The sequence below is a fragment of the Candoia aspera genome, chromosome 1 (genome assembly GCF_035149785.1).
Source record: "Candoia aspera isolate rCanAsp1 chromosome 1, rCanAsp1.hap2, whole genome shotgun sequence".
In the NCBI taxonomy this organism is placed as follows: Eukaryota; Metazoa; Chordata; class Lepidosauria; order Squamata; family Boidae; genus Candoia; species Candoia aspera.
Window position 1 is genome coordinate 253,126,129 of NC_086153.1, and position 135,574 is coordinate 253,261,702.

General features: G+C 39.5%; 1 protein-coding gene across 1 annotated transcript; it reads right to left on the minus strand.

Moving 5' to 3' along the window:
• Window positions 1-27,482: 27,482 nt before the first annotated feature.
• On the minus strand, window positions 27,483-93,930 carry HIPK3 (homeodomain interacting protein kinase 3). The gene is made up of 16 exons (XM_063289511.1): window positions 93,812-93,930; window positions 71,590-72,691; window positions 54,354-54,477; window positions 49,256-49,375; window positions 46,986-47,072; window positions 45,568-45,752; window positions 44,606-44,765; window positions 42,527-42,650; window positions 38,005-38,117; window positions 37,585-37,706; window positions 37,336-37,488; window positions 35,963-36,259; window positions 34,974-35,114; window positions 33,270-33,505; window positions 32,546-32,673; window positions 27,483-31,647 (listed from the first exon to the last, which is right to left on the minus strand). Exons 2-16 carry the CDS (start codon window positions 72,687-72,689, stop codon window positions 31,174-31,176), a joined length of 3,564 nt encoding a protein of 1,187 aa, XP_063145581.1. The 5' UTR covers window positions 72,690-72,691; window positions 93,812-93,930; the 3' UTR covers window positions 27,483-31,173.
• Window positions 93,931-135,574: the final 41,644 nt, after the last annotated feature.

The following is a 135,574-nucleotide window of genomic DNA, read 5'->3' on the forward strand; positions in this document are numbered from 1 at the left end:
CCACTCAGCCGTCACTATCAAAAGTTATACTATTAAATTTTAATATAAATCTATTTTTATTTTTGGTGTACCTAAGTATCTCTGACAAATTAGACCCCTTACATTTTGCAAACATTGATAAACTTGTATGTACAGAATGACTTACATTCTGGTGTGACAAATACAGCCTCCCTGAGTCGTCGTATGCAAGCTGGGCGGCAGAGAAATTTGACTGATAGACAGACAGACAGACAGACAGACAGACAAATGGTAATAGCAAAGAAGTAGAAATTCTTAATGAAAACCAAAATAAACAAAAATGCATAAGCATTTTGTGGAAATCTGCTACAGCAATTTTAAGGCCCATAGCCTTTTATGTCTAAGTCGCAATTACAGCACTTCATATTCATTTATTTCATTTTTTAAAACAGTTATGGCTCTTCTCAAATTAAGTCTTATAAAACAAACTCTTAATAATGCATCTAACTACTTACATAAATTATCAGATTAAACAGAAATCAGAGGAATGGACTAGTCAGATTGTAACAGCTTCTTTTAAACTAGTTTTTCAGCACTGTCTTATGCTCATAGAAAAATTCCTGTTTCTTCTATTTCCTTCAAAACAAGTATTTAATAATGAGCTTTATTCAATGATAATTCCTCATTTTACACAACATTCAAGTTCTACATTCAGACTCCTCTTTTCTGGAAACATTTGTATTTCTAAACAAATAAAAAAACAAGCCCTCCTTGTAGAGTATTTTTTCTTGTTTGTCTTGCACATCCACAGTTTGTGTCAGTACACTGCAAATATCTTCTACTTGATGGGATGTAAATTATTCTGATTTACAAGGTAATCTCTGAATTAGAAATCCCAGCTTGCACAGAATAGGATGATCATGCTTGGGGTAAAAAAAGGCTTTAGTTACATACAGCATCTTACAGTACATATTGACCAAACCACAGCAAAATTGATTGGTACTATCCTCGCTATTAGCAGGGAATGCTACATGTAACACAAGTATAATAGCTGATTACCTAGTCTACACTTTTTCTATCATAGTAAAAAGCATTATGTGAAAGCCTAAATCATGATGAGTAGCAGAAATTACTATCCATCTAGTGATAGTCATCTTCAGCAAAGGATCGTTACCTTGTCGTGGTGCTGGAGCTTGAGCACCTCAATGATGCCATGAGCTAAACCGTGAAGGGCCACCCAAGACGGGAAGGTCATGACAGAGAGGTCAGACTAAATGCGATCCCTGGGGAAGGTAATGGCAACCCACCTCAGTATTCTTGCCGTGAAAACTAAATGGATCAGTACAACCAGAGATATGTCGGTATACCATCGGAAGATGAGACCCCCAGGTCGGAAGATGGTCAAAATGCTACTGGGGAGGAACAGAGGATGAGCTCAACTAGCCCCAGACGTGATGACGCAGCTAGCTCAAAGCCGAAAGGACGGCTAGCGGCCGACGGTGCTGGTGGTGAACGGCGAATCCGATGTTCTAAGGATCAACACACCATCGGAACCTGGAATGTAAGATCTATGAGCCAGGGCAAATTGGATGTGGTTATTGGTGAGATGTCAAGATTAAAGATAGACATTCTGGGCGTCAGTGAACTGAAATGGACTGGAATGGGCCACTTCACATCAAATGACCACCAGATCTACTACTGCGGACAAGAGGACCACAGAAGAAATGGAGTAGCCTTCATAATTAATAGTAAAGTGGCTAAAGCAGTGCTTGGATACAACCCAAAAAATGATAGAATGATCTCAATTCGAATTCAGGGCAAGCCATCTAACATCACAGTGATCCAAATATACGCCCCAACCACAAATGCTGAAGAAGCTGAAGTAGAGCAGTTCTATGAGGATCTGCAGCACCTACTGGACAACACGCCTAAAAGAGATGTTATTTTCATCACAGGAGACTGGAATGCTAAGGTGGGCAGTCAAATGACACCTCGAATTACAGGTAAGTATGGCCTGGGAGAACAAAACGAAGCAGGACACAGGCTGATAGAATTTTGCCAAGACAATTCACTCTGCATAACAAACACTCTCTTCCAACAACCTAAGAGACGGCTTTATACATGGACTTCACCAGATGGACAACACCGAAATCAGATTGATTACATCCTTTGCAGCCAAAGGTGGCGGACATCTGTACAGTCGGTAAAAACAAGGCCTGGAGCTGACTGTAGTTCAGATCACGAACTTCTTCTTGCACAATTTAGGATCAGACTAAAGAGATTAGGGAAGACCCACAGATCAGCTAGATATGAGCTCACTAATATTCCTAAGGAATATGCAGTGGAGGTGAAGAATAGATTTAAGGGACTGGACTTAGTAGATAGGGTCCCGGAAGAACTCTGGACAGAAGTTGGCAGCATTGTTCAGGAGGCGGCAACAAAATACATCCCAAAGAAAGAGAAAACCAAGAAGGCAAAATGGCTGTCTGCTGAGACACTAGAAGTAGCCCAAGAAAGAAGGAAAGCAAAAGGCAACAGTGATAGGGGGAGATATGCCCAATTAAATGCAAAATTCCAGAGGTTAGCCAGAAGAGATAAGGAATTATTTTTAAACAAGCAATGTGCGGAAGTGGAAGAAGACAATAGAATAGGAAGGACAAGAGACCTCTTCCAGAAAATTAGAAACATTGGAGGTAAATTCCAGGCAAAAATGGGCATGATCAAAAACAAAGATGGCAAGGACCTAACAGAAGAAGAAGAGATCAAGAAAAGGTGGCAAGAATATACAGAAAACCTGTATAGGAAGGATAACAATATCGGGGATAGCTTTGACAGTGTGGTCGGTGAGCTAGAGCCAGACATCCTGAAGAGTGAGGTTGAGTGGGCCTTAAGAAGCATTGCTAATAACAAGGCAACAGGAGACGACGGCATCCCAGCTGAACTGTTCAAAATCTTGCAAGATGATGCTGTCAAGGTAATGCATGCTATATGCCAGCAAATTTGGAAAACACAAGAATGGCCATCAGACTGGAAAAAATCAACTTATATCCCCATACCAAAAAAGGGAAACACTAAAGAATGTTCAAACTATCGAACAGTGGCACTCATTTCACATGCCAGTAAGGTAATGCTCAAGATCCTGCAAGGTAGACTTCAGCAGTTCATGGAGCGAGAATTGCCAGACGTACAAGCTGGGTTTAGAAAAGGCAGAGGAACTAGAGACCAAATTGCCAATATCCGCTGGATAATGGAAAAAGCCAGGGAGTTTCAGAAAAACATCTATTTCTGTTTTATTGACTATTCTAAAGCCTTTGACTGTGTGGACCATAACAAATTGTGGCAAGTTCTTAGTGGTATGGGGATACCAAGTCATCTTGTCTGCCTCCTGAAGAATCTGTATAACGACCAAGTAGCAACAGTAAGAACAGACCACGGAACAACAGACTGGTTTAAGATTGGGAAAGGAGTACGGCAGGGCTGTATACTCTCACCCTACCTATTCAACTTGTATGCAGAACACATCATGCGACAAGCTGGCCTTGAGGAATCCAAGGCTGGAGTTAAAATCTCTGGAAGAAACATTAACAATCTCAGATATGCAGATGATACCACTTTGATGGCTGAAAGTGAAGAGGAACTGAGGAGCCTTATGATGAAGGTGAAAGAAGAAAGTGCAAAAGCTGGTTTGCAGCTAAACCTCAAAAAAACCAAGATTATGGCAACTAGCTTGATTGATAACTGGCAAATAGAGGGAGAAAATGTAGAAGCAGTGAAAGACTTTGTATTCCTAGGTGCAAAGATTACTGCAGATGCTGACTGCAGTCAGGAAATCAGAAGACGCTTAATCCTTGGAAGAAGAGCAATGACCAATCTTGATAAAATAGTTAAGAGCAGAGACATCACACTGACAACAAAGGCCCGCATAGTTAAAGCAATGGTGTTCCCTGTAGTAACATATGGCTGCGAGAGCTGGACCATAAGGAAGGCTGAGCGAAGGAAGATCGATGCTTTTGAACTGTGGTGTTGGAGGAAAATTCTGAGAGTGCCTTGGACTGCAAGAAGATCAAACCAGTCCATCCTCCAGGAAATAAAGCCAGACTGCTCACTTGAGGGAATGATATTAAAGGCAAAACTGAAATACTTTGGCCACATAATGAGAAGACAGGACACCCTGGAGAAGATGCTGATGCTAGGGAGAGTGGAAGGCAAAAGGAAGAGAGGCCGACCAAGGGCAAGATGGATGGATGATATTCTAGAGGTGACGGACTCGTCCCTGGGGGAGCTGGGGGTGTTGACGACCGACAGGAAGCTCTGGCGTGGGCTGGTCCATGAAGTCACGAAGAGTCGGAAGCGACTAAACGAATAAACAACAAAGTGATAGTCATGACATATCAAAGTTTGCAACTTGGAATGTAAGAAAAGTAAACAGTAAAGAGCACAAATGAAATGAAATGAAATGAAATGAATGAAATGAAACAAAATGAAACGAAATGTGTGTCTGTAAAAATAAAAGTGAAGGATATATTAGATGTGAATAAAGGTAGTCTGATCTTGTGGAGTGGAATTGATGCAGGAAAGTAAAAGTCTAGGTTTGATCACAAATAAAAGGGCTAAAATTCATGTCAGAGTTAGTGTTATCTAACATGTTGTAGGTGTATATACAAGTAGAAAAACATTGACAGGTAATAGTTGCAAGTTATATTATAGTGAATGGTAATAATGAAAGAACCAAAGATGAATTCTGAGAAAATACTGTGCAAAACTCTTAATGAATACAACCCAGAGGAAAGCATTATTCTGCTAGGTGACATAAATGGATAGGTAAGAATGAGATGAGAGAGTGCAGAAAATGTTACTGGTCATTGAGAGATCCAATAATGAATCAGAATGGTGACTGTTTGTCAATATCTATTTAAAAGATTATATTCATAATTGCATTACGTTTTTATTTTTGTTCCCCACTCAGAGTTCCATTGGTAGATGGGTAGCCATATAAATTTGTTTAATAAATAAATAATGGCTGTATATTTTAATATCTAGTTTAAGCATAAGCTATGCAACCATTCACTCATTAAAGGAATGAATATACTGTAAATCTAAAGACATGATTTATGTGATTGTCTATGATCAAAGAGAACTTGTGAGACACCAGGAATATAAGAGGTTCTGAATATAGGACAGACCATTCTGTAGCAATGTCAATAATAAATTTTGGGGAAAAACGGAAGAAAAAAAGTGAAAGAAACCACAGAGAATGTAGAACAACTGCAGGAAGAGAAAGGATGACTCCAGTATAAAAAATTCTAAGAAGCCAGATGAATCTCCAAGCAGAATGAACAGAGAGTGAATGCAGGTAGTCCTTATTGAACAACCACTCATTCAGTGACTGTACAAAGTTACAGCACTGAACAAGGGGGCCTTACGATGGGTCCTCGTAGTAGCAGCCATCACCGTGTCCCTGCAGTGACATGATCACAATTCAGGCACTTGGCAACCAGCTCACAATTACGACACTGCAGTGTCACATGATCACCATTTGTGACCTTCACTGCCAGCTTCCGACAAAGTCAATGGGGAAGCCAGCAGGAGGTTGCAAATGGCAATCACATGACTGCAGGAAGCTGTGACCATGGAGGATTCACCTAACGATGGCAACTGGGACTGCCCAATTGCCATCATAAGTCAGCGCAGTCACATGATGTCACTCTTTATGACCATGTTGCTGGTCCCAATTACCATCATTAAGCGAGGACTACCTATATAAGAAGATGTGGAGCCTGCTTGGAACACAATAAGAATTTTGTTACAGAATACCACAAAAGTATGTGAAGTCACACTAACGGGAAGCATGAAAAATGATCCTTAGCAGTATTATAAAGTAAAGAGGCTGCATATGAGGGGAAAAATAGCTGGTAGTCACCTTTAAAGCCCTTCATGGCTTGGGACCAGGTTACCTATGGGATATCTCTGTCCTAACAGCCAGGAACCACACTGAGACAAGGAATAGATCTCTAGTGTTTTATTACTGCTACATAACAGAAAATCCTAACAAACTGAAGAAGCATGGGAAAAACCCAGATATATAAACCCCAAAGGCTAAGGCGGGCCCGATCTGTGTCTCTTTGAATGGATACCTAATTCCTCAGTACTACGCGTGAGTTTTCCACCCTGGATCGAGGCCCCCTCCTGCTCGCCTTCCTTACTCATGACATCACCCTCCCCTCCAGATTCACATTCCATTTCAGCCCCCTCCCTTCCAGAGGCTTGATAAGATTCAACGTCTCCTTCTAAGGTCCCATGGGAACTGGGCAAGGATGGAAAGTCTTCAAAGGAAAACTCCTCCAAGGACGAATCAGTGCTGCTCTCCATGTCTGGTAACGCTTCTGGCCCAGGTGGCCACTGCTGGAAAATAGCTAGATAATTAGAAGAGTCGTCCCCCCTCCCCCCTGGGAAATGCACGCCTGAGGTGGAGGGCTGCGGGCCCCCCCCCTCCTCTGTAACTGGAGTCAAGGCTTCAGGTGGGGGTGGAAGGTGCAAACTTACGAATTCCTCTGCCTGCTCATCCAAGTGAGGAATCTCTGGTAGAGTGCGAGGCTTGGGTTTGTGAGGGAAAAGCTGATGGAATCGATGAACCAGTGCTGGAGCATGTACATCTCTGGCATTCTCCCACGTGTGCTCTTCCTCAGGGTACCCGTCCCAGTGTATGAAATATTGGATGCCCCTTCCCCTCCTCCTAGAGTCCAGAATTTCCTCAACTTCGTATTTCTCCTCTCCCTCCACAATTACTGGAGGTGGGGGGGGGCAGTTGCGATCGTAAGGCACTTGGGGGAGGGTCTTTGGCTAGCAATGATCTGTGAAACACTGGATGGACTTTCATGGATGCTGGTAGTTGTAAACAATAAGCCACTGGATTTATCTGCTGTACCACAGTGAAAGGGCCCACAAACTTAGAGTCCAATTTCTTGGAGGGTCTGGTAGAGTTCAAAAACTTGGTAGAGAGCCACACTCTGTCTCCTACTGCAATCGCTGGCCCTTCCTGTCTGTGAGCATCTGCCACCCTCTTGTAAGCACTCTTTGCCCTGTTCAGCTGCTCCTTTAACAACTCCTGTGCGGCTTGTTGCTCTTTAAGAAAATCAGCCGCAGCTAGAACAGCTCCCTGCTGGGAGGAGGTGGGCAACACCCGAGGGTTAACCCCATAGAGTGCTTGGAAAAGGGACATCTTGGTCGAGGATTGGACAGAGTTGTTATAAGTAAATTCTGCCATGGGGAGCAGTGCTGGCCAATTGTCTTGCTGATAAGTGGTATAACACCTGAGATACTGCTGTAACCATTGGTTAATTTTCTCGGCTTGCCCGTTACTAGCAGGATGATGCGATGATGACAGGTGGATCTGGACCCCAATGACTGGAAAAGGGCCCTCCAGAACCTGGAAGTGAACTGTGGGCCTCTGTCACTCACCAAGTGATTCACCATGCCTCTATACCTAAAAACATGGTCCATGAACAACTGCGCTGTGGCTTGTGCAGATGGGAGAGGCCCTTGCAAGGAATAAAATGCACCATTTTTGTGAAAAGGTCCACCACCACTAGTATGGAAGTCAGCCCCTGGACCGGGGGTAAATCAGTGATGAAATCCATGGAGATTGTATCCCAAGGCCTACTGGGGGTGGGTAGGGGTTGCAAGAGTCCTGTGGGCTTCCCTGGGAGAGGATTGGCTCATCTGCAGGTGTGACAAGAAGCAACGTAACCCTTTATGTCTGCAGTCATCTTAGGCCACCAGTAGTCTCTCAGAGCTCTATGGAGAGTTTTGAAAACACCTCCGTGGCCTGCCATTTGATGGTCATGGCAAAGTCTCAGTACTTCTTCCCTCAATGAAGGGGGAATATATATCACCCGCTATGCCAGAGGATTCCTGCCTCCACATTGAATGGGGGGGGGAGTGTCTTGCGGGCCCCTCTGGAGGTCATCCATCCTGGCCCTGGCATACGAGTCCTGTTGCTGCTGAGCTCTGACTCTTGTAAATAGGTCCTCTGCTTGTCTGCCTACTGCTAAAATCTCTGTCTGGTTCCCCCTCATAGACTGATCAAAGTTGTGAGGCTGTAATATAGTAGCCTGTACCTCCTGGTGAGTGGCGGGGGTTGCCTGAAAGGATCGAGACAGGGCATCTGCCAAGCAGTTTTGCGCCCTGGGCACATAAGAAATAACAAAATTGAAACGGGAGAAAAACTGGCTCCATCTGATCTGGCATGGGGTGAGGGATCTGGTGTTTGTAGAAGCTGTAAATTCTTGTGATCGGTGCAAACTTTCACAGGAAAGGTCGCCCCTTCTAGCCAGTGCCTCCACTCTTGGAATGCTGCTTTAATTGCCAGCAACTCCTTGTTAAAAACATCATAGTTTCTCTCTGCTGGTGAGAGCATGCGTGAAAAAAAGGCACACAGAAGCAATGTATTCTCGGCTTTGTTTGTATATTGCAATAACACTGCCCCAATGGCAATATCGGAAGCATCTGAATGCATTATGAATTGCTTCGAGGGATCAGGGTGTCTTAACAGCGGCTGGGATGCAAAGCATTGCTTAAATTCTTGGAAGGCTGCTTGCTCTCTCTCCCCCCAAATGAATTTTGATCCTTTCTTCAAAAGCTGTGTGAGGGGTCTAGCCCTGTCACTAAAGTTTTTTATGAACCACCTGCAGAAATTGCAAAATCCTAGATATCTTTGTACCTCTTTAACATTTTGGGGAGGTGGCCAAGAGAGAATTGCCTGGACCTTAGAAGGATCCATGGATATGCCTTCTGTTGATACCTTATAGCCCAGGAAATGTAATTCAGTTAAATCAAAGGCACACTTCTCTAGCTTGGCGAATAGCTTGTTCTCTCTCAGTCTTTGTAAGACATTACGTACATGGGTTACATGAGTTGTAGTATCCTCAGAGAAAATTAATATGTCATCTAGATAAATGACCAGATACTTATCTAGTAAATCAGAGAAAATTTGATTCATAAATCAGGAAAATATGGCTCCTGCATTAGACAAGCCAAAGGGCAAAACAAGGTACTCAAATTTACCAAACCTGGTGTCGAAGGCAGTTAGATATTCGTGCCCCTCTTTCATCCGGATCAGATTGTACGCATTCCTGAGATCCAACCTGGTAAAAATGCGTGCTTTCTGTAAGCGATCCAGCAGATCAGAGATTAGAGGCAACGGGTAAGTTTCTTTTTTTGTTAGTTTGTTTAAAAAACTGAAATCGTGGACCACTCTCATGGGTGTCTCCTGGTTGCAGGTGCCAACGGGTCAGGCTTCTTTGGTACGAAGAAGGTAGGAGCAGACGCTGGGGAAGGAGATGGTCGGATGAACCCCTTTTGGAGATTAGAGTCCAAGTAATCCTTTAAGGTGGCTAGTTCCTTGGGAGACATGGGATATTGTTTCCTTGCTGGAATCCTGGCTCCTGGTATCAACTCAACGGTGCAATCACAGTCCCTATGGGGGGGGTAGTGCTGTGGTCTCTTGTTCACTGAAAACGTCTGCGAAATCTGCATACTTGACTGGCAACTGGACCCCCCCTGCTTCCGTGACTGCGTTGGTTGCTGGAGAGCGGAGAGCGGCTTGAATCTTGTGGTGCTGGCATTCCTTAGCTGGGAAGGAGATTGCTCCCATAGTCCAGTTCAGCAATGGGTTGTGGATCCTCAGCCAAGGCGTGCCTAGGATTACAGGCACATTAAGCGATGCAGTAACATAAAGCTGGATCCACTCAGCGTGGTCTCCCGTTGTCAGTTGCACCGGTTCTGTGAACCTTCTAATCGGCCCTGCCTTGAGGGGCTGGCCGTCAATGGTCTCCACTTCTATGGGACATGGCAACTCTATGGTCGGGATGTTGAAGTCTTGTATGGTCTGCACATCAATAAAATTGGTTGAAGCTCTGGAATCCACGAGGGCCTCTAGCTTGACCTGGTGCTCTGGGTTGACGTGCATTATTACTGGTAAGTAGTAAAAGGATTGCCTGGAATCCTCGGAATGAGCCTTCCTCAATTGATTGATGGTCTCCCTGCTGAGCTCTGTGGAGGGAGACTGACGGAGTTTCCCTGGTTGGAAGCAGAGGCAGAGATGGCTCTTGTTTCAGCTGCTTGCCCTGGGGGTCTTACTGAAGTTGCTTGGCTTCTCGCTGGGCAAGCTCTCACCATGTGCCCCTGGGCTCCGCAGTAAAAACAGAGGGCTCTCTCTCTCCTTCTCAGCCTCGGAAATAAGCCTCCTGCTCGCCCTGATCTGCATCGGCTCCTCTGGTCCTGAGTGAGTAGATGCTACGGAGAGAGCTGGAAATCCTGGAAGCGCTCTGAGGGCCCTGTTTCTCCCCGGCTGCATCTGTCTGAGCTCTTCTAGCCTGGCATCTATGACCACAGACAACTGATATAAGGCTTCTAGGTTAGCTGGTGTTCCCTGGCGCACTAATTCATTCTTAATTTCTTCATCCAGCCCCTGTTTGAATTGGTCTTTTAATGCACTCTCATTCCAGTCCAGATCTCCTGCTAACAACTTGAAATCAGCAATGTAGATTCCCACCCTCTTGTTACCTTGCTTGAGTTTCCGAATTTCCCGGCTGGCAGTGACCTCTCTGATCGGGTCGTCAAAGTGTGCTCGGAACCCTGCCAAAAAGTTCTGGTAGTCGTTGAGAATCGGGTCGTTGTTCTCCACCATGGGAATAGCCCATTTGGCTGCTGGTCCCTTTAGCAGACCTAGGATGAAGGTGACTCTGGTTCTGTCTGTGGGAAACTCTGCCGGTCTGCTGTCGAAAAACATTGTGCACTGTGTGAGAAAGGTTCTCAACTGTCCTGCTTCTCCTCCAAACTTCTCTGGTAGACTGCCCTGGGATCTCAAGACTACTGGCGGAGCTGCTGCTGGTGCTGCTGGCGCCGGTTGTGGGTTAATCGGAGCTGGTTGTTGTAACTGCTGTAGCATGGCAGCTTGTAATGTGTTAACCTGTAGATCTACCTGTTGTTGGTGTTGTTGTAGGGCTGCTGCCAATTGTTGGATGGCGAGCCCAATTTCTTGGTTTTCTGGAGACATTTCCAAATGTCTCCCCTTTAAATCCTTTGTTCCTCCCTCTTTCGATGGAAGTAGGAGTTTGTTAAGATTGATGTCCTAACAGCCAGGAACCACGCTGAGACAAGGAATAGGTCTCTAGTGTTTTATTACTGCTACATAACAGAAAATCCTAACAAACTGAAGAAGCGTGGGAAAAACCCAGACATATAAACCCCAAAGGCTAAGGCAGGCCCGATCTGTGTCTCTTTGAATGGATACCTAATTCCTCAGTACTACGCATGCGCTTTACAGCCTGGATGGGAGCCCCCTGCTCGCCATCCTTACTCATGACAATCTCTCCCAGTTGTTTCTACCCATCCTATCCAATCCAGCAGGAGGGCATGCTGCAGGTATCATTGGCTAAGGAGTGTCAGCTGGTGGAGCTCAGAAGGAGAGCCTTTTCTGCCATGGCGCCTGCCCTTTGGAATATCATACCTCTGAAGATCAGACTAAACCTGACCCCATTGGCCATCCTCAAGGCCCTGAAACCTTGGTTTTGGTCCCCAGCCAGAACCCCCAGGTGGGTAATAAAGCTCCTGGTTATGTTAATGGTTGTTTTATGAGTCCTGGCTGCTAAGTGTTATTTTTTGTACTGCATATGTTTTATCTGTTTTTATTGTAAGCCACCCAGAGTCATGTATGTCAGATGGGTGGCTATAGAAATCAATCAAATAAACAAATAAAGATGTGCATAAAAGGAGCATGATTGCTGCAAAAATGAGAATGAGAGAAAAATATGGTACACAGTATATATAATATACATAAACCAACGATATCTGGTGGAATGATGAAGTGAAAGTAGCTATGGGTGAGAAAAAAATCATCTATACAAGACAAAGCTACTAAAAAGGAGGAAAGAAAATATTGTATAATGTATACAGAGGGGAAATTGTAGTTGAAAAGAACATTGTCAAAAACAGCAAGAAATAGTTAAAAATTAAAAAAGGATTTTATTTCTTTTATTGAACTAACATCTCATAAAACCAGTTTTCTACTGTTTTAAGCAACATATTCTATTATACCATATTAGACATTATATGGTAAAATAGAATAGGCCAGAGGGCCTCAGACTATTCACCTATATTTCCAAGTAAGGACATTTCATTAGTCTAAGGATATAAAATGTTATGCAATATGTACAACACGTAAGTGCTTATTCCTGTCTATTTCTAAGTTTTTCATTCATCTTTAGGAATTTTCTACTAAGATAGATAGATAAAAGGGATATATATATATCCCTTTTTTAAAAATTGTGTTACTCATACTTAAACAAGCAAAGTTTTAATTTCTATTACTCTCATGTGAAACCATGCATAGGTAGCGTGAAAATTGTGGAAAATTATATATTACACAGAGAGAGAGAGAACAGAAAAGGAACTCACAGTCACAGTATCTATGTGCTCCTCTATCACAGAAGTACATGCACAACACCCCTAGATTGAACATAAATTCTCAAAGGTTTCATACATATAACAATGCAGAGAAAGATATAGTTACACCAAGATAGCTGGAATTTATATCTACTTTTTCCTGCAGACTCTAACATACTTTACCTAATGTAATCTCTGACCCAGCAAACAATCTGCACAATTCTGTTATATTATTAAAATTAATCATGTACCAGCCAGTTAAGAGCCAGGTCTGGAGCTCTTCTATCTTTTCAAGACTATTGGACATTGCCCACAAAGAAGAATTATTGATACAAACTAATTCAAATCTACTTTACATATATTATACAAATTTATACAAATATAAGAGCAACATTTATGAGCCAAAACAATTTTCATAGGTGGATTTCGTTACTGGATCTGAAACTAAGCACATAAATTGGAGATAATCCTCTACCCAATATTTAGATCCATGTTAAAGGTAATAATACCACTTCTGAATTTCATTAGGGATTTTCTTTAAGAATTAGTTCCTATAAAGAGCAGCATAATAAAGAAATAGCATCCTAAGAAAAATAAAAGTTAATCCAAAGTCTGGTAGTCTAAGAGTGTAAGAACAAGTAACTAAAATGCGACTGGTGTGCACAATGACATGTCTCAGTGATTTCTGTATGATTTACATAGGCTTAATTTTCTCTGATTTTACCCTGAATGAGAATCCATGTTATTACATGGAAGAAGCAATGAGCAAAACAACCAAAGGAATCCATGGCACAAAATGGCCCAATGAAAGTAGAGGAGAGCCGCCAATTAATGTGCAAAAACACCTACCATATCCAAAAGATATTCAAAACTTCAATGGGCTGTTTGAATAAGCAATTTCTATTAATAAAACCAGAAAAAAAAATAAAGCAAAGCCACAAACTTCATCAACAATTTCTAACTCTCTGCAATTGCTTACCACCTTTGTTAGAAACACAGAGGTGGAAAAGTGAACAGTTTGCAAAACATGAAGCAAACCAATAAGAAACATTAATATTAATAACAGTTATTTGAATAAAAAATTAATCCCCATGAACTAGTTCCAATACTTTTTATTACTTCTTTTCAACAGCAGTCCCTCTTAAGCACCTGTTTAGGTGCTCTTGAAACTGAATAGAAGTTTAATGCCTTTCCACAACTTAGTGTCTTTTATCAACACTGGACTAGAATTTCCAGATTTCCTAGACAACCAAAGATTTTTAATTCCTTATTCTACTGTTACAGACTCCACAGGGAGTCTGGGAACTGCATCATATCACATCCATGGTAGATACATATTTTGCAGAAAAGGTACCTTCATGCTAATTGTGTCACCCAGGCACATTCTATTTTTCCTAAGATAAAAGTCTGTGATTATATGCAGCACTTCATCTGATCTCAATGTATGCACTGTTATTACTACAGAAAACTGACCAAACCTAATATTACTATCTCAGCAGTGTGTGTGTGTGTGTGTCACCCTCATCTCATTTGGCCCAACTTCCTTCTGACGAACAAATCACAGAAAGAAAGTAATTGAGGTAACCATCACAATCGTCTCTTTCAGTCCTTTTTCCTGCAAAATAAAACAGGTAAGGAAGAGAACTAGAACGAGAGATCGCAGAGCACTCCCTACACAGTCGGTAACTTTAGAAACATAATTCCCAAAGCCTATTGAAAAGTAACGTCATGTTATGCGCACATACACACACACACGAATCTATGGTGATCTTAAAATATTAAAAGCCTCCCGGCGCATTCCCAAAACCAAGCATGTACCCGATGGCCACACAAAATAAGGGTCTGAATATTGCAATAAAGTGCAGCTATTATATAGATAAAGGTTAACTTCTGTGAAGGTAACGAGGAGACGGGAGATGGAAGAACATGGCCCCTTTGCACTACAGGGAAGGGACTCCTTCCATGCTAAAAAAGGGAGTATCTGATAGCAGGTATTAGATTTTCCTTACAATCCAGCGCAAAGCTTCATGCAAACCCCGTTACTCAGTAGACAATGGCACCATATTCCAAGACAGGGAAGTGCTCGGCAATAACTGCATCCAGCGGCTTGCAGCCAAACGACCATCACCCCTGCCTATCCATCACTAAAGACTTGCTTCCCGCCTCCCGCTCAGTGATTTCCCCACCCGGATCGGCAGGCGCGTTTCTTACCTCGCTCCGCCTGGACCCGCTGGCAAAGGACTAAAAGCACGCCAAGGAGCATGACAGCCTTGAAGAGGGATCCTCTGACGGCCGGGGCGGGCTCGGTGCTTCTCCGATCAGGGCATGGCGGGGGTGGCGGCAGCGGCGAGAGCATCGGCGGACTACAGCCAACGCTGGCCGCCCAAGCCCCCGAGATGTCTGCTGCAAGGAGTCCCTGCAGGCACTCAGGAGGCTCACACTTCGGGGCAGCGCCTACCGCCACCGCCTCCTCCCCGAGAGCCATTGGTGGGCCGGCTCAGCTCGCATATTCCCGTCGAGGGTCCGGCGCCTGCCTGTTCGCGTGTCACGGCGCGCGGGTTCCCATAGTCGCGCGCCTCCGCCAGGCCAGGCAGGGCAAGGCAGCAGGCAAGTGGCGAGTCGTTCCTGCCTTACAGCAGCAGGTGTAGAGGGTGCTGCGAGAGCCTCCTGGGCAGCCGCCCGCCGCAAGGCCCTTCCAGCCTAATTCTGGGCGCGGGGGACGCCTCAGCCTCGCAGCAGACGCCAAACGGACGGGAGTCGTGATAGCGGCGCTGAAACGGCGCTTCATCGACAAAGGAATCACGTAGCAACCCTCCGCCCCTCCTTGCTCCGGAGTCGCAAGAGATGGCGGCGCTCCTAAGCCGAGGGGGACCTCTTCTGGGCTCTCGAGGCCTCACTGGGGAGAACTTTCGGGCGCGAACAGCTCGGCGCGATCCCAGAGGCCTGTTCGATCCCGGGAGAGGCTCGCGCGTCGGTGATTCTTCTCTTTCGGGCCGCGAATTCGTAAAACCAGGCAGGGGATGCAAAACACTTCCATGCTAAAGCCGCCTGCCCCCACTGGTTAGAGTCGTCATTCCTCGATCCAACTTTTAAAAATGAGTATTGTGCCTCTTGGCCTACTGGAGTTCATCTAGGTCTTAGAAAATGAATCCTCACACAGAAGCCATATTTATATACATACTGATCGTGCTGTTCCCTTTCAGAGCAAGCAATGTTATGCAAAGTGGAGGAAAGGAGCAAGACATAGTAGTCCAAAGAAATGAAAAGCGTGAGATTAAAAAAAACCACCTCAGTATACTTTTACTGGTCACTCACTTCTGTATTAAATCCATATTAATTCAGGATTCATTCATTCTTGATCTCTGTTTTACCACATTGCAGTATACCATTCCCACTAAGTTCAACTTCTGTGTTTCTCCTGAAAAAATCAACTCTTCATATAACGAAGTGGACAGGAGCGCATTCCTATATGTAGCCATTTTTGCTTCTTACATTTATTTCATAGTGACACCATATGGTACTCACTACCTTTTATCAGCATTTGCACATCTTAACATTTTTCCATCCTTTTTCCCATCTTTAGAAAACATTCTACCAAGGTACGTAAATTTACTACATGCTCAAGTTTATTAGTTGCAACTGTTCATTCCGTTTTCCCTGTCAAATATAATTTATCTTTGATAATTTTCAGATCCATAGTCATTGTATTATGCAATCCAATATTTGCTGGAGATCATTTGGGTTCAACAACACATCATCTGCATACAAAAGTATAGATAGATAAATAGATACATCGCCACAAGCATTCCATATACTGTGTATTTATCCACAAATACATTAAACTACTAAGCAGGTATCACATAACCTGTTGAAGTGTTTGCTAACCATTCCAGTTATTTTAATGCTTAAATTCCATCATCTATTCCATATGTTCTCACATTTAATTTCCATCATATGTTGCTTTTTTCAGAGCAATCAACCTTCATATTTGCATAAAATGTTATATAATTCAATCCAATTCATTTTATCTTGCACTTTTTCTAATTCAACAGATGTATAATAAATTTTCTTTCAGACTTTTATATTTATTTTCTCAATGACCTGCTGACCTACAAATTCTTGCCCAGGGTAGAGCCACCATTGAACTTCCCAATTTTTTCTTACTGTCATTTATTGTACCCTTTCAGTCAGAAACACCTCCCCAGGCACATTCAACAAACTTTCTCCTATGGTTTTCGTGTTCACTCTTGCTAATTTTCCTTTGTATAGGGGGACAATGACAGAATTTTTCAAATTATCAGGTGCAGATGCAGTCTTCACACATAGGTTAAGCAAGTTACACAGTTACTCCATAAGCAAGCCACATCCATATTTTAACAATTATTCAGCTACATCGACTGTGCCTGCAGTCTTACTTTTTCAAAATTCCCATAGTGTTTATGATTTCCTTTTCACCATTAATTTCAGTTCTTTTCCTTGACTGATTACTGTCATTCACATACAAGCTTCAAAATACTTCCAGCATTCCCTCACTTCAATTTCATCCCAAATAATTTCACCATGTTTATTTTTACTATACTTCACCCTGCTGGAGGCTCCTTGTTTAGCCCTCTTCCCCCACGTGTTTATTTACATGAAAATCACTCTTTTTGTCTGCCTTTTTAGCTAACTAAGTAATGCTGTCTTTGACTAGATTCTTTGCAATTATCTTTTTATTTACATACACAGTATACAGTATCTCTCATTCTCATTTTTTGCAGCAATAACATTTTAGCCTCAGCTTTTTTTTTTCTTACCACTATTTGTTTTACTTCATAATTCTACTAAGCATCCTTTTTCAGACTTCCAGGTAATGTAACTGGCAAAGACTATTCTGTAGATTGTTTGTTGGAGTGTGGGCTGGCTGCTGCCTCAAGTGACAGATGGAGAGGTTGGTTGGGGGGGTGGGGTTGGGGAGAGATTCTACCTGCCAGGCCTGCTGGCTATGAGGCTTTCCCTGCAGCCAAGGTGAGAGCATTGGAACATAGTGGGAGTGGAGTATGGTTTGTTGGGTCATATGGGATGGGGGCAGGCTAAGCTGCTGAATATTTGGTAAAAGCACCTGTAACCTGGTTGGGACTTATCTGTTCCTGTTTGTGTTTGCTTGGATGAGTTATCTTGGTTTCGATGGGTTATCTTGGTTTGAGGGTAGAAGAAAGTTGGATGTTGAAAAAGGGGAGAGGGCAGGCCACTCACAGGGAAGACAGCCTCGGTGTCTAGGACCAATACTGTGTTCCAGCCTCGTGTGCTTAGCTCCAAGACCTGGTCTCCAGCTTTTTGGTAGCTCCAGACTCTAGTTGCTGTTTCTTAGTACTAGGCTGGCATGCAGTAAAGCTCACTTAATCCACCACTTGATCATGGATGAGGGGGATAATCTGACTTGCATCATTACAACTTGGTGGACACAGAGGGGACATTCCTGTTAATGTTTTCTACTACAGATTAAGGTTACTATGGTAACTAATCACTTTGGCCAGGTGAAGAGGTTGAATTCAACTGTCCCCTTTTCGAATGTTAATTTTTGCACCTGGGGGAAGAACTGTTGAGGTTTTCCTACTAACGATTAAGACTGCTATTGTACCTCATTATTTTGGCCTGGTGAAGAGGTTGTATTTGATTGTCTCCTCACATGCAAATTTGCTTCATGCAAATTGCCTGGGGGGAGGAAACCTGCCCGGACTTGTTCTTACTTCCTCTTTTTTTTCTCTGCCGGCGATGTAGCCAAGCAAGGCTTGCTCCAAAGGGGAGCTAAGTCCTTTAAATATGCTTTGCTTTTGTTTTGCTTTCTGTAAATAAATTATGTTTATAGAAATGCTTGGTGTGTGACTTTTTTGACCTCTCCTGGGCTAAAGGCTTTCCCAGCATCTGCCAACAGGTTATGTGCCCAGTAAACAGCCCAGTAAAACCCAGAGAGAAAAGAGAGATCAGCTCCACACCTCATGCACAATTTAAAGGCAGGTAGCAAAGACCTGTGAAGATTTTCTTTGGAGCTGCCTGGAGATTTTCCAGCAACTGCCGGTCTACAGGACAAAGAAGCCAGCTGAGGTGACTTGCAAAAGAAGGAAGAAGCCATGGCTACCTCCCAGCCCTCAGCGATGCCTCTGGAGCGCCTATCAGAGACCAACTATTTGAATTGGGCCCTGAAGATGGAGATGTATCTTCGCAGAGAGAATCTTTGGCTGCCAATTGGTGAGCAAAACCCCCAAAATCCCAGTGCTGAATGGCTGAGACAGGATGAGTGGGCTAGAGCCACCATTATCTTGGGAGTTGAGGACAATCAGCTAGTCCACATGCGAGGCATGCAGTCTGCAAAGCAACTTTGGGACGCTTTGAGAGACTTATATGTAAAGGCAACAGCAGGGAGTAAAGTTACTCTGACGAAAAAGCTGTACAGAGCCTACCTTGCAGAAGGAGATAGCCTTCCTGAGCACCTGCATTTTATTCAGCAGCTGTTTGTTGAGTTGCAGGAGAGAGGAATGGAATTTACACCTCTCACAAAATCCTATATCCTCCTGTCCTCACTGAATGAAACATGGGACATGCTGATTTGTACCCTGGAGGCTATGTCTGAAGCAGACCTCACCCCATCGTATGTTACACAGCGCTTACTCGCTGAATGGGAGAAGAGAGAGGAAAGATCCCCCCCCCATCTCTTCTGGAAAGCTGCAATACCAGAAAATGAGGGAAAAGAAGGGAAAGGAACCTGAGGCCACAGCGCTAGCCAGCCAGCAATGCTTCACTTATGGTTCAGCTGGACATTTGCAAAGAGACTGTGCCATGAGACCCAAGACTAGAAAGACAGAAAAAAAAACACAAGGGCAACACAAAAGAAGGCTCTTCAGACAACCCAGATTGCACAGGTTGCTGAGAAGGGTAATTCTGATGTATGGGTGTTAGATTCTGGGGCCAATTGTCATTTATGTAATTGTAAAAGCTCTTTTGTGTCAGTGTCTAAAACTGAAAGACAAAGTGTATCTTTGGCTGATGGGTCTGTGACCATGCAAATTGCCTAGGGGGAGGAAACCTGCCCGGACTTGTTCTTACTTCTTTTTTTTCTCTGCCGGCAATGTAGCCAAGCAAGGCTTGCTCCAAAGGGGAGCTAAGTCCTTTAAATATGCTTTGCTTTTGTTTTGCTTTCTGTAAATAAATTATGTTTATAGAAATGCTTGGTGTGTGACTTTTTTGACCTCTCCTGGGCTAAAGGCTTTCCCAGCATCTGCCAACAAGAACTTGCCTGGACTTGTTTTAGTTTCAGTTTCCTTTCTGTGTAGGCATGTAGAGAGTTAAGCAGCTCTCACTGAAAGCCTGTATGAATGCAGCAGCTTTGAAATATGTTTTGCTTTCTGTAAATAAAATTATTTTTATAGAAATGCCTGTTGTGTGACTTTTCTGATCTCTCCTGGGCCAAAGGCTTTCCTAGCAATCTGCCAACAATTTCCCCCTTGGGCATACGTGCTCCTCGGTTTCAGGTACAGCACTAGCCACAACTCCAGGTCAGGGATGGGGAGTGGCTATTGACATTCTAGAGTATCTGCTGGCCTTGCAGGGTACTACCCAGACATAGCTGGATGTGAGACCCACTTTGTGAGAAAGGGCTGTGAAGGATCAGTTGGGACTGCTACCAACTTACCTTCCTCCCAGCAGTGTAGCAGCATCCCTACCCGAGCTGAGCATCCCCACTCTGTGGCTGAGTTGGCAGTGGAGTTTCTCAGGCTTACGGTTTTGGAGACTTTTACCTGCCTTCTTTGGGCCCAGAGTTGGGGGTGGCTCAGGTTTTCATGGCTACCATGGCAACCAACTTGTTAAGGGTTCAACTCACAGAACAGATCACACATTAGATCTGGGTTTTCTCCTGGGGCCGTGGTATGATGATCTGGGATTAGGGGATATTAATATTAGTCCTTTAACATGAACAGATCATGCCCTTCTGAACCTGGAGTTCTCTATGGCTGCCCCCCACCGCAGGGAAATGGGGCCTATTTAATTGGCCCACTCCAGGTGACTGATGGACCCAGTCCGGTTTCAGAGAGAACTTTTTTTCCTGAAGCTCTGGTACACAGTTCAGCTGAAGCTGTGGTTGCAGCTTAGAATGAGCATGTGGCAAGAGCCCTGGACCAGATTGTGCCTCTGTGGAATTCTGTGGTTGCGGATCCTGTAGAGCTTCTTGGTTCACCTAGGAGCTCCAAGAGATGAAAGGACACGAGATGCCTAGAGCACTGTTGGTAAAAGGTAAAGAGTGAAGTCATGTGGGCATAGGTAAGAGCCTTTATTAGGACTTACCCTGTGGCGATAATAGCAGCAAAGCAAGCTTACTGCTTCTGCGGACTGATGTTAAAGGTTAATAAAAGAACTCCAAGCAGCTAACAACAATCTTGCAGAGTAGAAGCGTGAACCAAAACTTGCACATTAAGCTTAATTACATTTCAGAAATAAAATTCAGTCTTCACACAGTAGTTAGATGAAGAAGGAAAAAAGTTAGCTTATATTTATTCAGTAGATCTGGATACAAGTAGCTTTATAATAGAAAGCACTTATCACTGGTTCTTTGTAGACACATTTCTATTGGAAATAGAAATGTCTTCATGCAAGCGAGATGAGAGGACAAGAGCTACGTTCTCCAGCACCTCCTGTGTGCAGGTGTGCCCAAGAGCTAATGGAGATTGTTAATCCCCAAACCGGTGGTGGTGGTGGTGGAAATCAGGTGACCCATGTGACATCCCACAAGCACAATAGAGATGTGTTTACTAAAAAGACTCCCTTATGCTTATGAGACAATGCGGAGTTGACCCCTGATAATTCCAACACAGACAACTGGCCAGCAGCCCTGCTTCAGCTGACCAGGTCCCTTCTGGGTAAGGAGAGGCCAGGGGAGCCCTTGCAGAACTGCAGTGTGGAATATTCTTGGCATCTGTCAGGCAAAGTGGAGTTAGACTCAAGCTGGGCAAGTTCTTTGGCAGTGCCCGAGACATGTTTGAGCTCAGTTATCTGGAAAGAGCTTAAATCAGTCAATCCTGAGGATGACAGGGTACTCACTGCTGTGAGTTTAACCACCTACGTTCTGGATCCATGCCCCTTCTGGATTGTCAAGGACTCCTGTGAGTTAACATGTTGTTGGGTCCAAGTGGTGATTAATGCCTCATTACGGAAGAGGTTAGTGCTGCTTGCCTTGAAGGATACAGTTATGCGCTCCTTCTCAAGAGGCCATCCTTGGATCCAACAGTGTTGGATAACTTTTGTCCAGTCTCCAGCTTTCTCTGTCTAGAGAAGTTGTTGAAAGGGTGGTAGGCGCTTAGCTTCAGAAGGCCCTGGAGGAAGATGATTCTCTGGACCTTTTCCAGTCAGAGTTCAGGCCAGGTTACAATACTGAGACAGCATTGTCACACTTCTGGAGGGCTTGGGATGGGGGTGGTGCAACCCACCTGGCCCTCCTGGATCTCTTCGCAGCTTTCAATACCACCAACCATGATATCATTCTGGGTTGAGAACGTGGGGCACTGTTTTACAGTGATTTTCCTCCTCCCTCCATGGCCAGTTCCAGTCAGTGTTGAGGGAGAAAAAGTTTAATTCTAGGCTGCTGTGGTGGTGGGTGCCTCAGGGTTTGGGTATCTTGCCACTTCTCTTCAATATATACAAGAAATCACTGGGTGAGGTCATTCAATGGCACAGGGTAAAGTATCATCAGTATGTTGATACCCAGTCATATTATTTCCACCCCTGGCAGTACCATTCAGGTGCTGACCCAGTGCCTGGAGGTTGTGAGTCGCTGGATGGGGAGAAGCCAGCTCTGAGTCAACCCTAGCAAAACAGAGTAGCTTTCAGGTTTTGCCCCCCCTAGATCTAGTGATGTGTTATATTTGACCCTCAATGGGGTAGTACTTCCCTGGACAGAGCTGGTGAGCAATTTGGGGCTCCTGCCCTTTGAAACAACCTTCCCTCTGAAATCCAGCAGGCCCCCACTGCTCTAGTCTTCCAGAAGGCCTTAAAAAGCTGGGTCTTTCCCAAACATTGGGATAGGATGAGGCTGGAGCCCAGTGATTGTAACTGTTGATGTACCTGGGAGTTTTGTCTAGGATACCCAGGGGAGATTGTATCTTCTTTTGTTATCCCAAACAGCATTTTTTTTTTCAAAAATAATGAGACCTGAACCAAACTCTCATCTGATCCAAAACAATACTTTTATTTGGTGTGGTGGTGAAGGCATTGGACTTGAATTTCCCATTCAACCATGCAGACTTCTAGATGACTCCAGGCCAGTTCTGAAGTTCTTGAGAGAAACTTCACTCTGTTTTCGTTGAGCTCCCATGGGAAAGGCAGGATAGGGTTAGAAATTTAGAGTTGACATTAAGCTCTTTTCTCATTTAACACCATTTTTATTTCCAAAGTCTTATTGCTGTGCCCATACAGAAGCAAAAATATGGTGAAGGTATATTTATTTTTTCATATTTTGCAGGGGTAGGGAATTATTACTTAGGCAGAAAAGAAAACATGTATGTATACCTTTTGTGAAATATGCTTAAAACTTTTCAATATCAGGTTGCAAAGACAGTTATAGCTACTGTCAAGCACAGGAGAAATGCACAAAGTCAAGAGAGTTTAAAATCTACTAAGTGCTGATGACCTCTTGCTCTAATCCACATAATCCAATAATGGACAAAACATTTTTTCAGGTTTAGTTTTTTTTTTTAATTATATGTAACTTGCTGCAAAGGAAGTTTATTGGTGTTTCCAGACCATGGAACAGCTAAGTAACATAGGGATTCACAAACACCAGTTGTTGTATCCACTGCTTTGGAAAACAGAACATGGGGTCATCCAAAAGCACTTACCACAAGCTTCTAATGATTTTAAAACATACATGTATGTTTTTAAGTACAACAGTTCCTCCACCTTTAAAGATTCTCAAGACTACTTTTGAGATATGCCTTGAGGAACCCAGATGCTGAAAATACTGCAAAATCCATTGAAAAACCTCTGTGATTCAGGACTCAGCCTACAAGAACATGTGGCATTTGTCTCAGACCATTTTGTGAAATAGGTGTAAGTCAACCCACACAGTAATGCTTCTTGTGAGAGTTATTTTCAGCATGATTGGAAAAATACAATCAAGGTTAGCAGCTCCATAGGACATCAGCAGGACATGCTGCACATGCAATGTATGCAAAATTTCCCTTTACTTAACACAAGCCACTAAACAGAATGATCAAAAGCATTTTATCATGGTCAACTAACTGTATTCAACCAGGCTGAAATCAAATTGAAATGGGAGAACATAGGCATAGGATAATGCTGTTGCACAACCATTTCCTAATTATATGCTTTACTGCATGGGTAAACCTTCCGTAAGATGTTGTTTGAAACTTCCACAAGGAAGTAGGAATGATGTCTTGCTAGTATAGTGCTATCAACCAATGCCAGACATTAGGGTTGAGACCTCTGGTGGTATTCACCAAGTAATAAATTCTGTTGCTTAACCTATTCTTTTTCAAACATTATTTTTTGCAACAAATAGCCTAAAGAAGCATTTAAAATGTTATATGCTGTACCAGGATCTTAGCACACTTCTTGTATGTTCAATTACTTCTATATCTATCTATTTTAATAAATGAATACATTAATATGCACAGAGTTTTTTTGTCACTACATTGGAATTGTAACCAAGAAGCTTAGACGTTATTCTAGGTCTCTGAAATTGTACCATTACATGGAAAAGCCTGGCTGAAGAAACTTTTGGTCCCAGAAAAAGCCACAGATGCTGCTAGGAACAAGAAAAATGACCTTGCTGATACAGTACATGCAACTGCCTATCACCACCCATCCAGCTAGTATCCATGGGGTCCCTGTTAACTGGACAGTCCACAGCCTTGGGGCGAAGAGGTGGAATGACCTGCTCCTGAAATGTTCCCACTGTAAGAGCAGATCAGAATACCAGTGGAGCATCCCTCATGATACATTTCCTTTTCATATTAGGAGTTACTGGGATTTCAAACCATGGCTTAATTACTGTATGAATCAGATGTATATAAAACTAATAGCCAAGTAGCTTCCTGGGGATACTTTTCATTCACAAAAAACAAGATCAAATCCTTCTTCCTGATCTAGATTTGGGCAACATGGGGCCTCGCACATATAACTTCCCAGCCCCATTTTTGCAGTCTCTGAACCCATTTAAGATCACACCTCTGAAATTTATATGCAAAGAGTTACAAATTTTCAGCAGGTTTGTTTTGAAGGAAAAATTTTACGATAACATTGGTGCATTAATTCGCCAATGATAATGATGTCTTACATGTATCAGTTCATAGGAACAAGTATCTTTAATGTGTTAGCAATGCAGTAAGTCTTTTATCTTTCTGCAGTTTGGAAAGTTGCTATCAGTGGTCTTAAATCAAGCAGATATTTGATCATGACTGCTTATTTCATCCCTTTACTAAGAATTAGTTCTTTTTCAAAAATAGTTGATACTTTCTGCCCCTTTAGGATTCATAAACACAAGCTGTGCACTAAGATAGCTTATATCCATATCCATGACAATAAAGATATGTAGTCATTTGCATTTGCTTTATGTAACTGTAACAAGGCTAACATGCTCCATTTCTTTGTTCCTGCCTAAAACTCTAATTTCTGTCCCACAGCCTTCCACTTTCCCTAATATCCAATCTTTCCTGGTGTATAGTAATCCTTACCTTCCCATTTGTTTACATCCCTTTCCTCTCCTTATATGGCAAACTCTAATTAGCTTTTTCTGTTAGTATTATTAAAACTGCATGCTAGTATTGAGCGTATTCCCCAGTCCACATCTTTCTTTTGTAGGTTCTATTAAAACAATCTGTTATCTTCAACCAGATTTGAAATGGTTTGAACTATCCCCCACTATAACAGTATTTATTCCCCAATTCTTTGAAATGCATGCACAAATCCACTATATGGTTTTATTTCTGCAAAAACAATATCCATATGAGAAAAACGCTTTGGTTTATCTGGCATTCAAGTTACTACAGTATGTATGTAAAACACTGCTGGGATTGTGTAATTAAATATAAAAGGATTCTATTCTTGATTATTTCTTTCTATGCCATGTATGTTACAGATATACACAAAAAAGCACAAATGAGACATCAAGAAGTAGATGGAACCTGAAGATGACTTAGGGATCAGACTGAGTTTTCAGATTCAGATTGACCAGGCTGAGTCTCAGCTTGACCCGGTGGAAGAGGCACTCGAGGAACTGCGGACCCCGTCTGTAAGAGAATTTCATCTGGTGGGGTCCAGGAAGCGGGCCTTCTCTGCAGTAGCTCCCGCCCCGTGGAACATGCTGCCCCTGGAGGTGAAATTGGCCCCATCGCTCCTGGCCTTTCGGCGGAGTCTGAAGACCTGGTTCTGCCGCCTCGCTTGGGGTGGAGAGGGGAATAGATCTACATGGGATGGTTGCTATAGACCACTCCTCTCACTCTTGGGCTGTTTTAAGATTCTTCACCACCTGGATTCTTCATTTTTACCTTTATTTATATTATTTATTATTGTATTTTATTCTGTGTGTTTTATGGTTGTTTTTAATCGATTGTTGTAAACTGCCCAGAGTCCCCCGACGGGAGGAGATGGGCAGGGACAAATTAGATAGACAAATAAATAAATAAATATGGGTGCAGGCTGGGTCAGCTGACCCAGAATCTGAGTTAGGTAAGATCCTAAGCCCTGCAACAAATCAAATTACGAAGGATAGAGCAAGAAAGTCAAACCACCTACTTGAAAGATGGCAGTCAGTGCTGTAAGAAAAGGATATTTGCCTGACCGGCTCTTTGGGGCAAATAAAACTTCACTGCTCCCTTCCTAATCTCTTGTGCTGTGTTGGATTACCTGGTTGGACTGTGGACTGGATACTGACTGCTCTTGGATCCTTCCTGAACCTGTGATTTGTCTTTCTGGAAAAGTAAATTCAGTGTTTTCTATGCACCTACAGCAGGAAGTTTTAAGTCTGCAACGTGCTTTTGCATCGCAGTGGTTGTTATAGATTAAACACCTTGAGTTTGTAGCAGAAGCTATTTCTGTGTGTAGCTGACAGCACAGAACAAGATGTCAAGGGCAAAGTACTAGCATAATACATAATACAGTCCTTACCATCAATACATTATTGTTTTCACTTCTGCAAAGCCAATTCTACAGGAAACTAAATGGCCATCATAAATCAGAGCCTAACATTTTGTTTTCTCTATGCAACAAAATATATCCAGAATCATTAAGAGGAAATTGACCAGAATTTTTCTTATAGGACAGAAGGAAAACTACGAACAGCTGGGATAAAGAGCTTACCACTGCTTGGAAATGCACAAGGAGTTGTATGAAAGAGTTCAAACCCACTCCATCTTGGTTTAGAATATTGCTTCACCTGTGAGTTTTGTTTCCTCAGCTATGTCCATATCTTTGAATATGGATAGTCCTAAACCAGCTATACTTTATATTTCCTGTCTGCTTCTCTTGTCTGCAGTGTTATGCTAGAAATAGACTCTTGTCATAGCCTGGAAAACTCTGGGCATTGTACATACAAGGCAGGTTTTCTACTACCTCAAGTTCAATGCATAGAATGGTGCAACATTCACCACATTTATTTCTTGTCTTTCCCTCTATGTTTTCCTTTCTTAAATTAGGGGCTTCAACTCTCTCATCCTAAGAGTTAATTATTTTTATGTGGAATTCTCATGTGTTTAGGAAGAGAATTTAACACATAGGAATGACATGTACAATGGCTAAAGAAATTAAATAAATAAATAAAAATATTTTCCCACATCAACATTACAGACTTTAAGTTCTTCATTAAATATTCTTACATTTGTTTTCCTCTATCACCCTGATAGACGGTGTAAACACAAGTAATTTCCCACCACTTTGCACCTTCTTCTCCTGTCAGCACATAATCCAACTATTATTGGAGATCTGATCTTCCCCTTCTAAACACAGGAGGCTATACCCTTATGGATGGGGATACGTCGTGACAAAGTTAGATTTTTTTTTTTTTTAAAAAAGATATAAATAAAAGCCAACAAGTATCAATTGCTGCAATATATATTTTAATTCAAAGTGAATCTTGACAGTAATACACCATAAATTCTTATTTTGACACTCACCAAAATAGTCACCTGGAAAACCCGCTTTTTGTGACAAAGTACAGAAGGCTTGGTCACATTTAAATCGCTGAGAACTAGAGAGAAATACTATCGCAAACTGTAGGAAACATTATGTCCATAAAAATTTTCCCAGTCCTCTTATTGTAATATTGCACAGTGCAATTGCTACATGACAAACTAGTGTAGCACAGAAATCAGGAACAAAAAAGCCACAAGCCTACAAATCATTATTAAGCAGTAACAGTTCAAACTTAATAACCAAATCTATATACTCAATCCTAAAACAAATCTTTCTACAGTTTGCAGTGTGATTTTTAGCTTTAACAGAAACCAAGTTAAATTTAGCAGTAAGTAGAGTCTTTTTAAAAAATTAAAACAAAATAATTAGTAAATACAGTAGTATATTTGATCAGTAACACACCCTGAATTAAAGTTAAAAACTGAATACAAGGAATTAATATAAAAATTACTCTCCAAATTAAAAATAGTATGCAATTTGTTATCGTGCAGTGTTTTATTTAAAAGGCGTTAGCTACAGCCACCAAGTAGCCAAGCTATTCCTCAGCTAACCAGAGTCAACTGCACTGCTCTGGAGTGAAATTATGGATTACAGCCTGAGAGAGGGCATACAATCCGGTCCTTATTTGCAAACCTTATTAAAGAACTGATTGTACATTATTTTTAGTGTTGGTTGTGGTAGATCCTATTTTTCACTTCTGAAAAGCTAAAAATATATCTTTTACAGTACACGAGGAACCACGGGCTTCCTCTGGAGTATACTGGCAAGATGTTAGTGTTTAACCTGGCATATTGTTTCATGTGCATTAGCTTTATATCCTGAACACAAATGAAAAAGTAAGTATTTCAGAGAAAGGAAGATCCAGTTTTTAAGGAGAACATTTTTCTCTTTTTAATCGTGGTAAAAAAGTAAGTTAACTTGTGGTATTTGTGGCTCTTGAGGACTCCAATGCCAGCAATGGAAACAGCACTCAAGAAACCCCATTCCCAATACCTGGAACTCAAGATAAGACAGGAATTTGTGAAACCATAAATATTAAGAAGAATGACAAATCTACTTGGTGATTCTGGATTTCCTCTATGTAAGTTTCAGAAAATGCCAAAAAATTTTCAAATGTAATCAGGTTACTCTTGTTTTAAGAGAGATACATATGGAAAGAGAATTCTGTTTATACAAAATGCATACAACTATGTGTGAAAAATCATTGAAGCTGAAATCCAGCATACTCCTTTGGGTACACTCAATGACTAATATGGGCCCACTGAGACTTTTTCTTTCAGTAGCAATTCTTTCAATTCCACAAACTGGTTTTTAATCTTTTCAGAACTTCAAAAGAGCTTTTGCTTGACAAGGCAGGTAGCAAAAATGCCCCAGTGACCCTGCAGAGCTGTGGCTCTCTGACTGTAGCTCAACTGTAATGGGAAAGATAGAATTTATTACCATGTTCAGTCATTAAAATGTACTGCTGGTTTTGGTGTTTTTTTTAAAATGAACTAATACTGCTGTATTTCAGATGCAGGCACATTTATTTCACTTAGACATTCATTAAATAAAACACTGCTTGTGTTAATGGAGCAAAGAAAAAACTCTTTCAACTGCGAGCCTACTGAGGCTCCAACCTTATGCACACTTTCCTAGAAGCAAGCCCCACTAAAATCAGTAGGATTGCCTTTAAGTAAACATGCTTAGGATTGTGCTTGAAAGAAACTCTTTCCACTCCTATTCCAGTCTATGCTGCAAGAACTGTATTCCAGGAACATTTATTAAAAAAAGGTAAGTAAATAGTTTAAGTGTCTGCACAATGTCAATATGAACACATAAAAATTATATTACATGAATACAGCCACTTATATGCAATGATAGTTAATAGAGATAAAATACTGATGCAAATAACACACGCAAAGTAACATATGCAAATTGTTTTCTATCATTTACAATATAGTAGTTACAACACTCCAAACATGAAAGGAAACAAAACAAAATCAACCCTCTACTTCCATTTCATGTAATTAGACTCATACAGAAATTAGAAGGCTAAAAACTAGTTAAATCACCTAATTTCACAGCAATTTGAAGTGGCAATCATTATATAGCAGCTTATCTATGATACATTCAAGATAAATGATACAATTTATTATTTGCCTCACAAACTAGATCACAGCCTCACTTTAGTATCTTCCTTTAAATCCACCATAGCACTACAGTATATTTGAGGTCTATGAAAAAAGTAGCTACCTTGTATAGAAAATGGATGATTAAGTCTTTGGTGCTGCAAAAGCAATTTCATTTGAACAAAATAAACACAGAAATTGACTACCTAGGGAAAATGCATGTCATCTGTTGTCCCTGATGGAATGTATTAAATAAGAAAATACTCCCCAAACTCTAGAACAAATACCATAATGTAAAAAAGCTAAAACCTCTCCCATGCATAAATGAAAAATTGCACAAAAAGTACTCACATCATTTCAAGCTTCAACAGTAAATATTCTACTATTTATTAAATACTGCATGGTTTGCTCAAGCTAAGATGAAACCACAGTATGAATCAACAAGCATTTTGCTTTTATTTTCTTTCACTATCTATCCAGATAATTCCTACTGCACCTTTAAACAGGTTATTAAATCCAGTTGGATATAAAACACTTTGAAAATAAACTACTTTAGATTGTATTGCAGTTCCACCAAACAGTATAAAACACCATTTTTTTTAAATTCAACAAGCTAATGAATAAACTTTTCCTAAACACTACAAAATGCTTTTCTTGAAGCTTATTTTGAGGGAAACTATCAGACAGCAGAATTCATTTAACAGCAACACATGCTGCCTTCCAAAAAAGAAATCTCACCCAATACTAAAATCATACCACACACAACAGAAAGGAAAGAAAGTAGTGAGCGTGCATTAATCTATCAAAGAATCAAGAAATCTGAGTGTTAAGTGCTGCAGTCCTCAACGTTTATAATGCAGTGACATTAACAACCTTGAATAATTAAGGCACTATGTGGGAACCGTTTACAATGCAGCTGAGATTATCAGGACACCAACATTTAAGAGCAGTTTTCTAGGCAACTGTATTTTTGCCCATGCAAAGGACACATGCAATGTGGAGAACAGCTCAACCTTTTTACATACGTGATTCGACATGGAACATCAAGGTACGTAATACAAACAAGTTACTCATACATGATACTGATGATGTGTGCATCTGTTGCTCTAAACCTGTACACTCAATGGCTTCCCAAACGTAGAAGTGCCTCGCACTAGATCAGAAGGCAATTTTATAAAAATAGTAGGAGCAAAACTGAATTTTTACTCCCTTAAGTCACCTGTTTGGAGTTATTTTGTAAGAAGGTAACAGGACTAAAGACAAATTTATACCAAATGTGCAAAACACACATTAAAAGTGAGTTAAAGCTCAAGGTTATTTAAATTGCACCCAAGTCTAACATGATTAAAAAAAAATAATTTTCTTGTGCCATGGCTAATATTTATTAAATACCATGTTTTCCTCTCAAATCATTCATATATATATATATATGTGTGTGTGTGTGTATGTATATGAACTTTGTCAGCATACTGTAACTTGAGTCTCACATAAATGGATACTGGCTGAGTTTTGTTGGACTCAGTGGAAATCCTGTATAAGCAGGTGATGCAATGTAAGAATGTGGTGGGAAAATTGGTTTATACCGAGTCTGATGAATGTTTGGGGAAGGCAGTAATCGGGGATTTATGCCCACGGGGACCTGATGAACTATGCCACCGTGATGAGAGATACTGTAACTGGGATGATGTAATATTGGTCTTGAGGTACATGGTGATGCAAAGATGTGGGCCACAGGAGCAGCAGTACTGAGGGATGCAGATGATGGGTAAGGTAGAATTGCGGGCTGTCCTCCAAGATGTGTATTTCCAGCCAATTGTGCATGAACTGAAGTATGAGTGGGACTTCCATGTGGAAGAGAGAATGCATGACCAACAACATTATTTGGGATGTACGTCTGCTGCCTCCAATGACCACAGTTCCCATTCCACTCCTGAGACCCAGATCCAAATGGCTGAACCTGTCTCAAGAGAAATGGTAGTTAATTTAAAATGACAAATGAATCCTTTCTCTCTGTCCTACTAATGCAGCCACAAATACCCTAGGAAGTATATTTCTTCCTCCTTTTACTAATATATACCATCTCAAAAATGATAATGTAAAAAACTTTTTTTTTTTGGTTTAATATCTATTTCAGGCAACATTCTGTTCCCAAATACGGCCAAACGCAGATCCAACCCACTGATTAGTAACATTCTCCCATCTATTTTGAGTGTACTGCTGTTTCATTGGGTTATTCCAATTCCTGACATTATGAAAGGAAGAAAAGTATTCCTTTTTCCAACCTCACTCCACCTTCTACTTAAAATCTTAAGGAGAAAAGAGGCCATGGAAAGAGTAGTTGTAACTGGGATATAAATAAAATTTACATAACCAGCATCATCGAAAGTTCCTATTACTACTAGATAGCACCCACACTTTGGGTCCTTGCCCATGCAAACTGACCCATACAGTGTACAGATAGATTTCCATATATGTGTGTGTGGAAATTCATACATGTGTGCACACACACAATATCTTTCCCACAATCAGTTAACTCCATTCAGATAGTTGTGGCACTGCATCCATTTAAACTGAAGCAGCAGCTCATAGAGAGCTAAATTAACAGGTCTTCAAGCCTTGAGCACAATATATCTTACCCTATAGATACAAATTTTTGCTGCATATGTCATGACTGGTAAAAGACAAATATTCCAGAACTAGAAGCAATCACAGAAAATACACTGTATTGATGTTGTTGCCTGATTTACAAGAATTTACATCAAGAAAATAATTACAACAGTGGCAGACCCACTGTTCAAAATGAGCATCCTGAACCAATTAGAAAACTATATTTGCAGTATAATATTCTCACATACCTGACTGAGGTTTGATTGCTGCTGATGGAATGCTGACATAAATTTTCGCTGACGATTACTCAAGCCAGAAGGATGGTTGGTTTTTACACGAGCAGATCGACGTTTTACCAGTGGTTGGCAGGTATTAACTAAGAAAATATAAACAGAGTTGCTTCTAATATTTTCACTTCGTTATTCAAGTAAAGAAAACCTCTATATTCACTGCAGATATTACCTGAACAATTCTATGGAGGCTTTGGGAAGAGACCTCACCACCCATGATTACTATGCAGGGGGAGGATTATACAGACATTAATTGGTTTAATTACTGATATCAGGTTCTATATAAAGTCTGCATCAGTGGAAAGTCACACACATAATAGATCTTCTCTCTTTCCTGTTGTCTTTGTTCCAGTAAAACCTCTCCAGAGGAACTGTCAATGATGAAGCAATTAGTGAATATGGACTATCAGCTCTACTTGCGGAAGGATTTTCCTGCACTTTCTAACGTTTTCTAGCACTAAGATTACAAACCCCACATGCCCCTTGCCTGAAGACCTTCATGCCAAGGTACTGAGGAAGACATCCCAATTCTCCAAAGATACTTGCTAGAGGATTTCAGAGCAATGAAGAAGACAGGAATAATCAATTACACAAGCAGTTCTCAATTCACCAACCTCTGGAAGTAATCAGTATTGAACAGACTGACCAAGAAAATAACCTCACCCACCTCCCGAAAAAGTACCTGAGTTTGTCCTTTGCTCATCTACGTTTAACCTGTTCTCTATCCTCATTGGTGGCACAACCACAGTGCATACAGCTGGTTTGGCTTCCAGGTTAGCAGAGGTTCTCGTTTCTGTTTTTTTACTGGTTGCTTCTGAAAAACGATTTGCTAGAAATGGGCTGTCATGGCCTGAAGAGTCGGAGCTGGGGGAACCATCTACAGTGTCACAGCCACTTTCCTGTTCATCATCTGATATGCTATAATATTAAGTAAAGCACTAAGAATTTATCTCTTATGTAGGGTTCCTACATTTGGCAGCATACATCCAGAGAGATACTCAAAACATATTAAATTGAATACCAGAATTTTTTTCCTATTTTCCTATTTTGAAGTTTCAGCAAAAGAGCTGAGACTGAAGTTAACAATCTCAACTTCCACATTTAATTTTTAAGACAGCTTTTATAATACGAACTGCTGAAAAACATTTCAGCATCTTCAAAATCCAAAGATATAGATCAGCATGAAAAAATAAATATTTTCAGCCATCAATTATGAAAAGAGATAATTCTAAGCAAATTCAGAATTTTAACCTTGATTTACTGAGTGCTGGCCTTATTTAGCTGGATTATCAATCACACCTTCAAAAGAAAAGGCAGGCTTTACTTGGGGAAGTCTTCCACAAACCCTAGAGGCATGCCATCCCTTGCAATTAAAGCAGCAGCAGTTTCTTTTCAGTCCTAATCAGCTGCAGCACCAGTGCCATTAACTGTTCAAAATAGCTCTTCTACCTAGCAACTGCAATACCAATAATTTCATTTACCTTAAATGATGTTCTCATATACTGTAACCAAATCTAACTGGTTGTTACTAGGAGAAAAAAGCTGATTTTCAAACAAAAAGTGGCATCTAAACTGTAGCCAGTCAATGCTGCTAAGAGGACTGAAAATATGTTAATCGTCTTTAAACTAACAGCAGCCATGATAAAGATTTTTTTTTCCAACAAAAAATCGTCAATCATTTGCCTCAGCCTTAGTAATACTTTTGATCTTTTTAATTAGGGTAACCTAGTTGTCATGGCAATTGTCAGAGCAGCATGGTAATTTTATGGTATGTATTTAAATGATCAGACCTTCCAAGACCCTCACAACTGAAGGCCACTACTCATATTAGTCCTCTTTGTTGGACTATTCAAAATGTAATCATTTATGTTTTAAGAATAAGTAATAAGATTTATTCGTAACTGAACTCAAAGCCACGAGAACTTTGTACCTTACAGCCTTAATACCATGTTTTTTTGCCCATATCTATAGCTTTGCTGAATTGATACTTTTAACATCAGGACCCTAAGATCTTGCATAAAGTTCCCACGTAAAAGTTGCAAGAAAGCCTTTGAGTTAATATAGCTTGATATGCATGAACAAAATACTTCAATATTTAAGTGGGAAAACCAACTCTGGCTGTTACACAAAAACCAGAGATTACAGTTACCTGTTTTCAAACAGATCTTGCCTTGTCTGAAAACATTAACTCTAGTTCCTCTTCATATGTAACAGCAAGTTAGGTGTAAATTCAAGATCTTATTAAACTTAGTTTTGAGTTGACACCAAAGAAGAATAAAATAGCAGCAAAAGATGTGTTTCCAAAGACATAGTACTATGCTCCTCATGCCTCAATAGGCCAGGACTGGAAGTTTAGTATTATATGTGAATTATTTGCAACTCCTACCTGTTGGGTCTTTTACAAGGGGATGGACTTGACTGTCCAGAAGAGCTTGTGCTCAAAGTACTGTCAGGACTACTTAATGAACACACACGGTCAATATTTAGTGTACTCTGGCAAGCTTCACAGTCAAGACTTCCTTTGCATCTGAAAAAGAAAACAAGGGACAAACTCATGCATCTCACTATTGCTATTATCATCACCCTCATCAGAATTCACAGACCAGGAGTCCCAGATAACACAGCAAATGGCTGTCCCAATGACCACAAAGGGCTTTTCGCATGAGGAATCAAGGGAAATCTAAATTGGTGAACCTAAGTTACTTCAGTAGCAAAATGTTGTAGTAACAGGTCACAGTAGCCAGGCAGGAGATGTACTGACCATCTCCTTCCTAACAAGCTGGACAACAGCCTACCAACACAACAGGGGAGGAAAAGTAGCAACACTTCACCTCCCTTCTGATAACTGTGTAAGACTCAAATTTGAGCTTGTACCAGTGTGTGATCAAATTTACTTTTGTCTTCCCCCACCATTATCCCAGGCCTCTTTTCTGTGGCTTCATCCTCCAAAATGGTTGCAGCTGTGCCACTTGTAGAAGAGTCACTGGGTAAACCTCTAGCTATACATGTTTGGCAATGCCATGCTGTGCATACATGCCCTTCCGTGGAGGTTTTTCCAATTCATATTATTGACAGGCACACATACATGAGCTCCATTTTTGTTTGTCATATACAGAGTCCTTCTAGTTTACACATGCAAACTTCAATTCAAAAAGCTATAAGAAAAGCTGATTCAAATCATCTGTTGAATATAACATAAAATAAAAAATTCATTGGACTCCTGATTTTTAAAAATGGAAACATTTATTAATGCAAGGTTATTTAGGAGGTCACATTACTAGCACTAGCACATCAATATTGTAAGTGCAGTACAACTTTTAATTTTTAAAAGCTTTTGAAAACAGAAGTTAGAATACATCAGGAGCACCTACTTACTCTGCAACTGAATGCCTTTGCATCACATCATCTTCATCTGTGTCACTGCTGATGGTAATCACACTGGCTGCTGGACTTGGGGAATCTGCAATGATGATAGCCTGGCGCTGCTTGTTTGAAACAGATGGGTCAGGATCCTGCCTGACAGATGGTGTGCAATAGCTGCTTTCCTGCCTCTCTGAATTATGATTGTCCTGTGTTTCTACCAAACTTAGTTTTTCATCAGCCTTCATATTAATTATCTTTGGAGACACAAATGCCGAATTTTGGACATTGGTACTTTGTAACACATTACTCCTGTGAAGAAGACATTTATTTAGAACCTTTGTAAGAGTGTTTTTATGGAATAAATTGACTAACTGTATTTACCTTCACCAACTTAATTTAAGCTACAACATAAAACTTTGAAACATCAATGAATATAAATCAACGTATGAAACATAAAACAATGAACATACAAGTATCATGGAAAATGTTGTTTTCCAGAATAATAATGGAAAACTTTTTTGGATAACTATTGTGTATCACAAGCAGGGTTGTTCATATGCCGGAATGCAAGGTTCGGAGTTGGATCTATCATGAAATGTAGAACAATACACTGAAGGTACTGTTTTTTAAAAAAGGAAAGAAGAAATGAAGAAATGCTGGCTTGGACACCATAGACATTTTTGCATCAGATTCAAAATCCACTGAAATCATCAGGAACTGCATTCAGTGACTTCAGTGGACACGAATCAGGGATTACTTAACACAGTTCACCACTGTAACTGTCCTTCCCGGTCTTAGGCTTCTCCATTACTGAAATGTCCCATACCTTTGTAAATAACTTCTGTAGTGATGGGGTACATTTTCTCCACAGAGCACTTACAGTGTTTCTTGCTGCCAGCAAAAGAAAGACTATTCTTAATACTATTCTAAGTCATATTATGACTATTATTATATAATGTTGCTAATTTCAATAGTTCAAACTTGATAAACCCTCATGCAGCACATAAATTTAGGAACAACTAGGGCTACCAGTTTTTTTAAAAAATAACCCAGCCAAAATATATTTCTGCCCTGGACCCAGTTGAAGCCACTACTGTCATAGGGAGAGATAACATCAGAGGGCAGCAAAATTCTACACATTTTGGGACGGGGAGGGGGAGGGGGAGGGTTGGGTTGCTTCCTTTGGTTTCAATCAACAGATTACGAACAAATTTGTATTGTAATGCAATATTTAATGTTTAAGGTCACAAAAGTTCTAAGTAAACATTCAGGGATATCAACAACTTGATGAGCATGTAATATTTCTAATATACTGCCCCCTTTTTAAAGGGATTCTGAAAATATGGTAACATTTAAACTAACCACAAATCACATGCAATACCAACCTGGCTTTATTTCTTTTGGTAGGTGTGGGTTGAGGCCAAACTACATGTGCAATACCCACGCTGACTGGCTGAGGAGCGGATAAAGTTATTTGATTGGTTAAGAGTGGCTGGGTCATCAATGAGTTGTAATGGTTGCCATGGGGAATCATCTTTCTAGATAGGACAGAGAAAATAATGCATTAGTCAAATATGTGGTGTCTTGAAACAGGAAATATATTATATAAAACAAAGCACACTGTTTCAACATACCCCCATTCTCCAAGCCTCTGTGGGCCAGCCACAGAATCAGAAGCAAGTGTTGAAGCAGGAGCCACAGGAGTTATGTGTTGCCATGCAGGAAACAATATTTGCTGACTTCTATTAGACCACGTCTGTTGTAAACACAAAAAGATTATGGAGAACTATCACATAAATAAAATTGGATCATTGGTCCATCTAGTACTGTCAGGAATAAACTGAATAAAGGTTTCTAAAGACTCAGGTAAGACACTGTTTCAGTTTTTACACCTGAGGTTTTTGAAAGTGGGTGTGGAAAATTTAATTTAATTTTCTATGTGCAAAACAAATGCCTTACCATGGACATGATGTGCCTTCAAAAATTAGACAATACCAAGTAATATGTGCAGTTCTGAAAATGTGAAATCTGTAGTAGAATACTAATTAGCATACCTGAGAGAGAACTCCTCTTATTTGAAGTAAGGTTGGGGCTTGTGTTACCAATGGCACTGCATTATCTACTCTCACAGAGTACCCATTAGGCTTCCCATGATTAGCAGGAATCCCTAATTCAGACAAAAATAATGTTTAACAAGAATACAAAATGATAAGGAAACAAAATTAAGTTTTATATGAGATTAGAATTTATTTAATTTATAGATCTGCCCATTAAACATGTGACTCAGAGCCATGTACACAATGAAAAACAATAAATGACAATTACAGTATACAAAATAATAAACATTTTGTGGCACAGGTGGTTGAAAAAAATGAAAAAGAATCAATCAAGAGAAGCTCACAAGATCTCCTGACCCAATGCCTGGGGCCTTCAAAGCCTTACACAAGGCAGGCAAGGAGAGGGACATCTGGAGATTGTGGTAACTGCTGTTCCATAGGGCAGCACGGGGAGAGAGAAGGCACCTCTCCTCAATCACATGAGATGATACTGCTTAAGTGAGAGACCCAGAGCATGCCAACCCTTTCAGAACTATCAGACAGGCAGAAGTAATTGGGGACAGACAGTCCTGAAAATTAACAGGCCCTGGCAATGAATGGCTTAAAGGTGATAAACAGTACTTTAATGGCACTTGGAAACCAAGTGGAAAACAATGCAGCTCATTAAGTAGTAATCCATAACTACCTGCACTACCACATTCTGGACATTCTTCAAGGACAGCACCATATAAAGTGCATTGCAGTAGTCAGACAGGAGGTAACCAAGGCATGACTGACTGTGAATAGGGTCTCCCAATAAAGAAATGGGCACAACTGGTGCACAAGATGTTGCTGAAAAATCCTCTGAGGAGCCAGAGTTGTCATATTCTCTTCAGGCAGGAGTCATGACTCTAGAAGGACCCCAAACTGCTGTGTGAGGGAGTACAATCCCATCAGAGATAAAGATGGAAAGTCTCCAGATCCCAGCCATAACTTGGGTTGAGCCAAAGCCTGGTCATCTCCATCCAGTCCCTCAGAGCTTCCAGACATTGGGACAGAACCTCAACAGCATTACTTGTCCGCCCAGGGCTTGAGAAATATAACTGGGTATCACTAGCATACTGATTATACTTAACCCCATGCCAACAGATGACCTTACCCAACAGTCTTATATCGATGTTAAATAGGAGTAGGAAGGGAATCAAGCCCTGAAGCACTTTACAGGGCAAGGGTCAAGGCACAGAACTCCCCCCCCCCAATCAACACTGACTGGAAATGATCCTGAAAGAAGAACTTTTTCTTCCCTCATCCTCTCCCAAATATAAATTGTTATCTACGTTTTGAGTTGCATTTGGATCAGGAGCAGATTCCCCCCCTCCCCCAGTTTGGCTATGAGCAGTTTGAGGAAAAAATTGACAGTGGGAGACACAGAAGGAAAGGGTTCAAGATCTTTATTCAGAAATCACTCTCCAACTTTTAAAGAAATCATATGGGGTTGAGAGTCATGTATCCTCCTCTTTCCCAGTACATTTTATTTGGCTCCAACCTGATTACCAGATCTTAATTTACCAACCAGAAACATTCCTGCATGTCATCCAGCTCTCCTTTGAGGAGGCTGAACTCACTGTCTTAACTGAACAAGGGAAATCATGGTTTCCAGGACTCATAGCTTGTGAGAAGCTAAATAAGCAGCTGCCAAGAGGTTACGAGTCTCTGTGCTGGTTCAATCAGAGAAAGGCATCAGTAACATGCCTCAAATGCAAATTAAGCAATCCTGAAATATTACACTGAAATAGAGCTTAACATCCAGCTCCAGGAAGATATACAAGACTGCAAATTATAGAACAGTGTTGGCTGTATCAAATAAACCCTTCACTCATCAGTGATACCCTTTTTAGTTCTGGGATTAAGCAGCCAGCAAATGCTTAGCTGCAAGTTCTAGCAGACAGACACACTGCTTAAATGTAGCAGTAATAGAATTTCCAAAGTCTGCACCATTTTAGCACCACAGTCCTAAACATGAATGATAAAGATGCATGGTAACAGATACTTCGACAGGCAAGTCAAAAAGACTAGACTAAGATTCTCATTAAATAATATGACCCAACAGCCTCTGTCAAGCACAAATGACAAGCACTAACAGGCCCACAATGTATCTAAATTCATGAGCAACCAACTAAGTGTCAATCAAGGCACACCCTTAAAATTCCAATAGGCATCATCATCATCATGTTGTGCATGTCTCTGTGATCAAAGAACATGTTTAACCAATTTTCCAGTGGAATCCTTTCAGTAAGCTTTATAGCTCCCTATTTTGCCAACTTTAAAAAAAGATATGAAACATGATTGTCAAACAAAGGGTTCAGTAAAGTTCAGCTTAGCTGAAATGGCAAGCAGTGTTCAGGTTTTGATGCCTCTAGCACACATAAAATATATTTAAGTGATAAATGCAAATGATTTTTATCAGTGATTAATGAAATCTTATTTTTAAGCCCAGAGGAGGAACACGATACTTCCAGAACTTCTGGGACTCTAACACTGATCATAGAAATGCACCCATGCATGTTGTGCAAACAAAGTGTTAACAGTGATATTGAATTTGAAGCTGTTTTGAAAGCGGTTCGTCCCCCCCAAGAAATAAAGCTATAGCCATTAAAATGAAGCATATCAACTAAGTGACTTCTCACAGTTTTTAACATTTATAACAGTTTATATCCTCTAGCTAATCTCAGATATGCAGATGATACCACTTTGATGGCTGAAAGCAAAGAGGGACTGAGGAGTCTTATGATGAAGGTGAAAGAAGAAAGTGCAAAAGCTGGCTTGCAGCTAAACCTCAAAAAAACCAAGATTATGGCAATCAGCTTGATTGATAACTGGCAAATAGAGGGAGAAAACTGTAATGGTTGCCTACTCCAAAATACTCAGTCTCACAAGCCAGAGCTTAAAGATAACTGATTTATTATAAGAATAGTGTGCAAATACAGAGAAAGCTGAGAATGAGCAAAAGCGCGCCAAATGCAAACTAAAAACCCTTGCTTCCAAACCAATCCCGCCCCTATCCCCTCGTAGCAACCACCCCCTCCCAGGTGCTAGCAACCGTTACCCAAATCGGCCTGAGAAAGTAACCTTGAACAGAGTTACAAACCCAAACATACATTCCTAAGCAGCAAGATAAGAAACAAAGAGAAACGGAAAAATTACCAGCAAGCCTGCAAGCCTGCAATACACGGATCAGAGATGTGACATGTGAGACGTTACGATGTTAACAGAACGTTGAAACGGTGAACATGACAAAAATGTAGAAGCAGTGAAAGACTTTGTATTTCTAGGTGCAAAGATTACTGCAGATGCTGACTGCAGTCAGGAAATCAGAAGATGCTTAATCCTTGGGAGAAGAGCAATGACAAATCTCGATAAAATAGTTAAGAGCAGAGACATCACACTGACAACAAAGGTCCGCATAGTTAAAGCAATGGTGTTCCCCATAGTAACATATGGCTGCGAGAGCTGGACCATAAGGAAGGCTGAGAGAAGGAAGATAGATGCTTTGGAACTGTGGTGTTGGAGGAAAATTGTGAGAGTGCCTTGGACTGCAAGAAGATCCAACCAGTCCATCCTCCAGGAAATAAAGCCAGACTGCTCACTTGAGGGAATGATTTTAAAGGCAAAACTGAAATACTTTGGCCACATAATGAGAAGACAGGACACCCTGGAGAAGATGCTGATGCTAGGGAGAGTGGAAAGCAAAAGGAAGAGGGGCCGACCAAGGGCAAGGTGGATGGATGATATTCTAGAGGTGACAGACTTGTCCCTGGGGGAGCTGGGGGTGTTGACGAACGACAGGAAGTTCTGGCGTGGGCTGGTCCATGAAGTCACGAAGAGTCGGAAGCGACTGAATGAATAAACAACAACATCCTCTAGCTATGGCCATTACAGGCTTGGATCTCAACTGTATTTTCCATGAACGCAGGGCTTGTTACATTTACAGAAGGCAGCAGATACAGATGCAGATCATCCAGCTGATAAAAGGGAAGAGGGCATTTATTCCTATTGGCTCTCCTTCAGCAGACTTCTTCCATCCCCTATCCTATAGGGTCACCAGCTATATAGAATAGACTTTTAAGGGGAAGAGCTGGCACAATTTATTTTATCCTGCCTTTCACTTAGGAGCTCAAAACAGCATATATACTGCCCTCCCCTCATTTTTTTCCCCACAACAACAACCCTGTGAGGTGGATTGGGCTGAGAGGTAATGACTGGCCCAAAGTCACTTAGCTTCCATGCCTAAAGGTGGACTAAAACCTGCTGTTCCACTAAACTAGGTGTCCTCACTCCTAGCCCAATGCTCTTACCACTGCATTGCACTGACCACAAATACAGATCTCTCTTTCCCCAGGAAGAGCATCCCATAAACACAACTCCATTAGCAAGATGCTCCTACAGGTGGGAGCAAACTCAGGATCCATGTCAGTCTATTTCAATGGTAAAATTATTTAAATCATTTTTAAAAAATGAAACATTAAAATTTAGGTCAAACCTTGGACAGCAGGGGGGCATATAATCAGGGTTTGATGAAAAGCATCACTGCAACCAAACTGAGCAGCTCCTGCCTGTAAGGGTATTCCAGGGTGCATAACTGAGTGGGTTGTTGCAGCTAATGTCTGAAACAATAGGTATATTATCAATCAGCAATCAGATTGTTACATTTTTAAAGCTAAGTTTAAATGTATTTTGCTTAACACAAGACAAAACAAACAAACCCCTAAGTCATATGAATAGGTAAATGATGACTTTAGGATTATATAATGCTAGGCAGTGGGAACCAAATACCATACAAGAAAGTCAATTTGATAGTTAGGACAAACTAGCAAAAATAGCATTTGACCACATGAGGGCACTATAATAAAACATTCTAGAATATACAGCTTCAATTATGTTTGGCTTGGTTTTTGTAAAATGTTTTTGAAGAGAAGTTCTAGAGCAGTGTTTTTCAGTGTTGTTCCTAGAATCCTAGGGTTCCAAAAGAACTTCATGGGGTTCCATGAGAGATTACTCTCCCCTGCATCACTCAAATGGAGCCAAGGTCATCCACAGCAATTTTTCTAAGGAAAAGTAGTTACATGTAGCCTGTGCTTAATGCTACTCATTCAGCAACCACTTGAAGTTATGACAGCGCTGAACAAGGGGGACTTATGACGGGTCTGCGTAGTTGCAGCCGTCACAGCACCCCCACGGTCATGTGAATGCGATTTGGGTGCTTGGCACTCATCTCACAATTAGACATCGCAGCATCCCATGGTCATGTGATCACCATTTGTGCCCTTTACTGCCGGCTTCCAACAAGCACAGTCAATGAGGAAGTTGGCAGGAAGTCAGAAGGGCGATCACATGACCACGGGATGCTACAGCCGTGCGGGATTTGCCTAATGACAGCAACCAGAACTCCTGTCATAAGACTGCGTTGCTTAGAGACAGAGTTCCCGGTCCCAATTACCATCAGTAAGTGAGGACTATCTGTACACCCCAATCATTAAAATTGGATTTGTTTGGTTAAAACATTAACCTTCCAGATAATTGGAAAAGATAATTTTGCATATAGAATAAACAGTTTACTTTTTATACATCTGATAAGTGGAAGAACTTTCTGGGACAGTAACTGGGGCATTCATTTTTGTGGAATTCAAACAATTTTAACATATACATTTGGAACAAGTTTCATTTTATTGCCAATTCTCTCTCACTACAGCTTTATCTCTTGCTGGAGAGAGGGGGGTAGGATTTATTTATTTTTTAACGAGCAGGTTCCACAGCTTGAAAAAGTTTGAAAACCCCTGTTCTAGAGAACAAATGAAATTATTGAATTTAGTTATTATTTCAGATTAGAGTTAAATGAAGGACCATCAGTGTAGCTCTCCTGACTTGAGCAAGGGATCAAGAAAGATGCCAAGACAGAAGCAGGATAAATGCTAAAATGTAATCCCTTCTGGATTCTCAACTATTTATACTTTCAATCATGGAAAAGTCCAAGGAACTTCAGACATGACAAACAGTAATGTTTATGGCTGCAAGCAGCACATATGCCTCTCAGTACTTCTTATTATGCACAAAATAGAACTTCTACATCTTCACCCAAGGGAACGATGATTACTATGCATGATTACTATGAGGGCTGTCACGTAGAGATCTCTAAGGAAGAAATGTGAACATTCTATTTAAGGTAATACAAATAAGCATGGGAATAGTGGAGCACTTGCATTTCCTGTTTCCTTTGTATTTCCAACATATCCAACATTCTACATGTAAACTAAGAAAGATAGTAACAAATTTATTGGGGTATGAGTTTCTGTGGGTAAGAGCTTACATCAGATGCCTGAAGTGGATGGTGCCAGTGCTGATTTTTCTAACATTTAATTTACAGTTCAATTCAAAGCATAACCAAGTTAAATTGCATAAAATGAGATAAAATATGCACTATCCAACCATGCAATGAAAATGCAAATTCATATCTTCCCTCTTGAAAGTGTCTCTCCCTCCTGATGCTTTGTTACTAACTTGCATCATTCTAAAGCCTCAGATAGAAGTAAGGGGAGTAAGAAAGATTTGTCAAATTGCTTACCTGATTCTGTACTGCGCTAATCTTGGTGAAATTAGGCATCAGACCTAGTGTGTTGCCTGCAGCAACTGGTCCCAAATGCACTGTTTTATTGCAATTACTTATCTCATATGAATTTGATCGGTACTTGCAAACATCCATGATATGAAAACAGGATTTCACACTGTTGACGAGAGGAGGAAAAAGGAATTGTCAGAAAGAATGAACAAACTATGAATTTTAAAATGTTGCTAAAATCAGTGCTCACTGTGGGAGATACCCTGACTATACCACAGCAATTTTAATACTTATTAGATTTTATATGCCAATGACTACTGAGGTCCTGTAGTGATGCAAACAGTGTGTGTGTTTAACAGGCAGAGCATCTTGCTTTCCTGCTCTACACTGTTAGAAAATTACAATTTCTCCCTATACTAGTATTATTTTATTCTATGCAACAGACTACATTGGCTTTATAAATGAGAACGTTATTGGGGCATCAAGGGATAAGAGAGTCAATTCTGATTACGTTTGGTTGTACAAAATACACAAGAAAGTGCAAGCAGCTTCATTTGTATTCACTTGTATTCCTGGTGATTTCATGGACACAAGCAGACTGCCAATGCCTTCTTCTGGGACTTTTTTTTACTTCTCAGTCTAGCCTTAGGATTCCCTGGAGGCTTCCCATCCTAGTACTAACCAGGTTCAAACAAGGGTGGCCAGGTGCTGCCCTTTGCTGAGACACACTTCTAATTTTCATGCACGTATCAGCCATCTGCAAGCTGCCTGTAATATGTATGCTGCCTCAACTGAATCATCATGAAATGAATGCTCATACGTTGGAAGAAACCATTGCTTCTGACTACCATAATCCTCAGGAGGCGGTGCTCCAGAATCCAACACCACAGGCAATATGCAATATAGCATGGAACCCAGTCAAAAAGGCTCACCCAGGATCATTGTAAAAAATGTTTTATAGAACATACTGGTTGCTGTGAGGAAAATCAAGGAGGTGCTTCATGGTAACAAAAGGATGGCTCAGTGTGTCAACCGGAGTGATTCTCAAGTCAGCATCTATCAACAGCATTTTCTTTAAAAGGCTGACAAACTCTCTTCTGTCTGCTTTCTCTGCCAAAAGATCACTTCCTTCCAAATCCATCACCATGTTCACCTAGCATTGAATAATTAGATGCAAAAGCTTGTTTCATGTTGTTTTCCAAATAAATTAATAAAACAGCATCATACAACAGAACCACAGTGTCAACAGTAGCAAGCTCTGTAAATCTCAATTATTTTATGAGAAATAATTCATTCTGCATTGTATTATAGCACTTATATCTCATTTGTTGTCTAGAAATTCAAGGTCTCCCCATTTTTATTCCCTTGGAAATTCCTGGGAAATAGACCAGGATGAGAATGCAATTGGCTCCAAGTCACCGATTATATTTTGGGGACTTCCAAACTTCAACATGGTGAACTTGACCAAGTTCAATAATGTTACACCACAGCAGCTCTCCTCTGTGTATTCAGAAGAGTGATAAACAGTAGTGGTCAAAGAAATACAGGAACTACTAATAAAGAAGTAGCTTAAACTATCACAGGATTAAGCAGGTATATTAAAGCAACAAGTGTACTTCAAGTGTCAGATTAAAGACCAACTCCACTGGTGTGTGTGTGTGTGTGTGTGTGTGTGTGTGTGCGTGTGTGTGTGCGCGCGCGCGTGTGTGTTCCATTCAATCGTGTCTGATTCTCGGGGACTGCCTGGACAAGTCCTTGCAGTTTTCTTGGCAAAGTTTTTCAGAAGTGGTTTGCCATTGCCTCCTTCCTAGGGGTAAGAGAAAGTGATAGGCCCAAGGTCACCCAGCTGGCTTTGTGCCTAAGGCAGGACTAGAACTCACAGACTCCTGGATTCTAGCCTGATGCCTTAACCACTACACCAAACTGGCTCTCTGGTTACCATATTAGTTCAATGTTATTACAGTAAAGGATGATTCACACTATAAAACAATGGACACTAAAAATGGCAAGTAAGTACTTTTTAACATCTAGATTTTTAAAGTGCTTGGAGGCATGGAACCCTTCTACATTATTAATAACATATTCCTCATACCAAAGGGATGGGATGGGATTGAGCAAGAGGCAAATTGAATTACTTAAAAAAATGAAATTCCATTAATTTCACATGCAGTGATGGACCATGCAGATGAATACATAAATATGGATATCATGCAATTCAAAGTGCTTCCTGTAAGCAAAACTCCAAATAAAGCAAATGGGAGAACTTTAAAAAGTGAACAGAGAACAATTACTACAAATTAAATTAGAGACAAGAGACAGTCAATACAAAAAGCAATAAAATACAGAAATTTAGCTTCATAGTTCAAATGTATACACATGTACTCACATGCACTATATCATCCAAACAGTTGAAAATGTACTTCCGGGCCTCTTTGGATTTCATACCTGTTTCACCTTCATGTTCTTCCAGTGTCTTCAGAAATGTGAGGGTAGGAGAGAGATTCATATATTATTCTTAATATACTAGTGTTCAGTGCATAAAACTGGACAGTACAGATTACTATGTTTTTCTCTTTGCTATGGTAGATATATGACCATTTCCAAATAAAGGATGCTGTGTTTAAATCATACATTCCCACACAACTCTTTTGTTTAGAAAAACATACAAATGATTCCTGCTGATAACTGGCTATCTTGTCATTATTTTGGGGGGAATTTTCAGAAACTTTCCTGGATCTTGGACTGTTACAACCATATCAAACTTAACACCAAGCTGAATGCTACTAGGAAAATGCAAATCCTTCATTATTTAGGAATGTTGTATCAATGTATATAGGCAACTGCATTTGGGATATATAATTTTTTGCCATCTAAGTATGGATTTTGCTTGAATTTACATAAGCAGACAAACTCTAAGTTTCAGTGGTATTCCTACAAAATGGGAATAGCAATGACTTCCCTTGTGGGGAGGCTGTAAACCCAAGGATAATTGGAATCCCTAGCCCTGAAGAATATGATAAATTAATATTCATTGCAACAAGTATTACATTATTAGTAGGCTCTCCTAATGGAAGGTCCATTAGTTATATTATTCCTGTTGATACAGGACAAGAGATGCCTTTTAGACAGTGCATTTTTAGGTTAGGTATGGAATACTACATCTTGGGGGGGGTTGTTAATAATTCTACCTTGTCTCAAAACAAAGGCACCAAGTGCTGTTCCTGCTTGGTTTTCATCTGGCTTAGAATACAATAATAGGAATTTCTATCTCTACAAAAATGGAGAGGTAAGGAAAGTATCTATTTGAATGAATTCCAGAGTAAGTTAATATAGAACTTGGTCACAGCAAATTCAAAAAAATGCACAACTGGGCTTAATCTAGATCTTTCATAGCTCTAGATTTATACTAGATTTATTACAAAGCATAATGTCAATTTTTGAACACTGCAATCTATCTTTTAGTTCAGTGTTAACTCCATGGTGTGCTAAACTTAGTGTTATTTCTTTCATAAGATGAGTTAATCAAAACCATCCCACTCTCCTTCACACTAAATGCTCTATAATTGACATATATGGCATAGTTTTCTGGCTTTTCAGGAGAATAGAAACTACATCTACATCTATATCTATATATCTGACTCCACCTAAGGCTCCAGTAGTTTATAAAATCTGTAAAAACAGTCAACCAATAAAAACAAATACATGAAATACACAGAACTCACAATATAAAATTAACAATTGTAATATAAAGACAACAATCATAGTACAAAATCAACAGTCCACCTGGCGTTCCCATTCTAACAGCATCCTAGATTTTCTGCAGAAAAGCTCCATCTTAACTACTTTCCTAAGTCCATCCAAGTGGGTGCCAACTGAACTTCCAGGGGAAAAGACATTTAACAGGGATGGAGAAGACTGAGAGAAATCTTCAACATCCTGATTTGGGAGATGCAAATTAGACAGGTCACTTCTAAATGAATCAGGCAATAATGCAGACATTTGGGCTTTATAGGTTAACATTAGCACTTTGAATTGTACTTAGAAGCCTACCAGAAGCCATTGCAGCAAATACAAAATCGGAGGTCTATTTCAATAAACAAGCCAGTACATTTTGCACCAATATAGCTTAAGATAGACTTCAAAGGCAGCAACATGTAGAGTGCATTGGAGTAGTCAGTTCTGGAGTGAGTTACTATCACAGGGTCCTCCTGCTCCAGAACTTAAAAGTGTCTTCTCCATACACCCATATAAGATAAATATTTTCTTGATAATCTACTGCTTTTATAAGCCCTGAAGCTTTGAAAAAAGTAACTTTTTTTCCATGTACAAGTTATATAGTCATACAGTGTCCCATATTATCAAATTTTTAAAAAGGATATTTTGAACCAAATAATGGCACTAAAGAGGTAGCCAACTGCAATTTTAAATAAACTCAACTGAATGCTATTTCTGCTTGAATCCCAATGTTCACTGTTGGGAAGCATATCAAACAATCCACAGCAAAATTGTGTTTTCCAAATCATTATCAAGGAAGGGAAGACATTTCAGGGAGAATAGTGACAAAATATCCCCAGTATTGGCTCAGTAAATTATTTCTGAAATACACAGCCAAAAGCATAGAACACAGAAACTTGTCCACATGAGGACTATCACTACCTTTAATCTCCAACCAGAATACGGTGCATCTTTTTCTCTACAGAAAAATCGTGTGGTCTTCGTTCCAATGTTCAACAACTGCTCTGCAGGCAATCCTTGTGTTTGTGAAATGTAACGAATCTACAGAGATAAAAGTATCATAGCACTTTTTTCACCAATACATACACATCTATCAGTTTTAGAGCCTAAACAAGCACTTCACTGTACTTAATCTCAATTACAGAATATCACAATGGCTCAAGGACTTAACAACAAAGAATGATCAAATCCAGGCTATCACAGAATATTTGAAAGTGGGTATTTTGTTTAAACAGATCTAATATTCAATTTAAACAGATGTAATATCCAGGATTATAGCATTAGGAACTGTTTTAACTAAGTGCCACCTGAGCAAGCACATTTTGTGATATCTGAAAGTCTAGCTATGCTCAGCAATTTCACAGCCAAGCACTGAATTCTTTTAAATGATTTTTTTTTTCTGCTTAAAGAAATGGAATATGGTCATCACACATTTTCTTTCAGAAGTTTCATCTTCTGCACTGCGTAAGTTGTACATATTAGATAATTAACAAAACACTTTATTTGCATTATTTAAAAGAACATTTGAGTCAAACCTAAAAAAAAACTATTCATAAATGGCCACTGGATTTGGCCTGTTTCTCAAAGTATTTTCAAGCATTTCGTCAAACTGGGAACACCATTGCGTAGGTGGCAAGTTACCTTTTGAGTTTCATTAGGGAACTACTTCTTAGGTACAGTAGGAATAAAGCCTCTAGCAAGTGGCCCAAATCTAGCAATATACCTGCAAATAAAGTCAGGCATTCCAAAAAAGAATGATAGTTACCAGTGGCAAAAGTCACTGCCTGAAATAACTTATGTTCTCCAGGAATAAGTGGGAATGGAACATATTTATTTTCTACACACATTATCACAAGCTATACTGTGATTTCTTAGGTTCACCAGTGTCTGAAATTCCACTTAGAATCAAGTGCAATACATGTATGGCAGAATGCTACAGAAGGGTATGGAGTTCCAGTAACAGGAAATATGAAAAAGGATGCTTGAGGCAATGATGAAATGAAAGAAGCCACAGTGAGAAAAATGATGTAAGAGAATGACTGCAGAAAATGAGGACCAGAGAAACTTACTCTATAATGTGACTGAGTGGGAAAAAAAAACTTGCAAAGAATATAGTCAAAGGGAGCAAAGACAGTTAAATTTAAAAGAGACAGAGAAAATATAGAACAATTATGATGCAAATAAAACATTTTTGGAAGTGAAGACAGCTAAACTGTCTCCAGAAGAGTAAACAGAATTAAAAATAAAAATAATGAAATTATACATGGTGAAAATGAAGTGAGGGCTGTTGGAAGGAATATTTTTAAGATTTATAGAGGAAGGATGGCAGTACTGAAGAATGGAATTGAAATGAATGCTATATATGCTAATATCCAAGATATAATTGAATAAAGGAAAAGATAAATAGTTAAACCCCCAAAAGCAACACATGACCAAGAAAACAAGATGAATTTCATTAATCAACTTTAATGGCAGGGAAAAAAAGACATTATTCAGATCTTGGAAACTGAATAAGCAAAACTCCAGTACTCATTTGTAGTGAAATCATTAAGAAAGTGTCTCTGTGATTTTTTTTTAAAATTAAAAATTTTAGAGAAAGCCTATGATAAAATGAACAGCTTGAATTATCAATTTTTTTGCATATGTATTGAGTTGAAGGTTGGCTGCTGAAAGATGTAAGAAAAGCGTATGACAGAAGCAGAATATGCATGGGTGTTTAGGCTGTAGTCAATGTTGACCCGATTATATATGACACCCTCTTGGTTGTTTAATGCGAAATGAATAAGGAACACTTGTGATGACAGGAGAAGTGTGTTTGTTGGGGACAGGAACATGCACATACTTGTGCATGCAATAATGCTGTGTGATTGGTTGAGAATCCAAAAATTTACAGTGAATGTGAGACAGATGCAATAAGGAATATGGATATGAAAATTACAGGTCTTCCTCACTTAACGACTGCAACTGGGACTGGCAACTCTGTCACTAAGCAACACGGTCATTAAGTGAAACATCACGTGACTGTGCCTGACTTATGACATCAGTTCCACTGTGGTTGTTAAGCAAATCGCCCACAGATGTTAAGTGTGAGGTCACATGACCACAACTCACGATTTACTGCTGGCTTCCCCATTAACTTTGCTTGTTAGAAGCTGGCTGCGAAGTTTGCAAATGGTGATCACCTGACCACAGGGACACAGCAACCATTGCAAGTTCGAGAACCAGTCATGAACCTACTCTTTCCATGCCGTTGTAAGTTCAAAAGGTCGCTAAATAGAGCAGTCATTAACTGTGGACTACCTGTAGCTCATTAAAGGACCTGATGTCTTTGACCCCAAAAATGGAGTGAACCGTTGCAAGCTTATTTGTTTTAAGCATTTAAATTCAAACAACTTGAATCTGGGTGTATACAAAAACCAGAAAACAAAAATACAAAGGAAAAATAAGCACATGTAAATAAAAGTTAAATGGCAACCAGAGGCTAAAATCTGTTATAACGTACCAAATGGAAACTCCCTTTTACCTGACCCTAAACCCCAAAGAGAGAACCAAGTCCTAACTGCCTCTCTAAAGGCCTGCAAGGTCCGGGCCAATGATATGTGAGGAAGGAATTTGTTCCAAAGGGCAGGCACGGCCACAGAGAAGGCACATTTCCTGAGCCCTACAGATGACACCGTTTCAAAGGGACCTAGAGCATACTCGCCCTATTAGAGTGTTGGGAACAGGCAGATTCCATTGGAAAAAGGCAATCCTGCAAGCAGCCTCGCCCTATGATATGCAAAAGTTATGTGTAACATTTGTAAGTTATACATACATGGCAAAAAACTAAAGCAAGTAGATGAATTTGTGTTCCATTGTACAGTATTTACTAAAGATGGGAAAATGAGTGGAGAATTTTTTAAGATGTGCAAATGCTGGTAGAAAGATAGAACCACTGTGAAGAATGATGTTTGTGTAAAGAAGCAAAAACAGCTGTGTATAGGACTGTGCTGCAGTCTATTTTGTAGCATGGAAGTGAAAACTGGTTATGTTAAGAGAAACATAAAAGTTGAATGCAGTGGGAATGGGATACTTAAGAAGTATGTGTGGAAAACCCAGAAAAGACTGGGTCAAGAATGAGTGAGTCCTGAATGAATGTGGATTAAATACAAAAAGTGAGTGACGAACATGAAAGAAGTATGTTGAAATGCTTTGGTCATACAGGAAGAATGGACGAGGATCAAACTGCAAATATAAAAACAGTGAATGGAATGAGAAGAATGAGAGGAATGGGAAGATGAGTGTGTGTGGTTGGATGGAATCAGTAAGATCCTGAAAAAAGGAAGAGGTGAGAAGTACAAAGAACAAAAATCAGGATAAGAAGCAGGATACTGACATGCTGAAAAAAATATATAGCTAAGGATAAAGGATCTGGGAATTTACCATCTTTAGTACTGGATGGAGTTGCACTACCCTAGAAAGACCTGGGGGTTCTACTAGACTCTCGACTCCTCCTCGAGCAGGTGGCAGTTGTGGCTAGGAGCTTCATGTTGTGCACCAGCTTCATTTGCACAGCTTCATGTTGTGCACCAGCTTTGCCCCTTCCTGGACCATGAGGCTCTACTCACTGTCACTCATGCCCTGGTCACTTCTAGAATGGATTACTGTAATGTACTCTACATGGGGCTGCCCTTGAAGAGCATCTGGAAGCTTCAGCTGGTGCAGAATATGGCTGCATGGACAGTTATGTGTGCCTCTAGGATGGCACACATTACACATCTACTCTGCGAGCTGCATTGACTGCATCTTCCTGGTTACATCTGTCCATCCCATTAGGTCCAGCAAAAGAGATATGCTCTGGGTCCTGGTGGGACCCAAGAGATGCACCTTTTCTGCTGTGGCCCCCGCCCTCTGGAACATCATTCCCCCTGAGGTGAGATTCGCCCCATCTCTGTTAGCCTTCCGAAAAGCCTTGAAAACATGGCTCTTCCATCAACCCTGGTCATCCCATGGCAAGCCTGCAAAGTGATTGTATGTGGCTAAATGATGGTTGTTCTCCTGCTATCTTGGGGTTCTTTTATGTTTTTATTCCTTTAAATTTCTATTTTTTACTTTTGTTATTTATGTTTGACGTTTTTTATATTGTGATATGGTTTTAATTGCTATTCTGCTTGTAAGCCACCCAGAGTCACTTTTCGTGAGATGGGTGGCTATATAAATTTGCTAAATAATAAAATAAACGTCGCGAAAGCGGCACCCCCCCAAAGGGTCAGACATGACTCAGTGCTTGCACAGGGGACCTTTCACCTTTTACCTTTTCAAATAAATAATAATACTGACAAGCTAAAAAAATACATAGCTGCAAATCATTCTATTCTTGCAAGCCTAAAATGATATGGAGATGTACAGTGAATGGTATTGATATAAACTAGATTTATATTTTTTCTTTCCTCATGCATTTATATAAGTATATAACTACAGTAATGCTCATTTGTTATAGTTTTGTTTTACAAATAACGTTAGTCACCTGTGTATTTATACAGTTTAAGTGTAGGAAGACTTGTTACTGAATTCAATCTAATTATATTCCAGTTCTGGTTGCCGCCATTAAACGAGGACCACGTGGGTCATTAAGGAAGTCACGTGATCAAGATTTCCAAATTCCTGCCAGCTTCCCCACTGCCTTTGTTTGTGGGAAGCCAACAGGGAATGTTGGAAATCACAATCACGTGACTGCGGGGATACTGCGATGGCCAAAACTCTGAGGAGCCATCTTAAGTCCCTCTCGTTCAACACCATCGTTACTCTGAACAGTCGCTGAACAAATGACTGTAACCCAAGGACTATCTGTATGTGAAATCCACAGGAACAGCCTCACTACTGACTCTGTGCAATTATTTAATTCATTTACCATCATATGCTGATACTTCATATGTTAAAATTCTTATATTAATGAAATTTAAATTCCCTACTGACCAAATTATAGTTTTAAACAACTACAATAATTAATCTTATAGCACCAATGCAGTCTTTCTTTTACCTGATCATATTCAAGGGCTCCTGGATATAGTGGCCATCCGAGGAATAGTTCAGCAATCACACAGCCCAATGACCACATGTCTATGGCTTCACAGAATGGCAAACCCAATATGATTTCTGGTGCTCTGCAAACAGAAGTAGTATGATGGCTCATTGTACTGAACACAAATATAAATAAATAAACCCACCCATTGTTTAAGTATCAGGCCACTTAGACTTTCTATTCCTGCTGTATAAAGAACTTGCCTTTTGTATTCTGCCTTCCTCTTCCTTTTTAAAAATCTGAATAGTTTAATTTAATTAAATTGCACGTTACTGAAGTTGCATACTGGATGTTATCTTGCTTCTTGATAAATTATTTGAGGAATTCAGTGTTTGGGCCATGTTTTACTTAGTTGATATTTAGCATGTAAACATATTAATGCTCTTCTCTTTTCTGTAGTAAAAGCCTATGAAGAATTCAGTTTATATTTGACAGTAGAAATCTGGATTTTATTTATTAATCTACTCTATTCATTACTTTCTCCAGGCATTTATTACAATACAGTAACAACAACAAATAAAACTGGATTTTCAAAGTTGTCTGGGTGACATTCCAGTGGGGTGCCATAGAAATAAAAGTGATTCTTCAAAAGGTTTGCAAGAGGAATACCAAAGGCAGCTGTTAATTCAGAAACTTTAACTCATGCCGTCTTGAAAAATAGAACTCCTTAATTTACATATGTTTAAAAGTTACACTTCACATCCTAAAATGGTGTGACACTCATGCTGAAGAAGTTTCCCATGAAAAGCCAAAAATGGTAGCAGCATAAGGTCTTTATTGTGGTTCTTTTGCTTCTGAATTTAAATAGTTTAAATATATCTGAAATGATGGAATTGTTATTTTTAGTACAATCTTCATGGAGGCAGAGAAAAAAAAATCTTTATTTCTGAGGATGATAAATACCCCATGTCACCACTCTGGAATGTTTTCAGTATTTAGAAATTCTGGGAAGATTCAAGATTGATCAATTAAAATAAAATTACCCTATTCATTTCTTCTACGTGATGATTTAATATACTTCTTATAGCTTCCTACCTTATTTACCTTTTATACAAATTAAAATACTTCAGATTTTGCACTGCTTCATTCTTCACACCAGTTAATAGAGAGATTTATTAATCTTTCTTTCTATTGGTCATTTGACACACCATTTTCCGTACCTTTCTAGCTCTGCAATATCCTTTCTGGAGTATGGTGACCAAGATTGTGCACAATATCCCAACTATAATCATATCACATATTCATATTTGTTTTCTAACAATCTCTACAGAATATATATTTTCACAGCAACTATGCACACTATGATTAATGAAAATACAGTTCCTAGCAATGACAGATAACATATTCATATGTCATGGATAGGCTGTGACCCCAAAATGCTTACCACCAAAAATTGGTGGCACTATGGTAACCTACAAACTTGCAAGTGTGAATTACTTGGAAACTGTCCTCTCGAGGAAGGGAAAGAAGAAAGGGTATACAGACTGAACTGAACCAGTCAGCATTCATTCATTCATTCATTCATTCATTCCATCCACCCACCCTGCAATGGTGGCAAGTGTATATACTGGTAGTCCTCACTTAACTCCATTCATTCAGGGACCATTTGAAGTTACAACAGCGCTGAATGAAGGGTCTTACAGTCAGTCCTCAAAGTTCCAGCTGTTGCAGCACCCCCACAGTCATGTGAACAAAATTTGGGCACTTGGCAACCAGCTTGCACTTACAACCAACTGCAGTGTCCTGTGGTCATGTGATCGCTATTTATGACCTTCCCTTCTGGCTTCCAACAAGCAAAATCAATTGGGAAGCTGACTGGGAAAGTCGCAAGTCACTTGGGTAAGTCTCTCCCCACCCCACCCTTTCTGCACTCGCACTTCCCTTTCACTCGCATGGTGCCATGCTTCCCCCCTTTGCTCACATGCTTGCACAGTGCCCTGCTTCCCCCCTTTGCTCACATGCATGCACAGACTATGCCCTCCTTCCACCCTTTGCTTGCACACACTGCACCCTTCTTCACCCTTCCTGCACTCACGCCATTCCACAGCACCCCCCTAACTCACACACAGCCTGTGCCAGGCCTCCCACCCACCCCTGTGGCATCCCCGCACTCCTTATCTGGGACTCCCTCTGCTTCCTGCTTAATGACCTGCATGTCTTGGGTTACAACTGTAACCGGGACTGCCTGGATTGGCGTTGCTAAGCAATGCAGTCACATGATGTCACGCTTTACTACCACATCAGTTAACGACGGCAATCCCAGCCCTAATTGCCATTGTAACTTGAGGACTACCTGTATAAGACACACATTATCTTGTCTAGTAAAGCTTTCTTTGTCCTTTCTTCCTATTCTTGGAAATAGTCAAAACCATCCGAGGTAAAGTTAGGAAAGCTAAAGCTTAGAATGATTTAAGGCTGGCACAGGATGCCAAAAACAAAAAGACCTTCCTTAGATATGGTCAAAATAAAACAAAAAAAGGAAGCAAAATACCAGCTGTTCAGTGAAAATGATAAAAGAGTAACAGTTATAAAGCATTACAAACAGACTAGAAGTACATGGAAATTGCTGAGATTCTTCTTACCCACTTCCTAAATACGCCACAATGGTAGGAGATATGACTGGGTTACACTGAACCTCAAGCTCTTCAAACATGAAAACTTGCACCTATCAACAGATTAAGGAAAATTTGGGAGAATTGTGGCTTTTCTGCCTTATACTTTTGAGAAGTTGTTACATAAGAACAATACCCTGCTGGGTCAGACCCCTGGCCCATCTAGTCCAGCAGTTTGTATTCACAGTTGCCACCCAACAGCATAAGGAAGTTCACTAGTTCCCCAGCATGTGGCCTTTGGAGGCAGTCACACTGCCATCAAGGGTAATAGCCATTGATTCCCATTACATCCATGAACTGGTCCAACACTTTTTTTTAAGCCAACCAAGTTGGTAGCCAGCAGCACATCTTGTGGTAGTGAATTCCAAGTTGAATTATGTGTTGTGTAAAAATAATTCCTTTTCTCTCTCCTGATTCCTCCAGGATTCAATTTCTTTGGGTGACATCTGGTTCTATTATTTTGGGAAAGGGAAAATAGCTCCTCTTTGTCCACTTTACTCCCACTACACATAATTTTGTACATCTCAATCATGATGCTCTCATTTGCCTCCTTTCTAGACTAAAAAGCTCCAAATGTCACAACCTTTCCTCATAGGGAAACTGCTCCAGCCCCTTGATCGTTTTAGTTGCCCTCCTCTGAACTTTCTCTAGCTTCAGTATACCCTTTTTGACCAAAACTGTGCACAGTATTTCAGATGTGGCCACACCATTGGTTTATATAAGGCTATTATGACATCGGCATCTCGATTTTCAAGACCAATTTTTATTATCCCAAACATGCTTTTGGACTTTTTTTTTTTACAGTGGATGCACACTGTGTCAACATCTTCACTGAACTATTTACCATTACTCCAAGATCTCTTTCTTCTTCAGTCACTGCTAATCCCATTGATTTGCATGTATAGTTAGGATTTTTGGCAGCAAAGTGCATTACTTTACAATTAATACACCTGAAGTGCAATTTGATAGAAATTAATCAAACTCCTAGAAAAAAAATTGTTTCTAATTTTGTGCTCAGCTTTAAAGACCCCACCAAAATTCAGTATGTACTATATTGTTAGCCTACACTCGGGATTTTCACATACATACTGTACATTTCACCAGGTCACCAGGAACAGCCAAAATTTGCATGTTCATATTTGTGTCTAGTACCAGAAATACAGTACCCTACTGTATAGAGAAAATATACTTTGCAAAGAGGCAAATGTTTTTCATAATAGGGCTAAACATTATCCAGCATCCACATCTTTTTACTATCTTCCACAGAATTTGCGTAAGGAGATATTGTGTTAACGGAAGCAATATTCCACATTTGTCAATAATGTAAATCAATATGCATCTCTCATTTCAGTTGTCATGTTTTGTTCACAAGTATTATAAATGAACAAATTGAACAGTAGGTAGTCAGAGGGCAAATCACAGGTGGACTAGAACTGAACTAACCTCCTCTAATTGTTCCAGTTGCTACTTACCTAGCCTTTTTGCAGAAATGTTTAAGAATTATAGATGCGTTATCATTAACAAGATAGTTCACTTGCTGTTAATCACTACTAAAGGAACTTAACATAAATCAGCCTGCTCCAATTAGCTCAAACCATTTCTTTATATCCAGACTGAGAATAGCACTTCTTTAATTTTCGGGGTAAAAATCTACTTACAGGTAGTCCTCGTTTAGCGACAATTGGGACCAGAAACTTGGTCGTTAAATAAAACCACGACTAAGCTTACAATCTTAGTTCACCTTTCCTTTGCTTTACAGACCTGCAAAGGTCGTAAATGTGAGGATGAGTTGCAAAGTTACTTTTTCACCACCATCGTAACTGCGAACTGTCACTAAATACTGCACAGCCCTAGAAGTTAAGAGATTCTTCACTAGGAATACATGTGTAGACATTGTTAGCATATATGTGATTTATGTTTTGGAAAAAGTGAGGAACAGTCCTATCATTAATCAACATTTTTCCTGCTAACTAACTAATGTCTCATAACATTACAAAATATATTTGTTTCTTCTTTCCTTTTCCATTTGTTGGCATTATACCTATTTTTGTGTGGCACTGTGCTTTATTTTGTTATAAACCATCCAGAGTCCCCCTTTGGGGGGAGATGGGCAGTGACAGAAATTTGAAATATAAATAAATAGAAATGAGGACTACCTGTATTTCTCTTCTATTCAAATGGAACACTCAGGTGGTTTTTAATTTAACACACAAAAAATAAAAACACTAAGAGCAAGTAGGTTAAAACACAAGTAATAAAATCACTGACCTTTGGATTTGCATTCACAGATTTTCTAATGGCAGTGGGAATGGGAGTCAAATGCAACCCTCAAGGAAATGCACTCTGTAGCTGGAAGCAATGTATGAGAAGGCCCTCTTCTGGATGCCCAATAGACACTGGGGATTTCTCCTGCAGATTCTAATTAGCATGAATGTATATTTTCCCATTAATGTTTAGATTGGTATGTTAATCATTCACACAGGGCTCAGATTATATTTTCAGAAGCAAATGTTTTTTGGTGAAAAAATATTACCATACAGGCATAGTTCACAGAAAGTAAGTAATAACAATATGTAATCACAAGAGCATTTTAAGTATGAATATGAGACCATAAACTTTTTAACAATTTGGGAAGTCTAATTTATGAACAATGTGGCAACATTTTGACACATTCCAATTATGTATGAATAGATATCTTCTACTTTCATAATTTCTGACATTTTTGAGAGAAAGCACATTTGGGTAGATCTTTTGCCATTGTTTCTTAGTCCCTTGCCACAGTTAAACAGGCTGCTTGGATTATGTATCTTCTAATTTTCTTTAACACCACCCTGCAGGTCAGTCTTCCACCTTGCTTTAAGCCCATGTGTTATCATTACTCTCAATCACTAAATTTAGGAAATTAACTTTATATGAGCTTTCATATGCTGGCAAGTAAGAGTACCTGGAATTCATTCACGTAAGAAAGGTTGTCTTAAAGCAGCTAAAGTTCTGCCAGGTGACATTTCAACTGAATTTAAAAGTTTATTCAGATGTTGTGTGTGTACTTGTTAGCTTCTCCTGCAAGGAGCTGCAGCAGTATATTGTACAAAACATTAGTCTGTGGCCAGTTAATCATGTCATCATTATACATGACAGAACATCTTCCAGCTGTTATTTTAAACTCTAAACTAACATATCAGAAACCTTTGTGACAGCCTGAGCAGAAGCTATCCTGTATGCAGACATGTTGACCAAAAATTTGTATTGCATACAAATACACCCTGATGTCTATATTTACTTAGTACAGAAACAGAGTAATAAATAAGTACCACTGCCTACTGTCATGCTTCAACACTGACAACATATAGTTCAGTATATATGTGTGGAAAATACAGGCATCATTCAATGAATATTTAGATACAATTAAACGATGCTCATGCTTAAATATAATTTTTATAAGGGATAGTTTTACCCATACAATTAGTGTATTTCCTAGTAAAGGCTTTCCACTTTTATGGACTAATACACTATTGATGGCTGAACTCCAATGCTGAGATAGTGTCATCATTTCATGAACAAAATTATCAAGTGTTTTTTTCTGTTCAATCTGCATGCTTATTAGAATGGGTTATCATGAAATTTCTCTGCAAATTCAGGCTTAAACCTGTTTACATAAATATTCAAGAGTTATGTAACTTATGTCTAGATAGTAAAGTGACATCCAAATTCTTTATCAATAGTTTTAAAGGACATAATACAAGACTATAGCTCACGATCACAAAACAGAAAATATTAACTATAGTTAAATCTCAGCATGAACCATGATTCCTTACATCTCATGTGAGTGAAATTTACCTATCTCAGTTCCGATGGACCATTCATTTTGGGGACACATTTTTTCCCTGTGAATCTTCCATAGCTTGGAACAACCAAGGCAACTTCTTGTCTGTGATAACTTGTCTTTACAATTTAAATCATAAATTCTTATTATACAAGATTTGGAGGGGGGGTGGGAGGGAAAACAAAAGCTAACGGAACTTGTTGATGTTGGGTTGTTCCTATGAAGATTTTTGAGAGTGCCTTAGCATCTGTTGCTAATCTGATCAAAGCCTATTATGCTCATTTGATCCTAGCAATACAGCAGGGTATGTGTTATATCTATATATCTATCTCTATACCACATTTTTATCAGATTTTTCCTTAATGTGATGACTTCCTTTACTAAATTGCAAAATGCGGGTCCTAAGTCCTCCGTGCTATATAAATAATGAGTGGAATTCTGGTAAATCTCTTTTGAGAGAGAGAGAGAGGGGAAAAAAAAGACTTGAGTCAGTTTGACATGTCAACCCTATGAACTGGTACAGAATGAACACTGACTTTCTAGCATTACTACAGAGACTACTGGCTCTCCTCAAAAGATGCACTCACTCATACTATCCTAGGAGCTGGTTTCACTGCCTCACTTTAGCATTTTACCAGAGAATGTAGCTTTGGGAGTTTGAATAGATCAGGCCTGTACAGCTTGTAGAGGCAAAAGGGCCACATTGATGAATTTAAAATCATCGCAGGCCACAAAGTAAAACCTGGCAAGCCAATCAGCTGTTTGGCTGCTAGTGGAGTGCTGGCAGCCCCGGAGCTGGTAGTGTTGGCGAGGCCTGGAGGCACTGGAGGTGCTTGGCAGTGTTTCTTTTGGGCCCAGGAGTGGATCCTTCCTGGCTGTGGTGACATCTGGTGGTGAATTTACCGACGTTTTAAAAAACGCTGGTGGGCTGCACAGGGCTGTTTGGTGGACCAGATGTCGCCCATGGGCCATATGCTGTGCAGGCCTCAAACAGACTTTGTTCAAGTGCCTGTAACCCTAGAGGAGCTTTGTTAATTGGTCCCCACCTTGAAAATAGTTTACTTTCTCATTCCTGGTTCATCAGTAAAAAGGATTTCTCCTTCCTATATAAATAGTGTACTAGGAGGATACAATGATCATTCTAGTGTTGCTTAATTAAATTTTCTTCTTCCTTAGGTAAAGTCAATTGAAATCTTGAAAAATAATGGATAAGTTTATTTTGGTTATTATTTGGGGCATATAATGTTCATTCAATTAATTTTTCCTGTGGGTCCACTTACATTCAAGAATATGATTCTCTTTCAAGTGTTTATTTATTTATTAAGCAAATTTATATAGCCAGCCATCTCACCAAAAGCAACTCTGGGTAATGTACAACAGTCAGATAAAACAACAAATATAAAAATAGATATATAAAAACCACATTAATAAATACCATAAAAACCAAACATACAAACCATAGGCGAAGGGAGGGTAAAAATGGCCCCCTCAACAATGGAGCCATCTAAACAAGTCTCCAGTTCCCGGGGAGCCCCAGGCCTGATCACATAACCAGGACTTGAGGGCCTTTTGGAATATCAAAAGGGATGGTGCTAATGTAATCTCAGGAGGAAGGGTATTCCATAAGGTGGGTGCCACGGCAGAGAAGGCACGTCTCCTAGGACCCACCAAATGCAGGTCCCTAGCTGATGGTACCTGCAGCATGCCTTCCCTGCAAGATCTGATGGGGAGGGCTGATATAACCAGGGAGAGGCAGCCCTCAGATAGCCCGGTCCCATGCCATGAAGTCTGATGATGTTTTCACTTGTTCTCTCCAATTGCCACCACTGGTGATCTTCTAAGCCAACAAGCTAAGCACCCTCAACTTTTAAAATAGTATCTCTTAGCTGAGGCCACATAAATCTTTAGCATATCATTTGACAATGGCTGGGTTCATACATCTTAATAAGCCATAAGCTTATTCCAGGGAAATTCCATCTCTGAGTTTGAATGCGGTTGTATTCCCCTGCTCATTTAATCTAACGAACGGTGGTTATTCAATAATGATTAAGCAAACAATGGCTTAGTACAATATATAAACTAGCCAAGAATGCATTAGTTCATCCTGCCCAAATTCTCCTACTTGGCTTCTTTTGCTAATATAGTATAATAAAAGCTATTGAAGAAGCTCTGCTGCATATTACTTAACATCTACGTGCAAGGAATGAAGTCTGGCTTGTCTAAATGTTAACAAGCTACTTATAATCCCAGATTGTATCAAAATTCTTCATTACTGTTCCAAATTCAAATATACACTAAGTATTATAATATGTAATAGCTTCTTTTTGAAAGAACAAGTATTTTGGAATATCTTACTAAAGTGTTAGCGAAAAAGAAAGTGTTAAATACAAAACAGAAGAGAACAATTACCTTCTAGCTTACAGAAAAATTAACTTCTGTAAAAATGATGTAAGAAATATTATAAAAGTTACTAATTGGCTAATAAAAGTCCAATCAAGCGGTTTGTTATACAAGAGATCAGCACTTTTCAATTTACGCTAAATAGAAACAAGTAGCGTAAGCAGTAAGCTAATTCACTTAAGAGAAATAGGCTCTCTGCAAATTCATTAGGTCTTAAAGCTTCAAGGTACTGAATAAAAGATTAGTAACATTAAAAGAAACAAGTTTATATTCAATGTCTTCTGCTACTGAAAGTCCTGTTTTGAACTATGTGTAGCTTCCATTTGTAAAACAGACTGCAATATCATAACATTGGCTCGTCCCACCTGGTCATGCAGAGAGGGCATGCTACGGATCCCGTCGGCAAGGGAGTTCCACTTGGCAGGGTCCAGGAGGCGAGCCTTCTCTGCAGTGGCGCCCGCCCTCTGGAACATTCTGCCCCCGGAGGTGAGGCAGGCCCCTTCGCTCATGACCTTCTGGAAGGGTTTGAAGACCTGGTTCTGCCGCCTCGCCTGGGGTGGGAAGGGCAATAGCTCTTCCTGGTGGTGGCTGGTGGTGGAGTCCTCCCTACCGAATAAAATCCCCCCCCCAAACTTGGATTTTATATTTTTATTATTTTAGTATCGTAGTTGTTTATAATTTTATATGCTGATGTTTTTAAAAGGATAATTTTATTGTAAACCGCCCAGAGTCCCCCTTTTTGGGGGGAGATGGGCGGTGATAGAAATTTGAATAAATAAATAAATGCCAGCATTCTACCAGCATCAGATGTGAGTGTGGTATGGTAAGCCTTGTAATTTCTTAAACGTAACTGGAAAGTGTGCAGCGAACCAGATACTGTTGGACTGCAATTTCTATCATCTTTGTCTTCCCTGGAACTCCACAAAAAACATATGGTTCTGAATAAATCTGTGAGAGGGCTAATATACTACAAGACAGAAAAATCGTAAGTTTTTTTGATAGTTATTAAAACTGGAAGAAAATAACAGAATTAAGTTCAACAGACATACATGCAAATTTCTCCACTTAAGGGAAAAAACCCAGCTCAAATGCAAAGGCGAAGAATGGTAGATACTTGATAATGATCTGTGAGAAAAGAATCTTAGAACTAAGCTTAATCGAAAATTGAAACACAAATCAGCAGCATGACACAGCTGCCCTCAAAGGCAAGTTTTAGTCTCCTTTTAAAGAAGTTAGTTTCCAAATCACAAAAAGTAATAACTCCATTCTCACTTTTTCTGGATATGTTGGACGGCAATCAATGAGGAAAGTTTTAATTTGGATTCCTGCACTAAGCAGGGAGTTTGACTCAAAGATCCAAATGGCCCTTTCCAAAACTTTTTATATGAAACACAAGTATTTCATAATATCTGACTTGGATCAGACAAGGAACTACCTAACCCAGTATTCTTTTTAAATATGGATAGGTCAGTCTATGTTTCATCTCTGTCTACTTGACGCTGATCATTCATATATCTGTTGTGCTCCCTTTCCACATTTATCTGCTGGTTTAAAATTCATATTTAAATATATTCTCACAAAATATATATAATCCCCCTTTATCACATATTTCTAAATGTGTTTTATCTAATGCATAGTTTTAAATACATTTTTGTACATTTTTGGGTTCATAACCACATAATGAAATTTAAACAATACATTTGAAAAAACAATAGAGAGCCAGCATGGTACAGTGGTTAAGGTGCTAGATGAGAAACAGTAAGACTCAGGTCCTTAGGCACAAAAGCCAGCCACGTGTTCTAATAAACAATACCTCTTATCACATCATGCACTGATTGCTTTGTTGTAAGAAACAGGCCATTGCAGCGTAAAAACAAGCAGACTATGTGAGACAAACGCTAAGAAAAACAACATATGAAAAAGATGTATTATTCCAATCCATATATTACTGTACAAAAATGTGCATAACTAATATTATTACAGATCAAACCATCTAATCTAGGCAATATAGGACAATAAGACAAAAGGTTCCAAAAACAGAGCTGCATAAAGATAATTCATGGATCTGTCAGAGTCAGATGTATTGTTTTTTTAAAAAGAGAACACAACATGTTTCAAGATACAAATACTTCCTAGGAATTTTGGGTTATAATTCCAACACCCTTGAAAACACATAATTAAAATCTGCCCTTAATCAGCTAATTTTCTTTTTCAAAACAACAAATCAATTAATTCACCATCGCATCTTGATATAAGACTCACAAATTAATCCCATGCTGTGCAAAAGCTATTACTGTTTGCCTGTCCTGAATCTATAATACCCCACTTCAGTTATGATGTTTTAGGACTAGAAAGAATTAAACAGAACAGCTCACACTCTCTCTCTCCTTTAATCATTGCTATCCAGGAAGGGACTATATTTCCAGTAATGAAATTCTACATCAACCTGTTTCTAAAACTGGCATTGTGGTAACTTGTCTCCAACCCTCAAACCAGATATTTTAAAGTTTTTCAATTCCAACTCTAGTGATCTGTTATTTTGCCATTAAATTACAAATTGTTTACCCATGAACCTAATTTATTTTAGCAACAGTTTTAATGAAAGCAAGGAACTAGAAACCAAGAAAAGTATATAAAGGAAAAAGGATTTAGTATCAATACTATGGAATTTGAGTTGCTTCGAGCAAGATGGGAGGTGAAAAAATTTGAAATATAAATAAATGTAAATAAATAATAGTTATTAAATGGAATTATTTATTCTTGTGCTAATAAACCAAATGCAGGCTTTATTTACTGTTCATTTCTGGTGAATGGGGATACCACCAGGCAAATAAAGTAAGTGTATACTATAAGCAAATTTTGTTTTCCTCTTTTGAGGTACAGCAACCTTAACTAGCCAATAGTTTTTCACTATAAAACCTACTATCCACAGAACAGCTGAGTTCCTCAGGAAAACTACAGTAACAGGAAGATGGGAAAAATACCAGATGTGAATGCTACTTAAAGTAATCTTATCTAAATTCCATTTGGAAAATTCCTTAGATCAGCAGAAGACTATAGCAGACAGGCCTTAGTATCGTCTGGTAGGAGACTGACTTAAAGCAAAAAAAGAAAAAAAGGAGACATTTATGCAAATGAGCCAAAAATATGTATTTAAGAGAAAAATATTAAATGATATTGTACAGCAAGCAGCAAAAGCAAGTGATGCACAAGAGAAAATTATGAGAATGCTCTAAATTATATTTATTAGATTTTTATCTCACCCTTCCTCCATACGCCTATGGTGGCATATAATGCTCCCTCAATTTTTCCCCCCGAGCAATAACAGGTGAGGAAGATTTGACTGAGAGTGTGACTGACCCAAAGTTACCCAATGAGCTTCCATGCCCAAGTGTCGACTTGAATCTAGGTTTCTTGGGTCCAACACTTCAACCATTATGCCACCATTCTATTATTCAAAAGAAAAGTAAAAAGGTATCAGTTCAGGTAGGCTGCTTGAGAAAACGCAAGTGCCAAAACAATAAAATCTCTGTCAAGCAGCATCATGTTTAGTCATTACCATCTTCAGTTTGTTTACATTTATACCAGCCAGCTGAACCAGATCATGTTTTCAGCCTTGAATAAAAAAAGAAAAAAAAAGTAGAGCCCAGATCACCTCCCCCACCCATGGTCCTCCCTCCTCCTCCTCCAACTTCTTGTATGATAAGGCTTTTCAGCTAAAGACAGCCTATCTTAACAAGCTGCGTTTACTCATGTAATAGCTGCGGCCTCTTTCTTGACAGTAACTACTCTTACAAACGTAACAGCTGACTCTGAGCAGGCTGACCTTGAGCAAAATGAACGCACTTAGCTGCATGTACTTCTGGCTTATTTCAATGCAGCAGTGAAGTAGCCTCACCATCTATAGTAGTCAACAGTTTCTGGTTACCACCCCCTGCCTATTTTAAGCTATCCTCCACAACATTTCAGTGATGCACGGTTCAAAGTGATAGAATAACATCTGAGGCCACATTCCAGCTCAAGCTGTTTACAGAGGAATCTTGGTCCTGTTCTCATGCCCTGCTTTTTTCATCAATGACTGCACTTGGTGTTTTTATTTCCAAAGCCCAAATAAATTATTTCAGAATAATACCTGAGCAACTAAATCAAAAGTTATGGAAAATGTTCGTTTATGGAAGTTAACTAAATCATAGCAATACGTGGAAAGATGAAAAAAAAAATAAAGATAACTTTTCATTCATAGTACTGTATATAGTCTTTCACATCTATATTTTGTTATTAAGTCTAAACAAATGCCCACAACATCTGATTTTACTTTATTTGTGGGACTGATCATGAAACGTTCTCAAATCAATCTATTTAAACAAGTTTCTCCAAACTGACACAACAATTCAAAGGGCAAACATTTATCTCTGGTTTATTTTAAAATTATACCTTTTACTACAAAGAAATGCCATTCTAGTTAATAAAACAACTAATCAACCTTTATAATATCATTTTTCATCTAATCTTGGTATGGAAAATCCTAATTCTAGCCCCATTGTTGCTGCTCATTTCTTTAAAAAGAAACATATGTAGGAATTTTAAATAATTTCTGTAGCTTGGATCAGCTTCTGGAAGTTGTTCTCTGACAACAAGACTCAGAAGAGATACCTAAAATATTTCCTGTTTAGTACTCAGCAGATATCCAAGTTCATGAACTTCCTCCATTTTAAACTCCCCTCCCCACCATTAATTCTTCATATAGTACAAATAGAAGCGGTTTACTTCCAGTTACAGTTACAACAGTATATATGTTTTCATTTACTACTTCTACTCCACGTTTGTATGGTTTGATCCCACAAAACAGTAATTAAACCCACCGCCAAAGAAGGGCCATATAGTTTAAAAATCTAGTTCTATCATGTTAATAACTACTACAGGTGGTTAATTTAAAGCACAAGTATTCCTGACTCTCATAACTACATCTTAAACTTAGTATTAAGTAATTAGTTCAAGACTGAAACTGTTATCATATAACTAATAGTTTGATGTGAATTGCAATGGTTCTTTCTTTATTGTATATTCAACTTTAGATGAAAAATTAATTGTATGCTTGTAACACTGACATCTTAAATGGCAAATCAATACTGATAGAATTCTTAGTTTTCTTTTTATTTTTGATACTTTAAGATGTTTAAATAGAATCCTAATAATTTTAATCATATTATATAAAAATTACGTTGAAATCTGCATTGAAATAATATAATGTATCATGATTTACAACATTACAATCAAAAAATAAAATTAAAAAAATCACTACTACCTGAAAGAGAATCCATGGTCGTGCATACAGGAAAAAATACATACACAAACGTAACACACGTTATAGTAGAGGTTTCTTGCTGTTTTTCTATTTAATATTAAAAAAAATAACATTCCAGTTAAATATTTTGTCATAAATTAGGGATTTTCAAACTTTTTCAGTCTATGGCAGGGTTTCCCAAACTGTGAGGTATACCATCCTTCAGGAGATGCAGACAGAGTCCAGGGGAGATATGAAGAACCTTTTAGTTACATTGTTACAAGAAATCCACCTTTCCCAAAGTTTCATTGTATTGTTTTAATTGTGTTCATTTTGATGTTTGGATTGTTAGGGGAGGAATATACAGTAAGATTACATTAAAGGGAGGTGTGATGGCAAAAAGTTTAGGAACCCCTGGTCTATGTTATCTCTTAATAATAATAAAAAATTCCCAGAACCCCTGATCAAGAGATAAACTTCTAGTGATAGAAAATTGACTGGCTTTGTAGTTTTCTTCCCCACTGTGATTTACATCATTTATATCAATTTGTCATTTGCCTAATATAATCATAGAAATGATATAAATTGATACAAATGAAATTTCTTCAATGCCCTTTGCTACTGTGATTCAACAGACTTTCCTCAGTAAAAGACATCCATTCCCCACAATTATTTTTTGTTTTATTTTTGTTTTATTTATTTTCTATCCTGCCTTTATTATTTTTATAAATAACTCAAGGCAGCGAACATACCTAATACTCCTTCCTCCTCCTATTTTCCCCACAACAGCAACCCTGTGAGGTGAGTTGGGCTGAGACACAGTGACTGGCCCAAGGTCACCCAGCTGGCTTTCATGCCTAAGGCAGGACTAGAACTCACAGACTCCTGGTTTCTAGCCCAGCACCTTAACCACTAGACCAAACTGGCTCCAATACAATACAGTTAGTCCACTAATAGAGATTTCACTGAATATCCATAGATAACTGCTAATGTGAAATAGCTAATCTGTTTAAAAAAGGGAACTATCAGGTAGTCCTTGTTTAGCAACTAAAATTGGAGTGGGCAACTTGGTCATTAAGCGAAGAGGTCGCTAAGTGAAACCACAACTGTGCTTATGATCTTACTTCAGCTTTTGCTTTATAGACCTGTGAAGGTCGTAAATGCGAGGATTGGCCATAAAGTTACTTTTTCATCACTGTCATAACTCTGAATGGTTGCTAAATGAGGACTACCTGTATTTTTCTTATTACATTATTTTCTCTATCCAATCAGAAACTATTGTAAAGCTTTTTAAAAAAATCACATTTAAGAGTCCATTCTGTGCCCATCCCTCAGAATTCCCTTAGAGAATGAAGCAGAGCCTTGATAACTTATGAGACTTATGGAGAAGGGTCCATCAGGACTGTCCTCTACAATGCATGAATCCTAATAGCTAACTCTGACCCAGAGGCAATGATTTTTCCCCACTCTCCCAAGACAGTCCATAGCCAGAAGGCCAAGAAATCAGGATGCTTGTCTGTGAAAGGAAGCTCACAGCAGTAACAGGTCTACTCAAAAACAAGCCCTTGCTCATAGTAAACTCTCTGTCCAGTTAACCATTAACTGTATAGTGATCCAGATTCCAAAGGGGACAAAGTAATTCAGAGCATGCATTGGTACACTTACACACTTGTTGGCACCTTCTTAAATGAGATTTTTTGAAGGCATTGTCAACAGGTTTAATGTACACATCCACACACACTCTTAATTACCTTTTCTCTTTGGAATCTGGATCACTGGACAGCCTTCCCAACCATTAAGAGCTGAGAGAAGATCTTGCATTCATAGTCAGAAAAACCTTCAACTTCCGAATAGAGCAGTGCTGGATCTATATTTGTATCAGACTTTCTCTCCTGCTTGTCCCATTCCTGATCTTCAATTTCTGCCCAACTACACTTCTCTATGACCTGGTACTATTCACAGATGGTGTCACTACTTTCCTACTAAATCCCATTGATTAATGTGTCATAACAGAGGATGGGTAAGGGAATGAAAAGAGTTATAATTTCTGCTTTTCATATTAAGATTCCTTTAGCCCAGAAGGAATAGATAATTACGGGGCACACAGTTTTTGTCTTGGAGTGATGAGGGATGTAAGAGGGGAATGATGAAGCAAACTGAGCAGGACCATGTCATGGGCATTATGGTTGGAGAACAAGGTTGGACCTCCTTTGTAAAAGCTTACACTACAGTTTTCTTTTGTTTCCTGATTGGAAATGGTAGAAAACCATGCGATTGATTTTTAGTCAAAGGAACTTTGATGTTATGTAAAAAGGAGGTAAGAAGTCACAGAATACCCACCCATTAGCTCAATTAACAATGTGAAATACAGGCCAACAAAATTAGGCTGATTTATCCAAGAAGACGACAAGACAGCTGTTCCCAGGATGGTCTTCATATACTTGCTGGCTATATTCAAAGCTTCCTCAAAAACTCAGGACAAATTAGAAACCATTTTGACATCTGCAAACAATGTGTTGATCAGTCCTGAGTGTGCTTCTTTTCCCCAGTCAGATAATCTCAGAAGATAGACTTAATTCTTTCCACTTGTAGATAGCCTTTTTCACAGTATTCATGTTATTCATTTTGATGTAATATTAAGATTTTAAATAGTGCATAAGCAGACTCATCAAGCCTAGCTGCCAACTATCACTTCATGATCTGCCATCTCTACTATCTAAGCTGTCTGGAGCTGACAGTGAAAAAATATAAAGCATCTTCAGTTTTGCAGATATCCCAGTTTTGCAGATACTTTCAGCACTGGAAGTGAAAGAACATATCCAGAAAGTAAGCTAATAGTTCTTTAATTATCAAATATAGCATCTAATAATTAATCTGATTATGTGCTTCTCAGGATTTGTATGCATAACAAAACCATATGGTTCTACTTAACCAGTCAAATACTGCAGGAAGCTATTTAAAGAAGTATTCCTACCAAACCATACCCATTTAGGGCCCTGGAAAATAAACTAATTTAGTTAAATAAGTCACTGCAGAAAACTCAAAACTTTCAATTATAAGCTAGAAGGTACATACCTGTAATAGCGAGATTGCAAGTACGTTGAACAGACAGTCTTTGATACATGACTAGCAGATCCAAAGTCAATTACCTTAACTCGGTAAGGCTGCCGTGCTGGATCCACCAACATAATGTTTTCTGGTTTGAGGTCAGCATGTATTAAACCAAGACTTTTTAGTTTTTTCAGTGCAGTGGCCACCTGTTGCAGAATAGGCCGAATTACCTTTAGCTGAAGAGGGCTAAATTTGTTTTGTTTCAGAAAGTCATACAAATTCTGTTCCAACATCTCAAAAACTAAGCAAGTATGGTTATGATGTTGAAAGCACTCATAAGCTTTCACAAAATTAAATTCATCAGCATTCTCTGTACTTAACCTTGCTAATATGCTCACTTCTATTTGTCCTTGGCGTGCATAAGATGGATGGTTCTTCAGGATTTTGATTGCCACTATTTCATTTGTCCCTCTTTTCCAGCACTTTACTACTTGGCCAAAAGTCCCTCGCCCAAGGAAATCAAGAACCTCGTAAGTATTTTTCGCAGAACATAATACCTCATGATGCACTAACTGATAATCTCCATCACCACCGGTACCATTTGGTTTTGAAGCTGCAGTAGTTGTCACAACTGTCACTGGGTTTCCCAAGTTTGTTTGCAACATAGCAGGCAACATAGGCAGTTCATCAACAATCTGCATTGCGCCACTCTGATTTTCTAACTCTTCACTCTTACGCTTCAATCCACATTGCTGGGGACGGTCCAAGACGTTCAACTCACTTTCTTGTGTCCCAGGCCAAGGTGCTTCCACTTGAGGTTGCTGTGCCTGCACTGCTAAGATTTTTGTAGCACCTGCAGTATTTTTTAATCCAACAGCGCTGGTCTGCAACAAAAAAGTCTCTCTTTGAGGTCTGTCAAATATATTTGTAGCCTGCAAGAAAGCACCAACCCTACTGGGAGGCTGAGTGATTCCAAAATTGTTACTATTCACATAGAGCTGTGGGTAGGCTCTTTCATGATACACACAACTACTTGGCTCCACTTTCAGTTTCTTCACATTAGAAAAGGCACTTGGCTGAGTTTGATAAATATATGGTGGATAAACCAAGACTTGTGAGGCCATACCTGAAAGAAAGAGAAAATATTAAGATAATCTGTTGCTTTCCCTCTCCCATATATTTATTTGTAAGTCTCTAAAAATAGTTAAACAAAAAACCAAGCCATTTTGTACATTAAATACAGAAGCTGCTACGTATTTTACACTGTTTATACATTAGTAATGGACAAATATTCTCTGCTTTTACAGAAGATATAAAATATATCAAAACAGATAATTTTGAATGTTTACTACTCAGCTACCTATCTGAATAAAAATAACTTTCAAAGTTATGGCACAGTGATAATAGCAACTATCTACCATTAACTACTCTGAAACAACTGTCACAACTGTAATAGCGGACGTATAAATTGATGTCACAAATGTGGATAAGATTTAAGTGTTTGACAATAACTTTCATTGTGACTAATGTATACAAAAGAATCTTTATTTCTCCAGAGTAACTCAATAATGGAAATTAATCAGTAATTAAACTGTGTAGCTGTATCAGCACAAAATTAGACTAGATAAAGTTTATGGTTCCTCCCAACTCATGATTCTGTAAAGATGGCATTCATCCAAATCAGACTCTTGAATTGGCTCCCTAAATTAGGAGAAATGCTTTTGGACTTCAAAGTTCTTTTTCCACTAGTTTCATATGAGAATACACAGAAGAATTTAAAGGATATTCATCATGTTAAGAACATTATAGTTACCTTAACCCCAATTTCTCAAGAAAGTAAAAATGGCTCCTGAGTTTATTTTTATAACTAGAAAGACAGCAGTACAAAGGAGTATCTATTTGTTCCTAACACAATCCAAACAGGACTTTCAACCCAACATCTCCTTTATACTTCTCTCTGTCTTTCTAGTTCTGTACCAATGCGTATAAACTATACAATAGTAGGTAAATAGCATATTATATGAACTGCATGTTCCTGCAAGCTTTTCTTGCAGTAAACTGATTTTCAAAGATTAAAGTTTATATTTCAGGACAGTAAACTGGAAGGAGGATTATTTCTGACTCTTAAGTACATAGCAGAGCTTGTGTGCTAAACAGAGATACTAAGCCACTTCAGTGCTTGATGGTAGTTACACACTTGTTCTACTGCTATAAAGCATGTTGGGAGGGAGAAAGGTTTACATTTCCATAATGTACACTCCTGCCCAGAGCATCTTTTCAGAGGATAGGCTTTTAAAGGATTCAGAGAAAGGGAAGAATGAAGACAAATGAGGCTAAGATGCTATTTCACTGCAAAAATTAAACAGATCAACAACACATGGATATGAAGATTCCTGGATACCTTAGGTATGCAGCTTTGAACTTCTGGAAAAAGGGTGGAACAAGATTATACCTTCTAAATAACTACTATCCAGACAAAAGAACGGCAATGAAGTGATTTTTTTTGCAGTAAAATTCTTGTTCCAAACAGCTTTGGATTTTCTTTAAAAACTAGCCAGTTTGCTTCTAGATGCAATTCAAAGTGCTAGTTGTTATCTATAAAGCCCTAGATGGCACAGGCCTGGTTACTTGAGAGACCACCTATCTCTTGTAGTATCTGCCCAACCACTTTGATTTTGCAGAGTTGGCATGCTCTGAGTTCCTTCCATAAAACAATGTTATATTTTGGGACCCCAGAAGTCCACCTTCTCTGTTGCAGTGTCTGCTCTCTGGAATAAGGTCTCTCCCACAAGATCCAGATGGCCCCCATTCTGATGTTGTTCAGAAGAGCAGTGAAGACCTGGTGAAGACCCTCACCATTCTTCACCAGGCCTTTGGCAAGGGAGACTGAGACCTCTTCCTTCATTCCATCTGGTCTATTGTACTTGCCATCATTTTCTTTCTTTTATTGATTTTATTGCACTTTTTTGATTGTTGTGAGCTGCCCAGAATCACTGGGAGTCACGCAGCATACAAGTTTAATAAATGATCATCATTATTATTTCCAGATTTATATTATCAAATTTTATTCTGAAAACATAGGCACAATGCTGGAAGAAGGATGAAATCACTGCCTATTTAAAAAATATGAAGGAATTTGGAAACCTGATTGATACCTCATTCTCTTTGGTTTTATATTGTTAATTGAGTGGATATACTTTTGAACTGATAAACAAAGAATTGCTCTGTTAACAAGGAAGCAGATTAAAGGATTTTTAAAAAACACAGGTCCTTTATCAATAAGGGAGACAATTCACTATGGTGGATAGACTAACTATCCCACCTTCTCCTTTCAATCTGATTTCCTAAATCAGATCTCAGCAGTGACTTTTCAAATTCTAAGAAAGCAAGTTATCTTTGTAGACCTATTACAAAAATGCCACATATGAAAGATATGAAACTTTAAGAAAATAAATTTTGCTAAAGGAAAAAAAGAGATTTGTAGGAATGCTAGGTAAAGGTAAAGGTTTCCCTTGACATTAAGTCCAGTCGTGTCCGACTCTAGGGGGCGGTGCTCATCTCCGTTTCAAAGCCGAAGAGCTGGCGTTTGTCTGTAGACAGTTCCGTGGTCATGTGGCCGGCATGACTACACGGAACGCCGTTACCTGCCCGCCGAAGCGGTACCTAATAATCTACTCACATTTGCATGCTTTCGAACTGCTAGGTTGGCAGGAGCTGGGACTAGCAACAGGAGCTCACCGCGTCACGCGGATTCGAACGCTGACCTTCCGATCGGCAAGCTCAGTAAACCATATGGCCTATCTGCTAATCTCATGAATACTAATAGATCCAATGCTAGTTGCCAAAGTTGCTCTGTCTCAAATGGAATGAGCTTTGATATGAACTTAAGGCTTCAAGCCCTGTCAAAATTGGAAGGAAGGAAGGATCAGTTAATTATATCTGAGTTGCTTCTTTAATCAGTACCCCTACATTGGCTTGAATCAAACCTAAATTAAAATTGTGAATAGGGAATATCTATTTTTAATACAAGGAAAAATGCCCCCACAACAATATAGTAAACATATTCAACCACAAAGCATGAGGTCTTCCTCAAGAAATGTTACTATTATAGACAAAAGAGAGAATGGCACAACCACTTCATATGCAAATGCTGAAATTTATGTTAATATCACTTAAGCTTTCACCACCATGGCTGAAATGAGAATACTAGTTTAGTGGATACAGAATAGCCCATGCAGCACACAGCTCTGAGCAGTTATCATCTTGCTATTGCTATGACCATTAATGTGCTTAAATTATTTACTCATATTTTAACTCATCTTCTACCTAACAAGAGTTTAATACGTTGAAGCTATTTCTCTAACCAATCACCTTCAACTCCAGTGCTCTTTTAACTACTCTACATAAAACTCTGGGTAGGTTTCTACATTGCCATCATATTGTGTACAGAACTCATGAAGCATTTTTTTTTCTGAGGTAACACAATCAGAAAGCTTACCCAAAGTGTCTTTTGTAGCTGACAAGTGCAGATTAAATAAGGGTAAAACTGCTTCTAGCAATATATAGGTATAAAAATAATACATAAAATAAATATAAAATACAATGGTTATACAGTTTAACATCTCAGAACAGTAACATTACAATTTAAAAATTAAAATATATGCTAGATTTTAATACATAATCAAACTTACATAATCACACTTAATAAATCCTATGCTGTCATAGGATTTATTAGCACATATAATAAAACTGGAACTTAACAGATCCTAAAATGTATTTGTAGTATAGAAAAACATTATTAATGTAATACTAATAATAGTATTTTATCAAATACTATTTGACAAAAAGAGTCCCTCTTTTGGGGGAGATGGGCAGTAACAAAATTTGAATAACAAATAAAAATAAATAAATCATTATTTTAAAATGCTAGTGGTTAAGGCAACGGGCTAGAAACCAGGAGACTGAGAGTTCTAGTCCCGCCTGAGGCATGAAAGCCGGCTGGGTGACCTTGGGCCAGTCACTGTGTCTCAGCCCAACTCACCTCACAGGGTTGCTGTTGTGGGGAAAATAGGAGGAGGAAGGAGTATTAGGTATGTTCACCGCCTTGAGTTATTTATAAAAATAATAAAGGCGGGATAGAAAATAAAAAATAAATTGTTTTTGATAGCACATTATTTACATGATATTTAATAGATACCAAGTAAATAAGTGCATACCATTCAGGACAGATGAAGATGTGTTTTTGCAATGCCAACATCCAAATATGGTTCAGATATGGAACTGATGACCACCTTAAGATCACTGCTTCTCTTTTCAGACTAGGAAGAAGTGATATAGCCACAATTAACAATAGCTTCCTGTAACATCCAAACCTGACAGTTCTTTCCATCTCTGTCACTTTGAAACAACCGTTAAGCAGAGTTCAGAAGCACAAGAATGAATTTTTGCTGTAACATGAGACTGTTACACACCTCATGAGCCACCAAAGATGCGATTGTGAATTTGGATCTCACCATCTTACCCCATCTGCCATACAGTCCAGACTTGGTGCCATGAGACTTCCACCTTTTTCCCAAATTGAAGGAACACCTTTGTGGGCATCTCTGACTCAAATGAAGAGTTGGAAAGGACTGTCAAGAACTGTCTGAAGAGATAAAGTATGAAGTTCTTTCATGAAAACTTTAAGAAGCCTGTCCATCATTGGCAAAAGTTTGTAGCGAATGGTGGTGATTATGTGGAGAAATAAATACAGGTAACAAAAGAGCTCATTTCAAAGATTAATTTCTTGTTTCACTCACTAAAACATTCCTTTTTAAATTAAAATTATGGTGGTGGAGCCATCAGTTTTAATTTAATAGTTGTATCATGTGAACCTTCAACATTCCAAATCATGACATATGAATCTACTTTAAATACTGCTTTGAGGGCTGTGCAATGTTTGGGGTGTGATTTGAAAGATGTGCTTCAGAATATATGGAATGGTAAACTATACCGTTACAACTCAATACTGTTGCAACTCATTAAAGCAGCCATGTTCATTTCAAGGGCTGCATGGCTATTGTGGAAGCCTACTTCTTTATACTAAGCAAACTATAACTAAAAACCACTTTCCTATCTTCTGGATTGTAGACTGAGAAAAAGTTCCTGCTGGTCTCTATCTCGTGGTAGATTCAGATACAGCATCTGTATAGATAGATTAACCATAATTTTATTGGCTAGGTTTACAGATTATTCTAACCCAGAGTTAGTTCAGTAAGTTACAATGGCTAGATTTATACAACAGACTAAAAACCAATTACTCACAACAATATTCCAGGCCATTAAACAAAAATTGACCTTGCTTCTTTTTATTTCCCCAAGCTTCTAATAAAGCCAACACCACAGGGGGAAAAAAATCTATTTTAATAATATCACTTCTCTGCATGTTAAATCACCACAGCAAATTTATGCATTTGCACACTGATTTACAATCTGTTTTACATTTTTCATAGTTTGCTTTACCTTAAATATAAGCTCCAAACTCATGACTCACAGGTTACTTGAGACTGTTTTTTTCCTTTACTCAGAACAGCCTGTTGACATTAATTTGACTAAGGCAACAGATTCCACTCCTGAAAGGTTAGTTAAGTTTTCTCTTCTTCCAAAAACAATAGTTGATTATATATTTTTACAGATTTTGGCTGTGAAGGACCTATGTCCTTCCCAAATATAAATAACCATTTGAGACATGAAGCTGTTCAGAACTAATGTAATTTAGCAAAAATTACCAAGTAGTGTTGCTTCAGTAACAACAAACTCTTAGCAGGTATTTAAATGCTGACTGAATCTTAGTATCTTTTTAACATGACTTACCTACCAAACAGTTGAACGTGACTAGCAACATGAAGGGACAGAGAACTAAAATATTAAAAATTGGAGGGTTGTGCTTGAAAATTTTAGGAAAAAAGAAGAAGAAAATCAGAATTCTTGCCCTTTTAGTCTTCAAATCTCTACTAGGGGAAAAAAAATCCAAGAATGATGTTTTCCCAATCTTGTTATCTTTAATATGTTTATAGACAGAGATTTTTTTCAAACACTGAATTGTCTGCAACAAATTTTTCAAGGATACAATGTACCCAGGTATTCCATCACCCATATTTATTTGCTGCCTCAATACAAAACATTACTGTTCAGAATACACATATTCAAGGCAAGATAAATAAAAGGATCGAACTCTGATACAAGCTGCTGTTTAGACATACAGAAAGCATAGTCTTTTCTTGTACCTAGAGGTGATACAATAGATCTTTTCTTATATATTCTAAGGATCAAGGGGTGAGCAACTTAGGGACCAAAATTTTCAGCACCTTTCCAGAGGGGTCTTTGGGAGTTCTCAGGATGCAAAATAGAGAAATTTTAAGCCTAGTAGATTTTATTTTCATTATTTTCATAAAAAACAGTGGAAATTGTGTTAAAAATTGTGTTTTGCTACTTATTTTTACAGCATGATCTTGAATGATTAGAGTGCAACAGAAATGGGTTTAGGGACTCCTGACTCTCATGAACTACTCTTCTTTCTAGTTAATTGCTTTTTCCCCTTCTAAAGACAGTATGATACCTACAGAAACTAGTATTTGGAAGTATACTACATCTAACAGGTATTTTATAAAGCTATTACAAATAATAAATCTAGCTACAGGTATAAATACCTGGGAAAGAAAAGGAGAAAAATGGAGGGAACTCAAAAAAATGGGGGAAACTCTTTAAAAGCATTTTCCTAGTTCACTACTTTTCTAAATCACATCCTCCATGAAGTTTTAAAACCTAATCTCATTTAAATTCATATAGCAAAGGCTAGCATAACAAATTACATAAGCTAATTATGTGATGTGGGAAGAAATACTTCCTTCTGTAATTAATTTCATTGCATAACCCTACATTTTAGTATTACAATAGGGAAAAATCTTCCATTTCTCCACAATATAACTCATTTTCTACATCTGTCATCTGGCTTTTTTTTTTTTTTTTTTGCAAAGTGGTCTTTGATTATTTAGGCTATGTTTTTAGTCTTTTTAACTTTATAATATGCTGTAGAGTTTTTTGAAAACTGTATTGAGTATTTTAAATTCAGACATATGGTATACAAACAAAAGGCAATTACTATACCAGCGACTTGACTTAGGTCCTTTTAAAATAACCCTGGCATCGAATTTTTCTTTTTTTAAGATAAATTAAGGAAAATTCCCCAATTGTTTTAACTACATACAGAAGCCAATGTTATAACACAGCACCTTGCAGAAAGCATCTGAAAAGTAGTTAGGAATCCTGAAGGGGAAAAAAGGGTTAGGAAAACCAGACCATTCGACTGGTCCATACCCAGCGACTGATGGACCGGTAGGGTTTCAGAGGGAGCTGGGGATCATACCCAAGGATCTGCTGCACGGTCCAGCAGAGGTCCTGGCTGCTGCCTGGAATAGGGAAGCGGCCGGGGCCTTGGATAGGATTGCGCCTGCGTGGCCTCTCTTGTCCCATCGAACCCGACGATCCCCGTGGTTTACAGAGTAGCTGAGGGTTCTGAAGAGGATTAAGAGACGCCTAGAGCACCACCGGAGGAAGACAAAGACCGCACCCGACCGAACACAAGCTAGAGCCGCTATTAAGGCCTACCTTGTGGCGGTAAGAGCGGCAAAACGTCAGCATTTCTCCACTCTTATTGCATCCACAGAATGCCACCCAGCGACCCTGTTTAAGGTTACATGATCCCTCCTGGGGAAGGGGGGTTTGGTGGCCTATCTTCAGGGCCGTGCTGAGGAGTTTTTCAAGCATCTACAGGATAAAATCACTCGGATCCGCTCTAAGTTGGACTCCAAGCATGAGGCAGAGTCTGGGGAGATGCCGAGGGAATGGATTTACCCTGTTATCTGGGAGCAGTTTGATCCTGTTGGGCCCGAGGAAGTGGACAGGACCCTCCAGGCTGTAAACACCACCACCTGTCACCTAGATCCATCTTCCTCCTGGCTAGTGAAAGCTGCCAGAGAGATGACATGTGGTTGGGTCTAGGCAATGGTTAATACATCCTTGAAAGAGGGGGTGTTTCCGACAGCCTTTAAGGAGGCGCTGGTGCTGGTGCACACCCTCCTCAAAAAGCCATCGCTGGACCCTACTGTTTTGGACATTTTGTATTGGGGGAGATGGGCGGTGATATAAATTTAATAAATAATAATAATAAATAAATTTTTCATCCAGTCTCCCACCTCCCCTTTCTGGAGAAGGTGGTTGAGAAGGTGGTGGCACTGCAGCTCCAGAGGCTTCTGGATGAAATGGATTATCTAGACCCCTTTCAGTCAGGTTTCAGGCCTGGATATGGGATGGAAATGGCATTGGTCACACTTATGGATGATCTCTGGCAGGAGCAGGATGGAGGCAGTGCATCCATCCTTGCTCTTCTTGACCTCTCAGCGGCTTTCGATACCATCGACCATTGTATCCTTTTGGGGCGGCTCAGGGAGTTGGGGGTGGGTGGCATAGTCTTGCGCTGGTTCCTTCCTCCTCAGCCGGTCCCAATCGGTGGTGATAGGGAGTGAGAGGTCCTACCCTCGGCCCCTCCTTTGTGGGGTGCCGCAGGGCTCAGCACTCTTTCCGCTCCTTTTTAACATCTACATGAAACCACTGGGTAAGATCATCTGTCATCACTGGACAAGGTATCATCAGTATGCTGATGATACTCAATTATACATCTCCGTCCCAGGTGAAGTAAGTGATGCTGTGACCGTCCTTTCCAGGTGCCTGGAGGCTGTGGGGGTCTGGATGGGGAACAACAGGCTTCAGCCGAACCCTGGTAAGACAGAGTGGCTGTGGGTGGGGGGCTCCTCGGTATAGGGGAATTTAATATCTTTGTTTCTGGATGGGGTTGCACTGCCTCAGACAGACCTGGTACAGAACTTGGGGGTCCTACTGGACTCACAACTCCTGCTCAAAGAGCAGGTGGCAGTCGTGGCCAGGAGGGCCTTTGCACAACCTCATGTTGTTCGCCAGTTACACCCTTTCCTGGACCAGGAGGCCCTTCGCACAGTCACTCATGCCCTGGTCATCTCCCATACAGACTACTATAATGCACTTTACATGGGGCTACCCTTGAAGAGTATCCAGAAGCTACAGCTGGTCCAAAATGCAGCCGCATGAGCAATTATTGGTGCCCCTAGATCAGCACATATTACACCACTGCTTCCCAAGCTGCACTGGGTGCTGGTTTGCTTCTGGGTGCAATTCAAGGTGTTGGTTATTACCTTTAAAGTCCTACATGGTATGGAACCAGGGTACCTGAGGGACCACCTCACCCCCATTACATCCACCCGTCCCACCCAATCATGCAGAGAGGGCATGCTGCGGATCCCGTCTGTAAGAGAGTTCCATCTGGCAGGGTTCAGGAAGCGCACCTTCTCTGCAGTAGCATCCGCCCTTTGGAACATTCTTCCCCCAGGGATAAGGCAGATTCCATCTCTTGTGGCTTTTCGTAAATAACTAAAACCTTGGTTTTGCCACCTCGGGGCAGGAAGGGGAGTAATCACTCCTGGAGATGGTTAGCACCCTAAATGGCCTCTTAAACATATGTGAGCAATTTTCCAACTAGCATTGTCATCTGGATTTCATACTGTATTTACTTTAATATTATTTCTGTATTTATATTTTTTATGGTATTTTAATGTTTTATCCTGGTTGTAAACCACCCAGAGTCCCCCCTTTGGGGGGAGATGGGCAGTGGCAAAATTTGATAAATAAATAAAATAAATAAAATAGGAAAATTCTGAAAAAATGAGATAATTAAGGCCCAAACACAAATAATTCCAAAAAGAAAGAAAAATGGCACCCAATTAAACGATGGCTGCATCAAGATAAGCTGATAAGCTGAGAAATAAATGGACAAGTTTAAAACATGGAAAAAGACCACAAAAAAAAAAAAAGCAGAGTATCAGACAATAGTCTGAATCTGTAAGGATGGCATCAGAAAGCTAACACTCAGAATAAGCAGAGGCTAGAAATGAATGCCAGAAATAACAAAACTTGACTACCCATTCTTTTGGTATGTGCAGAACAAGCGAAAGAGGAAGCAGTTAGTCCACTGATTGGAGAAGTTGGCAAGCTGGAGACAGGCAACAGGAAAGAGACCAAACTGCTTAATTTCTATTTTCTACATCTGTCTTTTCACAAAAGGAAAAAGTGGCCATATAAATTGAGTAAAATAAATAACAGGAAAAGGTGATATAACCTGTCAAAGCTATACTATGAGTTGGCGGGGGTAGGGGGGTTGTAGAATAGAAATGCAGCTCAAGATAGGTGACAAAATGGTATGAGATCTCCTAAATGCTCTGAATAAATTTAAGGTCCTGGGTCCAGAAGGGATATATCCCAGAGTGCTAAAGGAACTGGCAGAAGTGATCTCAGAAACACTGACTATAATCTTTGAGAACTCGTGAAGTACAAGGGGAGTGCCAGAAGACTGAAGAAGAGCTAACATTGTTCTTCAGTCTTTAAAAACAGGAGGAAAAAAAGCAACAGACACAGATAGCCAGACTGGTCATCCTGACGTCAGCACCTGGGAGTATCCTAGAAAAGATCAACAAGCAGTCAGTTTGAAAGACTCAGAAAGGAAAAAGAGATTACTAGAAGCCAGGATGGATTTGTTAAAAAACAGTTCTGTCAGACAAATCTTTTTTTTTTTTTAATAAAGTGACCAAGGGAATGTTGTTGTAGTTCACTCAGACTTCAGTAAGGTGTTTGATGAAGTTGACCATAACCTTCTTCTTGATAAAATGGAACAATGAGGGATAGATGGTCCCACTTCCGGATGGATTTGCAGTTGGTTGAACCACTGTAGCCAACATATGGTCTTTAATGCGTCTATGTCCACATGGAGGGAGCTATGCACTGCATCACCTCAGGGTTCTGTCCTGGGCCCACTGCTCTTTAACATTTTCATAATGACTGAGATGAGGGGACAGAAGGAATGTTCATCAAATTTGCAGACAACAAAATGCTGGGGAAGGGGGGGAACTGTAACACCTCAGAAGACAGGTTCAAAATTCAAAAGGATGTCGATAGACTTGAACATTGGGCCTTATCCAAAGAAATGCAGTTCAGTGACAAGCAATGTAGGGTTCTGCACTTAGGTAGGAAAAACAGATGCACAGGTACAAGATAGGTGGTATCTGACTCAACTCAACTTGTGAGAAGGATGTGGGCATCCTGGTAGACCTCGGATTAAGCATCAGCCAGCAGTGTGCTACAACTGCCAAAAGAGCTAATGCGATCTTGGTTTTCAACAGAGGTATAGTATTGAGACCAAAATTCTAATTCAATTCTATGCTACACTGGTCAGGCGACACTTGAAATTCTGTGTCCAGTTCTTATTGCCAGAATTCAAGGACACTGAGCAACTAGAGGGAGTGCAGAGAAGAATGTCAGCCCTTTGAGGTAGCCTAGGTGAGGAAACAGATTTCACAAGTTTGATTGGGACTATATTTTACTGATATAGGCTACAGGGAAAAATTTCCCTTTTCTCTCTTTTATACCCCAGTGAATCAAAGTGGAGCCAGCCTGAGAGTCTTTCTCACATCTTCTCTGTATCCCAGGCTTAGAGTACACCTTTGTTTTTATAACCATTTCTGCATAGTTCCTCCAAGGTCATTTCTGTGGCTCTCTACAAAGAGGGACCAAGATGGTTAGGGGCTTAGAGGTTAAATTATATTAAGAACATTTAAAGGAACTTGGTAAGTTTAGTCTAAAGAAGAAAATGCTAAGGGGAGACATTACAGCAGTCTTTAAATACCTGAAAGGCTATCAGAGATAAGAGGGTGTAGTTCCTGGACCAGGAGGCCATTCTCATTGTCAGTCATGCCCTCATGACTTTCTGTCTGGACTTCTGCAATGCGCTCAACATATGAATGCTTGAAGAGCATTCAGAAACTTCAATGGGTGTAGAATGCAGCAGCACGGGCAGTAAATGGCACCTGTTACTCAGCGCATGTAACATCACTATTTCATGAGTTGCACTGATTGCCAGTGTGCTTCCAGGTGTAACTCAAGGTGCTGGTTGTCACCTTTAAAGCCCTTCATGGCTTAGGACCAGGTTACTTGAGGGATCATCTGTCCCCAATTGTTTCTACCTATCCCATCTGTTCAGGCAGGAGGGGCATGGTTTGGGTCCTGTCGACTAAGGAATGCCAATTGGCAGGGCCCAAAAGGCATGTCTTTTCTGCCGCAGTGCCCATCCTATGGAACATTCTCCTTCCAGAGATGGCCCTGACCCTGCTGGACTTTCATAAGGCCCTAAAGACCTGGTTCCATGCTCAGGCCTGCGGCCCAAAGTGTGTGAAGGAACCCATTTCCTGGCTGCTTTAGAGACTGTAGACTTCCTCAGCTGTTATGAATAATTAAATTAAAAATAAATTATTTTTCTCCATAGCTCCCAAGGATAAGACAAGAACTAATGGGTACAAGCTTTAGAGAGAGAGATCCAAACATGAAATAAGGAAAAATTTTCTAACAGTGTGAGCTATTAAGCCAGTGGTTCTTAAACTATTTCACCCAACTGCTCCTTCTCCCCATCTCAAATGATGTCATTACCCCCATTAAAAAAAAAAACTCTGTTGTTTTACGCAAGCGTTTTGACAGGGACCATCCCAAACTGAATTTTTGACTCACCAACAATTACAAATTGCTCCATTACCCCCAGGATATGTCCAAATAACCCCCTTGGGGGATAATTAACCCCAGTTTATGAACCACTGTTTTAAACAGTACTGCAACCTGTCTCCTGTAATTGGGGGTGCTCCACGACTAGAAGTTTTCAAGCAAAAATTGGACAGACATTTGTCTGGAATGGCATGAGGATTCCTGCCCTGGGTAGCAGGTTGGACAAGCAGATCTCAATTTCTAAGGCAGATGACTCTCAAAAGTAACAAAAACAATGATATAATGTACAGTTCACTTTTGCATAAAATAACACATATTATACATGACGATTCAAATTTGTATTTGGAATGGAACAGGCCTTTTTTTTTTAGGAGCACACTTAAAAGATATCCGTTTTAAACCAAGGCATCTCCAGGTAAAAGATCTCAAATCTCAGAGTTAGGGAAGAGTAATTTTTGTCTCAAATAGTAGAGAGCTACCACTATCTGAGCTGACAAGAGAGATCTAAATAAACAGCCTACCTCTGTATAAGGTAACCTTAGAGACAATATACTTTTACACTAAAATATCTTTGCCTAACAATTGTTCTTTTACATTTCTTTCTTCCAGTCAAATTCAAATACATATTCTTTGGTTTGCAACTCTTTGGGGTGCCACAATTGAAACTAAGCAAACTGATACACAAACTCAAACTATGCATGATAACAGCATGTCCAAGTTTAAATCCAGACTACCTCAATCACTTATTAAGGCAATGGGAGAACAGAAGAAAAGTGCCTAGCAGCAGTAGAATATACTAGAGCTTCTCCCTACCAACAGCTGAAGAATTCTTCTCTACAGCCAAATTCTGATACCAGATAAACTTAAATTGGGATAAATCTGTGTGCGTTGCAGGAAGAAGTTGCAAGGAGCGGAACAACAGGGAGTTCAACTACCTTGTCACCGCACAGCCAATCTTACTGCTCTTAAAAACAGATCCCCATTTGCTATATAGTTTAACACATGATTTCAGTACATATAGGAAGTTGGTGAAGCTATATATTATAATACATTTCAACAGATGCATTTTCATTCATGGCACTCCAAAGACAGCACATCCTGCTGGCTGTAAACTGTCAGCAAGAGATGCAAGTACCGACAGAGAGAGGTTTGCCTTTTTCTGTCCTTTTCCTAAGAAAGGTTTTTTTTCCCCCTTTAATTTCTTCCTTATTGTGAGCAATGAGAGGAAATAAATACTGTACAAGTAATGAAAGGAAGTAAAATTAGAACAGCTCTAATTTGGGGAGAATACCTAGATGTGTGGATGTGCTCAATATCACCTAATCTTCAACAGCACTCATTTTAGTTTTGTCCACTGTTTAACATCAGAAGAGCCACCCTCAAAAAGTTGGAAGGAGAATCCAATGTTAGATTTTTCCCCCTCTGAAGATCAAATCTTACCCTCTGGGAAAATCAATCAATCTTATGCCCACCCACTGTCTCAAATGGAGGGAAAAGGGAAGCAGTCTGGAGAACAGGAACAGCAATATTCCTAGACAGCAAAAGCCAAGACCATATCATCATGGCTACAGATCCACCCATGTTGATTTAAGTGTAGCCATGGCAACTTTCAATAAAAATCCCACCTACATTGGCAATACAACAACTAGGTTGCTATGTTTTCGTTTCCAGGCACCTTTTTCCCCTCCCTTCCCTTCCCAAGGCCTAGCTAGGTATGACATGGGAGCGGAGTCTACATGAGTGCCCAGATGGAATTAAAGGAAAAGCAGCCACAGCAGACCAGCAGCAGAAGCAGGAAAATAGTGCAAGTTGAGAAGTCGCTTAACTCTTTTCCCGCTCAATATTTCCCTGTCCTTTATGGAAAATAAAGAAATAAAGAAAACTTGGGGGCACAGTTCTAAATGGAAAGACAACTGAAGAAAAAAGGGTTAAGTAGTCCTCCTGCAATTTTTTTGAATTCCATCATTTCTCATCTGCTTTGTCTTTTTTGGATACTGTTATATATGCTTCTTGTATAATGCTTAGTTTGGCTCTTACAGAACTCCCCAGCCCAAGGAAGGATTTTGGGAAATACAGCCAAAAAAAAAAGGATCTATGTTCTGGCATATGTATGCCTATGCTTAAATAAAAGCAAAGCTTGTCTACAAAACAGCCAAACCAGCACAGCTTATTGCATCCTCAGCAGATTCACTGACAAACTTAACAGTTTGTAGACAACAGTTGTTATTGGGCTGTTAAAATATATTCAGAACCAAGTTTATGTAAATAAACTTAATCCAGGGATGATTCAGACATGGTCCCAGCTCACTTTTTTCCTCTGCAGTATCCTAAAACTCCAGTAATGTGTCACTGAAATTACCAAATGATGGTATAATTTCTTACTGATTTTCCCTTTAAAATCATGGAAAAACTGTATGCATGCCTTCAGATTTGTAAATGTGCATAACCAAAGTAAAAGAAAACTTAAACCAGCATTCAAACATCTCTTAAAATATAGGCTGTCTTGCTTCTACATTATGGCATCATCTCTATGATCCCTGGCACTCTCATTCACCTCCCCAACACAAGAATGTTAGAATTAATGCTCCCAACTCCATGATGGTTGCCCATCCTGTCTTAATTCATTAAAAAGACATACTTATAGCGAAGTAAAAGATGTAACTTGTTAACAATTTTTTTTTCTACAGATGAGTAAGAAAAACAAGATTCTTCAGAAACATACTCCAGTCTAGGCGTGCTATTCATGCCTCCACTTTTGCTTCAGGGAAAGTAGTTCAAGGCATGCTAAAGCAGATAAATTCCAACCAATTCGTGCAGAAGAACATGTCACCAACCCATACACAAAAAATGTCTACTACATTGGGCAAGACAACAATCAGAAGGAAGTTGTTCACGCAAATAAGAAAACTACATCTTTTGTAGATTTACAAAAATAACCTAGGATAGGCATGTCTCTGCCATATGCACAACATTCTACTAATAATACAACAGATTAAAGTATATGCTCAGGATTAAATCAAATCAGCTCAGATACTAATCTTTCTTCTGGGATTACCCAATTTTTAAATTTATTTTTAAAAAATTTTGGCCATTCTTCTATTGGATATTTGATTTCTTTGAAACATATTGCAACTTTCATATTTGCATCTTTGGCACAGAACCCACACTTCTAGCAGTTGAGAACACATCAGCCTATTTTTTTCTACTTTATCTTGCCCAAAGGCACATATTAAGTAGATTAAATAATCAGAACAAACTGTTACTAGTAGGACAGCATTTTATAGTGCTTCTGAAGATGGAGGGACACATCAAGATGATCAGGTAAAACAGCACAACAGAGCCAAGCTATAATCCCACATTAACTGCAACATTATGTAAAAGCATTGAAACACATGTGATATTTACAGCTAACATGTGATCCTTTGTCAAAAGGCCTGTTTTCAACAGCAACACACTGATAAAATGCTGATACAATGCCGTCAAGCCACAATAAAGAGGTATCTCCCATTAACTACTTACTGACTCAAGGCTGATATGACAGTGTCTCAAAGATACATTTTCCCTACCCCAAACAATTCACTCTTCAGCCTTTTGACAGCTTTGTACTAAAAATTGATTTGGCAAGTTTCATTATGATGAAGACATAAACCTTCTTATTTCAGTTTGGCAGACCTGACTGTAAAGGACTACCAATCACTGCAATGTTCAAGAACCTCAACAACCAAGGTAAAGAGCCAACTGTCTGTACAACATTTGCCTGTGATATTCTACTATATCAGTTCTAATACAAATTTAGGAAATATTCCATGTTCAATTCAAGATACGATTCCCTTACTGCAGTTGCTTTTATAATCTATTTTGATTATGGAAAAATTATACAATTACAATTATGTAAACTTTTGCCAACAAAAAATAATACCCTATTTCATTCAAAAAAAATTAGAAGTTTATGCTTTTAATACACTACTCTATAAAATCTAAAACAGATTATATAATTGTCATAGAAACAGTAACTGCATTTACAATAAAAAATAAAAATTCTAAAACCCAATCTACACCCCCCCCAGTACTGAAAACCAATTATTTACAAAACTAAACATGTGATGCTTGAGCATAACCAGTTAATGCTATTTTAAATTACATCAACCAGAACCACAGTGCCAAACTACTACTTGGAAAATAACAGCAATACTTGGGAAAGGATGTTTTTAATTTTACACGATTTCTAAGCTGCTCCAATCATGCTATTCTGGGTAGTTTACAGTAATTTAAAAAATAAAACTATTACAATAAAAGAATAGAATTCATAAATCCAGCCAGCAAAAATATAATAGCAGCAAGACTCATAAATTAAGATCCAAAAACCGAAAACAGAACTGCTTGGATTCCCTCCTAAATGTCTATAAGGAAAGAGCCATCCTTACCTCAGGAGGCAGATGTCCACAGCACGGAGCAAAAGAAAAGGCACATTTTGTTTATATTTAAAAAAGCAACACAGAACACACATAATGACTATAGCATCAATATATTCTCTGTATTGCTTTTTGTAATATAAATCATAATTGGTTGAATCCATAGAGCACACTAAGCCAAAGCCAATACTTTTCTAACTAATGGCAAATAACAACTGTTTTGGGTCAACCTGACAAGTAAATTCATGTCTACAAGAATATAACATATTTCCACTGTTACATGTCTTTAACAAGGCATAAATGAGGAATTCTGGTATACAGTATATGCATGGGCTGGCCAGCAGGCTTATACATTTGGCTGCCTTGTTTACAATGTTGGTCTGCAAAGATTTTATAAGTAATAAATATCTCAGCAAGCTGTAATATCCTGGATGTGAAAGGCTAGATAATAGAGATAATTTAGAGTCCTTGGTCAATAACTACATTTTTGAGAAATGAAGTTCTTTGTGAAATCACAGGCATGAGAGGTCCCTAAATCACAAACCTCAAACTAACTGATAAAATGGCCACTAGGAAAAAGGGAATTTTAATTAAAAATAATGGATTATACAGCCTTCCCCATCCTTTCTCCTCCTCCAAGGAGAAGGGTTTTAAGAAATCACAAAGAAAAGATGCATGTTATAATTTTATTTTTCCCCACTAAGTGCCAGCCCTTACTTCTCTAACATGCTGATCATTTCATCAGGTATATAATCTCAAAGTCCTTCTGGTGTAAAGAAACTACTGGATATAAACTTTTCACTTGGTATTGCCATCTATAAATAGATGCAAACTCTTCTACAAAAAAACATGTTAATTTCACCACTAAAGTATTAGGACAATCTTCAGAATTGAAAAAGTATAAAGAATGCATGGCTTTGTTTTGCTTGTGCATCCTTTAAAGCACAAGCAGTAGTGTAAAATGAAATAATGTATTACTTAGTTATCCTAAAATCCATGCTACTATCTATTTTGTGCCAAAATGCTCACCAAGTAAGCATGTTGTATTCCATACTTTTGTGTATGTTATCAGCATCTGAAAAGTATTAATATGCATTAATGTTTCAGACTTTCCATACGTATCAACAATGGTGTGGCATGTTAATGGCTAACAATGTATTAGAGAATACGTTTCATGACATAAAGTCTTGAAAATATAAAAAGTACACGTGTTTTGCTCTAGAAATAATTCCTTACCTTGATAAGCTTTAAACATGAAAAAAGTGTATAACTGCAATTAGTTAATTACCCATTACTTGGAAATAAGCTCTATTAAACTCAATGGAACTTCTGATAAGATTACGTTCTTAATTATCCTAAATCAAACAGGTTCACACATCAAGCTAAGACAAACCTTCCAGATTATAACTAGTTTCCAACATCCTGAGGCATAATGTAGACTGCTTTGACATTTTGTGTGCATCTAGCTGTTTCATTAGTACTGTATTGTTTAATGCAACACGTGGACCACTGTATGGTTTAAACAAACCATAGCTAAAATAACTGATGACCTAACACAAAAGCTAGATTTATCTATAAATATATAGATTATGTACAAATGCATATATTACAAAAGTTTAGTATGTCAAAGGCAAGATATAAAAGTAATAAATACCCAATGGAATATTTTCCCCCATAGAATTCTGTCTTTATAAAGAATCAGACTAATTCACAAACATAAAAGTTATTCACAGCATTTTTCATGGGCTTTAGGAAAACTGTAAAGACCTACCTGTTCTGTCTTGCATAGGAGGAGATGGTGTTGTAACTACAGGTGGAGTTCACAGGGACATGGCGTTTGTATTTTGTTTTTTAATTTTGTTTTTTTCATTTTTATATGCATTTGGAGGAGTTGAAATTATTTTAATTTTTCTATATGTTGACTTTATAAGCCACGCAGAGCCTTCAGGAATAGGCGGCACACAAGCAAAGTGAGTGAATAAATAAACAAAGCCCTGACCTGATTACATGCTACTTAATCTATTTGCTTGATGACATATTTATTAAAATTAGCCTCTTAGTAATTCTATAGTGATGTCATAGCTTGATTTCTTCTCTAATATTATTCGCTTGTAAAATGTCTCCAAGTTTTTAAAACTTAGCACTGACATGTGCATGATACAAAAACCACCATAACAACTCTAGGGAATTGTAGTGAACCTTAATTATATTCAGTTTCCTAATTGCCATAGATGGAGGAAGCTGAGCAACACAGTTTTGTAAATTGCCTTCTAAGGTGAGAATATAAAAAAAGAGTAAGATTTAATTTCTCTCTCAAATACAACCTTCCAACAGACGACCTAAGTCATATAAAGAGCCAGTAAAGCAAAAAACCAAAGTGAGACAGCTAAGATTACTGTCCTTCATTTGTTGTTTTTTAAAAATAAATGTGATGTTAATACCACAGAACAAAGAGTCAATGATTTCAAGTACCCTTTATATAGCACTTAGTGCATAGTCATAGCTTAATATAAGTGCATTTACAAAATTAGCTACATGCATATCCAAGTATCTGGTTTCACAAGGCACATGCGAATAAGACACCAATATTGCTGGCCAGGAGAACTCAACGTTTAGCATATAAAACAAACACAAAAAACTGTCTAAATTAAATTCAGGTAAGTATATCTTTAGATGAAAAAGAATTTTAATTATCTCAGTGTAATACTCTTCCTAAAAATAATGTTACAAGTTATCAGCTAGGATGGAAACTGCTTTAAAGTAAAATTGCTATATTACAAGCACGTTTTGACACAGAAAATCATAAAATAAATGCTTGCCTAATAAAAATTACTAAAAATGAAAGCACAACACAAATAAGATTTGATGTTTGCAGCCAACTATTACTATAATAACAAACTGTATTATAATAAAGCCTATGACTCCAAATACTAAATAATTCCCACAGGGTTTTGTTTTGTTGAAAAAGATTTATAAGGGAAAAGGCAATCTCCAAATTAAACGTTTAAAAGATCGCGATTAAGGACTACGGTAATATTAAACTTAACATCAACTCTAAAGCCCAACTAGCTTTAAATGATTGCCAGTATGAAGTGATTACTCCACATACCATTCTGAGTTAGACTGTTCCCCTTGGCATGAAAATAGTCATTACTTTCCCCAAACCATTGTTGCTAGTTACCTCTGAGTCCCGAAGAGAGGCAATAATTTCTTGTAACAAGAGTAGACTGCGGCCACGCCTTCCTGCTGCTCTAACAAGCTGCAAGGGGAGCAGTCGTGTCACATTTCTTCTTTCATACACAGCGATCCTAAAGATTAGCCTGTTTGGCCAGTGTAAAACTAATCTAGCAAAAGGGCACGGAAGGGTGAGGGCGGGGGCAGAGACAGGCGCACGCACGAAAGGGAAATTTCTGGTTCCCAAAGCGTAAAAAAAAAACCTGCACAGAAAGCGAGAACGGAAGCAAAGCGAGAAATGAACTATTTATAACCTAAACTAGGTGCTCTCAGATACGCCGGCAGCAAGGAAGCCCGTTTGTACTTCACTCTAATTAATGATAAAAAAGGGGGGAGGGAGATTTTAGTAGTGCTTTGCCCAGCCGTGGTAAAAAGCCACCCTTGTTCAGGATCCATTCTACCAGAAAGAGTGGAAAATTTGCAATTGAATTTAAAAGGCACCGTCTCAAGCCCTCTTCCTCGAATCGAGACACAGAGCTCAGCTGGGACCCGGGTACGTGCTCTAATCTCTCTCCTAAACTAAACCGCAGCGGCTATGAAGATCCGAGCAATCAAGCTTCGGGCTAAAATCCTCCTCCGGCTTCGCTTTCCTTCCAGACCCACCTGCTTAGGGGCAGATTCTGCTCTCCTCCTTCTGGGAAACACCAAGCCTGATCTCCTACTTTTCTCAACCCAACTCGCCCCTACAGGGCAGCTTCATTCCGAGCGCGCTGGGTCGGGAGAAGGAGCAAAGCGTGGAAACCCCAGAAACAGCTAGGAAGTTGAGGGCAGGAGGCGAATTGCTTCGGCCACGTCCCCACCCCAGCCCAACCCACACTTTCGACCCCAAAGATTAGCGGTGAAGAAGATAAACCCAGGGGCTTCGCCCTTCCAGCCCCCTGGGGAAGAAAAGCAGGCTAGCTCGCTCGCTCCCCTTCCCCGCCTCTTACCTTCACAGATCAGGCAGCGCTGGATTCCCCGCAGCCGCCACCGCCTCAGCCCTCGGCATGTCCGGAGAGCTATTACAAGGAGGCGCCTCCCAGGCCCGACTCAACCCCGGGCTGCTGTTGCTTCTGCTGCTGCCGCCACCTCCTCAGCCGCTGCCATCTTGTCCTGGCGGCTGCGAGGAAAGCGCCCCACCTCAGCCCGCTCAGCTCCCCGGGCCTCTGCCTCATCTTCCCGGGGAGGGATCCAGCCTGCCGCCGCCGCCGCCACTTCCTCTGCTGCCGCCGCCGCCCACTCCGGCGGCTGTTCTGTTCCCGCTTCTTTGGCGGCGGGGCCTGCGGGAACGAGCGCAGCTGCCTCCTCCGTCGTAGCCCTGAGCCGCCCACTCCGCTCCCGGGGCTGTGAAGCTGAGGCAACCTCCTCAACGCCGCTCCGACAAGTCTCAGTTCCGTTTCCAGCCTGCGGGGATCTCCTGGCGAGCGCAAGCAACCCGCCCTTTTCCGCAGCTGTAGCGCCCTCGGCTGGTTGCTGGCCGCCTCCTCGCTGGATTTCGCCACCCCAATTCCGCCTCCTTCCCTGGGCGAGTATCTTTTGCCCTCGCTTGTACGACTCTAGCAGGACACCCCAATAAGCTGGTGGCACCGAATGTCAAGGGGGGAAGAGGAAAGAAAATGCCCTTCGTTTCAGAGCTTCGAGACCGACCTTCATGCAGGACGAGCAAAAGAGCCTGCTGCCGTTAAGTGGATTTAGGATTGCAGCCAAAAGCCAAGTCAACATAATGGCTACACTCCGGATTTGCAAATGGATCTCTGAAAGAGCCCTACCGCTGTTTCACTTCCATCTGCTTGTTATAAGTAGCCTGTTTCTCATTTGCTTGTGGAACATTTTTAATAATTAAATTTTAATAAGCAGTTGGTTTTGCAACTAGAACTTCCTCTCCTTTGCACACAGTACCAACATGAAAATGAAGCCTTAGTCTCCCTATTTCAGGCCATGATGACCAACTGACCAAAAGTGCTCGGTAACAAGCATATTAGTAGCATATGGCTGTGAGAGCTGGACCATAAGGAAGGCTGAGAGAAGGAAGATAGATGCTTTTGAACTGTGGTGTTGGAGGAAAATTGTGAGAGTGCCTTGGACTGCAAGAAGATCAAACCAGTCCATCCTCCAGGAAATAAAGCCAGACTGCTCACTTGAGGGAATGATATTAAAGGCAAAACTGAAATATTTTGGCCACATAATGAGAAGACAGGACACCCTGGAGAAGATGCTGATGCTAGGGAGAGTGGAGGGCAAAAGGAAGAGGGGCCGACCAAGGGCAAGGTGGATGGATGGTATTTTAGAGGTGACGGACTCGTCACTGGGGGAGCTGGGGGTGTTGACGACCGACAGGAAGCTCTGGCGTGGGCTGGCCATGAAGTCACAAAGAGTCAGAAGCGACTAAACAAATAAACAACAAACAAGGATATGTCCAAAAACATGTACAACGATGATCCCACCTGTTCTTTTCATAGGCTGTATGTGCACAGTATGTCAAACTAAAACTAAGCCCAAAGGCATGTGGGTACTACCGTGTACAATGCCCATCCACTATTTACTGGTACTGCAATTTTGCTGGACTTTGTCTCTCAGACCATCACTAAATTAAATGTTTACGTCTTAAATGCTGCCATTAATAAGCATTATCCAGGAGAAATCACACATTGGGCAGGAACAAAAAGAAGCATGATTTAATATCTACCACTTTTGTTTCTCCAGAGTGTCACCATTGATAATTGCCTGGATAATGATCACCTGGTCCTAGTTTTGAGCCAGAGACTCATCACTCTATTTGTTAATTCCTCATAGGCCTATGTTACATGCAGATGTATCTTTATGAAGTATAGATGCAAAAGATAGTCAATGAGATGCAGATCTAAGGGCCTCTTGCCAAAGATGGTTGAAGAGGGTAACTATGAAGGACTCAGATTCTTAAGATTTAAGAATGTATTTGTTCTTAAGATTTAAGAATTTATTTTTTCAAAAATAATGAAAAAATGTTCATAGATTATGAGAATTTAATCCAAATGTGACACTTAAGAATATCCTATAGACCTTTCCTAAAAGCAGCCTTTTAATTGTACTCACTCTCAACTGTGGTTTGATCATGAATCCATACAAGCTAGGAGGGCCCTAGTTCCTACAAACCATAGATAGAAATGAAATCCCTACCCACATCCTACTTGACAGTAAATCTCTAGGGGAAAAAAAATAAGCTCCTCCTAACAGCAAAAAACAGAGACACTGCCAAAGAAGCTTGGCAGCAATTGAAAATATAAGGAAAAGCAAAAGACTTTGCTATTTTCTGGAGATCAGTTGCATCAACTCTGAACACTGAGCTGTCCAGTAATGAATGACACTTCCCAGCAGCCTCTTAGGAGGCCTATTTGCAGGGTGAGTGGATGAGGGTATGTGCAATTTGCCTACATGACCACCTGTCTCAGTTTTGAAAGCAGCCAAATTAATTAAACAACTGAAACGGGGGAGGTCCCAAGAGGGCATGGCATACTTCTTTAGCTATGTAAAAATCATGCTACTGGTGGGCTCAGGTATTGATTCCCTGTTCACTTATATCAACAAGTTAATTGAAATCCCTAAAGATTGGTTTGAGGCTATTATTATTCTCATCTACAAGTAACATAAAAAATATCTCCCAGCAAACCATCAACTCCTAAGCTTCCTAATTATAATTGACAACACCTATGCCAAAAAATGTACTGGAAATTGCAAAATTGGCTGGTAACAAAGAACATTTTAGCATACAAACAGGCTGACTTCAGATCAAGGCACTCTATAGCAGGCCAGGGCCTGGTTTTCTATTTCCTGATGGACATATGCGCCTAGCCCCAAAATAGTTATATTTACAGTATTTATAGACTTTAAGCAGGTTTTTGGCTCCAGCTCCTGGGAAGTACTATGGCAGAAGTTAAAGGTCTCCTTGATCGATCAATGCTTGCTCACTTTCACAATTTTTATGTAAATGCCAGTCTGAGAATTAGATGTAATCCAGCAGGATAACTATTTATTTATTTTATTCAATTCTGGCACTACCTGACTCCAAATCAACTCTGTGGTTTACAATATAAAAAAACAAGGTAGAAAGAACAATAAGATGGAAAATCCAGTCAACTAACACCAAAACTTTATCAAACACATGCCAATCAGCTATTCTATCAGCTAATCAGTAGGCTACATCCTTGCTCCTCTCCTATTTAACTTCAATATTAATTATATAGTGGATGATTTAAATAAAAAGGAACACTAACTCCCAAATTAGTAAATAACCATATAGCAATTTTGCTATACACCAGTAGTATAGTGATTCTACTGGAAATCTCAGCAGGATTAAAAAGAGCATTCAATGCAACAGGACTTTTTAGTTAAGACCCATTGTTAGAAATTAACCTTTTTAAAAACTGAAACCATAAACTTTGAAAACCACCCCTCAAAAAAAGCCTCAAGAAATTTTCTTAGAATATCAAAGTGCAAGCCATCCAGTCTAAGTTCATAAGGTAATTGTTTGAGGTAGTCTGAAGTGTCTTAAGCAAGGCACTCGGCGCTGAAGCTGTCGTAAACAAAGTGGAGACTAGGGCCTGGATTATTATCTTTTACTATTGACTACTATAAACTTCCAGTCACAAGATTTGGCCCCTCAATTGAACAACTGGACAATCTTCCTGGGAAAAGAGCATAGAAATTAAACTCTTACAGTATGGATTTTCCCCTCCAACACTGTTAGCTTTGAGCTACCAGGGAAAAGTTTAGATCAAGGATGACAGACATGGACTTCAAACTGAATACAGCAGCATCTTTACTGTTATTTCACCAGGGATATTAACAAATGCTTTAAAACCAACTAAGTACTGTACTTAGATCAACTTGTGATCTCTAAATTCCACAAGCCTTTATGCTCTCATGTTGATGTTTTCCTTAGCCATCCTAGAAGGCAGTGTTACAGACTAAAACCCTGCCCTCTATAGAACTGAAGTAATGGAAACTTTGGTCCATGTCCTCATATATGGCCTTTTATAGAGATACCTGAGATAAACTAATAAGAGTTTCATCTTCAGATTTCCCTAGCCAGACTAATTCATTCTAGGTTCAACATTTTTTCAACATTATCTGCAAATGTAGCCACTTTTCAAGTAGTGGCTGAAGAATATGGCAGCAGTTAAGAGCCATCTCACCTAACTTCCTTCCACTATAGGGTAGTTCAAGCTTACAATAGGGCACAAAGTAGTCTTCTTAAATGTCAATGTATGAGAGGTCAGTTGTCTTTACACTATACATCCACAGGATGTATATACATCCACAGACAATTGCTACAGACTCTGCCAATAAGAATAAAGACTCTAAATGCTAAAATACCAATCACTATACCAACCACTATATTACCAAATGAAAGATACCACTTCATCCAGTCTGAGGATTCTTATGCTGTATAAAGGCTTAATAGTCCTATACCTAAGGAACTACAAAATAGGTATGTAAGAGAGCATTTAAAAATGGATTTGGATTGGTTCTGCTGAAGTCAGGTTAGGAAAATAAGAACGTGAGAAGAGTTTTCCTGGATCAGAGTAAAGGCCTCTCTAGTCCAGTATTCTTTTCCATTGTGGCTAACACAGTACCCCAACTCCCACTATTAATGTTCACTAGCCATATGCAAGTATTATGATTTACAAAAGAATTCAGACACCCATCTGTGGCAACTTAATGCAGACCTCAGACAGGGCTTCTTACTTTACCAAATTTGGACCACGCAGTCCATTTCTCTGTTGAAATTCCTCTAAGTTATATTATTTATGACAGTCATGTATGCATGGATGTTGCCTCACATTTTCTGTTATAAGCTCTTCCCCTCCGTGCTACTGTATAATAACCAGTGATGGGATTTTGGAGTAAACAGTTACTTCTTCCACTCTTTCAATGCGTTCTTACAAATGAAGAGACTATAACCTACATTCATAATAATAATACCAAAAACAGGAACATGATCTTATGTATGTGATAAACTCCTCCTTTCTAGAAATATGTGGGGACAATTTACTGATCATACTATCTATTCCAGAATAGCAGATTTGCTAAACTTTTTAAGGGACCCAGATGGAGAAGATGTAAGACAGAGTAGATCACCTCTAATCATACCAGAAAGGATTTTGCTATCTGTGCTTCTTTAAACTGCATAGTACTTCAGGATCCTTTTTGGAGGGAAGGCTCAAGATACTGCCTTGGAGCAAAGCATTGCATCAGCCTGCTTCTATCATCCATAACCACTTCCTAGGACTGCTACATCTTCTTAAAAAGCATGCATATATTTTTATTCAATGGACTTAAACTTGCTAAGCTGTTGCCCAGAGAGACATATATACTCCAGTAAACAAGTTAACCACCATAAAAAATTCACATCAACTTAGACAGTTCTGAAAAACAGCTTTAATCTGTAAAGATCCCTTTGTTGTTTACGTTCAGTTAAAACTACATACGTAACCAGTTTTCTACATGATTATTATGCCTGACTTTCTAAAGAAAGCTAATGAGTAACCACGTTCATGTTTGTACATTTATAGGCTGGCAGGAAGCTTGGTAAATATTCACTAACCCAGAAAATAGCTCCTGAGGTGTGTTTTTCATCCATTGGAACTGAAAATAAGCCACTGGAAGCAATTTGTTTCTTTATTTTTAAAACAAAAACAATGGAAAAAAACAGACAGCTTCATAGTGTAACATTTACTGCTTCACAAGAAATTTCAAACTCCTTGAATTAACTTTTTAAAAACTGGTTTCTTTTGAGATATGAAAAACAAAGTGGCTGAGGTGATACTTCACCCCAGTGCTTATGCTATTGGCACTGTTACAGCCAGTCCACTGTTTGTAAGCCAGTCAGAGTTTACAAATACCATTGCTAATGACCCCCATTTTGAGGGGGTAAGACTGAAAAATTAATAATGAAATTAGGAAACATCACTCCCCATTTGTGCTGTAACTCCTCTGGACAGAAGGAAGATTTGCAAACCCTACTTGCACATAATGGTAAATCATAAGGGGTGGAATTCACATTAAGCCAAACACAAAAATGCCACCTTAAACCTTAGAATTCTATCTGAACCAGGTCACAAATTTATTTATTTTATTTATTTATTCTTCAGATTTCTACCACTGCCCATCTCTCTCCCAAAAGGGGACTCATTGCATTATTTACATTGCATCCTTGAAATGTGACACTGGTGCTTACTGCCCCCGCCACTACATTATAGCATAATCCTGCATTTCACCAGCATAGTATGCCTTCTACAGAATCACAACAGTTCTCAGACCACATATCTTTCCTATAGGGCTGTTCCTTTAAACTGGTTATTTTTACAATTGTAAAGTACAAAGAAAAATAAATTACTATGACTGTGAGAACTTTTTGGACATAAATCAAGGTAGCAAACACTTGCTCATCATTCTGCCACTGTGTTTTGTTTTTAAACGCCTTTGGGATGTTCCCATAGCTGGAAAAGCTACTGTTCTTTGTTGTTCCACTGGATTTTCTTAACGCTCACATGCCAGTACATAAGAATATGATAGGGTTGCTTAAATACCAGTATATAAAATAGTCCCCAGCCCCTTTGGGAAAGGAGAAAAGAATTTTCTCTGAACCAGGTGTTTTCCAGCAATTCGTATCTTCATTACTACATGTCACCTTTAGCGGGATAGGAACAGAAACACTCAACTGTTGACATGCCAGAGATATAATTTATCAACCTGTTTTAATAGACCTTAAATTTAACAATGAATTGTAACTAGAACTTACATAGGACTGAAATCCAATGTTGAAATACTATTCTAAATAAATAGTGATGTAAACTGGAATAAGGTGAAGGCTGAGTTTGCCTCACAGAATGACTCTCATAATGCATTAAATTGCTGTAAAATGTACCAAGTCACAAGAATAATTTTGGAATAAAAACAAAAATGCAAAGCCTAATAATATTGACTTATGATGCAAATGAATAATTATTACCAAAAAGGACCCATACAATTTCAGTGGCGGTGACTCACCACCTCACTCTTTTAAAGAGTAACAAGCATTACTATGCAGAAGTCCTACTTTGCTTAAAGAACTAGTATAACACAATTCATTAGCACAACCCAAATATGCAATTTACAAATCTCCAGTACATATGTGTCTCTAATTTCAAAATGTCAGAATAAGTTATTAGTCCTTTCAGAAGCAAGCACTGGTAATCTGCATGAGGTAAAACAGATTTAGAAGAGCAGTGAAGTGAAATACGGTTGTTGTTGTTTTTTACAGGGAAGGTTCTTTAATCTTGACTCTGGTGTAATGGGGCCATAATTATAAAAGTAAATAAATTAATAGCCAACTGCAAAGGGGAAATTAGCGAAGCTTAAAGCCTATCATTTCCCACTTAGACTCCCTCCGAAGTGATAATTGTTGGTGTAGAAAGTAAGATAGTCAAGATGGAAAAGTGTGGAAACAGCAATTAATATGTGGAAATGAAGAAACAGGCTTTTTGCTCCCCTTCTGCATTTTTGCCCTGAACATTCTATAATAGGAATGCAAGGCACCTGATCTAACAGGCTGCTGCTCCTTGTTTTGCATTTTAATTTTTATCCTATCAAAATTCAGAATCTAACCATTTGTATCTAGTAATCTGATACGGCAAGAACAGATGGAAGATTCTTCTCAATGTAGAAAGTATCCCACATTTGTTCTCTCCTGACCTGCCCCCTTCCCTTCCCACTTGCTTATCTTTTTCAAGCCTCAGAGTATAGATAGTTTACTGAATGAAGAAAAGTAAAAAGATATCTGTACACTTTAGTGTAAAGTTGATAGAATATCTCACTGTTTTCAGTAGGGCATATTTCCAGATAAATATACACAGTATAGTAGATATGCTACAATCCTACACATGTTCACCCCTAAGTACATTCCAATAAATTTACTGGAGCTTACTTCCTAGTAAGTACATTTAGGACTACAGCTCTAATCCTCTCTGTACAGTATGTTACATGGATGATCCAAGGTTCATTTATGGTGAGCCATCAAGCTGTTTTTGATTCCTAGCAACCACACAGATAGATTTTCTCCATGACGATCTATCCCTAACCTGTTCTTCCAAGTCTCCAAATGTTGCTCCAGCCTCTTTCTTTAAAGTCCATCTTTTGCTTCCATAGAGTGTCACAGGGAATACCATGGCTTGCACGATTCTGATCTTTGTAGGCATAGACACATCATGGCATTTGAATATCTTTTCCACGACCTTCATGGCTGCTCTACCAAGTGCTAATCTGCGGTGTATTTCTTGATTACTTGTTCCTTTACTGTTGATCCTTGATCCTAAAAGGAGGAAACTATCCACCACTTTGATATCTTGATTGTGAATTCTACGGCTGGTTATTCTACCTGTTGTCATTAGTCTTCTTTATATTTAATTTTAGTCCCATTTTTTCACTGTGCTCTTTGACTTTTAGTCAAAAGCTTGCAGATCCTTTGCATTTTTGGCTATGGTGGTGTTATCAGCATAGCACAGTTATTGATGTTTCTTCCTCCAGTTTTAAAACCACACTCATCTTCTTCCGATCCAGCTTTCCTTAATATATATTCCGCATATAGGTTGAATAAATAAAGGGAGAGTATGCAGTCTTGTCACACTCCTTTGCCAACCTGGAGCCAGTCTGTTTCACCATGTTCTGCCCATATATGGTGAGATCTTAATTCATAGCAAATCTAATCATTCATTTACAGAGATTTTACACTGGTCCCCTAATGAGAGAGCGAAGAAGCTAAGGGGACTGCCTGTGTCATGGCAGGACTCGTCAGAGTAGCACACGGGAGAGGAGGAAGCATGGGTTCTACTACTACCTTCCCTCCTCCCTCACTCCCTTCCTCCTCCTCCACTTCTTCTCTTTCTTCTCCTTCTCCTTCTTCTTCTTTTACCTTCAGGTAATGGGACACCTGCCTTGTTGCTGGATTGACACTAATTGTTAAAACTGCCAGACTTGTGTTAGTTGATGACCAATGCTGTCTCTGTCCCATGACCAGGCTTGAACCCAGAAGGCCCAGATTAAGAAGTCCAAATAATCCACTTCCTCTAGGGTACCCTGCACCTGAATCTATTTATAACACGATCCTATTTATAACATGATAAATTTTCTCACTGTAGTTTTTACTCTGAGCTAAATACTTTTAAAGAGGTTATTATGAGATAATCCCCACTTTATGAATTTGGATTCATAAATTCATTTATGAATTTCACTAGCAATTATGCCTGTATTCCAAACCTAAATTATCTAACCATGATTCCATGGGCAAACACAACTGTCAGCAGAAATTGCATTAATATTTTTCACAAAATAAAAAAACACCATCCTCACTCTTAATAGTGATCTCAGTAGAAAAAAATTACACCACAAAACTAATAGCAGTATATCAGTAGAATGGTTCACAAGTGCTTTATAAATTGTATGCAGTCTTCTATTAAACAATAGAGATTTTGATACACATCTTCTTTAGCCAATTTAATTTTTTGTGTAGATTGTGTGTATACGGATATTGTTTTGAATGCTGTCTAGTAGGATGTTTTTTTAAATAAAAAATAGATTCATGTAATTAATTGGAGGCAGAATTTATTTTATTTATCCCTTTTAATACAGTAGATTATTAAAATATTTGTAATTTCATAAAATATATACATAATTGGCAACTCCAAACAGAACAGTAATAGCCCCTATTGTAATTGTTAGGCTTATTTTGGAAGAGTTGTAGTTTTCAGAAGTATTTTGTCGTCTACCGAAAATCTGTGGCCAGATCAAACTGAGTACCAAACCAAACTATCTTTAAATGCAAACTTCCACTTAATATCCAGACTTTAAAAAAAAGAAGTTGGACTTTTAATACATGTTGAACTTTAAAAATAAATTACAGCAGGTGAGATACAACAGATTACAACTAATGAGAAGATGATTCAGTACTGTGGCACACATAAGCTTTTTTGACCCAATTATTTATTCCGTAACAAGTGGCGTTACTTAGCCAACCTTGGCTGATCTAGAAAAATGAATCAGAGCCTGACTTGATTAGCACTTGGATGGGAGACCACCATGGCTGTAGCATAGACTGGGAAGTTGAAAAACAAAAAGCAGCAGTGGCAAACAACATCCATTTTGTTGCTAAAAATGCCATCTGGACACATCTATGTAGACACTAGAATTCAAGCTTGACTTGAAGGAAACTTTACTTTCATTCCCATTGGGAGATTCTCCTTTGATGCCAATAAAGGCTTGCTTTCCCACAGAAATAGTGACTTTAGTATGGAAAATTATTCTATCTTTGCTTGTTGCAATCCTAAAATTGTATCAGCTCTTGCTCTAGCTGAAGCATTTAAACAAAAAACAGCAGCATATTGTATCTGTTCAAATGACATGCTAAATTTAAACATTTAGTTAATGAGTGCAGATTGATTATGTGCCATTAAGCAGTGTCGACTGTTACTGACCACACAGATAGATTTTCTCCATGACGATCTGTCTCTAATCTGGTCCTTCAGCTCTTCCAATGGTGCAGTCATCACTACTTTAACTGAGTCCATCCATTTTGGTGCTGGTCACCCTCTTTTTCCCTTTCCTTCCACTTTTCCCAGCATTAGAGCTTTCTCCAGAGACCTAAGTCTTTGCATAATGTATCCAAAGTAGGAGAATTTGAGCCTGGTCATTTGTGCCATTGGTTCAATGACCCATTTGCTTGTTTTCTTGGCTATCCATAGTATTCTCAGGAGTCTTGTCCAACACCAGATAGATAGGACATCATTTAGCATATACACTTACATCATACATTATTCTTTAATCAAACTTTGAAGCTTACCTTGTCACCTGACCCCAAATGACCACTATACTTTGGCCTAGTAGTTAAGGCACCAGACTAGAAATCAGGAGACTGAGAGTTCTAATCCCGCCTTAGGCATGAAAGCCGGCTGGGTGACCTTGGGCCAGTCACTTCCTCTCAGCCCAACTCACCTCACAGGGTTGTTGTTGTGGGGAAAACAGGAAGAGGAAGGAATGTTATGTATGTTCGCCGCCTTGAGTTATTTATAAAAATAATAAAGGCGGGGTAGAAAATAAATGAATAAAATAAATATTTCCAGAAACTGGGAGGTCTTCATTTCAAGACACACCAAATGGCATCTCTTTCGATTTGAGAGTTACCATAAGCCACAAAACTGGGTTAAAGAGTTGTGTGCAACTGAAGGCAACATGGTGGCCCATGGAAGCTTATCAACCTCACTTTTTGAATTGACATGCATTGCAAACTGAGGTATAAAGTTTCAAAATAATGTATATTTTGGCTGTTTTTCATCTTGCTGTTTTAGTAACAGTAGAAATCACAGCTGACATTGCTCTGAGAAGGAACAAATAAGCAAATCTCAGAGAATTTATCTGGTTCACTAGCAAATGGTTAGGACCAGCTGATCTTGACCTTGTGAAAAGAAACTTTCTTATGGGTCTAGACTAGAAAATGTTATTATTGATCTTGTTATCCAAAGCAGCCCAGAGCATTCTTACAAAATAATAAGAAAACCATCTTAAAGAAAATTACCAACACTCCTAAAGGACAATTTAAACACAAATATTAAAACATGATTTAATTTATCTCAGTTACATTAAGATTCTGTTACAAAATATTCATAGTAATATTTTATCACATTACTAAAAACACAGTAACATAAAATTGCTTACAAAAAAGTTCATACATTTTCATCAACAGAAATTGATATTCCTCAATCTCAAGATCTTACTGATGGTTATAAATATTTCTAAACTATATTTCTAACTTAGCTATTTTCATTATTTCAATAACACAAAGTATAAACAAAAATGAATTTCTGAACCTGGAGCTCTTGCTGCTATTCTGCCTGGCCCCAAGTCTGCAACACCTAAAAGGGCACTGAGATCCACTGGTGTGGGGCCTACAAAATCTTGGAGTCAAGGCCAACTTTTGAACAATCCAAACAAGTCCCTGATAGAACTCTCATTTATCTATACCAAGATCCTAAAATAGTGGAATTTAATTACCCATATCTAGAGCTGGGCTGAAGATTGGAAATTATGTACCAAATATGGTTAATACAATATATCCTGCAAACTCTCCTCCCTGTTATTGCACAGGAGGAAATGTTTGCAGTTTATTGCAGATTTATGCAATACAAATATTTTGTAAGTAAGGCCCGAGATGGAGGAGGAGAGTGAAAAGCAGAGCAGCTTAGGCAGAAATAAACACATCCTGAGAACATGTCCTGGCTACATCGGCCTTTATCAGAAAATTAATATCATTAGCTGTCCTAATAATAATAGAATTTACTGCTTAAGTATCAAGTGGTTTTCATCATGGCCAACAATGTTATAATGCCAGACATAATAAAAATTGTTCTTGCTTCCAAAGATATTTTAACCTAAACTAAACCTCCGTTGTTGCCACTTTTTTTGGATCATTGATATCAAATAAGGAACAGAAAAAAAAAGAATATTAAACAGAGATGGTTTTAAAGTGATGTGTGTGTAAAGGTATGTGTGTAGGGAGAATGGAAAAACAAAGTTTGACTGATTTCATAACCATCTTAACATTTCAGGCTGTCTATTTAAAATGTTACAGTGGCTGTAATTTTCTCTCATAGCAGAATTTTCCATAACATGCTGAAATAACATGAGCTACCACAGAAAGAATGTAACCCTTCTGAAACAACTATTTTCACTATACAAATGTGCCACAGTTTAAAAAAAGGATGGAAACAAGAATTAACTACCTAGACCGAGGCAGCAACACTACTGAGAAATACATTTATTACCCATGCTTTTAAATGAATGTTTTCCAAACAGTTCCCAAGAGAAAAGGCAAGGTCAGATCTTAGTTTGCAATTACATAAGGGATTAAATTTCTCTAATATTTTATTGATCAATATTTTCCAAGAAACTCAAGCACGCTTCAGTCCAGGAATGAGGAAATTCAAATGAACCGTTCACATGTTTAGAGAACATATGTGCAAGTTATGATGTAATGTTATATAACCCTGTCACTGATACACACTTTGGCTACTCACCTACTCACTCAGGGGCCACATGGGGGCAAATGGAGCATCTCCAGCCAAGTTCTGTCCTCATGCAGAAGTTTTGTCATGCACGTGGTCCTTCACAAAGTTATTAAATAAGTTTAGGAGCAGTTCAATTAATCAATGCATTTTAAATGCATGGATGCCTTCTATCATATATGTAGAAAGGCCCTGTTTTTACCACACAATTGCATCGTGGCTGGGGGGAGATAAGCATGTTGGGCCAACTTCCAAATCCAGCCAATTAACACAGAGAGTTTTACATTTAATCACAGATCCAGTCTTACTTGGACTAAATTGATTCTCCCTGGTCAACTAACTCTTCTTAGGTCATCCAACCACTCTGGCGTGTTCTGTTTTCATTACTTCCCCATGACTACACGAGAGGATGTAAAGGAACAGGAACGGGTGGGAGTGGGTTCAGCACCTTAGCCATGTCCATGGTTGTGCTGGCCCCAATCATGCCACTATGAATTTTCACCCTTTCAGGTAAGAAAATAGAGAGTGGAAAATAGCAGCTTCTCAATGTTCTTTTCAGTGACTGGAAGGATTAAAAGCACGTCTGCCAACTAACCTCTAATCTCTTGGGGGGAGATGGGCGGTAATAGAAATGTGAATAATAAATAAATAAATAACCAATTTTGGATCACATGCTCCAGAAAGGAATGAATGATGACTAGCTTGGCTGTGTCATACAAACAGGGTCAGAAAGCAGTTTAGAATGTACACTGGAAACACAGTGAGAAAAAATACTTTGCAGTCATTAGGAAATTTAATTTGCTTTCCTTTCCCCAAGAGATAGCTAACTCTATTTGTTACCAGCTGGGCTTCACTGAGATCAAGTGCTCTGTGAGTTAAAACAAGAGGATCATCTACTCAGGTGATGGTGATGGGCTGACAGTATTACCTGAACAATCACCCTGTACAGTTCACATGTTATTGCTTGCCATTATAAGAGGCACAAAACATTAAGAATGGGTACATGGAAACCTTCTCTTGTTTTCCTTTCTCTTCCCCATCCTCTTTCCTTTTGGGTTACATTTTTTGGATTGCAGGCCTGAAAGTAGGGATTGTCTAGTTTTTAATTTTCCATAAATATCTCAAGAAGTCTTCCAGGCTGAAGATCAGGGTATAAATGCTTATAAATGATACTGCCTTCAGCAGGGCCGCAGCTGGGAGGGGGCAACTGGGGCATGTGCCCCGGGCGCCGCACTGGGGAGGCACCAAAATGAGCGCTGCGGAGCGCCAAAATGAGCACAAGGGAGGTGCCAAAATGGGCGCGGAATCCATGTTTGTCCTGGGTGACAGAGATCCTAGTTGTAGGCCTGGCCTTCAGTAGTAGAAATTGCTGCATTTAATGTCTTGCATCTAAATATGTATGTCAATGTGACCCACATCTATACCCAGTTTGTAAACTCAGTTGCTGATCCATAAATAGTGTACATGTCTAGAAGCTTGGTTCAAGTATAGATAATCTTTGCTGCTTTAACAGGTGGATATTTATTTCAAATGCTTCTTTTAACAAGCAGAAAATATGAAGGTGTCACATAAATAGTTAAGAAAATGCAAAATATTTTTTCCATGAATAGGAAACAGCTATAACAAAACTAAGATGAGTACTATAATGGCGGTTTCCATCAATATATTAAATGAAAGCCAGTATATTAAATAAAATAAACTGAATTCCCATGTATATTGTATGGTTTGAGTTTCTTTGAAATATATTTGAGAACTGTTGACATTTTCCCACTTAAGCTGAAAATAAGAGAGAGGGAGCATCAGAAAATAAGAGAGAGGGTAGAGTACATGTGGAAGGCCCCAAATCCCATTTCTAGCATCTCTGGACAGAGATTTTTTAAAAATTGCCTGAACCCTAGAAGGCAATTAGTAATGAGTATTGATCATTCTAGATTAGATTGTCCAAAGGTTTGACTCAGCCTAAGACAGGTTTCTGTGTTCCTATCTGCAAGCCTAAAGTGATATTAGCAACTTGCTTGGAATAAGGTGAAGGCTTTCTTACTTATACTTTGCCTTAGCTTGCACTGGTCTTTGACAGTAAAATAAAATGAAGTGGAATGGAATTTCTTCCCTTAGCAACAAGGTGTATCCAAATTCTTAATTGTTTGGTATTTCTGAATTTTATCTTGGTCTCAGCTCTCAACTTGACATTCTCTGGACCTCCCCTCTGGTTTGCCCTCCAATCATGATCATCTTGATCCTGATTCCCAATTGTGAACTTTAAAAATCTATGAGGACTGCATTTGTAATTATTAAATCATGGTTACTGTTAAAAGAACAAGAGAGTAAAAACCTTCTTCTTGTTGTGAGCTGGGGGTGAAATAAAAAAGGGTAAATGTTTCAAATTCATATGAAGGGTAAATGTTTCAAATTCATGGGATCGAACGTGGGTCTTAACAGGCGAAATTTAGCAAGATTGTAAGCCAAGCCCTCTAAGGAGGGGGCAGCAGAAAGGGTATAAAAGTCCTGAGCTGAGTTTGTTCAGGGTTCCTTCTTCTTACCTGGAGGAACCCGCCTTTGCAAACGCGTTACAAATAAATCCTTTTCTCTGTATCATCGAACTTTGTGAATTGGAATTCTTCTGGGAGGTTTTTCCCGCTGACATTGTGTACTCCTCTTGCCCATTTCTACCTCCAGCAGAGCTACAAAGAAGAAATCAGAAACATTTGCTTCCATTTTTCTTAACCACAGCTTGAAATTAATACTTAAAAAGGAGTTTTAACTTGGCCCCCTATCGAGTACTGTCCCCACCTGAAAAAGTTTACCACCCTTGTCTACATTGTGGTTAATCTTAACTGTATTTTAGTAAGAATCCATCTCCATAAGCTGTAGTTTATATCTGGTTTTGGGGTATCTGCAGAGTATAGTAAAAAAGTTAAAATGGCAACCACAACAGGGCAATCATGGCTCCACCTGTTTTGTGTGCAACACAAAACAGCAGGCGAAGCTTTGATCACTGCTGGGGCCATCTTGTCTTTTTTGATCACACCCTGTGGGCACCTTTGTCTGGGTTGTTATAATAAACTATGCTTAAAACTAGCTTTATTTTTGTTTTTGTTTTGAAGTCCTGTATATGGCCACACTGGAACAGAGGAACCAAAGCCCAACCCATTATATTCACCACAATCCTTGAATACAAGAAATCAGTATTTGTATAGAAGAATGCCAGAGATTACAGACTGCTCTTCTCCAAAATGGCTCCCTATCCTCCTGAGCATGCAGTAACAGAAAGTGTCAGTAAGTCTCCTTCCATTTAAGGAACAATGGGCTAAGAAGTAAGTTAGAAACTTACCAATCCTCAAAACTATTTGTGACTTAAGCAAGAAACAATGCATGGAAGAAGAAGAAGGAAAAGAAACACTGTAGATTAGAATCACAGGAAGTTTCAAAATGAAGCCATTGAGTATGAGAATAATGAGAAAGTGAAGATTCCTGATTAATGAGCAACCAAACTTACTACATTCACATATTTAAGCAGCTGAGTGAGGAGAATTGAATGTAGTGATAAGCACAATGCCTATATCTTTCTCAACATCTGTTGTGTACACAATTTATTATTTAATATTTCCTTTAACTGGCATTATTATTACTCTTAAAATGTAAAATGCATCGTTTAACAAATAACAGGCAAAGAATATACCTTCAAATGCTGTTATAGCTTAGCTTGCCAAATTTGAAAAATGCATCATTAGCTCTAGCTATAAATTATGCATATCAAATTTCTTATATAGAAAAGGTATATTAAATGGACTCCACCTCTCTGAACCAGATGACTTGATATTGTATATGTATACAGGTAGTCTTCTTTAAGCAACCACAACTGGGACTGGCAACTTGGTCATTAAGTGAAGCGGTCACTAAATGAAACTGTGACTGTGCTTACAAACTTACCTCAGCTTTCCTTTGCTCTACAGACCTGCGAAGGTTGTAAATGTGAGGATTGCTCATAAACTTACTTTTCCACCGTCATGAGGTGGTGAAAGAGGCAGCCACTAAATGAAGACTTCCTGTACTGACATAGGAGACCTCAGTTAAGAGGGGTGCAGACCTGTAACAAGAGGAGCAAGTTGTCATTGTAAATAAACAGTGGATTGTAGACTGTCTCTTGAATAAGGTTTCCATCCTATAATTCTAGTATGTTGTTTTTAGAAGCAAGCTTTTAAATAATTGTATGGATTTGCTATTTTGGATTACTCAATATTGACTTTATTGTCAGGGTATGGTTGAATTACAGCTAAATAGATACTTTTCCATCTCAGCATCAGTGCATGTCAGTGTGCCTACAAATGCCTTCCTTGGTAACTGCCCAGCTCTCTGACCTTCCTCATTTTTTTTTTCTTAGGAAGCTGGTCTGCTGCAAAGTGAAGTGCCAGCTTCTAACATAATGTTTAATTTTAAGAATGCTTCTGGGTCCACAGATATATGGGCTGCTTTCTGCAGCTCAGTGCCTTGCTAAGAAGGAAGGAAGGAAAATATGGAAGAGAAAGTAAGAGGCCCAGTTTGTGTTTTGATATTTTGTGACTGGCATTGCTCAACAGGGCAGTTATTTTGAGAACCAGCAAGCCCATCACATGACAGCCATTTTGTGGCAGCGTCTACAATGTGTCCTCAATATTCCTACTGTGTCCACCCAACCCAAAGGTTTGCCTGTTCTTGGTCTAGAGGTGATTAGATATTATTTCTTAAATTTAATTTTTTCTCAAGTAGCAAAGGACTGTGAACATAGCACTCCCTCTTCCTATTTTTTTTTTAACAACCACCTTCCTGTGAAGTAGATTGGGCTGAAAGTGGTAGCTCTAACGCAGTGTTTCTCAACCTTGGCAGCTTGAAGATGTGTGGACTTCAACTCCCAGAGTTCCCCAGCCAGCATATCCAAACATCAAGAAGTCCACACATCTTCAAGCTGCCAAGGTTGAGAAACACTGCTTTAAAGTGAGCTCCCATGGTTGAGAGGAGACTTGAACTGAACCTCCCCATTCCTAATCCAATATTTTAAACAATATATCACTTTGATATATAGCATAGCTATATTTATGTATTTATTTAAATTTAGTCACTGCCCATCTCACTCAGAGAGCAACTCTGGGTGGTTTACAATAAAAACAGCATTAAATAATCATTAATAAATGATTAAGTAATCATTACAATAAAAACAATAAAAACATAAAAACATATGCTAGGTATTTTACCTAGTTCCTTTATTGAAACAATATTTTCTGAAAGGAAACAAGTTCAAATATTTCTTATTTTAAGAAATGACTCCAGGATATGAGTTTGTTGTCTAGTTTTCAGAAGTATCTGTGTTCTAGAAATGAGAAGATGAAGCTATATGGTCTAGATTTCATTATAAGCTTAAGTATTGACTTCACTTTATATTATTATCTATAGTTATTACATGGATCTTTTTTCTGTGAATTTATTGGGTTTTTTTTTCTTTTTTCATGTTTAGTTTCTTCTAATCATTATAATCTACCAAGATTTCTTTCTTTAAAATCACTATTTATCTTTTTTCCAACGGCAATGGTTTTTTCACAATTTAAAAATACAATAAAATAAAAAGTGCAAGATACGGCATCTATTTTTTGTGTGTATATCTAGAAGGGTAAACATTACAAACTAATTTATATTCTGCCTATAAAGTCTGCCAACTTAAAATGGTTATTTTTTTACATATATTGAGTCAAATGCTTGAAAATGTAAAGAGAAGTGTTTTCTAACTTGAAGCAACTCATTAACGCAGCTTTTTTTTCCCCAGTCTTGCTTTAGGGTTATGCTGTTTGCATTCTTCTGCACTCTAAAATACATGTTCAAAATAATGGTCAAAGCATGTGCAGTCTTAGCAGATGCATTGGCCCTGTTTAGTGTACCAAATTATTCTCCCAAATCCTAGAAACAGATATACTGAATCTTATACAAAGTCAGGCTTTAATTAAGCATATTCTGCCTGCCTGTATAGAAAAGCTTCCACTGTAGTGCAATAGATTATAATTTTAAAATAAAATAACATTTTCCATAAGCACATTCAGATTATACAGGGTAGGAGGTATTTATTTTTGTATTCATTGCTTTTTTTTTTCAGCAACACTGCCAAATGTCAGCACCTGTAAGTGGAAAAGTGATAAAAGCAATGTACTGGGAAAACATTCCCAAGAGTTTGTTTTGTAAAACTATCTTTAGATGGCTTTCAAGAAGCAATTACTCTATTTTATTTTTATTCTAAAAAGAGGCAGAGAAGATAATTGTTTAAGGAATCTACATTTCAAGTATTGACAAAGAAAAGCAGCAGCAGCTGACAGATGAATATAGTTTTACAGTCTAAGTAAAGCCAACCTGCAAAGAGTTTAAAAAAATGGATTAAGTGTTTTACAGGCTATTGCTTGCCTACATTGGCCAGCTGAAGGCTTTAAATAATTTAATCCCTAGAGCAACTGCCAGCCCCAACTGGAATGCTGAAAGGACTGAATTCAGTTAGGATCCAAACAGGTGCTGCCTCATAATGGTTCCTTAATCTGGCCACTGATAGGTCCTTACACCAGCCTTCCTAAACTCAGTGCCTTCCTGTAACTCTCGTAATTCCCAACCAAGGTCCATGAAAAGAATGAGAAGGAAAATACAACTGACATATGCTTAAATCAAAAACGAACAAATCCAAATCCCAGACTGGGCCCCAAATTAAATAAATGTGTACATCTGAGCTTGCAAAAAAAAAAAGCCTTCCCATAATCTGAATGCTGCTCTTTCCATCTTCCCCCTTTTCTTCCCCCTCTTTTTTTCTCTCTCTGTATTACCCAGCTTACAAACAGCTGAGACAGACATACTATATTTAAGAGAAAGGAGATGTGTTAAAAACATGAGTATATTTTATTGCTGATATTTCTTAAATGATTGTCCATAGCCTTACCAATCTGATTTCATGCTGGCTAGGTTTTTTGAGACATCAAATGGGTGACAAGTTAGAGAATGGCTGATATATATTAAATCTATGTATCTTGACTCCACCCTTTCACTTCTGTTTCTAAGCATTACATATAATTGTATTATAGCATAACACATATAGACCGGAAGCTATATTTCCATATAATTTCAGTTTAACAGGAAATACCATCAGCACCATTTCCAATGTATAGATCTCAAATCAACTGCCCAGGGCCACCAAGCAACATGCCAAGTATCCATTAATAAAGAAAAGTGGGAGGTAGAAGCCTAGCATTTAAACCTTGGAGAATATACACTCTGGTTTTGTTGCACTGCAGGGGGCAATCAACTTTTGAGACTGAGGCTTCACTCTTGTCTGCAATAAAGATTCTCATTAGGGATGTGCTGAACTTTGAATCTAAAGTTGAAAAGATGCTTCAAAGCAGGAGGGGATGCATGTGCCACATCTATCTATTCCTCCTTAAAGAAGCTGTATCTTTCCTGGGCCCGCACGGTAGATGCCATCCCTGAAAAATATGTGTTTGAGTTAAGAAGATGCCAACAGGGCATAACAAAGTGCTGCAGGGCAGGCAGAGGCATGCTTTGGCTTTTCCTTAGCTCAAATGCTGCAGCTAAAAACCTTCTAGCAACCTTGAATGTCAACAAAGTCACCAAACCTTGCCCCAGTATTACAGCCAAGCAGTGCCCTAGAAGGATGAGTTAGCTAAATAGTGGGGTCAAATCTGTCACTACATATGGTTCTTATACCAGTCCCAGCCCAAGATCTTGCAGCCACTGCTGGAGCAGCCACAATACCAGACTCCTTGTTTGACAAATGTGATGAGAATCCCAGCAAACTGTCTTCCTCACTTACATTTCTCTATAAGATAAAATGACTTTTCCATCAATCAAATCTGCATAAGATTGATAATTAGCCTAATGGCTGAGGAAGCTATAAAGCAGGCAATTCCCTAGCCCACATCTAGACAACTATGGCAATGTTGTGGCATGCCTGAGAGCTAACTTTGAGGATCCTGTCAAGTAACTCACTGCCAAACATAACATCCATCACCTTCAACAGTTTAAGCATTTGGGACAAGAATTTACTGCTATGTTTCAGTTGTTAGCTTGGCTGGAATGAAGAAGTTTTAATTGACCAGTTCAACTGATCAGTTAAATCAAATGAAATACAAGACAGGTTCATTCATCAGGGCTCCCCTGAGACTATGCAGTATGAATCTTGGTCTGTTTGGGTATTGATGGAAGACTTGAAGAATTGCAGTTAAGTATGGACAGGAAGAGAAGATTCCACGATTCTTGATTCCCTCCTCCCCATTTCTACCGACACATTAGAGACTTTCCAAGTTGAACCCATGTAGTTGGAAGCTAGCAAAATTCTGCTAGGTCCCTGATAAAAGTTGCAATGACACCCACAAGGCCTATATATGCATTGTGGAGAACCTGACCACTCTGCATGTGAGTATCTTTTTAAGGCCTCCTCTTCTAAAACATCAACAAAGCACCATACATGTGGGGGCTACTTTGCAAGCAGATCTTCTATAAGCTCTAAATTTGTTTTTTGGGGGGAACTGAGATAGTGCCAGACTTCAAAACCCCAGAATTTGGAAGTAACTAGAAATTATGTGGAGCTCAGAAACTGCAGAGCTATGCAGCAACATTTAGTAATTGCTATTACTCTACAGACTCAGAGTGGAGCTAGAATGCAACTGCAGGCCTTAGTAGATTCTGGAATCATGGGCAACTGTACTGAATCCACTTTTAGGTTTTCTTTAAGAGAAGTTTGAATATACAGTAACGTCCTTGGAGGACTAGTTCATTGGCTTTTCGAAGATTTATAATTAATATTTTCAATGGTTTTCTGGACAAGTTTTTGATTATTTTGACTATTGACTAATCTGTTCTGAGTGGATTTCCAAGGCCCACAAAGCCTTTCTTCAACTCAAACAGGTTTTTACTTCTCAGCCCTTTCTCGACAATTTAGATCCCTCTTGCCCTGATTCTTTGGATTTTGCCCTGGGGAACTGGTGTCAAAGTTCCACTAACTGCTGAATTGTACGTGGTTAATCCCAAGAACAACAGATCACTGATTAGTAGATTTATTATGAAGTAGGTTAAAATAGCCACAAAAAATTCTAATGACTATTCCATTTTCAAATGAGAAACCTATATATAAGAAAGAAAGGCTCTGACTTTTTCTTGAGCTCTTTTGGTGTAAATGGGAAGATACTTGTCTTTTTTGACAAGATTAAGTTGCTTGTATCCGGAGACTGTTTACAAACGACTATTAGCCTCCTTATCAATGTGACAACCAGCTCTTATACCTGTGTTTCTACAATTTGAAGACAAGCTCTCATTTTCTTTCCGGGCAACTCCCCCCAACTGAAACAACCAATGTTATTTTTAATAAAGAGCTTTTAATTAGCAAATAATTTTTCCACCATTGGCACTATCGCCTCAAAAATGCTGAATATCCTCTAGAGCACCAAACTGACCCACAAGAATTTAGAATACTTATGAAACTTCTCACAAGCTCAGAGTGCCAATTTAACATGGCATTTTTTTTCTCATTTAATTTTCATATATCTTGGTGTAGAACAGTGTTTCTCCACCTTGACAACTTTAAGATGGGTGGACTTCAACTCCCAGAATTCCCCTGCCACCATGGGGACGTGAAGTCCACCCATCTTAAAGTTGCCAAGATTGAGCACTGGTGTAGAGACTAAGGAAGATAACACTGAAAGAGATATGCAGAAACAGTTTCCTAGGCAAAAGATGACCTATTTTTAATGTCTTCAATGAGATAACATTCTGAAGCAGCTCAGGCAGACACCTCCCTAATTCACCGAGATATAAGAAGGAGGATGGGGTACAACACAATCAGACCTGCAAGGTTCTGTTATTATACCCATTTTCAATAAAAGTAGTTTTAGCCTTCACATGGAGTTGCTTTCCTGGTCTGATCTACCTAGTGGGGCTGACACTTAACTTGCTAGATCACAAAATAAGGAGGTTAATGTTTCATCTTGTAAATCAAATGTCCCTGCTCCAACCTCTATTCTGTATCAGGAACTTTGCCTCTGTCCCACCTTTGATAACTGGACTGCCCTAGGGGCCAGAAGGGAATCCATGCTCAGCAAGAGCAGAACCCATGTGTGTGGGCTTGGATAAATGATCCTCAAGGAACCTTCTCCCTTTCCATTCTTCTGGAACAGGGAGAACTGCACTACAGCAATGAGTTATATGTCCTTTCTTCTTTAGGGGGAAAAAGGGTTGTAGCTCTGCTGTGACAGCCATCAGCTGGACACACTGGAGTATTTAAAATGACTTAACTCCTTCTCCAAGACTTTGGGTGGTTTTTCATAAGAGCAGATGTCAGATCTAACTTTTTTCATGCTACACTTGTCACTGTGCCAAGTCTCCAGACCAGCAACCATCTGTTCTATCCTCTCTAGTCCCCAAAGGGGCTTTTGGATACAGTTTCCTTGGACTCTAGTATCAAAGACTTGAATGCCATTCTGTGGTAGTTGATCTCTTCTCTAAAATGGCTCTTTTCATTTCTTCTTGTGGGGCTCTCTTCTGCCCCCGAAACAGTTTACCTAATCATCTTATTTCTGATAGAGGCTGACAGTTCATAGCACATTTTGGGGAAGCTCAGTTTCAGTTGTGGGATGTAAACTTCCATCTATCCTCTGCTTACTCTCCACAGTGGGATAGAGAAACGAAAAGGACAAATGCCACTATAAAGCAGTACTTTCATTGCTAGATAAGCTACCAGCAAGATAAGAAACCATCGCTGGACCCTACTGTACTGGACAATTTTCGTCCAGTCTCCCCTCCTCCCCTTTTTGGGGAAAGTGGTTGAGAAAGTGGTGGCTTTGCAGCTCCAGAAGGTTCTGGATGAAACAGATTATCTAGACCCCTTTCAGTCAGGCTTCAGGCCTGGTTATGGGACAGAAATGGCATTGGTTGCACTTATGGATAATCTCTGGCAGGAGCAGGATGGGGGCGCTGCATCCATCCTGGCTCTTCTTGACCTCTCAGTGGCTTTCAATACCATCGACCATGGTACCCTTTTGGGACAGCTCAGGGAGTTGGGGGTGGGCAGTGTAGTTTTGCGCTGGTTCACCTCCTTCCTCCAGGGCTGGTCCCAGTCAGTGGTGATAGGGAGTGAGAGATCCGGCCTGCGGCCCCTCCTTTGTGGGGTGCCACAGGGTTTGGTTCTCTCTCCGCTCCTTTTTAACATCTACATAAAACCACTGGGTGAGATCACGGGATCTCACCACAGGATGACGTATCATCAATACACTGATGATACTGGGTGAGATCACGGGATCTCACCACGGGATGAGGTATCATCAATACGCTGATGATACTGGGTGAGATTATGGGATCTCACCATGGGATGAGGTATCATCAATATGCTGATGATACTCATCTCCATCTCAGGTGAGGTAAGTGATGCTGTGACTGCCCTCTCTCAGTGCCTGGGGGCTGTAGAGGTCTGGATGGGTACCAGTTTGCTTCCAGGTCCAATTCAAGGTGTTGGTTATCACCCTTAAAGCCCTACATGGCATGTGGCCAGGCTACCTGCGGGACCGCCTCTTCCCCGTGACATCAACCCGTTCCACCCAATCATGCAGAGGGGGCATGCTGCGGACCCTGTCTGCACCAGAATTCTGTCTGGCGGGGTCCAGGAGGCAGGCTTTCTCTGCAGTAGCTCCTGCCCTCTGGAACAACTTACTCCCGGAGGTAAGGTTAGTCCCATTGCTACTGGCCTTCCGGAGGAATCTGAAGACCTGGCTCTGCCACCTGGCTTGGGGCAGGGAGGAGAAGGCCGTGCTTGGGGATGGCTAGTGCCCTAAAATGCTCCTCCAATGCAAGGACTGAATTGGATCATAGCCATCTGGACTTTATTTTTATTAATATTTATTAGTTATTTGTAATTGTATTTTATATAGTGTATTTTTAAATATTGTAGTTATATTGTATATGTATTGTTTTACTGATTATTTTGTTGTAAACTGCCCAGAGTCCCTCTGGTGGGATGAGATGAGCGGTGACAAATCTGATAAATAAGCAAGCAACCTGGTCTCTTACCTATGGCAGAGTTTGCCTATAATAACTCGTTCAGGTCCCCAGGCAGGTATCAACATTTCAGGCCATCCATGGCTACTTGTGCGTACTGCCAAATGCTTTCCAGCCTTTCCCTGTTCCAGGGGCCTCCAGATATTTCAAGGCATGTAGTTTCTCCTCAAGGAACAGGATTGTGCCATGGCCTCTGTCCTGTTCAGACTATGAGACTGCCAGGCAGGATTCCTTAAAACTCTTTTATTACAATCAACTATTTACAATAATAAAGTCCTCAATAAGTAGCAACACAATTGATCAGGTCCACCCAGGCAGTGGAGGAAAACTAGGCAAGGCTGAAGGATCAGGATCCAATGGAGACTGAGGCAACACAGCTAGGCAGAACTCGGCTAGACCCCTCAATGAAGCAGCAAGACCTAGGGAGGCAAATGCGTGTGGCAAGAAGGAGACTGGAGATGCTGGGCTTGATCTTGGCACGAGGCTGGGCAAGGCTTGACTGGATCTGCAAGGCAGAACTTGGTTTTGGAGGTGATATGGGACTCGACTGAAGCAGCAAGGCAAGAGGTGGAACTCGGAGTGATATTAGACTGGACTGGAGCAGCGAGGCAAGGCTTGGATCCAAAACCAGGGCAGGACTTGACTGGAACAGAAGAACCAGGCGAGGAATTGGACTTGGAGCTAGGCTGGACTGGAACAGCAAGACTGGACTTGGAAGCAGAGGCAAGACTGGACATGACGGAGGTGGCGAGACTAGACTGGAAACTGGAAACAAGGCTGGGCTGGACTGGAGTTGCAAGACAAGACCTGGAGCTGGAGCTCTGGCTGGACTTGACCGGATCTGCACAACAAGGCTTGGTGCTGAAGGCAGGATCGCACTTGGCTGAAGCAATGAGGTGAGGCTGGGAGCTGAAAGCAAAGCTGAGATCTGCTGGACCGGCAAGGCTGGACTCGATTGGAGTGACTTGTGAAGGAGACAGTCCCTGTTAGACAGTCCCTGTTAGACAGTCCCTTCAACGTTAGAAGAAGCTGGCTCTGATTCCGCAATGGCTACAGACGAGGCTTCTGACTCCGGTAAGGACTCATCTGCTGAAACGAGCGCGAAGGATCGGTTGTCTCAATGCGTGCTTGCCTTTTAATGTGTTCCTTTCCATGCCTTTTCTCTTCTACAGCCAATTGGGCTGCCTTCTGATTCGCACACTTCTCAGCTCTCTGATCTTGTGCACTGATTGGAGGTTTCAAATCCTCCTCTGGATTTTGCCCAATCAGCGCTTGCACTTTCTCCCATTCTGCTGAGTCATTTTGGGTATCTGTTTCCCTGATTCCTACTGGATAAGTTTCATTTCCTTCAGACTGTTCAGGATAAGTTTCATTTCCGGAGTCTGACTCAGACTCAAACCTCACAGCCTCTTACAAGCATGCTGCTGACCATGCTCATGGTGTTGGAGTTCATGTATGGCTCCCTACCAGATTTCTCCACTTCACAGAACTAGATGCTAACTTTTTTTGGACCACTTTGTTATGCGGGAATAACGTGGGAATAGAGAAATCTACAATGTATCTCAATTGCCAAAGGCTACCCTAAAACCCTTCCAATTATCAATTAATTCAGAAGGGCAGCAAGAAGCAGCCTAGAACCCTTATTTGCACTGCAGCAGGTTGAGGGCTGAACTATGGGGTAAATGTGTGGAGATCTGTGATTTATTGCCAACCCTGGGTATGAATTCTGACAGTATTGTACTCTCACTTTATTTTTACTAATAACATATAAAGATTTTCAAATACACTCTCTTATAAAATTGGCAGAATAATACAGTGTGTGATTAAAGCTTGATCTGTGGTAGGGCTTAGTTCCAGACTCTTTAATTAACAACACAACTGTATCTTAGAATTTACTGAAGACCACTATGCATATACAGAGTAAAGATTTCTCATCACTGAGGCTTAATCCTAACCCCAATCTTTTTAGTAATTCATCCTTTTAATGAACTACTTTATTCATTTAGTAATTGAAATACCTGGACAATTCCAATAAACTCTGAGTTTCTCTCTCTGACAAGGTGCCCTTCTATGTACCCTTCTTTTTATACAGATAGTTTCCCCAAACACCTTCTTTGAATGGGTGGCCAACATGATGTTTTACTTTAGACTACTGATAAAAGCTTCAGTATTTTTTCCCAATCTGATCCCTTGGTCTCTCTGAGCTTCGTTATTAACAGCAACTCAATCCAAACCATAGAAGAAAAGTCTCAACCCTCCTTCCACAGGTATGGTAAAGTGAGAAAGCAATTTCAATTGCTGGAGAATGTTATTATGTAGTAGCGTCCACACTAATACCTGCTACTCTTTTGAACACCATAGTTTATTTTGCTGGTGACTAACTGCCTATGATATTTGGTCTGTCCTGTACCATAATGGTGGCCTGTTGACCTCTTGTACTATAAGCAACACTTTTACTTCTGTTTACAGATGGAATTTTCTGCCTTGGGCAGCAAAATATTTTAGATTGCCCAGCTCCTACTCTACCAGTCCTGGCAACCACACCTACCTAGTTTATCAGCTTCATCAATAGGAAGATTTCACATCCAGTAATCCACCAATCTCTTTTCTCATCAACATGAGGTAAGAAAAAGAGAAAGTCTACCACACTTGCTAGCAATGCGGAGTGTAAGACACAATCAAGGCTCTCACACTGCACTAGGCCAATTTAGCGTGATCTGTTTCATCAAAAAGCTATAGCCCTGCCAATTGCATAATTTACCTCTGTCCTATCCCTGACTCTTCAGCAACTGAATAAATATGACTTTGGGAATGGATGACCTACTGCAGAAAAGCAAGGTCAATAGCAAGATAACATATAACACACACTTGTAGGCATTAAACTAATCCCATTCTGGGGCTATTGGGAATGAGTTCTATTTAGTTTGAGGTTGACCTCATTTTTCCATTAGGTGTCTCATGTTATACATTTCATAATCATTGCTAAAAGCCATGTCTTCTAGCTTTATCATTTGCAAAGCAATCTCTGAGCTCTCACAGAAAATGTGAGCTCTCACAGATCTAGGTGCTGTAGGAATGAATTATTAGAGTACAAAGTGTAACCTGGAAAGAATCCAAGATTGGTGATGCAGTTTTGCGGCTTGTTTACAAAAACCAAGGCTCGGGTTTGAGGATTCTGAACAGAGACATAAAGTTATTTGAGTACTGAATTTGAAACCCAAAGAATGTGGGCCATTTTTGGCAGCAGGAAACAAGTAGGCCAGAGGCAGCAACTTTGGCAAGTATACTGAATAGGAAAGGAGATATATTTAAAAATAAGTAATTTTTCTATTGCTATCTTTTTACTGTTAAGAAGGGAAAAGATGATTGGGAGGCTGGGACAAGAGAACCTGTAAACTGAAGCTGGACATTTTCCTCTGGGAAATAAGTCCCATGGGCACAATATTAAATAAGCTTTTCTTTGAAAAAGTTGTCACTGCCATGCTGATGGCAATTTGTTTATTTATTAATTAATCACATTTGTAGAGCACTGCAATCCAAAGAACGCTCAGCAGTTCACAAGATAAAATACACAATAAACAATGCACAGTAAAAGTACACAGTTAAAAGATCCACCAAGGCAATTAATAAATGAAGAATACGAATTAAATAACAAAGCCCACGTATAACCCAGTCATGATGGTATCCCGCACCAAATGCCCACTAGAACAGCTCCATTTTGAGCTGTTTCCAGAAGACGGTCAAAGTGGAAGCCAACCCAGATATCCACTGGGAAGCGGTTCCAAAGATACACCCATGTAACTTCACTGCTTCACAAGCTGCACCTGTTATCAGTGGGCTTCCAAGTGCAGTTCAAGGTGTTGCCGCCTATCAAGCATTCATGGCACAAGGCCTGGCTATTTGCAGAACCACGTGTCTGCTATTACCTCTGCCAATCTGATAACATCTGACAGGGCTGACATGCTCCAGGTCCCAACATTCAAAGGGTGTCATCTCACTCCAGGAGATGTGCCTTCTCTGCCACACCTGCTGTATGAAATAACATTCTCTCCCCCCCAAAATCTGGATGCCTCAACTCTGCCTGCCTTCTGAAAGGCTCTGAAGACCTGGCTCTTCCTCCAGGCACTGGGTCAGGAGGCTTTGGGAGCCCATTTTGATTGTTCTGGTTCTTTGAATTGCCTCCAGTGCAATATTAAATAACATAATTTATTTTATTGGTTATTATTTGTTGCTTTTAATTGCGTATACCCTCCTGAGTTGCATGTTGAGTGGCACCCATTTAAGTTGAATTAATAAGTAAATAAAACGGCAGCCGGATTCTACATAAGATACACCAAGTAGGAGAATGTATGAGGGAGGCCCAAAGCAGAGCATGCCGTCTTACCTAGCATTATTAATCACTGTCATTTCTCTTCACTAACTTGATTCCAGGAAGAATGAGAGAAAGTATGCCTTAGTTTTTCTGGAACACCAAGTAAAGACTTTTCTTACACCCTCCTCTTCCACCTTCTGTGATTGGAGATCACCTTATTAACAAATTGGGAGCACTTCCCTGGTTTCAGGCCATTCAGAAGACTCTAGGAAGGCTGACTCTTAAGTTTCAGGGGAGCCTGCCTATCTATCTATCTATCTATCTATCTATCTATCTATCTATCTATCTATCTATCTATCTATCTATCTACCTACCTACCTACCTACCTACCTACCTACCTACTGGCTCTGGTCAGGTATTCTTTGAAGGCACCCCACAGCAATCCTTCAATTCACAGAAATCTGATAAGAAAAGCCACAATAACAGGTGAATAAAATTAAGTGTGATTTCTATTATTTTTTCCCCAGGAGTATTCTGTGAAATTTCATTTACATTTCCATCCTTTCTCTTTCATCTCTGACATTCCTAAGTAAAGGTAAAGGGAAAACAAGGTTTGGGAAAAGAAGCAAACATAATGAAGATGTTTTTTTAGGAATTCTGACTTGGCAATCTTTGTTATTAAAACAAGCAACTATCATCTCACAGAACCATTGTCTTCCCAGCTCAGTCTCTGAAAGGAACTTCAATATGCAAATTCTTTAAAGCAAGTTTACACATTCATCAATTTCTAAAATTTACCATCTATATAGCATTGAATACAAGTTTGTGGCTCAATTTATTCTTCTAGCCAGGTAAGTTATTCAGTAGATCATACTTCAGTTAACTATGGGTGAACATATTGTGTTAACATAGCCACTGAACCGGAAAGTATGCAATCACATTTTAACTTAACGTGTTATGCAAACCCAGTTCATATGGTTAGTTTATGGTTCAAATAAATCATGTAAATGCAAAAAAAAATGTGCCCAAGAAACCATAATTAACTGTGTTTTCCTAAAAGCTGCAAAGCTGCTGCAGGGAAGGAAGAATGAATGAAAGAGGTGATCACACAGGTGCTGATACAGAGTACACCTTTGGCTTCTAACTTAAGCTCTGCATGAGCATTTAGTTGAATGCATGGGGGTAGGGTAGAGGACAAGCATGTGTACAATCCTATGCTGTATTCTTCCCAGCTTCCACACTTTCAGCTGAAGGTTGGAAAGGGAGGTCTAATTATATCGCTCCTGGCCTTGTGGAGGAGTCTGAAGACCTGGTTCTGCCGCCTCGCTTAGGGCGGAGAGGGGAATAGATCTACATGGGGATGGCCGCTATAGACCACTCCTCCCACACTTGGACTGCTTTAGATTCTTGTGCCACTTGGACTTTTTTATTTTTTACTTTTATTTATATTTATTATTGTAATTTTATATTGTGGATTTTATAATTGTTGTTTTAATTGATTACTGTAAACCGCCCAGAGTCCCCCGAAGGGAGGAGATGGGCAGGGACAAATTGGATAAAATAAATACATAAATAAATAAATATTATCATAAATATGAGCACCCTCTCCATGTGATCCAAGACCCTAATATAGCAGAGCCCTGACTGTGTGCAGAGCTATACTCAAATTTAAGCAAACACGAGTACAGTTCACGTTTAGATTCCCAGCTGAACACATGGCAGTCAGACAGAAAAAGAGGCAAATGCTTTACTGGAATGCCATCTATTTACTGGAATGCCAGTATCAGATATTAATGTTATGTAGTACAAGAAAGTAAAGAAAAAGGCTCTGAAATCAACAATATATTCTGGAAAGAGCTTCTCATTAGATTCCCAGGTACAAGAAATATGAGGTTATGCAAGCTAGGTTGTCATTCTGCAGAGTGATGGAGAAGAACATTCACCTTGAGAACTAGCCTCCCCCCCACCCATGCAAACAAGTAAAAACAAGCAGATGGCCTTGCTGCTTTTACCTGAAAGAGTTTTTCTTGTTCTGGCAGTTCCACAAAGTTCACAGTCTAACTATATATTTCAGTGGGATCAACTCCTTCATTTTTCTGTCCCCACAGTCAGCTCAGGGTGGGCCCATTCCAGCACTGCTAGCACATATCTCCTCTCTACAAGGTAATCACATGTTAAACATTAAAATCCAAGCTCATTTTTTTCTAAGAAGCCTTTGGAACTGCCTCTTAGTGCTAGTCCCTAACTAGACTTAAGATGGTGTTATCTAAAGTAATTACATATTATCCCATTTACTCCTGCTTCTATTCCCCTCGTTTTCTTCTGTTTTTCTTGTGTCTATTTTTAGACTGCAAGCCTCTTGGATAAGGACTTATCAAAAAGCACAGCATACAGATGAAGAGCAAAGTACACAGATGGTGCTTGAACACCACACCGCTTGCTTTGGTGCCTCTACAGCCTCCCCTCACCACCACTACTGCATTGAAATGGAACCACCCTGATCTTCAGTTACATTAATTGCTGTTTTAGAAAAGTAATTAACACAAAACAATATGATCATGCCTGTGAGGAACGAGTCTGTTGAGATACTCTGTTATACCCAATTAAAAGCAACTCTGTCTTAGCAGATTGCAAAAATCTAAGTATGTACCCTTCTCCAAAATATGTCCCTGTAGCTACCAGGAGCTAAGCTTAGCTCAAAGGAGTCTTTCTTACCAATAATGTAAATACTGAACTCACAGAATAAAACCATAGTCCTTGCCTGAGTTATGTAAAATGGATGTGCACAATATATGAAGCTGGAAAATCAACTGCATTAAGTATGGAAATGGCTTGATGGAAAATCACTGCTTTCACCTGGAAACCTGGAAACCTGCAGTTGACGGTCAAAATAATTCTTACAGCAGCATTTTTTTTAAACTATTGAAACTTGTCACTGGAGAGACTACAGTATTACCATTTCCCTTCCTGATCTATTTTAAGTCAGACTTACCTATCCAATGTGCTCTTCATATTGCAAATCTGTATTTTGTTTTTGCTCATAAGGTCATCAAAAGAGAGAGCAAAAAGACAGAGATTAAATGTAAAAATGGCTCTGCTTTGCATCATTTTTGCAAATTTTCCCAAACTGTATCTTTGGACATGGTGGACTGGCTTTAAGCTATGCTAGCCAACCACATTTTAGCCTAGCATGTTTTGCAGGCCCAGCAAGTATGATTTGTTCATGGTCCAGTGAGTGTGTGAGGTTTTGTGTTAAAGAAAAATGCATGTAATAGACACACAGGCTCAAACAAGCTTTTTCATACTTACGCAGCAAACAGATACTTGTTGTTTATTCGTTTAGTCGCTTCCGACTCTTCGTGACTTCATGGACCAGCCCACGCCAGAGCTTCCTGTCGGTCATCAACACCCCCAGCTCCCCCAGTGACGAGTCTGTCACCTCTAGAATACCATCCATCCACCTTGCCCTTGGTCGGCCCCTCTTCCTTTTGCCCTCCACTCTCCCTAGCATCAGCATCTTCTCCAGGGTGTCCTGTCTTCTCATTATGTGGCCAAAGTGTTTCAGTTTTGCCTTTAAAATCATTCCCTCAAGTGAGCAATCTGGCTTATTTCCTGGAGTATGGACTGGTTTGATCTTCTTGCAGTCCAAGGCACTCTCAGAATTTTCCTCCAACACCACAGTTCAAAAGCATCTATCTTCCTTCTCTCAGCCTTCCTTATGGTCCAGCTCTCGCAGCCATATGTTACTACGGGGAACACCACTGCTTTAACTATGTGGACCTTTGTTGTCAGTGTGATGTCTCTGCTCTTAACTATTTTATCGAGATTTGTTATTGCTCTTCTCCCAAGGATTAAGCGTCTTCTGATTTCCTGACTGCAGTCAGCATCTGCAGTAATCTTCGCACCTAGAAATACAAAGTCTTTCACTGCTTCTACATTTTCTCCCTCTATTTGCCAGTTATCAATCAAGCTGGTTGCCATAATCTTGGTTTTTTTGAGGTTTAGCTGCAAGCCAGCTTTTGCACTTTCTTCTTTCACCTTCATCATAAGACTCCTCAGTTCCTCTTCGCTTTCAGCCATCAAAGTGGTATCATCTGCATATCTGAGATTGTTAATGTTTCTTCCAGCGATTTTAACTCCAGCCTTGGATTCCTCAAGCCCAGCATGTCGCATGATGTGTTCTGCGTACAAGTTGAATAGGTAGGGTGAGAGTATACAGCCCTGCCGTACTCCTTTCCCAATCTTAAACCATTCTGTTGTTCCGTGGTCTGTTCTTACTGTTGCTACTTGGTCGTTATACAGATTCTTCAGGAGGCAGACAAGATGACTTGGTATCCCCATACCACTAAGAACTTGCCACAATTTGTTATGGTCCACACAGTCAAAGGCTTTAGAATAGTCAATAAAACAGAAATAGATCTTTTTCTGAAACTCCCTGGCCTTTTCCATTATCCATCGGATAATGGCAATTTGGTCCCTAGTTCCTCTGCCTTTTCTAAACCCAGCTTGTACCTCTGGCAATTCTCGCTCCATGAATTGCTGAAGTCTACCTTGCAGGATCTTGAGCATTACCTTACTGGCATGTGAAATGAGTGCCACTGTTCGATAGTTTGAACATTCTTTAGTGTTTCCCTTTTTTGGTATGGGGATATAAGTTGATTTTTTCCAGTCTGATGGCCATTCTTGTGTTTTCCAAATTTGCTGGCATATAGCATGCATTACCTTGACAGCATCATCTTGCAAGATTTTGAACAGTTCAGCTGGGATGCCGTTGTCTCCTGCTGCCTTGTTATTAGCAATGCTTCTTAAGGCCCATTCAACCTCACTCTTCAGGATGTCTGGCTCTAGCTCACTGACCACACCGTCAAAGCTATCCCCGATATTGTTATCCTTCCTATACAGGCCTTCTGTATATTCTTGCCACCTTTTCTTGATCTCTTCTTCTTCTGTTAGGTCCTTGCCATCTTTGTTTTTAATCATACCCATTTTTGCCTGGAATTTACCTCCCATGTTTCTAATATTCTGGAAGAGGTCTCTTGTCCTTCCTATTCTATTGTCTTCTTCCCCTTCCGCACACTGCTTGTTTAAAAATAATTCTTTATCTCTTCTGGCTAACCTCTGGAATTTTGCATTTAATTGGACATATCTCCCCCTATCACTGTTGCCTTTTGCTTTCCTTCTTTCTTGGGCTACTTCCATTTTGCCTTCTTGGTTTTCTCTTTCTTTGGGATGTATTTTGTTGTCGCCTCCTGAACAATGTTGCGAAGTTCTGTCCATGGTTCTTCTGGGACCCTATCTACTAAGTCCAGTCCCTTAAATCTATTTTTCACCTCCACTGCATATTCCTTAGGAATTTTAGTGAGCTCATATCTAGCTGATCTGTGGGTCTTCCCTAATCTCTTTAGTCTGATCCTAAATTGTGCAAGTAGTAGTTCGTGATCTGAACTACAGTCAGCTCCAGGTCTTGTTTTTACCAACTGTATAGATGTCCGCCACCTTTGGCTGCAAAGGATGTAGTCAATCTGATTTCGGTGTTGTCCATCTGGTGAAGTCCATGTATAAAGCCGTCTCTTAGGTTGTTGGAAGAGAGTGTTTGTTATGCAGAGTGAGTTGTCTTGGCAAAATTCTATCAGCCTATGTCCTGCTTCGTTTTGTTCTCCCAGGCCATGCTTACCTGTAATCCCAGGTGTCATCTGACTGCCCACCTTAGCATTCCAGTCTCCTCTGATGAAAATAACATCTCTTTTAGGCGTGTTGTCCAGTAGGTGCTGCAGATCCTCATAGAACTGCTCTACTTCAGCTTCTTCAGCATCTGTGGTTGGGGCGTACATTTGGATCACTGTGATGTTAGATGGCTTGCCCTGAATTTGAATTGAGATCATTCTATTGTTTTTTGGATTGTATCCAAGCACTGCTTTAGCCACTTTACTATTAATTATGAAGGCTATTCCATTTCTTCTGTGGTCCTCTTGTCCACAGTAGTAGATCTGGTGGTCATTTGATGTGAAGTGTCGGTCCATTTCAGTTCACTGACGCCCAAAATGTCTATCTTTAATCTTGACATCTCACCAATGACCACATCCAATGTGCCCTGGCTCATAGATCTTGCATTCCAGGTTCCAATGGTGTGTTGATCCTTAAAACATCGGATTCGCCTTTCACCACCAGCACCGTCGGCCGCTAGCCATCCTTTCGGCTTTGAGCTAGCTGCGTCATCACATCTGGGGCTAGTTGAACTCATCCTCTGTTCCTCCCCAGTAGCATTTTGACCATCTTCCGACCTGGGGGTCTTGTCTTCCGGTGGTATACCGACATATCTCTGGTTGTACTGATCCATTTAGTTTTCACGGCAAGAATACTGGGGTGGGTTGCCATTACCTTCCCCAGGGATCGCATTTAGTCTGACCTCTCTGTCATGACCTTCCTGTCTTGGGTGGCCCTTCACGGTTTAGCTCATGGCATCATTGAGGTGCTCAAGCTCCAGCACCACGACAAGGTAACGATCCTTTGCTGAAGAAACAGGTACTATACCATGGTATTTCCCATAGTAATTATTTCTGTGACTGTATCTGTGTGTCTCTCTGGGGTAGAAGAAAGATAAATAAATAAGGATTCCAAAGTCTGCAGGTGCTGCTTAGACAAATCTTCCATGTACAGCACACTATCACACTGAAAGCCTAGCACTGGTTGCCGATTAAACTGCTCATTAAACTGGTAGCTTCTCAATCTAGTACGTTATTAATCTTTTTTCTAGAGTAGTGCTTGCTATAAAATTAGCAAAGGCTATTGAAAGCAGGACTAATTCAACATATTTTTGAATTAGTATTCCAACACAAGTTTTAGCTCCAATGATTCATTTAAAAAAGAAAAGTAGGACAAAAGGAATCTTAGGCACTTCACTGTAAATAGTAATTTCAGTGGAGGTTACAAAGAATATCCTGTCTCATTTCAGCAGCAAGGACGCCTCTATATACATGTTCAGATTTAAAAATAAAAAGGCACAAGACTCCAGCCAAAGTGACTGGGATGTCCAGCTTCATCATTCAAGGGAGGCCAGTTATGTCTCATATTGTATCTCAGCAATCAGAACTGACAGACAGCTGATTGTACTTTGCACTCTCTCACCAAGCCTTGTGGGAAAAATAATTTTTTTACTTTTATTTTCCAAGACATCCACTTGGTGTCTGAGAAGACTGAAGTTCCTTTAAATCCTTCTTTGGGAAATTAACATCTGAAAATACTGACTTCCCATTAGAGGCTGAAATAAATTAGTCTGCTCATACCTTTAAAGGTAAAGCATCTCATGAGTCAAGCTTGATTCCTGTTATTTTCTTGGCAGCTATGAAGTGGCTTGCCACTGTTTTCTTCCAGGATGTTTTTTCAATCTAGTTGATAGTCTAAGTGATTTTCCGGTCTCTCCTCTGTGTATTAATCAGAACCTACACTTTTTGGCTTCTTTCAAATCAGCCAAAGTCAGTTAACTGGTGCTACCTGCCATGACAAAGGAACATTATATTTCTGAATGTCAAATAAGAGTGGGCAAACTTGCAGGCCCACAGCCAGTTTGCTTTGTTTCTCCTGACTTCAAAAGCCCACTGGAAGCCCTGTTGCTTGAGCAATCTGTTTTTCCCTTGGCATCTGCAAGGTCAAGAGGGACAAACAGAAAAGAGCTGGCAGAAAGGGAGAGAAAAGGATGACCCTGCTCCTTGGGTAGCAACGCTGCTCCCTGACTGCTTCCATGGTCATACAGTCTTTAACAGAAAAAATGTTCCAACTAAGACCAACTCAAAAGTGCAGAAAACACACGTAATGCAATGCTGCAAGGAGTGTGGAATCCATGGTCCTCAGGAGGTTGGACATTAGGGGTGTGCAAAGCATTTTCAGTTCAGAATAGATTGCTCTGAGTTTGAAATACTACTGAAACAGTCAGAAATCAAAACAACTCCTTTGAACTGTTTTCAGTTACATTTCTATCCATGGATAATTTGGAACGGTGAGGAGTTGGAGGAGCATTTTGTGGCAGTTCAGGTTACATAAACGAGTTGTCTTTCCATATAAGCACTGGCTCCTCGTAGACTAGAAATTTAGAGTACTTTATGGAACTCATGTAGACTAAAATTTCTTTTCAGGAATGAAAAGGAACTTCTGGAATTACTCAAAGCACTTAAAAAGCCAGGCTTATGTGACTAGATATTTTGGACAATCAGACTGTGCTAATAAAAATAAAAAGATGACATCTTAAAAACAGATTGGTTTTTGATAATTAAAGCTCAGATTTAGAGAAGTCCCACCAGACTTCTATATTTTCACAAACATACCATACAAGCCTACTGCAAATATGGAGACACACCCTTCTATATTTCATGGCTCACACCACAGTATATAGTCTTTCTGAAAAGGACCTAAATATAAAAAAGAATGAAAGAAATTCAGCTGGTAAGATTTAAATAGCAGTTGCTTTTTATATAAATCTAAGTAGGCATCTTTAAGGATTAACTCAAGGCACTTAACAAAAGTTTTAATAGCTCAAAACATTTACTTTTTCTAAATCCAAGGCACATCCAATAGTTGAATCACTTGACTTTAGCCCAAGGATTGGCAACCAGGTATCATTCAGATGTTTTAAATTACAACTCCTATAATCCCTTCCCACTGACCATGTGGTCTGAGGTTGCTGGGAGTTGAAGCTAGAAAAATTGGATAGCAACAAATTGTCTACCACTGCTCTGTTAGGTTGTGGAGAATATATGAATGAAATATGGTAAATAGAAATTACTGTAATACCTCCTTTGAAAACTACATCAGCTGTGCCAGAAGCAGCAGCACAGACAGTTGACAGAGAAGTCTTTGACCATACCACTGGAATGGTACACATAAGGAGGAAAAATGCATCAAATGGTTCCAGCTTATTTAAATAAAAATGCAGATTAAAATATAAGAAAAAACTAAGAACCAATGAGGAAGAGAAGTTGATTTCCACCCATATGCTCCTCTATAGAAGATAGAGCACTGAATCTGGGTCAGTCTGCCATCTAGTGGTATAGCTACCATATAAAGTCTTACTAAAAAGTTAGAAAAATGCTCCAAAAGTCAATAAGAATATTTGTTTAAAGTCTTAGGAATCCCCAAATTCTGTTTCTGTGGCATTTGTTTTAATTGTTACTTGATAGATCAGTTGGCATAGTTTTTTATATAACTCATGACCTCTAATTAATAGAGGGAAATCATTTCCTGTGCTGACTCCAGCATGATTTCAGCAGCCTTGATTCCTGATTTCTTTACATGATTTAGGACTTCTTTATATGATGAAGGGAAAACCTCCATGTCCCACTGTTTAACCATATGGGTTGGTCAATGTAAACTACTCCATTGCACTGACCTAGAACTATACACACTGACATCAAAAAGACTTTTTTGCAGACAGATTTTAAAAATTAACTTGAAGTGACCCCCCACTGTGGCACAATTAAGGGTGTAATCTACAGGAATCCTTATCCTATTTTCCTTAGATCCAAGAGTATAATGTTAAAAAAACTGATTCTGTATTTTAACACCAAACCCTAATTATTTAATATTTATTCCATCCTTCAGTAACATTCTCAGAGTAATATGAGGAAATAAGAGCAAATGAGATAATAGTAATAATTTAAATTTGACAATAATCCAATGGATAAAAAAAAGGAAAAACAGATACCAAAACCCACTCCACACATTCCAGTAGAATGAATTAAAAGCAAGATTTCATACTGAATCCACATTCCTGAACCACCTCAAGAATCCCTAGAAATGAATTAAGACAAAATTATGTTTTTTACATAACAAAGAGCAGAATGGCAAGATGACCCCTAGTATACTAAAGCATTGCCTTTTTCGAAGGAAGGAAGGAGGAGGGTTGACTGTTTATGTTGAAAGTTCTTCCTAGTACATTCTCCAGATGCAGCTGGAATTAAATCCAGAACTTTAAAATCTATATTGTGTGTGTGTGTGTGTGTGTGTAGCACTAGCAGAGGTCAGGAGATAGAAAAGACCGATATATACATAGCATGAAACAGATTCACAAAAAGGAAAAGAATTGTGAGTTACAGAAAGCACACACAGAGAAAAAAAATCCATGTGGATACTGTGTAGTCATTTGAGAGTACCTCCTAATGTAAGGCAGCTAAGCTAGGAAGTTCAGCCCTGTTTTTGCGTTTCTAAATATGCCTAAAGTGCACTCCCATGCAACCACACCAATGAAACAACCTCTTAGCAAACTTGCATAAGAACAAGTTGCACAAGGCTCAAACTTTCATGAAAGAACAAAGTTTTACAATTTCTGTTCCCTTTCCGCTTGCCCCAGAAGCCTGCATGTGCCTTCAGGGATGAGGCAAATTTATCTCGGTCTTCCTCTCTGCTCAGCTAGAATGCTATCCACCCATCCTTAAGTCAACAGAAAACTACACAGACATGACATTTCTTGCTGACTCCTATTATCTCTGTTTGAAGTCATTGCAGTTATCCAACTGGTCTCCAAGGTAACAGGTGACAAAGCCTAACAGATTTTATACACTTTGAGGCTGCCTTGGATGGTGTAACAAAAAAGGGGAAAATACTACCTTAACACTTGTACAGCTAAGAATGACTTAAGGCTGTCTCAGTCATGGGCTGGGATCAAGATGAAGACAATAACTTGAGGGCACAGCAGAAGGAAGAGAGGAAGGAAGAGAGGAAGGAAGGAAGGAAGGAAGGAAGGAAGGAAGGAAGGAAGGAAGGAAGGAAGGAAGGAAGGAAGGAACCAGAGCATTTTCTGCTCTTTAGGTGCAGGTGCTGAAAGGGCATCTGCCATTAATTTGTGTTGCCCAAAGCTAAGCATGTATACCCACACTAGATATTGCAGCCTGGGCTCCTTTTATGCTTACATTAAGTCCTGCTCTTCCATATCCAGCTGTTGATACATTTTGTAATTTGAAATTGCAATATGCTCTTTTGCCTAAGCAGCATCAAAGAAAATCTCACATTGGTTCTTCTGTCTTTTTTGTTCCACATATTTGGAGGAATGTATAATGGGGGAAGAAGAAATTAGAGTGAAACAACTGCACTCAAAGGATTTTTTTTAATTCAATAAACTGAGAACAAGCAACGGATCCAGTTCTATCTTAAAAAAAACACATTTATTACAGTATAAATATTCATGGAACAGAATTCATCAGATGCATGAAGTGTTATCTTCAGTTGGCAGATAAACACTGGAGAATAATAAATAGTAAGAGTCCTCCTGAATCATATTAAAAATCTTATTATTCAGCATCCTACTTCTTACAGGACAGATAACCTCTAGGATACCCAGGAGCAAGACCTAATAGTCTTTTCCTTCTGTTGCTTCCACAAAAATTGTCAGTAGTATAGAAACTATAGTCTTCTGATAATGAGATACATCCCATTATCAAGCTAATAATGTTGACAGCTGTTATCATCCACAAATTTCCCTACTTGTTTTTTAAAAGTTGAGTCATATAGAATTGGAAGAGACCAATTCTCTTCCATTAAGTAGTTTGGATTAATTTACGTATGCAAATTAATCCAAACTAGTGGTTGTTACCTTACCATATGACGCATTATGTGGAAAAAAACCTCATTTTATATTCTGAATATACAGTTAATCCACTTCAAGGGACAACTGAGTTTTAGCATTACAGGTGAAGAGCAACAATGATACAAAATCAACTAACCATATCCAAAATACATGACTTTATCAACTTCATTTGATAACTTCACCCAGGACTTTGGAGAAGATGACTGATGCCCCTTTCTTCCTTTCCGTTCCCTCCTGGGTTTGTTTTCTTTGCCATTGTTGTTCTTTTGTCTTGTGCTGTTTTTGTGTTTTTTGTATTGTGTTTGTTTCTAAATGTTTTAACAACTGTAAACCACCCAGAGTCACTGGGAGTTGGGCGGCACATAAATTAAATAAATTATTATTATTATTATTATTATTCATGATTAACACTACCAAGATCAATTCCAGTAGACCGAGATACATACAGCAAACAGGTAACTCCTACCATCCAGAGTTCTCACTCAAGGCACAACTGACCAGACTCAAATTATCCTACTTCAGACCCTTAGGCGAAGACCCAGCTCTCTGGAGAAGGCTCTAATGCTGGAAAAGGGGGAAGGAAATTGAAGAGGACTGCTAGCAGCAAGGTGAATGGACTCAGTTACGGTGGCGATGGGTGCACTATTGGGAGACTTGAAAGAACAGGTTAAGGATAGATCGTCATGGAGAAAATCTATGT

Coding starts and splice junctions, on each gene's coding strand:
- HIPK3 (XM_063289511.1), bottom strand. CDS start 72,689: ATGGCCTCACAAGTCTTGGTTTATCCACCATATATTTATCAAACTCAG. Junction 37,707..38,004: donor TAAGAGGAGTTCTCTCTCAG/GTATGCTAATTA, acceptor TGTTTACAACAG/ACGTGGTCTAATAGAAGTCA. Junction 32,674..33,269: donor TGAGCAAAGGACAAACTCAG/GTACTTTTTCGG, acceptor ATATTTTCTTAG/TTAATACCTGCCAACCACTG.